This window comes from Barbus barbus (assembly GCF_936440315.1).
Source record: "Barbus barbus genome assembly, chromosome: 34".
NCBI lineage: Eukaryota > Metazoa > Chordata > Actinopteri > Cypriniformes > Cyprinidae > Barbus > Barbus barbus.
This window is the reverse complement of record NC_136762.1, coordinates 7,188,204-7,311,866: the sequence shown is the minus strand read 5'-3', so window position 1 is coordinate 7,311,866 and position 123,663 is coordinate 7,188,204. Positions and strand designations below refer to the sequence as shown.

General features: G+C 36.0%; 9 protein-coding genes across 9 annotated transcripts; 4 read left to right on the top strand and 5 right to left on the bottom strand.

The window, feature by feature from the left end:
* The first annotated feature begins 319 nt into the window (after positions 1-319).
* Positions 320-3,226, top strand: tnfb (tumor necrosis factor b (TNF superfamily, member 2)). Its single transcript, XM_079391507.1, has 4 exons — positions 320-775; positions 895-955; positions 1,286-1,345; positions 1,843-3,226. Exons 1-4 carry the CDS (start codon positions 596-598, stop codon positions 2,277-2,279), a joined length of 738 nt encoding a protein of 245 aa, XP_079247633.1. The 5' UTR covers positions 320-595; the 3' UTR covers positions 2,280-3,226.
* A 4,703-nt stretch (positions 3,227-7,929) lies between these two features.
* Positions 7,930-56,090, bottom strand: LOC306853846 (gamma-aminobutyric acid type B receptor subunit 1-like; the record flags this gene model as incomplete). Its single annotated transcript, XM_079391497.1, has 24 exons — positions 55,830-56,090; positions 53,585-53,671; positions 52,239-52,303; positions 51,983-52,121; positions 50,682-50,867; positions 50,552-50,569; positions 45,074-45,234; positions 37,366-37,500; positions 34,392-34,562; positions 31,746-31,847; positions 28,627-28,692; positions 28,245-28,436; positions 27,921-28,166; positions 27,531-27,594; positions 25,902-25,979; positions 20,093-20,243; positions 19,248-19,380; positions 18,980-19,096; positions 16,227-16,334; positions 15,926-16,019; positions 14,155-14,282; positions 9,378-9,506; positions 8,580-8,723; positions 7,930-8,190 (listed from the first exon to the last, which is right to left on the bottom strand). The coding sequence occupies exons 2-24, from the start codon at positions 53,661-53,663 to the stop codon at positions 7,930-7,932; spliced, it is 2,967 nt and encodes a 988-aa protein (XP_079247623.1). The 5' UTR covers positions 53,664-53,671; positions 55,830-56,090.
* A 5,220-nt stretch (positions 56,091-61,310) lies between these two features.
* Positions 61,311-67,546, bottom strand: LOC306853847 (SH3 domain-binding protein 5-like). Its single transcript, XM_079391498.1, has 7 exons — positions 67,469-67,546; positions 66,949-67,228; positions 66,280-66,342; positions 65,595-65,723; positions 65,246-65,404; positions 63,981-64,154; positions 61,311-62,891 (listed from the first exon to the last, which is right to left on the bottom strand). The coding sequence occupies exons 2-7, from the start codon at positions 67,171-67,173 to the stop codon at positions 62,325-62,327; spliced, it is 1,317 nt and encodes a 438-aa protein (XP_079247624.1). The 5' UTR covers positions 67,174-67,228; positions 67,469-67,546; the 3' UTR covers positions 61,311-62,324.
* A 499-nt stretch (positions 67,547-68,045) lies between these two features.
* LOC306854211 (alpha-1,3-mannosyl-glycoprotein 2-beta-N-acetylglucosaminyltransferase-like) lies at positions 68,046-72,546 on the bottom strand. The gene is made up of 3 exons (XM_079392042.1): positions 72,210-72,546; positions 70,181-71,121; positions 68,046-69,378 (listed from the first exon to the last, which is right to left on the bottom strand). Exons 2-3 carry the CDS (start codon positions 70,838-70,840, stop codon positions 68,680-68,682), a joined length of 1,359 nt encoding a protein of 452 aa, XP_079248168.1. The 5' UTR covers positions 70,841-71,121; positions 72,210-72,546; the 3' UTR covers positions 68,046-68,679.
* A 3,673-nt stretch (positions 72,547-76,219) lies between these two features.
* On the bottom strand, positions 76,220-80,392 carry LOC306854168 (uncharacterized protein). Its single transcript, XM_079391984.1, has 2 exons — positions 80,250-80,392; positions 76,220-77,896 (listed from the first exon to the last, which is right to left on the bottom strand). The coding sequence occupies exon 2, from the start codon at positions 77,834-77,836 to the stop codon at positions 76,910-76,912; it is 927 nt and encodes a 308-aa protein (XP_079248110.1). The 5' UTR covers positions 77,837-77,896; positions 80,250-80,392; the 3' UTR covers positions 76,220-76,909.
* Positions 80,393-82,920: 2,528 nt separating this feature from the next.
* Positions 82,921-98,939, bottom strand: LOC306853899 (pre-mRNA-splicing factor ATP-dependent RNA helicase DHX16-like). The gene is made up of 22 exons (XM_079391585.1): positions 98,744-98,939; positions 97,818-97,894; positions 97,354-97,556; positions 97,038-97,276; positions 95,483-95,657; positions 95,303-95,359; positions 94,885-95,139; positions 93,996-94,235; positions 93,706-93,894; positions 93,331-93,441; positions 93,048-93,163; positions 90,377-90,587; positions 90,073-90,171; positions 89,135-89,287; positions 88,753-88,893; positions 87,930-88,092; positions 87,452-87,570; positions 87,120-87,187; positions 86,839-87,001; positions 85,882-86,043; positions 84,351-84,524; positions 82,921-83,272 (listed from the first exon to the last, which is right to left on the bottom strand). Exons 3-22 carry the CDS (start codon positions 97,549-97,551, stop codon positions 83,144-83,146), a joined length of 3,162 nt encoding a protein of 1,053 aa, XP_079247711.1. The 5' UTR covers positions 97,552-97,556; positions 97,818-97,894; positions 98,744-98,939; the 3' UTR covers positions 82,921-83,143.
* LOC306853900 (lysosomal thioesterase PPT2-like) lies at positions 97,895-102,596 on the top strand. Its single transcript, XM_079391586.1, has 8 exons — positions 97,895-99,029; positions 99,414-99,567; positions 99,952-100,047; positions 100,141-100,248; positions 100,340-100,423; positions 100,554-100,638; positions 100,872-100,926; positions 102,156-102,596. The coding sequence occupies exons 1-8, from the start codon at positions 98,874-98,876 to the stop codon at positions 102,297-102,299; spliced, it is 882 nt and encodes a 293-aa protein (XP_079247712.1). The 5' UTR covers positions 97,895-98,873; the 3' UTR covers positions 102,300-102,596.
* Positions 102,597-105,587: 2,991 nt separating this feature from the next.
* Positions 105,588-116,655, top strand: LOC306854034 (uncharacterized protein). Its single transcript, XM_079391818.1, has 13 exons — positions 105,588-105,706; positions 106,292-106,334; positions 106,441-106,556; positions 106,719-106,913; positions 107,102-108,126; positions 108,204-108,356; positions 109,753-109,827; positions 109,928-110,044; positions 113,668-113,817; positions 114,056-114,223; positions 114,338-114,529; positions 115,349-115,540; positions 115,635-116,655. The coding sequence occupies exons 4-13, from the start codon at positions 106,739-106,741 to the stop codon at positions 115,737-115,739; spliced, it is 2,352 nt and encodes a 783-aa protein (XP_079247944.1). The 5' UTR covers positions 105,588-105,706; positions 106,292-106,334; positions 106,441-106,556; positions 106,719-106,738; the 3' UTR covers positions 115,740-116,655.
* A 599-nt stretch (positions 116,656-117,254) lies between these two features.
* Positions 117,255-121,428, top strand: LOC306853898 (tektin-like protein 1). The gene is made up of 8 exons (XM_079391584.1): positions 117,255-117,642; positions 117,832-118,107; positions 118,193-118,297; positions 118,909-119,065; positions 119,186-119,352; positions 120,023-120,118; positions 120,318-120,431; positions 120,868-121,428. Exons 1-8 carry the CDS (start codon positions 117,355-117,357, stop codon positions 121,051-121,053), a joined length of 1,389 nt encoding a protein of 462 aa, XP_079247710.1. The 5' UTR covers positions 117,255-117,354; the 3' UTR covers positions 121,054-121,428.
* The last annotated feature ends 2,235 nt before the right edge of the window (positions 121,429-123,663 follow it).

The window sequence follows — 123,663 nt, the reverse complement described above, 5'->3', positions numbered from 1 at the left end:
TCAGGTTTTATTGTGAAATCAGAGAGGAGAATATGAAATTGCTATGAATATGAAATCAAATAATGTACTTACATTACATTTTTTAAAACAATTAGGAATGCTTAATATTCTTTAAAAAGCCATTGATGTGCTTAACAGATCATGAGAATTTAATTATGAATGCATGCATTTCAACATAAATCAAAATTCCATGTCATTTCTAACTTAAAAGTACATTGTTAACTAATGATCTGTTGAGCATAATATAAATGCAATATAAGATTAATTAAACTTATAAAGTGCATCATTTTAATGTAAGCATGTGTAAAGAGGATGTGTTATACTACTATTTGGCAAGCAGAGTGTGAGGGTGTGTATGTGTGAGTGCTGTCTGGAGGCTAGTATGTGAAAGTGTGTGGGTGGAAAGTTGGCGTTTGAGAGCTGAGGGTGTTCTTTCCCTTTTCAAAACAACCTCTGTTCCTCAAGCTGGTTGCACTTACATCACTGGAGTTTCCCCTATCTTTAGCATATATATCACATACTGACTGTATGGCGAGCAGACAACTTCAGTTCAAAAGCTCACTCAAAAAGGAACACATCTCAGAGAACTAACAGCATGGTGAAATACGAAATGACAGTAAAGGATCTGGAGGCCGGCGAAGGGGGAGTTTATCAGACAACAGTGGCACCCGTACCGGTGAAGCCCTCCAGAAGCTGGATATGGAAGACAGTTGCTGCTATCACTTTTATCGCCCTCTGTGCTGTGGCGGCTCTTTTCTTCTCCTGGCATTTAATGGTAAGACTGAAACTTTAGTGTTGGACGATACTATTATTCAAGTACATAACAATGTGACCTAATTTGAAATTAGCCTTTGATAATCAACATTTGCGACGTCTTTTTTTTTTTTTTTACAGAAACAGGACCAAAAAGATCTTCCCCACTTTTTTGCGGAGAAACAAATCAGCACACCATCAGGTAAAAAACACAACATTCCCAGCAATCCATCTTCTGTTAGCACTTTTCAAAGCCACTCATGAGAGCATGGAACTATTTTACAATCTGGCGATTTTTTTAGGATTTTTTTCAAAAATGACAAGAGTATATTTTACAAGAAAACTTCAAAATTTGATGTTCAGCTCAATGTGTTATCTGAAGTTCATTTGCAATTTCTGAATGAAAATATTTTACTATCAGTGTTTGGGTTTTAAATCAAACTTTTCTAGTTTCTAAACATTATTTTACACATAAATAGGCAACTGATGTTAGAAGCAAACTTGAAACTGACTCCAATCCTCTTTTCCACAGAGCAAGGAAGAATGCTGAAGCAGATCGCTGAGAGAACAAAAGCAGCCATTCATTTACATGGTGAGTCTCAAACTGCATCTTTCCTCTGTGCACCGGGTTCATACACGTCATAGGTTATCTCATTTCAAAAGACTGAGTTTAGTATTCTTAGCCAATTTCATTTTATCAGATTAAAAAAATCGGAGATTCATAAAAGGCCCTTGTTGGCGTAGAGTTGCTCAATGGCTTGAATGTTGCAACAAGCCTGAGTTTTTCATTAAACATTAACTAATGTGGATTTCCTAGTGTGGTAGGACGTAATTTAAATACAGTAATATATTTGGCTCTCGGTGGGTGGCAAGAAGTGGGGAGACTCCAGTAAACTTGCTTTATCACATACTCTACTGAAGATAAAGATTGTGATCTTTAACCCAAATTATAAACAGGCCCATTTCTACTAGTTTATGACCTCCAACTTTAGGATTATATATATTCGGTACAGAATGAGTTTGCATTACGTTTTTACCATTCTAACACCCGTGGTCACTTTCTCACACATTTATCTTCTCTGTTCGCAGGTGAGAAAAACAGCAACCCACAGTCGAAGTCTCTGAAGTGGGTCAGCGGTGTAGATCAGTCGTTCGAACAGGGTGGCCTCAAGCTGGCCAACAACGAGATTCACATTCCCGCCGACGGCCTTTACTTTGTATACAGCCAAGTGTCCTATGCCATACAGTGCAATTTGGACGAAGCTGATGAAGACGATGAAGCTCAGAACTTCCTGAGCCACAGCATCTGGCGTTATACGGATGCGGTGGAAAAGTGGAAGCCTCTGCAGAATTCAGCCCACTCCGTATGCCAATCACAAGATGATGGGAAGACCACATACAGCACCATCTACCTGGGTGCTGTCTTTAAGCTCATGGACGGCGACAAGCTGGCAACCAAAACCAGCCGCGTGGCCGATGTCGAAGAAGATTATGCCAAAACATTCTTTGGAGTGTTTGCCTTGTAATTTGTTAGCCACCTGAGTTGCGTGGCACAGTATGAAAACAAGTTTTATGTTAAAACTTCCAAAGTATGTTCTCAGGGCATTTGCTTTAAAGTAGTTTGATTAACGCTGAGTCCTTATTGCATTGTAACATAATGTTTTGATTCTAAAACACATTAGATGCAGTGAGAGCCGTGCGCTGGATACTATGTACTCAGTCATGAGCACTATACCAAGGGCACTACAATTCGTATACTTATTTTAAGCTAATATTATGTTTATTATCTTACATGTTTCGTTGTAGAAATAGTAAGGAATGTAGATGTTCAAAAGAACAATGGTATTTGTGGTAAATGTATCTATTTATAACTTTTGAGCGTATTTAATTTATTTTATTTTGTATGTCCTATTTATCTATTTATTAATGACTGTGTATGCTATAGCGGATGAAAATGAGTGTACTAATGTACTAATTGTTTTTGACACTCATCCTGTGATTCTGACATTTTAATGGTGAATAAACATTAAGTATTTAACGTAATGCACTAGTCTCATTCCTAACAGCATTCAAAAAGAAGCAGCAGCTTGTGACAGGTCATATAAACACACTGGGGGATTTTTTGCATTCCAGTACGTGACCAGTGGTTCTTTATCTTCCTAAAGTCTGACTTCCTTTTATTTGCTAGAAATGAGGTCATGGGTTGTTTCCCTCACGAACATTCGCTGCTTTCTCCCAGGTGTGATTCGAACAAAAGCCCAGGCCCCTGAATTAACAGAATTGCATCACTCTTTCGGTTACACTTGTGAAGGGTGGAGATGCACAATTTAGTGCAACGGTGTAACTGTGAATTCCAAGAGGGGCTTTAATCTAAAAAGCCCCCTACTGGACAGACTCCAACGTTTTTGTCAGAAATGCCAGAAACTATTTTTTCAAAATAAAAATTAAACAGGTTAGATGCCCTTACAGTTATAATAAAAAAAAAAAAGAAAAAAAAAAAAAGAAAATTATATATATATATATATATATAGGGATTGGCATAAGCACAATGTTCTTTTGAATATCAAAGTCTAAAATTCTAAAAACCCAACAGTGCAAGAAAGCTGCATTTAAATAAGATGCACCGTGTTTATGAGCTTCTTTGTAACAATTGCATGTATTTCTGATCAACTTCTAACAAACAGTATGCAGTGTTTAAATGTTTTACAAAACCAATACATTTTTAAAAGTGTGTGTATATATATATATGTGTGTTTGTATAAAATACAAAAATAATATTTTGTACTAGTATTGTACATATATTTTGTACCTGTAAATAAATAAAATGAATAAGAATAAATATATACTGTATAACATAAATATTTAGTAAATATTTATAGTATTTAAATTACATTATATATATATATATATATATATATATATATAAATATATATATATATTAGTGCTGTCAAACGATTAATCGCAATTAATCGCATCCAAAATAAAAGTTTTTGTTTACATAATATGTGTGTGTACTGTGTATATTTATTACATATATATATATAAATACATGCATGTACAGTATATATTTTGAAAATATTTACATTTATATATTTATATTCATATAATTTATATTATATGGAAATATATTTAATATATAAACGTACATTTTTAAACTTAAATCTATACATGCATGGGTGTATGTATTTATATATACATAGTAAATATATACAGTACACATATACTATGTGAACAAAAACTTTTATTTTGGATGCAATTAAGCACAATTAATCATTTGACAGCACTAATATATATATATATATATATATTTAGGGGGGGGGGGGGGTCAAAGTCCAGGGTTTTACATGTCTTGCATCAGATCTTGAGACTGTTACTCGATCATAAACAATCCCGGCTGCTCTCTCAGTGCAAAATAATGAGTTTATTGAATGTTGACATCCAGAAAGTTTGCATATTTAGAGAAACTTTCTAAGGCTTAACATACAGTTTTTGTCAGTTGAAAAATTACAAGGAAATGAATTACATTGTTTTTTGACGTTCGGAAGTATCGAAAGAAATTCCTTGTGGTACAGTGCACATACCTGACAATTAAACAGTTCAAAGAAAATCCATAACTGCTGTAATCGGAGAGCCTTTAGAGAATAACAAGAATAACAATGCCTAAGAATAACAAGAACCCTCCCATGTACGTCAGCGGTGACTCCACACAGATCTTTCCAAAGAACCTATCCCATCCATTCAAAAGGCACTGAGATTACAGATTGTACCTTTACCGTGTGTCAAGTGTTGCAGTATATAGTCACACACCCTGAGCTACATTACTAGAATGTTGATATATAGAGGGAAAATTATGTGCTGTACTATGCCTAGCTGTCCAGTCACCAACTGTGAATCATTACTTCTTATATGTTAGTTAGTTTATACACAAGTATTTTTATACAAGAATGAAACATGCAGCAATGCACAACTTAAATTAAAATATTGTATTATTGTGTAAACAAGTATTACGTGATTGTCTTACCATAGGAAATAAATATTACACCACTGTAATATTGCAATATTTCTAAATATACATAGAGATTGTCCACAGGTACAAAAGTTTAAGCATTGACTCTACTTCTTCTAATAATAAAAAAAAAATACAAGAGGAGAGAGTCAATAAAATGTTATAGATCTAGTTTTATGGTTATAGTTTCTATGATTTCTGCCACAATGACAGTGTTTATGTGATTATATAATTGGGTCAGTCTCCAAGCATAACAGTTTAAATGTTAAAGAATGATCATAAATATCATTTTAAAATGTTACAAAAAGTGTGGTATCATTCTTACAACACATATAAACAATTGTGCACTCATTTGTTTACTGTTAATCAAAAGAGGCACAAAATTATTTTTAACCATAAAAAAACAATAAATTAACTAAACAAAACAACAACAACAAATAAATAAATATAGAAATAAAATATTGCACAGACCAAGCATTTGAATTTGAATTTGGGGGAAGAAATTTATAATATGGAGAAAGACATTTGTGACCCTGGACCACAAAACCAGTCATAAGGGACCATTTTTCGAAACTAAGATTTATACATCATCTGAAAGTTCACCTTTAAAAAATCCCCTTTAAAGTTGTCCAAATGAAGTTCTTAGCAATGCATATTACTAATCAAAAATGAAGTTTTGATATATTTACTGTAGGAAATTTACAAAATATCTTCAAGGAACATGATCTTTACTTAATATCCTAATGATTTTTGGCATAAAATAAAAATCTATAATTTTGACCCATACAATATATTTTTGGCTATTGCTGCAAATATACCCGTGCGACTTAAGACTGGTTTTGTGGTCCAGGGTCACATTTGTGAAGAGCACAATACTGTCCACTGTCACTCATGAGAGGCATAAAATGATTTTTTAAACTATCAATATATGATAAAAATTATTTTAAATAAACAATAAATTACCTCAAATAAATAAATATTGCACAGACAAAGTAATGCTCTTGAATTTGGCAAATAAAATCAATAATTTGAGTGCCCACCAAAAAAAATTAAAATAAATATACATTAATTAAAAATCATCTTACAATGTTGTGTGTTATGAGATGTGTTTGTTTGATAAATTTGGCCCAAAAGTACAAAAGCTACAGAAGCTGTTTAAGAGGCCTGTGCTTGTTTTTTACTCAAACTGTGACGTAACACACAAATCACGAACATCACAGATGATTTAACAAACAAATACGCCTGTAGCAATGATCTCATCAGAAGAATCTTGCATCACAACTGGATGATAATAGGAGGAAAAAACTAACCGATGCTTGCTTTCTACAGTCCAGAGCAAAACAAACTCTTCTTTCATTCTTTTCCACTTCACTTCTACTACTACGGTTGTAAAAAACGGGAGTTGGAGAGGTTGAGACAAGGACAGAAAAGCCATTAAAGCACCCTGGCACACGGCCGTAGGGATTAAAGGAGAAAAGGCATAAGAGGAAAATAGAGTATCGACCAGACCCGGGTCAAATACCTTTAGGAGTAAGTAGGTTCGGCTAAAACCTTGTCTCATTTCCTTTGTGAACTGGATGAGAGAGAGAACGATTCATCTAATACTGTCTGTTGGTGCAATGCAAGGTCTGTCTCGTCTCGTCAGATGCTAAGCGAAGCACGGAGACACACTCTTCTTCCTTCGCTGTCACTCAACAAAATAATTCAAAGAAATGTTTGACCGGGTCTGGCTCCAGCACCCACACAATCCTTCCTAAACACCCCTGTCCTAGTGTTTAAAAGACGCTTTATCTGAAGGGATTTACCGAAGTCCAATTGCAAAAACAGTCAGTTCCCCTTGAAGAACTCTGATTTAAGTGCTACAGTCAAGGGCACAATAATGACAGAGCACAAACCTGATTTAAGTCACTCTCTAGCACTTGGACAGCAATCTATCTGGCCTTTACGTTAATAATAAAACATTACAAGTTTAGCTCAATTGACAATATTCATTAGCAAAATTTATCCCCATTCGTCCCTCTTTTTCTTTAAAATGCTTAAAAGGCTTAGCTTATAGTGAGGCATTTACAAGGGAAACATTAAGGCCTAAACATTTAAAGCAAAGATTTGAATTCACAATGAAACACAAAAATGTTGGATTTTCAAAAAAAAAAAAATACTGTTGATTTTAAATACTCACTGCTTCAAAAATAGTCACATGATATGCATGTTTACATGATTTTAGTATAATAAACTGTTGCTATCACAAAGAAAATGTTTTAACATAATAATGTTTAAAAAATGCTTCATGTTTTTGCTTTTAAATCCTCCTTCCATTGTTAATGCCTCAACATAACCTAAAGTCAATATGATTATTTGTGCTATTCAGAAGGTTTGATTAATGCACAAGCACATACTGTTTTCTGGAATCACAGGTTTCTATTGTCTGAAAGCACCACACTCAATGACTGTGCGACACAATTTTTGTTTCCTTATATACTAACATTCAAAAGTTTGGGGTGAGTAAGGTTTTTTTATTTTGACAAAGAAATTAATATATTTATTGAACAAGGATGCATTAAATTGATTAAAAGTGACAGTAAATATGTTTATAATGTCACAAAAGATCCAATATCTTTCTATTCATCAAAGAATCCTGTAAAATGTATCATGGTTTCCACTAATGAGCAACACAATTGTTTTCACCATTGCTAATAATAATAAATATTTCTTGAGCAGCAAATCAGCATATTATACTGATTTCTGAAGGATCATGTGACACTGAAGACTGGAGAAATGATGCTGAAAATTCAGCTTTGATCACAGGAATAAACTACATTTTAAAATATATTAAAATAGAAACAGTAATAGTATTATTTTAAATCACAATATTACTGTTTTTACTGTCAAATAAATGCAGCCTTGGTGAGGGATTTTTTTCAAATACTAAAAAAAAAAAAAAAAAAATTCTTACTGACCCCAAACCTTTGAATGGTAGAGTATTTGGAGCGGAAAATAATAATAATGTGCTTTTATAACTGAGAGAGGGAGTTATCAAAAGTGAACCATAAGGAGGTCAGGAATGTCAGGAATCCAAAAGTGGAGTTAAAAACTCATCGACTTCAAAATAAAGTACATAAACTATAGACACAACTTTACATTGCCTTCTTGAGATTCCACCATCCCCGACTCATTTGTACAGCAGGGGCAGACGGCTGTTGTGGCAGTTGTTTCGGCTCAGTTTGCCTTCGCCCTGGTACAGGTTGGAAGAATTGGAGAAGGACGGAGGCAGGGACTGTTTGTCTGTCGCGGGGGAGTAGCTGGGGAGTTCGGCCTGAGACGACGGGACGCTGTGGTTCTGGTTCTGGTTCTGGACAGACGGGCGTCTGCGAGAGCGCAAGGCCTGGCGTTCTGCAAGCTGATTCCGCAGCTCCGTCACTCTTTCTTCCTTCTGCACAAAAAAAAAAAAAAAAGTATTTATATATTTGCTAAACTTCTCCATTTTTTGCTCCATAGAAGAAAGTAAGTCACACTGTGTGGGGCCACATGAGGCTGAGTAAATCATTTTCCATTTTTGGGTGAACCATTCTTTCGACATTTCCTCTAGCATGTATATTTCCTCATATATAAAACAAATTCTGGCCTTAATGAATGAACAAATCAGAAGGTCAAAGACAAGGAGGAGTAGGATATAATTTCAATAATTCATTCTATCCGTCTGGGATCCCATTCCATGTGTTCATTTGTTAATCTATTATATGATGTTAATTAAGACGCAAGCTGTGTGCTCGTGAGGAGAAGAGGAAGTGATGGATGGAGGGAGAGAAAAGGAGCACGTGCCTCTTGAATGATCTTCTGGAGTTCCCTGTTCTCGCGCTCCAGCTGTCTTGACTTCTCCTCATCGTTGTTGTTGGTGGACGAGCCGGTTTTCAGCGTGTCCTGCTGCTCTGACTGCCACTCGCCACGAGTGATCAAACGCCGTATCTGCAGAAACGACCGTTAAAATCTATGAGACGCCGCAGGGAACGTTCGCTGAATTTATGAAATGTCAGTGAAATCAATAGTTCATATGGGTGATGCTGTGCAGGAGAGGACGAGTAATAAGTAAGGGATCATTTACAGCCAGCCAGTCGCAAAATAAATCACCCTGAAGGGTTTATTCTGCGATAAAGATCTGTTTTTGTACATTATCTAGCTTATTACATGGCTACTTAGCTGATAAATAAAGAAATGGACATGAAATACTGATTCAAGATATTAACTTATGTGAGAAGAGACCGCAAAGCAGGGTTGTTATAACTAATAAACTAATTAAAATATTTTTTTAATAAAGCTGAAATAAAATTAAGTAGAAATATTACATGAAAAGTTTAAATATATATATTTTTTATGTTGCTTGGCTCCTAACTGAAATTAGTTGAGCCATTAAAATGATTAACTGGAAATGAATAAAAACTACAAGTGAAATGAAACTAAATGAAACATAAACCTAATGCACTTAAGCGGAGACAAAAAACGAAACTGCAGCAAGGGAAAGAACCGAAATCAGACAAAATGAGAAATTGGTGTCTACCATCAAGACAAACCAGCGTGAATGTGGAAGTGATATGAAGCAGGGGATTATTTGAGTGCTTGTACCTTGGGCACAAAGAGCACCACGAGGGTGATGTAGACAGAGAAGATGATGGCCAGAGAGGCAAATGCAAATGAAGCATCCTGCTGAGAGGAGAGGATCATGGTCACCGGAGCAGTAATCATGCACAGCACCTGGAGACAGAATCAAAAAAGAGAGTATAACGTTAATAATGTGAATCTATAACTGTGAAGATATAACTAAAAAAATGCAAAGCCATAACGTGAAGATATAACTTAAACCAGATCGTTAGGACTCACTTAAGAATTTAAATGATAAATAAAATTTAATTAAAGTTAGAAATGTTGCTTAGCATCTAACTGAATTAAGTTTAAGAAATAAATCAAATTTAAAACTGAAATAAAAATAAATTAAACCTAAATAGTAAAAAGACACAACAACGTTATTAATGTGAAGATTTAACTGATTTAGTTTTTCTAATAAGATCTTTAGAACTCACTGTCATTTTACAGGTGATAAAATAATCTATTTAGAAAAAAAATCTATTTAACCCATAAATGTGGTCTTGATCGGGTTTGTAAAAATCAGATTTCATGTGTTTGTTTTGCTATTCGGACAAAATAAAAATCTAAATTGACTTAAGTCAGATATGTAAAAAAGAAAAAAACAAACAAACAGTAAAAAGTACTCAAACATTTTACTAAAGTGAAAGTAAAGATATTCAGTGAAACTTTTACTTATTTAAAAGTACAAGTATCTGGCCAAAAACATACTTGAGTAAAAGTAAAAAAAAGTTTTTTTTCTGACAGACATCCAGAAGTTTGGTTAAAGGGAGAAAACGAAACAAAATGCAATGGCACAGGTCAAACACATATCTAGTGCAGTGATAACAATTAAAATGCAGCACAGCGGAACACACACACACACACGTTGGTTTTTGTGGTTTATGGGGACTCTCCATAGGTGTAATGGTTTTTATACTGAACAAACTGTGTGTGCTATTGCCCTACACCAACCCTACACCTAAACTTAGCCCTCACAGGAGACTTTGTGCATTTTTAGATTTTCAAAAAAACACCATTTAGTATGTTTTTTAAGCCTTTTGAATTACGGGGACATAGTGTCCTCATAAACCACCTTCATATTGTAATACCTCTGTCATACCCATGTCATTATACAAATTTGTGTCCTCATAAACCACATAAACATGCACACACACACACAATTGCAGGGAAAGGGATTAAAAGGAAACTCCATCCTTTCCACCCTCATGCCATCCTATACTATATATATATATGAATGCTTTACAATCATGTAGGGGGTCTCTCCTCAACCACCACCAGTGTGCAGCATCCACCTGGATGATGCGACGGCAGCCACAGTACAACGGCAGTACAAAAAAATATTAATTATATTTAAATTTTCATCACTGATTTTATTTGCACACAATCTTGTGCATTCAGCCAATATATTACACAGCTAATGGCTCTATCAAAACAGAAAGAATAATGAATAAACCTTTTTTGGGGAAAACACAACTTCGCTACCTTAACATGCTCCCTCAGATTTGATGGTGAACATTTGAACCCAGACATTTCCATGATGAAAGTCATAACTGAAGTAGAACTGTGTGCTTTAAGGGTGGTGATGGCGCAGTGGATAAGACACATGCCCTTGGTGTGAGAGACCCGGGTTCGAATCCACTGTGAGACACCAATGTGTCCCTGAGCAAGACGCTTAACCCCTAGTTGCTCCAGCGGCGTGCGACCTCTGACATATATAGCAATTGTAAGTCGCTTTGGATTAAAGCGTCAGCTAAATGAATAAATGTAAATGTAAATGTGCTTGAAAACAATGATCATTGGTTCTCACATCAAGCACACACTTTTGAGCTTCTGTTTACCATATATGTGCATAAGATAAAACAAAAATGTAATGTACTTTTTAAGTTGAAATAATTTTCAACTTACATCCCCCAAAATAATACTATAAATTACTAAAGCATTTTACACCTCTGCAAACAAACGTGTGTGTGTGTGTGTTCTTGCTGTCTAAACAAGGCCTTTGTGTACCAAACTATCATCACCACTAGAGGGCATTAATTAACAAAGAAAAAATGTACTTGCAGAACAGAAACGGTGTGAATGAGAACTGATGAGATAAAGATAGTGGGGAAAAAAGGAATGAGCATGAGAGAAATGAAAGAGAAAGAGAGCAAGAACTGTTGATGAAAAAGAGAGGTCATTTTGTCGAAACACTCGCAGCAGGCGGCAGAGAGATGAAGATCTTATACGATGAGTGGAGATAACTGGTATTTACCTTCAACAGATAGATAACAGCGAGCAATGAACTGACTCTCATGACTGGCCGGAGTCAAAACAACATCTAGAGTACCACAAGTCTATTTCCTCTTCGACCTCAACAGCACTGGAGCCATATGAGCTGCTCTGTGCTATTCTACCAGTCACAAAAACATGGCCTGCTTGTTACATTTGAGAGCTCAACAAAAATAGACTTTTTCTGCTGTACGTAGATCAGATTTGCACTCTCGCTGGTGACACTTTTACCGACTTGTTTCTGAATCTTGCATCACTGTAAAACAGACAGTAAATCCTTTGTTTTTGATCAACCCAACAACCCTCAAGTAGCATCAAAGCAGGCATGTTATTCCTGACACATGGCAGAAACATGGCGTTCTAAGACCTAATCTGATCTCATGAAAAATAGCTGTAGGACTGACGTAAAGCGTTTGTGTTACCAGTGAAGTGTTACTTGTTTCCTCATTAGGATGTTTTAGTCTGAGTTTGAGCAAATGGGTGCAATTATGCAAATCAGCCTGCGAAGCACTTGGAGTTATTGCTGGAATCAAACTGTTTGCAAGCAGTTGAGAAATTCAGAGCGAAGCACAAAACGCCAGTAATCAACACCTCATTCAAAAACTGTGCTAAAAAAAGACTCAAACACGAGGCGAACATGTTGTTTCTGGCACAAATAAATACACTTACAGTAAAATTAGCATTACGTCAATAGCTATTATTTTGTTTTCACAGTGAGACGTTATTGTAGGCTATAGATCATTTTAATACACTAATTTAATTTAAATTATATAAAAATAAGTAAATCGTATAAATATATATATATATACACATACACACACACACACAGTATAATGTATATTTAAACTTTTTAACCTTACTGCACACAATAAATCACTAGCTATAAATTAAAAGTAAAAAACAAAAAAGTCTCTTGAATTAAATTAATACAAAATGTTATATCTTTATGAATAACTTCACTAATAAGTCATAAAGGTCAAGATAAAATCTGTAATGAGTAAGAAACTAAATAAAATAGCAACTTTTAGGCTCCGTTTACACTAGTGCGTTTTTGTTTTAAAACGCATTTTGTTACGGTTACGCCTATCGTTTACACTACTCCAGTGTTTTCGAGGTCGAAAATGGAGATTTTGAAAACGCTGCAGACCCCGTTTTAGTTTGAAAACTCCGGGGTTGCGTTTCAGTGTAAACGGACCAAAACGGAGACTTTTGAAAACGATGGCATGTCTGCCCACATTCTCTCTGTGTATCCCTGATGACCGTGTAAACAAGAACATCATGCTCATTATTGTACCCATAGATATGTATAGGTAGATGCCTCATTTGACCGCTCCAAGCACGCAGACGGTCCGCGATCTAAATAATAGGGATTCTACCTATACATTGGTAGTACTCTATGGTTGTACCTGCACGAATAGTCACGTGACATGCGTTTTTGGTTGTGCAGTGTAGACGGAGATAGTTTCTGAAACGCAGCAGAAACGCCAGTGTAGACGAGGATCGTTTTCATTCTAAAACGCCATTTTAAAACGAAAACGCACTGTAACTTAGCTATTATACGCTTTTTTTTAAAGTTTGGGGGCTGTTTATTTGAATAGTTTGAAATATGTCTCTTATGTGTGCCAATACTGCATTTATTTGATCAAAAATACAATACAGTAATACTGTGAAATATTTGTACAATTTAAAATAACTGCTTTCTATTTTAATATAATTTAAAATGTAATTTATTTATGATGTAAAGATGAATTTTGAGCATCATTACTCCAGTCTTCAGTGTCACATGATCCTTCAGAAACCATTCTATTATGCCGATTTGCTGCTCAAGAAACATTTTTTTATTATTATTATCATTATTACTGTCGAAAACAATCATGCTGCTTAATATTTTTGCAGAAACGGTGGTATATTTTTTAGGATTCTTTGATGAATAGAAAGTTTTAAAGAACAACATGTATTTTCAATGGAAGTTTTTTGTAGACAACATTAGAAATGTCAATATATTGCATCATTGGGGAAGTATTCATTTTTTTCAAGAAAAAAAAAACATAAAATTTTGTGATTTCATTTTTGTCCTCTAACAGGTAAAGAGACGTTTTTTCATGAGCGAACTGTTTATCCTACTTCTACAGTGCAGACAGAGAGCGTTTGAAGTGAGAGGGGGTGGCAAGTAAAACACTGGGAGCTGCTTGGAAAAAGTCACCTGCTGAGTCACAATTCATTTTCAATGAGACGGACGAGCAACACAATACCACCCCAGAAACTGCTTCAGCCCCGGGCGACAGCTTATATTACTTATGCAAGTTTCTGCCACTGCTTATAAGCAGTTTCACAATTAACTTAGCCTTCTGTCATATATTTATAAAGGAGTCACATATTAGATGAAACAGTCAAATGTGTTTCTCCCGGCTGTCAGCAACAGTTAGGCTACACTATAAGAACATTATGTGCTGTGAATATAGAAATAGCCAGCAGTCAGACTTACAGCTACGTTGTAGATGGCCATGCCAACCGCTCTATGGTCATTAATCTTCTCTGTGGAAATGGACTTGGTCTCGTAGGCCAGAAAGATTCCCAGCAGCAGCAGAAGTCCCTTGTAGCCATACACCACACCTGAAGGGAGAAAGCATTACTTACAGTATAGTGAGTGCTCTTAAAGCTCTGAGGTTGTCTCACATGGAAACTGTATGCTTTCTATTTCTGTGCTACTTGAGATACATGCGCTGGTTTTAAATGTAGGCTCTTTTTAACATTTGGTTGATTTGTTAAAATCATAAATAATATCACATTCTATATTTAGATGTTTGGGATCAGTAAGAATTTATTTTGTAAGAAATTAATAGTTGTATTCAGCAAGAATGCGTTAAATTGATCAAAAGTGACAGCAAAGACAATGTTATAAAAGATTTCAATTTTAAATGAATGCTGTTCTTTTGCATTAATCATCAAAGCATCACAGTTTCCACAAAAATATGAAGCAGCACAACTGTTTTGAAAGGTGATAATAAGAGATGTTTATCGAGCAAAACATCAGCATATTAGAATGATTTCTGAAGTATTGTGTGACACTGAAGACTGGAGTAATGATGCTGAAAATTCAGCTTTGATCACAGAAATAAGTTCCATTTTTAAAATATATTAAATAGAAACCAGTTCAAATATTAGTTTTTCGAGTATTTTGAACAAATAAGTGACTTTTTTCAAAAACATGAATAATTCTTACCAGCCCCAAACTTTTGAGCAGTAATGTATAATAAACCTAACAGAAAACAGCTTATTATTTATGATATTTTTGTGTGATGTCATAAATGTCTATTGGGTTTTGGGTTGACTCTATAAGACTTTTTAGATTAAAAATTAAAAGCAACACGACGAATAGCTACCTAAAAAGACTCAATTTAAATACTACAAAATGTTTTGTGAATTACAGTAAATATTTTTTCATATTACAGTAATGAAACCTGGTGAAAATGTTCTTAAGTGTTGCCAAAAATCTTTCTGGCCCTAAAAAGTGACATATGACATGTTTGTAATGATAGATGATATCTGTCCTGTCTATATGTCCATCTTTAAAAAGATCTGAAAGAAATAAAAAGACAAAAACAAATAAATAAAAGAGGAAGAATGATAAAGGAGAGAGAAGAAGAGAGGGACTAATAAGTCACATTAAGAGTTTAATCTCGTTTAGAGTTCAGGGAAGGTTTTTTTTCTCTGTAATATTATCTTCCTGTCAGAGAGTCAGGCTATGAGATCCAGACCTGGGCACTGACCCACAAAATTAAATTTTACACTGCGGCGCTCTGATAGGAAGTCAGAGCAAGAGGAAAAGTGCGAGAAAGAGATAGAGAAGAGAGAGAGAACAAGAGAGGGAAAGAATGAGTTGTGAAACGGTGAGGGGAATACAAAATGAACTGGAAAAAACTCTTGCGCATATAACAAATTATTAATTTAAATTTCAAAGACAGATTGTATCACTTCAGTGTAGAACAAGAAGCAACCGTATAGATAATTAAACTCCTAGATATATATAAATAAATAAAATTAAAATAAACCAGGTGTGTCAAATGCACAGCGCACAGGAAAAATATTAAAATAAATTATGCACACAAAACAAATCATGTTTATTTATTATTGTTATGAAATATTCATATTCATGAGTTTCACAACAAAGTTTAATATTCAGGATTAGGGTTTTTTCAAATTAAAAATACTGCACTAAAATGACTGCACAGAGTGAGTAAGTGCTGGATACTTACCAAGCCACGTGTTCATCTTCTCTGAACTGCAGTGCTCGAGAAGAGGCTGAATCAACACATCTAGATCTTCTTTAGGAGCCTCTTTGGTGAACTTCTGCTTAGAGCGAGAAAACAAGAGAGCGAGCGAGAGCACTTTAAAGGACAGAGACTGAGGTCAATGCCGCAGAGCACCGCACTACAATCCTTCACCATTAACACCTACTTCCATGAGCTTGCTCGGCAGAAATTTCCAAGGCATCTCAGAGGAAACACATCATAAAAATCACAGTAACAACAAGAAAAAAATCAAGTGTCACCACACCTCCACAGTTATGTGCAGAGGGTCCATGATCTGCCAGATAAGCAGAGAGAGAACATCAATAGCCAGCAGAACTGCAACGGTCGCATACAGCTTCCACGGCTCCAAATGCTGCGGTGAAATAACAAGACCATAATCGTTAGTCAATGATACACAATTGCAAAATGCCAAGACACTAACGAGAAACTGCTATACTTTAAAGGGGGGAATAAAAGTTACATTTATGCATGGTCACAGCAGTTGTAGACATTATTTGTCATTTTTTCTGTAGAACACAAAAGGAGTTTTGAAGAATATTTGTTTCAAATATATTTTTTCTTTTATTAAAATTGTAATCTGAGTTAATATGAACGGGGGGATTGTGGAAGGGATTAATAATTGACTCTCTTATTGTTTACCTTGTTATCATTATTTAAATTTATATTGTCACATAAAATACCAATAAAAAGATTTGAAGTAAAAATATATTTTATACTGTATATAACGTGTACCTTTAAAGACACATCGCCATATGAACATCAAAAATGATCACAATTTCTACAAAAATATTAAGCAGCACAACTGTTTTCAACATTGATAATAATTAATGAAATTAAGTTCTTACCGTTCAGTGAGTCATATGTTGATTCAGTAACCACCCTGACTGATTCTATTTCAGTGAATGATTCATCAGACTCAAAAACTTCAAACCATTATCTTATGTTTAAGTCTTTAACAGTACATATTATCTTATGTTTAAGTCTTTCTAAACAGTTCCTTAGAATAACAGGTTTAAAAAATTATTTGTTACTGAATCGAATCATAAGTCACAATCATATGATAATGAATCAAACTACACTTCTGGTGTTGTGTTTATTGCATGCAGCTTATGAGAAAGACATGCTCTTGTCACTGTTTTATAATCTTCATAATCCATATTCACAATTTGGGTAAACATGATTCTTTTGCAGGCATTAGTGTAAAAGATTAAAAAGCATGGTAAAAAAAAAAAAAAAACTAAAGGTAAAAGGCCAAAAGACACAATTAAAACATCATAAAAGTATTACTATAGCTTTTTTTTTTTTAGTAACAGATTTACGCAAAAACATGCTGCAATGAAAATTATCAGTAAAGAATGACTTAGACACAGATCGTCCGATCCTCCTTAATCAACCCCAACCTTCAAATAAGTTCTACTTTTATGTTCCACAGCAAAAAAAAAAAAAGTAAAAGTATATGGGTCGAATCAAGAGTGAGTAAATAGCGACAGAACACTTTTTAAGAATCACCGCATTTGAGGTGCTGTTCTGAATAACATGTTTATTTTCCTGTCAAGGTAAACGACAGAATTGCTCTGACACCATAACAATTGTGTTTACTCTGCTGCATGGTGGGTAACAGGAAAGCGGAATGCCAATCATCAGCAAACATGACGAAAGTCATGTGTTACAAATGTGGACTTATTTTCAGTTGCAATTCCATCCATTAATCCGTAGCCGCAGGCTCCCTCCAGGCCGTCAGACTGGGAAAACGGGATAGAACCGAGCTTCACTGCACACTTTCTCCTCTCTCTCTCTCCCTTAATCGCCGTGAAGGCGTCAAATGACCCAAGAGCCCCGTTTCTACCACATTCTGCCTGAGCGCCGAACTTTCTTCAAGTGCTGTCGAACCACTTAGGCAAATTGCCCCATTACGGACATCGGGAGAGTTGAAAGTCATCTCGATTCGTTGTGCAGAGCGCTTGAATAATAAAACCCCCTGAAGGTCGGATTTCTGTAAAAAAAAAATTTAATGCTTATCCATATTCCATAGTTGGGGTAATCTGGTTGTCGTTTGATGAGTTCTTAGGGTTTCCCTAATGCCGTGTCTTATTGCTTTAGGACATGGGATCAGACTGAACACGTGTCAAGATGCTAATTTGTGTTGTGTAAGGAAGAAACGGACAGAACTTCTCGCAGCAAGAATAAGAGAGAGAAGGGGGGAGGTTCTTCTCTATTTCATGCTGGGAAACTTCATCTAACGCTGTAGAGTCAGCGGTGTGGGATTCTTTAATATGCAGCAGATAACAGTGAATTCGGCAGCGCTGCATAGCGTGAGCACGCTGCCCGTCACATCTGCAGATTCTGCAAGTTATCTGAAAATAATTAAGGGGTTACTGAAAAATGCAAAGTCTTGTGCAAAGCCTACATCATGTAGCCCTGTCATCATTTTAATTAAACCAGATGTAATTTATTTTAAATTTATTACTCAGTTCACCCAAAAATTTAAATTCTGTCATCATTTACTCACCCTTGGGCCATTCAAAACTCGTACAGTTTTCTTTATTTTTGTGGAGCGCTAGCATATGTTTAGCAAAATTTTCACAATGCCACAGTTTTTGAAATATAATTAATAGGAATAATTATTACAATAGATAATTATCAAATTATATTATATATATATTTCGTTAAGTAATAATTTAAAGCTTTCTATAGATATATTTATCATGTCTGTGAGGCTAATGATTTTTGGCATTAAAGAAAAATTGATTATTTTGACCCATACAATGTATTGTTGGCTATTGCTACAAATATACCTGTGCTACTTATGACTGGTTTTGTGCTCCAGGGTCACATTTAATTAAAATATTATCATGCTGTATGAAGATGCCAAAAAAAAGAAGAAAAGTCATACAGATTTGAAACAACATGAGAGAAATGAGTAAAGGTTGGCAGATTTATTTATATATTTTTTGGTAAACCATATACATTTTTTTTAACCCACTCAGAACGATTTACCTTTCTTTTCTCTTTTTTCTCATCTTTCTTGGTGAAGACGGTGTGAACCCACCAGATCTTGGTGAACATGCTGCCATAGGCTAAACTGAAGCCTAGTCCAAGCAGCCACAGGCGAAACTACAAGAGAATGAGAGACAGAGTTAATCTGGGAGATCAGCACCAAAGCAGCTATTCGTTTTTTTACAACAAATCTTCATCTTACTCAAAGGTCAAGGCTGAATGAGAGGAAACGGCAATAAAAAAGTGAGTACAACTTTTATGACACTACCTGGCACACCACGGGGAACTGTGATCGTTGGATATGGAGGCCATCGATGCCCAGAGGAAAGACAGCTGCTAATGCCAGCACGCAGCCCACCGCCGTCATGTTGTTCAGATAGGGCTGAGAGTTCTGAATGTATCTGTCAGAAGAGTTACAACAGACTACAGATATATTACACTGTTTCAAAATGAGAAATCCAAAACATTTTGTGCTGGACTGAAATATTATTTTGTAACAGTCATGGGAGCATTTAAAGGAGTCATAAAATCGTGAAAAATCTTCTAAAATAAAAGTGTCAAAACGTTTCTCTCCGGTTCAGTTTCCTGCCCAGTTCAAAATGGGTTTTATTAAAACCTTTTCATAGTCATAACGTTTTTTTGTGTTTTGTGAACCAGCCAAAATGTGATGCAGCTTTGCAAACAACTTCTTAATTATTTTTTATTTTCTTTTTCAGTAAAAATATCTAATAACTCTATTAATAAGCTAAAATTACTTGGAGAAAATATGTGTAAGATGATAACTTAATGACAAATTTTCAGGCAATATTTCATGAATAAAGTATTTTTTATGTTTATATATATATATATATTAACCATAAACTTCAACACAACTTTGACAGATTTTTGCTTAAAACAATCTCCCTTTGTTATCAATGGGTTAACAAACATAAAATAAATGCTCAAGAAATAAAATGATAAAAATTACACATTGGAGGTGCGGTGCCATTCAAATAATTCCTACTGTATTGTACTGACCTACACAAAATAATTCTAAAATGACTTTTAATTGTAAGATTTGACTGCATTTCAGATCTCTTGCATGTGGATTTCTTATGAACACAGGGTACTAACCTGATGCTACTGTTGTATATGTTGAAGGAAAGGCAAACTATGCCCAGAAGGATTCCCAGCCCGGCAAAGACAGACACCGATACAAAGAGCTTCTGGGAAAGGTAACGAAACTCTTCAATCACTTTGGTCTGGTCTGCTGGAGGGCCGAGGCCTGTCAAAAGAGAAACCAGTCAGGAAATATCAGAGAAACCGAAAGAAACTCTGAAGCGCAGACAAAACAGATCGGCAGATAAGAGCGTATAGATCACGACGACGTGACAATAGATTCAGAAAATCAGAGATGGACTTCACGGACCGTTCGAAGAGCAAAGGCAAAGTATTCCAGCTCGGTTCGGAGAGTCATTAGCTACGTCTGCTCGGTCAGACTTCAGAAACACATGACTTGGAGGGAATATCAATGGATTTTTTTTGACAGAAAATTTTCTGTGAAATAAGGCCACTGGGCCGGGTTGACACATCAAGTGTCTGGAAATTTTCAGGGGAAAAGGAAGCTCACAGCGTTCACACATTAGCAAGACTAGACGCAATCTGACTTCTCTCACACTTTTGGCGCTTGCTTTAGAGGAAAATCTGCAGAATTCTGTGAAACAGATTTAAAGATGTGTTAAATGGAGCTGGAAGTACTACACTTTCATTTCTAGCCCAAAGAACAAACAAATACACAAACAAAATATTTAATAAACAAACATACAAAGGACAAGGAATGTGTAAAAATTAATTAAAATATTTCTGAGCTGGTGTGAGATCAGGGAGCCATTTGCCAGTTTCATTTTTTATTTTTTTTTAACTCTTGCAACATCAAAATGTTGCAAAATGTATATATCTGGGGGATTTTTGATGATGGCAACTGGTCTGAACACATTGTGAATGGCTTGTAAATAAGACGTGGTGTACATGACAGGAGATCAAAGTGGGAGAGAGAGCAGGAAGACTAATGTCAATAAATGTGCATATATATACTGACAAGACCTTTTCTTGCAGGGAAACATCAATATAAAATCAATAGATTCACATTTTAATGTTGTTATTTTTAATTATGTTATCTGAAAACATTGTTATGGACATTTTTACTGTTGTATGGCATAATATAAGTCATAAATTAGTTTAGAGAAATATGCCTATTATAATTAGTCAAAATAATTGATTAGATAGTAATTGTTTTATCACAAACTTGTGGTGGACAACTGAAAATTGAATTTTAATGTACACTACTGTTCAATAGTTTGGGGTCAATAAGACATTTTAATGTTTTTTATTAGAAAGCAGCTCACCAAAGCTGCTTTACAGTAAAAACAATATTCTGAAATATATTAAAGAACTGTTTTCGACTTTAATATATTTAAAAATATAATTTATTTCTGTGATGGCAAAGCTGAAGTTTAAGCATCATTACTCCAGTCTCCAGCGTAACATCATCCTTCAGAAATTCTAATATGCTGATCTGATGCTTTCTTATTATTATCAATGTTGAAAACAATTGTGCTGTTTAATACTTTTGCAGAAACTAACATTTTTTCAGAATTCTTTGATGAATAGAAAGTTCAACGGAAATTATAAAATTATTTTGAACATTATAAATATCTCTTCTGTCACTTTTGATCATTTGAATGCGCCCTTGCTAAATAAAAGTATTAATAAAATTCATACTGAAGTTTATGGATGACGTTGTTTGACTGAAAGAAAATAGTTACAATCTACCCAAAGAGAACATACATTTTTTCCCAAATGTTTAAATAAATCTATTAAACTCTGTCAGCCTTCATTTCTCATTCAAATGTACATCAGTAAGAACCCCTACCTATGATCCAAGGCAAACTTAAAATTTCACAGATCATCTACGTATCAATGTATCAATCTAAAATAAGTAAAAAGAGACAACACCATTGTAAACTCATAGTAAAAGCGTTCTCACTCCTCACAGTAATGTTATCACTCTTACTGAAACTGTGATTCGCTGTTCAATCTGTCACTACAATTATAACCAAAAACAGGATTCCTGTGGGAACAATAATTACAGCGATGATGGCTGTCGTGTGCATATAAAGCTATTTGAAAAAGCAAACAAAAATGACAGCGACTGGCAGAAATCTAACACAGAACGACAGTTAAAATGAGAGTATTTCTCTGTCAGAAGCAACTGTGTCATTACCGGGGACAGAAAGCTGACCATGAGGGACATGTGTCTGTGAAAGGCAGCTGGCCCTAGGCTCCGTCAAAACTGACAAGGTTTGTTGATACTTTTCCGAATGTCAGAACACTGACGGGTCAGGAGTGACACCTGACATTGGCTACTGCAATGTGGGAGCAATGCTGTGAGAGATAAATGTGTGTGTGTGTGTGTGTGTGTGTGTGTGTGTGTGTGAGTGTTAGAAAGCTCTGTCCTGTCAGTTGATGCATTCGCACAGTAAACCTTTCCATCGTCCTTGATCTAAGAATCAGGACAGGGTGTTGCTATGGAGACCTGGCTTAACAACAGTTTCCACAGCAATTTGGAAGAGAAAGTCATGCTAAAGTGGTTGTCAGGAGCTCCAAAGAGATAGCTGAGAAGCAAGGGCACTGCCATATGGTTCAAAAAGACAGAAGAAACCAAGTCCTGAGTTCTCACCCTTGTTGTGTGTTTTAAAAGGCACGTTTTTATTTTAATAAAGATTAGAAACCGCATTAAAAATGCTTGAGAATCTCACCCGATGAATACCGGAGGAGGTTCTGCGCTGTTTGGACAGAACATCTGCTGCTTCTGCTATTATCAAGGGCAAAAACCAGCAAGCAATGTCACCAGCTCAATGCTCCGCTTTTCTCCATGGGGAAAGAGGAAGACGTGACTAAATAGGCCATAACTGTGAATTCAGTTTTTATGAAAATAGCCGTGATTGGCTAAAAAGGATGTGCATTATTAAGTCAAATGGCTTTATGGAGGCTTTTGGATTTATGCCATTTTGCAGTGCCTTTTGGTGACGGGAAGTTGCTGCGGAGAAAGGATCACTAATTGCTATTTTTAATCAGTGGTCAGGTGTTATGAAGGAAGCATTTGTTTTAAATAGACAGACATTTTTATATGCCTTACTGGGATATCAGACTTGTGTGAAAGCTATTTTTTTATATATACAGTTATATTTAATTGTATACATATGTATGTATATACAATTAAATACACATATACAGTATCTCACAGAAGCGAGTACACCCCTCACATTTTTGTAAATATTTTATTAGATATTTTCATGTGACAACACTGAGGAAATGACACTTTGCTACAATGTAAAGTTAATGAGTGTACGGCTTGTATAACAGTATAAATTGGCTGTCCCTTCAAAATAACTCAACACACAGCCATTAATGTCTAGACCGCTGGCCACATTTTCACTTAGGGGTGTACTCACTTTTGTGACCAGCAGTTTTGTGACCAGCATGCTAGAAAAGGGTCCTGTCCAAACTGTTGCTATAAAATTAGAAGCACAACATTCCCTAGAATAGCATTATATGCTTAAACATTAACATTTGTACTCATGGAAATTACTAAAGTAGTCAAACCTGTTCATTCGAAGGGGGTGACCCAATACTTTTGGCAATATAGTGTATATATATGTATATATAATTTACTGTAATTAATTGTATCACACTGAACCTTATATTAAGGGTTGCATTTAAAGTTAATCTTATGAGGATATTAACATATACAGTAGATGGTCTCAAAAATAATATAAATTGGACTAAAAGCCACAAAACTCCCATCCCACAGAAAAAGAATTAACTATAAACTCACTATATAAATAAATGTATATGTAGCTAAAGTATCTAAACACACTCTCTGACAGAACCCAACCTTGTGTACTTTAAAAATAATAATAATAAAACCTTCAGAAACCTGAAAATCTGAATGCATTTCATACACTTTGGAAACACTGTAATCACCCCGTCAAATTCAGTAAATTGCAGTGTTCAGTCACTAAGCTGACACTGACATCTATAATAATCTTTCACTTTTTCCAAAATTTCTGCCTGCAGCATTGATCTTCTACTTGTAGCCATTCAGAAAACAAGTTCTAGTGAAGTGTGAGGTCATTACTCGTCTAATGTAGGGCAGCGCTGCTTTGTTAACGTCACGCTGGTGGAATCCACTTAATGGGATCACAGCATGAAGGATTGATTAGAGCCTAAATCAAGAATGACTCACAGAAGAGGACCGGGCAAATCCAGCAAATAATCGCTTTTGTATCTCTTGGGTGAGAAAATACAGGATTTTGGTGGTGGCAATTCAATTCCCATCTTTTAGCAGAAAACCAATTTGTGGGGTAATAGGGAAAGCACAGATTGGTGCTTTTGTTAATCATTCACTAGAATAGTATCCCGGCATCCATGCAGAAAAAGGAGCAAGTTGAGCAACAACTTTGAATTTTTTATCCAAGCTATTCTAAAGGTGACATTGCACCTGACAGGACGCTTTTAAAAGTAAAGTGTTTCTTTTGCTTTGTTCACGCTGCATTTTTAGGACTGGCTGCTCAAAAAGACCAATGGAAAACTGGCAATGAATGTCAGAGGCATTTCTGTACTATTTACACATGCATGCATATGCTGAGTGTGAAACCACTCACCCGTTTGCTCATTCAGTACACTCTAAAAGCAGTCAATGGGAGCATAAATAAGTTAATTCATTCACAGACACTGCACTTTGTGTGACGGTACAATCACACAGCATCCTGAATGAGGAAAAAAAGTACTTCATCTAATCTGATCATTCAGACTGAAACATATTTCTAAAAATATGATTATAATCATGTTTCAGACAGCATTTAAATATGGTTTGAATTGGGTTCCACATTTTTTTCCCCAACAGAAAATATATATATTAGTGCTGTCAAACGATTAATCGCATCCAAAATAAAAAATTTTGTTTACATAATATGTGTGTGTGCACTTAGTATATGTCTTGTGTATATAAATACACACACATACACTATATATTTTGAAAATATGCACATGTATATATTTATATTCATATAATTTATATTATATATAAATATATGCATGCATGTGTATTTATATATACATATACATATAAATATACACAGAGACACACACATATATTATGTAAATAAAAACTTTTATTTTGGATGCGATTAATCATGAATAATCATTTGACAATCGTTTGAAGGCACTAATATATATATATATATATATATATATATATATATATATAATTTTTTTCCGACAGAATACAGCTATTTTGAATGACTGTCGATGGAAACAAATGCTTTTTAGAGCCACCAGCAGGGTCAAACTGAACCATGCTAACTAGTCAAACCTTGACCCTTTGTTCAAGACCGCAAACAACTTAATGGATTGGAGTCGAAGACGTCAAAAAATTGGATTTTTGATGCCTGTCTGAACAAAACCTTGGTTTACCTTTCCAAAAGAAGATTAAATTACTTTTTCGATTTCACACTCTTTCCTACACGTTGTACTTTCCCATTTATCGGCGAGCATCATCACACATTTTCATTTGATCCGCTCTGCGCCTTACATCTCTTTCATCAATACCGGTTTGTCAATCGAGAAAATTCACAGAGCTGCACAAAGGTCAGAGCGAGCTCCACTTCTCCGCTCCCCAGGGCCTGTATGGCCTCCTCTAGCAGAAAGGACAGCTAATTGTTAGAGATGTATTAAAGAGCGCGACAGGGCTTTGTTGAATTAACAGAAATCAATACTGGTAAGCCTCAATCTCGACGGGCCGAGCGCGGCTGTGAAAGGTGACGGGAGTGGAATGGACAGAGCTGTCCCGACGTGCAGAAAAAAGGCTGGTTTCTCTTACCGATCCATTTGTCGTTTCCGTACCAGGACAGGTTGCCTTTTGTACTGTCATAGTATCCAATCTTCTTGTAGCTCCCACCTGAGGGGGGAAAAAAAATAAGGATTTAAATGAAAACAAGAAAAGTGTATATGAAATCATGTTCTTCAGCCTTGACCCAAAACAAAGAGACCCTCATCTGTCCGGGAATTCATGTTGTACTATAGACAACGTAATATAATGTTTTTAAAGGCTTGTATTAAAAGTATGCATGTAATTAACGGTGTGTCAACTAAAGGTCACATTAAGAAAACTTACTTGCACTAAGCACTGCAATAAAAGCTTCAAAAGATGCCTGACTCGACAAATCTGGAAAAGTAGTCGACTTAGAGCTGCATCATTGGGTCGAAAAAAACAAGCCCGACTGCACTGATCAAAGTTAATCTGAAAAGGAACATATTGTAGAAAAACTTTGCTCTTTGGAAATCAAAGACTTTGATGTACTATGTAGACAAACTTTCGCAAAACAAAGCTCTTCTCACCAGTGCAGACCATTCATTGAATCTAAACAGGAAATTTGGGTCATTCAGAAATCTTTAACACTAAAATACGACCGCAGACACAGTGAAGTAATGACGACGAAGTAGGATGAATGGGCTTTTCTTTAACTACAGGCAGTTTAGGCCTTATGTTCTTTTAGAATGTTTCTTTTAAACATTCTATTTCTAACATAAAGTCACTTTTCACACTCGCAATCGTTTAATTTGTCTACTAACAATGTCACACAGTGGACATTCATACACCATAGGAGAATTTTGCCGTTTTGTCCCCCCATCACAGTGTAATTTCCACCACAAATCAAATTATGCATTCAATAACACACTTAGTTGGCCTTTTATTTTATGATTCATATTATATATATACACAGTTCTGGGTAGATTACTTTCAAATTGTAGTCCGTTACTCATTCCTAATTACATGACAAAAATTGTAGTTAGTAATATAATCCATTACTTTATACATTCTAGGTAATATAATCTGATTACTTTTGGATTCCTTTTGACCTAACTCGTTTATCACATTGATTTAAATAGGAAAATCATATTGAACCATATTGCTATAAAAACGCAAAGAGAAAGCAAAAACATTCCATTGTCTGAGTATTTTAAAATGTAATATAATCTAATTACAAGTACTTAATTTTTGGAATCTGATTACGTAATCAAGATTACATATAATCAGTTACTACCCAGCACTGTATATACATATGTAATATATTCAAATATATATAGTACTATACATATACAAGTATGCACATACATACAAGTGCACATTCAATACAATTCAGTGCACTTTTTTTACAAGGGAAAGCAGCTAAGCAAACTTCACAGCTAAAAAAAACATTTAGTTGACTGGAAACAATAAAATACTAATTTACAAAAGTATAACTGTGTGGTAGAAATTATATCACAGTTATTACAATCATAATCTTGTGATCATAAAAACTGTCAATTTTATGTAAGATATTGAAAAAGTGAACAATTATACAACACTACAAAAATGTAGGATGTGACCCTTTTAAATGCCGGTAAGTGCATTATTAAGTTATTATCATCTTCTACATTAGTTTTAGGGATTTCAGTTATTTTCTACCTTGCAGTTGCTCAATGAGAGTCCAGGCCATACGTGAACCTTGAGCATCAAACACGACATGACCCTACGAGACACAAATGCATAAATATAAAAAGTTGAAGACGATACATCAATACAAAATCGTCATTTCTGAAATCCATTTGTGACTCATCATGAAAACAGAAGTATAAAAGGCAAAAATCTGTGGAAAATAAAGGCTGAATCATCCTATAATGAGTTTGAACTCGATTCATTGTTATCATAAAAATGTCTGAGACTGATGAGTGTGTCTCTACGAGTTTAAGATTTAAAAGGCTCTTTGACAGGGAAATTATCGTCTGGAGTATTTTATCTCATTGTTATCTGACAGCTATTTCTCCTGTTTTTCAGAAAACTTATTCATTAACTCACAGACACTCCTTCAAACGAGCTGGTGTTGAGGGCTCTGTAAATCTCAGCAGTGATTTCCTTGTTGTTATAGTTGAAGTCCTCCAATGCCCAGCCTTTGGCCCTCAGCGGGGCCACCGTTTTATTGAGGGCCAGTGCAAGAGCCCACACAGCATCATACGCCAGCGGAGCTTCCTGAAATCCACCCGTTTCTTCTGGATTCTTCCCCCCGAGACGTGACATCAGCTGGGCCAGGAACTCTTGGGAAGTCTGTGGAGGGATTTTTATAGACAGTTGTAACATAAGCATCATCCAATGTAAAAGTCTTTGTCCGAATTAGTCACTCACCAGGCTGGAGGCACCGCGAACAGTCTCTGGGTTTAGCATGACGATTTCAGTGGTGACGTGCCCTTCCACGGCTTCCGTCATGTTCTCCACTGTGCAATTGATGGCTGGATCTTTGATCTTAAACCAGTTGTCTGCGTACCAGCCGATGAGGAACCATACGTACTTCTTACCATAGAGCTTCTCTTTGAAGACCTGCCAAAGGTTACACCATGTTTTGAAGGTTTGTGCTTAAGCATTAATATTATTCAATATTTTAATCTCTGTTAAGGCACAGTGAGTTAACTCAAACTGAGCAGAAACATCGAACTGAACTGTTTTGAACTGATATAAATAAATTGACAGTTCAGATGTACTTGTAAAAAGGAGTGTAATTGTCACTTGCCTCGCAAAACACCTTTCTGGCTTCAGTCTCGTAAAAGAGGCCGACTATGATTCTAGCATCTTGTCGCTGGAGACATATTAGAGAAAAGAAAACGACAGAAACATCACACAATGTGTCACTAGCCTGATTTACATCCACATATTTTATGCAAATTTGGAATCATGCATAAAAACACTGGATGGAAACGATATATAAAAAGATATTTGAGAATCAATTACAATTGCTTTTCTCATCATCTTCCCTGGAAGTGATAATTATGTTCTCTTGTGGCTTTATGCACACGTTGCTTGCATGAAAAACAGATTTAAAAATTTAATTCACAGCATAAGTGGAAACACTGCTACAGACAACATATTGCAAGAATGATTATTAATGATGACGTTACCACAATTTATTAATTAATTTTTAATTTATACTAACACTAACTACAAAATATATATAATATATAATAAATATATATAAATTAATATATATTATATTTAGTGCTGTCAAACGTTTAATCGTATATATATATACAGTGGTGTGAAAAAGTGTTGGCCCCCTTCCTGATTTTTAATTTTTTTGCATGTTTGTCACACTTTAATGTTTCAGAAATTTAAATATTAATCAAAGATAACACAAGTAAACACAACATGCAGTTTTTTAATGAAGTTTTTTATTATGAAGGGAAAACAAAATCCAAACCCACATGGCCCTGTGTGAAAAAGTGCTTGCCCCCTAAACCTAATAACTGGTTGGGCCACCCTTAGCAGCAACAACTGCAATCAAGCGTTTGCGATAACTTGCAATGAGTCTGTTACAGCGCTGTGGAGGAATTTTGGCCCACTCATCTTGGCAGAATTGTTGTAATTCAGCCACATTGGAGGGTTTGAGCATGAACCACCTTTTTAAGGTTATGCCACAGCATCTCAATAGGATTCAGGTCAGGACTTTGACTAGGCCACTCCAAAGTCTTCATTTGGTTTTCTTCTGCCATTCAGAGGTGGATTTGCTGGAGTGTTTTGGATCATTGTCCTGCTGCAGAACCCAAGTTCTCTTCAACTTGAGGTCATGAACAGATGGCCGGACATTGTCCTTCAGGGTTTTTTGGTAGACAGCTGAATTCATGGTTCCATTTATCACAGCAAGTCTTCCAGGTCCTGAAGCAGCAAAACAGCCCCAGACCATCACACTACCACCACCATATTTTACTGTTCGTATGATGTTCTTTTTCTGAAATGCAGTGTTACTTTTACGCCAGATGTAATCGGACACACACCTTCCAAAAAGTTCAACTTTTGTCTCGTCAGTCCACAGAGTATTTTCCCAAAAGTCTTGGGGATCATCAAGATGTTTTCTGGCAAAACTGAGACGAGCCTTTATGTTCTTTTTGCTCAGCAGCGGTTTTCGTCTTGGAACTCTGCCATGCAGGCCATTTTTGCCCAGTCTCTTTCTTATGGTGGAGTCATGAACACTGACCTTAACTGAGGCAAGTGAGGCCTGCAGTTCTTTAGATGTTGTTGTGGGGTCTTTTGTGACGTCGCTGCGCTCTTGGGATAGTTTTGGTCGGCCGGCCACTCCTGGGAAGGTTCACCACTGTTCCATGTTTTCGCCATTTGTGGATAATGGCTCTCACTGTGGTTCGCTGGAGTCCCAAAGCTTTAGAAATGGCTTTATGACCTTTTCCAGACTGATAGATCTCAATTACTTTCTTTCTCATTTGTTCCTGATTTTATTTTAATCTCAACATGATGTGTAGCTTTTGAGGATATTTTGGTCTACTTCACTTTGTCAGGCAGGTCCTATTTAAGTGATTTCTTGATTGCGAACAGGTGTGGCAGTAATCAGGCCTGGGTGTGGCGAGAGAAACTGAACTCAGGTGTGATAAACCACAGTTATGTTTTAATGGGGGGGGGGGGGGGGGGGGGGGCAAACACTTTCTCACACAGGGCCATGTGGGTTTGGATTTTGTTTTCCCTTCATAAAAAAACCCTTCATTTAAAAACTGCATTTTGTGTTTACTTCTGTTTAATCTTTGATTAATATTTAAATTTGTTTGATGATCTGAAACATTAAAGGGTGACAAACATGCAAAAAAAAGAAGGGGGCCAACACTTTTTCACACCACTGTATATAGAGAAAATATTTACATGCATTTACATGTATATATTTCTATTAATATAATTTATATTATATATAAATATATTTAATATATAAACATAATTTTTTTTTTAAATATATACATGCATGGGTGTGTATTTATATTTGCATAATAAACATACACCGTGCACACAGATATACTATGTGAACATAAACTATTTTGGATGCAATTAATCGGGATGAATCGTTTGACAGCACTAATTATATTACATTACATTATATTATATTATATAAATTCTGATTTGATTAGCTGCAAAGCTGCTATGTTGTTTGGTAACCACAAACAGCCTACAGATAATGAATTACATGCTAGGATTATTTTTTATTTTGATAACTATTTATTATAAATATGACTCTCTATTGAACATTTCTATGTTAAAGCAATAAGATACTTGAGTATGTGATTTATGCTGATTTAGCCATGTGTAAGAACACTTCTTGTGACTTACTGCTTTAAATTACTCTGTTCGTGACATGCTTTAATGTTGAAGTGTGTTATTTCTGAACAATTAGCATTATCAAACAGAATAGCAAAAATAATGGCCATTTTCAAAAAGCTTTCCTAAACATTTTCAGAAGAAAGCATACAGCATTCCTTAGTTTTCTCTGCATATTAATGTGAAAGGAGAAAATATTGTAGCAGTGAAATTACACAGATGACCTTTAAAAGCATTTAAGATTTTATATTTAGCTGAATTATATAAGGCTAGGCATATGCCAAAATATTTTAAGCCAAGCATAAGACGTGAGATCTTCATGCAATATAATTTTACAATAAAAAAATGCTGTCTCACTATTCAATAATAACTGTCAGCAGCGACCGAGACGGTATCCGAACCGTCACTTGATCTGACAGAGGGGACCGATCCTTCAGAGTGTTGATTTATTTCACATAAGATTTTCATGCGCTCTGCCTGCTAGCTACCCGACACGGGCTGAGGAGAGGAAGTGAGCGGCTGGTGAATTTTTCATCAAAGCACCTTCAGGTTTTTGACAGCCACTGCGGGATCCGTGAGGAAGCTCTGTCTAACGCTTATCTCGATGCCGGCCTCCTTCACACGCTCCTCCAGATCATCCAGAGTCTGCAGAGAGAAAGAGAGAGCGGTGAGACAGCAGGAGTGACAGGACAGGAGTGATGTTGGTGGAGAGTGGAGGACAGACAGGAAGAGCGCACATGAAAAGATCAAGGAGCGAGTGAAAGAGAAGAACAAAAGGAGGCCATGAGATGAATGGTCAAAATGCACACCAAAGTAAAAGTAAAGGAAATAGAGAAAACAGTCCAGATTAGAAAGGTGAATGGAAAAAAAGATGGAGATATGAGGTCAGTTCCAAAACCCATTATAAGGCGATATAAGTGCACTCTGGAAACAAAATTATTATCCAAAAATATTTATGCTATTTATAATATATAAATAATAAAAAATACTCATGATTCCTTTAATATTAATAAAGCTGCTTTGACACAATTTGCATTGTTAAAAGCGCTATACAAATAATATTGACTTGAATATATATATATATATATATAGACATATTTAAATATATAGACATATTTATACATATTTATAATATATAGACATATATTAAATATATAGACATATATAGACATATTTAAATAATAATAATAATATTAATGTCAAAACACACAACCAATTACTAAAATTTAAACTAAAATTAATTCAAAATATTAACAACTATAATAGTGTATCAGTAACACTAATATAACAGATAAAATCTGATGTATATAATAAAAGCATAATATACTTATAATATAATTCAAATGTATTAAATACCGGTAGTTAAAATCAAAATATTACATATAAACAAATGAATAGATATACTCATGATTCTTTCAATATATAACTATCAATAAAAATAAAAGTAGTTAACTATAATATAAAAATAGCATCATTTCATGACAGATATATTCACTCAGGAGTGCTATATATGATGCCTATGTAGAGCTTTGCAAATCACTATATGTAGGCAACAAGGCAGAGTATTTTTGAAAAGGTGCCAACGAGACACCCGACATCAATGAATGGTGGAATATGGAGAAAGAAAGATGTGAACAGGAGAGAAGGACTGGGATGAAAGTAAATGAGAAAAAGAGATGAGCTGGTGAAGAGATGGAAGGGGATCATTAGCCTAGCGGAATTACACTAGCTCAATATTGAATCAATGCACGAGAGATTTATGACTTGGTCAATATTCCTAGCAGCCAACATGAAGAAAAATGAGTTTAAGAGTCCTTCATGACTTAAGGAGAGAATAATCAACCACGGTCTTTGCCATTCACTCTGAGGCATTAACCTTAGAGTAAAGGGGCAGCTAAGCTCACTAACAGTTTTAAGACGCACAGGAAACCATTTTTTTGGAAAATTACTTCCTTTAAAGGGGTCATACCAATTTTTTACATTTAATTTCCCCCTGAGGTCTACTTATAGCGCTCGAAGTTTTTTGCGCAAACACAGTCATAATTTAGTTTTTAATGACCATTTTCCATTTCCATCTTCTTAGTGACCTTTCAAATTTTAACGCCGTTTTTTGTTGCTATGCGCTTAAGACTTCTTTGCATGTGAAATGCATTACAATACTGTGATGCAGCCTTTTTGCAAAACATGTACTACATTGTATGTGCTGTAAAAACTGTGAAGATCTTTTTTAATGATAGTATATGCAGAGTGTAGGTGCTCCACACAGCCAAGAAGAGCACATGGTTGGATGGATTTTACAATATTTTCCCCTCATTATTAGTTCTTCGGGTAGTCAATTAATATTTTGGTGTTTAGTAATAACACTGGCCCATCTAGTCTACTTCCTTCTTCTGAGCAAGTCACTAAACACAAAAATGTTTAAAAAAATTTATGTGGATTTTTGCCGTTTCTTAAAGTTTCTGTTTAAAGGGTTAGTTCATCCAAAAATGAAAATTCTGTCATTAATTACACACCCTCATGTCACTCCAAACCTTTAAGATCTTCATCCATCTTTAGAACACAAATTAACATATTTTGGATGAAATCCGAGAGCTTTCTGATCCTGCATAGACAGCAACGCAACTGGAACATTCAATGCCCAGAAAGGTAGTAAGGACATCGCTAAAATAGTCAAATAGAACGTGCGTCAAAGACTGACAGGGAAGAGAAGGGATTGTTGAATAAAGTTTTTATTTTAGTTTTCTTTGCACACAAAAAGTATTCTCGTAACGGTTGAACCACTGATATCACATGGCCTATTTTATCAATAGAATACTTCAGTTCTGGGCCTTGAACGTGGTAGTTGCGTTGGTGTGTATGTAGGGTCAGAATGCTCTCGGATTTGATCAAAAATATCTAAATTTGTGTCCCGAAGATGAACGGAGATCTTATGGGTTTGGAACAAAATGAGGGTGAGTAATCAGAATTTTCATTTTTGAGTGAACTATTCCTTTAAAGTTTCTAACTAAGAAAAGTGGCAAGATGCAATTCACACAGTGAGCTGTATTTGTGGTTTCACTAAAAGGACAGTATCAACCAAAATCTTATTTGGCACCAGAAATCTTCAGAACCTGGTAGCAATTGGAAAAGCACAGCATGAGTACACAGAGTACGATAAATAAGAGAGAATGTTTTGGATGTAGGACTGACTGAGGTAAAGACTTCAGTGGTCTGCTGGATGGTGGCAATCTTTGTCCATCCCCACTTCTGGAAGAGCCTCACACGTGTGGGATTATGCAGAGTTGCTGACGGGTGCGTACGGAAGAAAGTGGGAAAACGCTGGCGGTTGGATAAAGCTGGAGAACTGGAGCCATATGAAAACTACAGAAAGACAGAGAGAGGGAGAGACAGCAGTTAAAAAGGTGGAAGGATAGAGAGAGCACATTGGAAAGATTTACTCCGCTATATGGTTGACCTTATTTGATACCCCTGAAAAGAACGAAACACAAAGCAAAAGCAGAGCAAAAATATGAGTCAGATTTCTGCACACACTGGAAGAAGGCTAAATGTCAACCCAGTGAAGCCAGAAACCTGAATAAATAAGCCAATCTGTTTCTACATCCAACGTTGACGTGTCAATACTTAGAAAAGCACAACGAATGCTAACTGCTTTCTGCTTCAGAAATAAATCTTTGTATTTTAAGCAAATTAACCAGGTTTTCCGATGGAAAAACAATGTGTAGGCTACTTCACATCTTAAAGTATTTTGGTAACACTTTATTTTAAGGTGCCCTCGTTACATGTTACATGTACTTACTATTATAATAACAATACATTATGCATAATTATATGCAAGTAACCCTAAACCAAACCGTAACCATATAGTAAGTAGCTCTAGTTAATTAACATTACTCAGTACTTAAATGTATAATTACACTGTAACAAGGACACATTAAAATAGACACCTTAAAATAATCTATTTTTAAAGTAACTGTACTTATAATGTAAAATTTGTTTCAAAAAGTTGTTTCAATTTAAAATAATTTGTTACCCCCGCTGACTTAAAATTTTTTACGAGTAATTTTAAGTTACTCGATGTTAATTTAAGGGACAACTGGAATATTTTTGTTGACTAAACTAAAAATTTTAAGTCAGCGGGGGTAACAAATTAATTTAAATTGAAACAACATTTTTTTTTTTTTACAGTGTAATACTTCTTAAAACACCTCAGTTTACTTTTACTTTAAAGTACATTTTAAGGCATCATGTGTTAATAATATTTTCATGCTTTAAAGAAGTACACTTCATTTGATATGTTGACAATATAAAGCAGTATTTGATTATAATTTTAACTGTAGTGTCTTATGCTATTTTACATTTGATTTAATATATTTGAAATGCACTCAATTGCAACTTTATACATTAATTACAAATGTGTTATTTTAATATAACCTATATATAAATAAACGATATCAACTTTCAATAGAAATGACATAAATGCTGCATTACATACTGTAAAAAGATCAAAAAGCACTGGTCAAAAATGTTCAGTTAATTCCATTTACTAATATTTAAACTATAATATATTTTCTTTTAACTGCAACTAACATTACATTTAGTTTGCACTTAAGTATATTCTTTTAAAGTATATTATTTCCATAACAAGAACTGTTTTTAAAGTGTGCTAAAGTGTAATTCTTTTTCACAAGGGTTGATTTGCATACACTGTTGAGTATAAACAGTTATTCATTTTCATAAGCATCTCTGTCATAATCAACTAGAATACAAATCCATCTGTCAAAAACGTAACTGAAGTCTTATAGGTTTCCTTAGAGAGTTGACTTGTTAAATGTAAACTCACTTTTTCCAACTTTTTCTAAATTACATGCAGCAAACTCAACTTTTCCACATATGTAAACTCATTCGAAAAGAACAAAGTCAGTGTTGAGAACATTACATTCCAAATTCCTGCAAACCTCGGCGGATGCCAGAAGATAGAAAGAGAATCATTTGAAAACTTAATTATTTTGTCAAAATGCTAAGAGTATCTTGTGTATTTTATTCTTTTCTTCTTTTTTTCACTTTCACACTTTCTCATTTGGTTCTGACTTCCTTGAGAGCCTCTTTTGACTGTTTTAATTTGTCAGCTTCTTCAAAAGTGTCAACAAACTACAGAAAGTCAATAATATCACAAGTCCAAATTCTTTTTGTTCCTTGACCTAAAAACAACACAGAACTGCTTGTTTTCTGTAGCACTTTTGCATTGAAATCTCTAATCTAGTTGCAGTTAAAGATCATTTTGTTTAATCAGGAACGTATGGAGGCCTGTTCGCGTCACAGAATAAAATATAAATATGTAATTGTGACTTTTTAATCCCACAACTCATGACTTTTTTCTTGCAAATCTGAGATTATATCTCACAGTTCAGCCTTTGTCTCTCACGATTCTGAGTTTACATCTCTCAATTCTGAATTTTTTTCTCCAAATTAAAAGGTTTACATGTCATAATACAGAACTTTTTTCCTCCCAATTCTGTTTAGATCACGCGATTTTGACTTTTTTTCTCTGAATTCCAAGTTTACATATTGATATTCTGTTTTTTGTTTCCATCATAATAAACAATAAAGAAGGTAATAGCAAGTTTTTTTTCTCTCAATTCAGACTTTTTATTTTTGTTTCGCAATTTAGACTTTTTCTTCACAATTGCAAGTTTACACCTCTGAGAAAAGAAGACAGAATTGTGAGATAAAAAGTCTCAATTACCTTTTTTATGTTTTTAATTCCATGGCGAAAACAAGCTTCAATAGGAATGACAATAAACCAGCTTAAGGTCATTGCACACGGAGTCCAAAATTTTCGCATGCGTTTTTTTCTGTTTTTTCGTATTCCTCACCCTTTCCTATCAAAATGCATGCGGATGTGAAAACGCAGAAAATCGAACCAGATCCCAAAAATTTTATGACGGACGAAAGTTTCGGAGGTAGTGTTTAAACGTGATTGACACAACGTGAGGTCGTATTTATTTTGTTTAACGTGCGGAAATTTCGAACTCAGTGTGCAATGACCTTTACTTCCCAATACAAAACTCTCTACATTTCTACAGTCAAATCTGAATGGAGAAACCAATGATCAACAATGCAGATGTAAATAGTTCAGACAGAGATGTACACAAAGCAAACACACCACTATAAGGTTCCACATACGTGCCGCCTCAGCCACAAGCGTTGACACAGAGCTGCAACCCGGCATCAAGACAATCTTTATGGGCTCTGTGTACAGCAAGTCATACAGCAGTTTAGTGGCCTCTCCTGGATCACACTGAAGGAAAGAGAAAAAGAACATCAAGACAGTCATAATTACCGTATTACCTTTGAAAAAATTAACTGAAGCTCGCAGGATGTAAAAGCTTCACTTGAGCATGTCATAATCAATAAAGGATCAATGGAATCGGCACAGAAACACAGTATCTCATGGCCCAGAAAAAACAAACTGCAGTGATGCTGTAACCAAAGACCTCTCGTGCTGCAGTTCACTGTGACAAATACAACCGGAAGTGATTCACAAATGAGGGGGTGACTGCTCGCACGCCACAGATGCAGTCACACTGAAATGGTGCCCTTGGTAACGATCAGCAGAAACACTTAATTAGGAGAGACATGCATGCTTTTATTTTTGGTAAAGTTAGAACTAAATGACACAGTGCTGGTCTTAAAATCGATGAGAGTTAGAAAGCAACCACTTGGGATCCGTCTTACCAGTAGTAACTAGGAATAGCTAATAATAATATTTTTGTCAGATATCACTTGTCATATCTAGTAAATTTCTCAAAGAACCATGTTGTTTCCTTGCTCCAGTCTCTCTTAGTGTCTCCAGGGAGCTGAGGCGTTTTCATTCAGCTCACGGCCTCGGAGAAGCAGACATCGAGAGGAACTGAAGACGCTTGACGTGACGGAGGCATCTGTGTTCTTAAAGTCCCCGGGGCTGAAGGTTATGCAGGTCTCTGGACCAGAATACTGAACGTTGAATAAAAAAAGGGTCAAGATGCTCCTTCTCTCACTGCTGTTGAACACAAGGACAATTTTGTTTTTGTTGGGTCTGACATAACAGTACAGGGTTGGGCTAAAAAAATCTGAATTGAAGAATTGGGTACCTATCAGTTCACAAGTCTTTGAATTTGAATAGATTTGACTGCACTTCATAAGGACGTTAAACTACTGTACCTTTACTACTCTTGTGAAAATAAATGCACTTAACTGTATTGAATGTGCACTTGTAGTGAACTTCAGCTCTTAAAAGTGTATTTAACAACTGTACTTGCAGATAATATAATATAATACAATATTAATGAAATAAAAGGCCACTTACTTGTACTTAAAGAGAGTTATTACTAAGTTTCTTAACACACTTAAGCTTGCATTGACGGTAGCCATTAACTCCCATAGTATTTTTTTCCATACTTTGGAAGTCAATAGCTACGGTCAAGTATTTGGTTACCAACATTCTAAACTCATACAGGTTTGGAACAAGTGGAAGGTGAGGAAATGATGACAGAGTAAATGATGGGTGAACTATCCCTTTAAAGTACATTTTAAATCATTATGTTTTAATAAGCTTTATTGTACTTTAAAGAATTACACTTATTTTGATTAAGGGTCCATTTTTTTAAGGGTTAATTTAATTTTTTGGAATTGGAAAGCTGAATAAATAAGCTTTCCATTGATGTATGGTTTGTTAGGATAGGACAATATTTGGCCGAGCTACAACTATTTGAAAATCTGAAATCTGGGGGGTGCAAAACAAATTTAAATAATAATAATTAGATTGCCTTTAAAGTTGTCCAAATGAAGTTCTTAGCAATGAATATTACTAAACATGAATATTACGGTATCCTACCGTAAATATATCAAAACTTAATTTTTGTTTAGTAATATTCATATTCAATTTACTAAATATCTTCATGGAACATGTACAGTAATCATGAAATTACAAATAATGTACTTAAATGAACTTAAGTCCTACTTAAGAGGATCAAAACAAGTTATGCCAATTACATCTAATATGAATCTAAAGTATGATACATTTTTACTTAATTGCAATTACCATGGCATTAAATGCCTGAAAACATTACATTCAGTTCATACTTAAATATATTCCTATGAAAGTATATTACTTGCATGTTTTTCACAAGGTACAAGTACTCCGCTAAAGTGTATCTACATTTTTTCCACAATCAAACAAGGCTTTGTCAAGCCATTTCAAATTAAGTTTTGACATTCTTTGCTTTTCTAGTAAAAAACTAGTTAAATTCTGATTCATTTTAATTCTACATAGATTTCAATTCGAATTGCAATTCTGCATCGTGTTTCATTTTTTCAGTTCAAGTTTAATGTGGCCTGATCCCATTCCTTATTTCTCATTCTTATACTTATAGAGTCATAGAAGGATATTTGGCGAACGCAAGCACAGTGTGTGTAAAAATAAAGGCATTGTCACATACAGCGCAAGCTGCTAGCCAGATCTGTAGCTTTGACTTTAGTTTACTATACAGATTCAAATGCTAAATGTCTCATCCCAACGAAGCAAAACACGTCTTCCCGGGACTCAGACCATGAATGAGTCTTCATCTGCTGTTCTGCCTCACATTAACTTGCAAGTATTGGTTTGTTATTTCTAAACTGCGATTCTGCATCTCTGAACCCAGATGAGAATGAATAAAGCATGCATTTGGATATGGAAATCCTTCTCGTTACAATCTGGATACAACAGATGCCAATTAAAACAGGGAAAGCACAAGTGTCTCATCAGGGCATCAGTCTCTCTCTCTCTCTCTACCTCGGTCTCGCTGTATCACAGTTAATAATTGATCAAAGTTTTCAGGCTGAGCTTTGATATAACCATGGCAACCGTCTGGAGAGGGAGAGTGTATCTGTGCAAGGGGGTTCCTGTAAATATCTGCTCTAAAACACACACATACACACACACACACAAGACGGACCACAACTTACTTTACTTTTAGTCATTTAGCAGACGCTTTTATCCAAAGTGACTTACAAATAATAAAAAGTAACTAAAACTAAAAGTTAACACTCTGTAAATACTCTATACACACCCATTTAAGAAAATACAGAAATTAAATAAAATTGACAAATGCATACAACAACATTTCAAAAGTAAACATAAAAAGGAAAAAATAAATAAATAAAATTAAAAAACAACTTCTAACACCAGAGTCTAAGACTCTGATTTCTAGTAACCATGACCAGTATCATAGCATGAATCAAAAGTCAGATGTATTTTTTTTTATAAATTTTTATTATGAAATGTGTCATTTTGCATCATTCTAAAATAGAGGTGCAGGCTAATGCTGTTAAAGTATTATTTATTATTTACCATAAATGCTTGTCAGTACATATCACAGTACACTTTCAGCATATTTCAAATACAAAATAATTATAAAATTACATATAACATTGCACTTAAGTCATATAAGTTAGTCAAAACAAGTTAATCTTTCATTGTATTTCTGATAAATATTATAATTGTAATATAAATTTTTATTAAAATTGTATTTTATATAAATTATTTTAGTTAAACATATAAATTAAAATTTTACACTTAAGTATATTCTTTTAAAGTGTATTAATTACATAACAATATATTCTCGTTTTTAAAGTATGCTATGTAATCTAATTTTATTAATTTTTTTAAACATGGCTTGTCTTGACAAACTTTGCTATTCTAGTTTTAAAAAATACAGTTATATGAATTTCTCTGAATTCCAATTTTTGTTTTAATTCTACTTTATTAGATTCAGAAATCAAATTTTGCATTCTGTTTCTTGTCTCAGTTCAAATTTAATGCGGCCTGATCTCATTCTTTCTTGCTAACAATTTCCATTACATATCTGGCTAATAAAATACAACTTACAAGTCTTTTGATTAGTGACAACAGTGCTTATTACTGTTGCATGCTAATGCTGTTCTCATACTTTTGAAAAAGCTAAATATTCAATTTGATGTGTAACTCCATGCTGTTTGCATTACAGCTGTTTGTATGTACAGTAAATGATGCCTCGAATCATACGGCTTATTTAATAAAGCTTTGATATTACTTGTCTAAGTGATCAGACTAACAATTTCTGCCTGGCAGATGATAAAATGTGGAAAAAAATAATAAATCCCATAGGCTTACACTAAAGAACGAACCCAAGTCATATTTAGAAAATCACAGAAACGTAGCATAGCAAGATTTGCATAGACAAGCACCCCTTACATTTTCTTTTAAAAAAAAGTCAAATCTGTTTAGTCTCAATTTATCATAAAACAAATGTCCAAAGTGCCATTTAAATGAGACGCATAAAAAAGGAAGGAAAAAATGAAAAGAACAAATGGATTAGAAAAGCATCGATCTGTGTTCTGCTGCCAGAGCATGGCAGGGGTTATAATGACTCTCATTTATGAAATAAATATTTATCAAATGTCAAATGAAATTGGAATTTTGAGGTGACTTTCATGTTTCTATGCAAACATTGCTCGGCGTGATAATTGGCTATTTGAGAGAGATTAAAAGAATGCCCCAAACATGCCTGAGATTCTTTGAACAATAATTAAATGCAAAACCCACATCAAATTTGATTTTCTCCCTTTGTAATTACATTTCTGACACCCAAAAGCAATTTTAATTAGAATCTTATCCAGGTATGAAGTGCTCCCCAATCAAGAGGAAATGCTCAAAATATCTGTAAGCTTAAATGTCAACGAGCCTGAGCACTTCACACCTGCTCTTCCGTTTCCACGGCATACTAACACATGACATTTATACAATGTCACACTCAGCCCTTCTGATATTGCATTCTTCTACTTGTGTACCTGCAGTATGCCTTAGATTTTTATTAAGATTAATGCTAAATTAAAAGAGACTTGAGTCATGGGTGGAATTGGGTGACATTTCTAGAAAGCAGTTAAATAATAACTGGAATCATACATAGCATTTTCATTAAATCAAGAATTAATGTGAATTAAATCAAGATTATTGCAGTACTGTTAATATTGCCTTTTGTATGATAAATTGCTTGTGCTTTTTCTCATTTAAAAGTCACTTTGGATAAAAGTATCTGGTAAATGATTAAATGTACCCTGATAATCAAAATTTTCTACCTAATTTATGATTTATTTTTTTTTACATTTATTTATTTATATTTTTTGTACAGAACACAGTTTTAACACAATTACATATCATTATATATATATTTTTAATTTTTCATTTATTGTAATTAAAAAAGTTCCAACTGTCAAATTTTACACCGTATTTGATCCCAAAATGTTTTACAAAGACCCTTAATATGTAATTTTTTTTTCTTTCCCCACATAAATTGTGTAACTCAATCAATATCATTTTTTTAACACAACACATTTTTGGATCTCATTAGGAGATTAAAAGATATATAGAATAAAGAATTGATCTATTTATGACATGAAATGCACAAAAATATTTCTGCAAGTATTTAGTAACTTAATTTGTACGCTCTTGAATAATTAAGTTTGCATATGTGCTAATATGATCGCTAAGGAAAATCCACCAAGTGCACTGGATAATCGAATTTCATTTTTTTAAAATAAATAAATGTTTTTTTGTTAGTTTTTTTTGTTTTTTAAATGGTTCCATCTTTCAAATTTGAACCAATATTAAAAGAAAGCGTTCCGGACTTTAAAAATATTTTATATTTAGATTTAGTTCTTTTCTGCACAAATTGGTTAACTCTATTATTATTATTATTTTTTTTTTTAAACATAACACATTTTGGGATCAGAAAAAAGTATCTCTCATACACCCATTGTATCTTAAATATTACATTTTTTTAAATGCTTTTCAATGTGGGTCAAATTCAACTCAAGGATCAGTTTCTCAAGCCAACAGGAGGTTTACCGTACTAACTGGGTCTGCAGTGACTATCTTGACACATTATAAATGGTTACATTCATCTCAATCGTGAGTGGTCAGACAGGTGCTGCAGATACACAGGAGTCTTGCAGAAGGACCTCCTTATCCTTACAAGATCTACAGGGATGCAAGTTTGTTTGAACTGTGGTTTCACTGGTGGCTGTTGCCATGCCAACCCTCCTCTCCCTGATTCTTCCTCTATATTGAGTGCGATTGCAATGCAGAGTGTGGTTCACCAATCACAACCATGATACAACACATATCTGTCCACTTAGAGCACTCTTTAACTGTTTCCTCACCCACAGGAGATCAGAGCCATCACACCACACCGGGAAACTAAACCCAACTTCTGAAAGTGCTACATATTTATTGGTGGTCTCATATTTTTGCACATATTTACTATGATACATTTTTTATATCAAACCAGCACTGGCATATTTGAGGATATAAATGATTTAATGGTTTAACAGCACTGTTATTTGTGGCTACTGACAGAATTGAAACTCAGGACACCCAACTTTCTACAAAAGGCAAAAAAAAAAATCTCTCTCCACTTATGCATACTGCACAAAAAATATTATTTAAAAATAAATAGAGAGAGGAATACACTTTGGAGGTGATCTTGGAAAACTCTGCAACGCTGAAGGCAAACATAAGCATTTATGGCGCATGAGTATTTTTAGGAAGCCAAATTACTTTATGCAGCTGAAGCCTTACAGGCTGTTGATAACAGCCAAGTGCAGTGACTTGTGAAATATTAATGTACCAACAACTGCAATGTCAACTTGACACCAACTCCTGAATCTCAAGATACAATCACTGCCACAACATTAACGAAGCACCTGCAAAACGCTGATAATTTCTACCATCTTAAATTAACATCTGCTACTTATCTTTGTTTCAGTGCTTGAACCTGAAATACTTGAATAAATTAACAAAAGGTAAAGAGGGCAATGACATTTCTTCTTTCTTAGCAAAAGCTTTTGAAAAGTGTAACATTCATTCATGCTGAAAAACACTATTGCTTGCCTAATGCAATTAAGATGACAGTGGGATTAGGAGATTAAACGGATATAGAATAAAGACTTTATCTGCAGGAACTATGGCATGAAATATATTAGAAGTATTCAGTAACTTACTTTGTATACTATCGCATAATTAAGTTTGCATATGTGCTAATATGATTTTCAAGGGAAGTACATGGTGGTAAACTCATTTTCATTGTCATGCAAAATTTAAACAAAACAAACAAAAAAAAAACTACAAATGCATGTGCTGGGCAGGGTTATAAATTAACTAAATATAAAACTGAAAATAAAACCATAAAAATATAATTGAAATCTTGAAATAAATGTTAACTGAAATAAAATACACATAAAAAAAAGTCACCAAGTCAACATTTCTTACTTTAATTTAGTTTATCTTGAAGTACAAAAATAAATCAAACTAAAACTCAACTAAAAAAATAAATAAAATAGAATAAATATAGAGAGAAAAAAATGAACTACAAAAAAAAAAGAAAAACATATACAGATATTTTTACTAAAATTAAAATGTAAACAAAATAAACAAAAATAAAAACGGGTTCAAAATATAAACTATAATAATATCTCAGTAATACTAAAATAACACTGGTTATGGGACAGTTTGTTGTTGCTTTAATTTTGGATTAATTTTGCACATTTGTGGGAGAAACTTAATAACTGATGCAGATGAAGTATTGTCAACTTCAATCTTGAACGCAATTATATAATTAAATGCTGAGCAAAACAACATATTATATATATATATATATATACATACATATATACATATATACACACACACACACACACACACATAACTTTAAATATATACAGACTATATGTATATAACTTTATATACATAAATGTATATTTATATTACATTACTGTAATATAGACAGTGTAAATGTAAAATGTTAAGTGCTCACCATACTGTCATAATGAATGAGCTCCAGCTCGTAGTCCGGCAGAATATCGGTCCGGTTGTTCACGAGATCTAAAGCCATCTGGGCAGCGGGGAGACACGCTTGACCACCGGGCCATCCTCCACTCATGGGAAACAGAGCTCCGATGTACAGTTTCTTCTTGCCTGCAACCGCACACGGCCAGGAGAGAAAGATAAGCAGTGCGTAAAGGAGAGCTACGCTTCTCCAAACTGTCCCCAAGGTCCTGCTCCCCTCCGTGGATGCCATCAATATCCGATTCGATATTAATACGTTTTGAACTTAAATTGTGCGGTTGTGTCCGATGCTGAAATTGTCCGCACGTGCGACGAGTCCCCTATAGAGTAGCCTAATAGAACCGTGCACGGAACGCGTAAAAACAGCAGTGCTGAACACTTAAAGCGCAATATGAAATTGCAGGCGGTTTAACCACAGTCTAGATGCTCGTTGGGGTTTATATGTTTACAGCAGTTATAATTTCATATCTGATTTCAGTCAGCCATGGCTATTAGCTTTCAGCGTTGTAACACACAGTTAAGACATCTCATTTTGCGCGCTTCCTTGGAACTTCAGTCTTGAGAGCGTCTAGAATAGCTCCGTATCTTCAGACCCCGTTTAATCTTAAGAATCTTTTACAATTTGCAGACCTTTCAGAATCTTTTAGAAGCTTCAGAAACTTTTGGACTATAATCTTCAGAATCTGTTAGAATCTTTTAATTGTTAGGAATCTTTTAGAATCTTTAGACTCTTTTGAATCTGCTGAAGTACTTTTTTAGAATCTTCCATCTTTACAATCTTTGAAATACGCAGAATCTTTAACAATCATCGAAATATTCTGGATATTTTATCATCTTTAGAATGTTTTCGAATCTCTGAATCTTCTGTATATTTTAGTCTTTAGAGTTTTTTGGAATCTTTTAGAATCTTCTCAGCAGTTTGGACTCCGTCACCAAATCACTAACGTCCTGTCACAGAATGCGCTTCAGAACAAACCAGCTGTCCAAACATGTAAAAGCACAAAGCTACAGAAATCACGCTTTGAATGTTGGGTAAAAACAAATGCGCCATCGGGCAGTTATTGTCTCTTTCCCTTTCACAGTCAAAGACGGTGTGTTTGTAGTGCATCTATGCTCATGGTTCACGACAGGAGAGAAAAACAGGTGGTGTTGCGCGACATTATCGGTCAGAACGCGCTCCGCTGATCCTCTGGCGTTGCTTTATTTGCCGTGATTAAGTTTTAAACGGTCGAGCATATTATTCCGGCATCTGATCAGAATATTGGTAAATAACAATTGTGCTGCGGCATAATCCTTTAATCCGCCGGGAGGAGAAGGGGGGAGAGATTGACCACCAAACGCAGTACACAGAGATCCGCACTCAGAGCAGACAGCACAGAACTGATCCACTGACAGACGAACAGTACTGTTATATAGCGGGATGGGGGCGGGGTTAAAGTAAACGCTCTCTTCTGAATCAGAATCATTTTCAAAAGTCATGCAACTGAATAAATTAATGCACGATACAGCTAAACTCAGCTGGAAAAATAAACAATGTGAACATGGATTCTATCTATCTATCTATCTATCTATCTATCTATCTATCTATCTATCTATCTATCTATCTATCTATCTATCTATCTATCTGTCTGTCTTTCGCTCTCTCACTTTCTTTCTTTACTTCTTTCCGTTTGTTTGTCCGTCCATCCATCAATCAATAGCTGAGTTGTTCCATCCATCGAAAATTCTACAGTGTGTGTGTGTGTGTGTGTGTGTGGGGGGGGGGGGGGGGGTTATTTGATCCCCTGCTGATTTTGTATGTTTGCCCACTGGCAAGGAAATGATCAGTCTATAATTTTAATGGTAGGTTTATTTGAACAGTGAGAGACAGAATAGCAATTAAAAAAAGTTATAAATTGATTGAGTCAAATAAGTATCCCCTATCAATCAGCAAGATTTCTGGCTCCCAGGTGTCTTTTATACAGGTAAGGAGCTGAGATTAGGAGCACTCTCTTAAAGGGAGTGCTCCTAATCTCAGTTTGTTACCTGTATAAATGACACCTGTCCACAGAAGCAATCAATCAATCAGATTCCAAACTCTCCACCATGGCCAAGACCAAAGAGCTGTCCAAGGATGTCAGGGACAAGATTGTAGACCTACACAAGGCTGGAATGGGCTACAAGACCATCGCCAAGCAGCTTTGTGAGAAGTTGACAACAGTTGGTGCGATTATTTGCAAATGGAAGAAACACATCTCCTTCGGACTGGGGCTCCATGCAAGATCTCACCTCGTGGAGTTTCAGTGATCATGAGAACGGTGAGGAATCAGCCCAGAACTACACGGGAGGATCTTGTCAATGATCTCAAGGCAGCTGGGACCATAGTCACCAAGAAAACAATTGGTAACACACTACGCTGTAAAGGACTGAAATCCTGCAGCGCCCGCAAGGTCCCCCTGCTCAAGAAAACACATGTACAGGCCCATCTGAAGTTTACCAATGATTCGGAGAAGAACTGGGAGAAAGTGTTGTGGTCAGATAAGATCAAAATCCAGCTCTTTGGCATCAACTTGCCGTGTTTGGAGGAGGAGGAATGCTGCCTAGAACCCTATCCCCACCGTCAAACATGGAGGTGGAAACATTATGCTTTGGGGGTGTTTTTCTGCTAAGGGGACAGGATAACTGCACCGCATCAAAGGGACGATGGACGGGGCCATGTACCGTCAGGGCCAGGGCATTGAAAATGGGTCGTGGATGGCTCTTCCAGCATGACAATGACCCAAAACACACGGCCAAGGCAACAAAGGAGTGGCTCAAGAAGAAGCACATTAAGGTCCTGGAGTTTCCTAGCCAGTCTCCAGACCTTAATTCCATAGAAAATCTGTGGAGGGAGCTGAAGGTTCAAGTTGCCAAACATCAGCCTCAAAACCATAATGACTTGGAGAGGATCTGCAAAGAGGAGTGGGACAAGTGGGAGATGTGTGCAAACCTGGTGGCCAACTTCAAGAAACGTCTGACCTCTGTGATTGCCAACAAGGGTTTTGCCACAGAGTACTAATGTTTTGCGAAGGGGTCAAAAACTTATTTCACTCTTTAAAATGCAAATCAATCTATCTGTCTGTCTGGCTGTGTCTTTACACTTTCCGTATACACAGACTATCTGTCTACCTATTATTTCTGTTAGTTCACCTGTCCGTTTATCGGTCCATCCATCAGCCAAATCAATCAAATCCATCAATCAAAAGATGAGTTCTTCCATACATCCAAAATCTATTAATCATATTTTTGCCTTAGAATTATATTGAAAAACAAAATAAATCTAAACCCTCTATGGGTATATATGTAACATATGTAAGTTCTTTAATTTGGCATCCCTTTCACATCCTGAAAAAATAAAAATCAAGAAATATTCCTCTATCCATCCATCCGTCGATTAATTCTATCTATGTGATCTCAGGGTACACTTACATTGCCAAAATTGACACCAAACACATAATGTAGGTAACTTTTATTCCCCGCACAGCTCTCTGGATTCTGCCATTCACTCTAAATACTCTAAAACAACAGAGCAGAGCTGAAGTTGATGACTTGAGCCACTGTGAACCTCAGGACCTGAGACGCTCCAGTGGCATTTGGAGCTCCCTTTGAATCCACTCTCTCCATATGTCAGTCATTAATTATTCATCCCTGATCTTTAGTTGTTATTTAATAAAAGGAAGGCCGGAGAAGCCTCCTGTGAGGATATATAATTACCCATTAGCTTATGCGATAACTAAATATGTTTACAAAACAGAATGAGATTTTATGTACAAGGTCAGTTCTTGTTCATAAAGGGGTTTACAGAGGCCTGGCAAACAAAAGGTCACCTTTATGCTGAATTATCCTTTAACAACCACAGTAAAAGCGAGGTAATCACCACCCGGTATACACAGGCTCCAATATATCCAGACACACACATAAACACACACTGCACTGAGATCCACACATAACCCCATATACATTCATATACACCCAGTGCAGAAATACACACAACGCTACACACTCTGGCCGAATGTGTTAATCTTCAGCCTGCTGAGAGTGCACTAAGTAGGCGGTGATCTCTCGCTGTGAGTTAACAGAGGGAGTTGAGAGAGAGAGAGTGCATTTGCGTGGCTTGATAGTCTAAATCAGCAGAGCTGAAAGAAACGAGGGGAAATGAAAGAAAGTACAGAGGGATTGAGAGGAATGGAAGGCAATTAGAGGGAGGGATGGATGAATGAGAGGGTGCTACAGTCGTGCTTGCAGGAGCACTTGTGTTAATGCTGAGAGACTCTGGCAGCCTGAAAAATTATAATGAGGTTCTATAGTGGGGTAGTCGACATGAACTTGACGTCCTACATTCTATATTGTGTCTAAAACTATTTTAAACAGCATTTTGCTCATTCTTTTTAAGCATGAAGCTTATATGACATCATATAAATGGAATGTTTATCATATATACGTGGAATATTGGTACTTTTCAAAACCCTGTAACATCAAAATGAGAGTTTTGTAGCTTTTAGACCACGTATGTTAGATTTGAAGTCATATGTTAATGTACTAAACAATATAAATACATCTAAAATTTACAGTTTTCACTTCTGGGAAAACAGAACAAAAATATTGATGACTCATCCTGCACTACACAAATTTCCAACCAATCAAATGGTCTCTAGAATGAGAATGGACCTCCATGAGGTCTTACAAATATATTTGTCACACTTAACCAAATAAAAAAAGTGTAAGGTAGAAATTTGTTTAGAAATTGTAGAAAAAAAATGGTGACAAGTTACAGGAGCATGTCATATAGATTCCTATATATTTTAATTGAAAATCTAGCTGTTGATCAAATAAATAAATGAATAAATAAGATCATGAAGTGCATCCACGTAACACAACAGTTCACAAATAAATTATTTAATGCAGCAATAGTCTGATGAACAGAAATGGTCTAGACTGTAAAACAAAATGAATTTATAAACATAAAAAGCAAACATTATCTATAATATTTCAATCTATATTTATATATAGATCTATATGCAGACACTATATAATCTATAAAACTATATAATATTTATGCAAACACACGCAAATATGTTTTAACAGAGAGAGAGCACTAAAATATTTGGAAATTATTAGATGCATTGAGGGAGATTTCAGATTTCAGACGACTGATGGTAAAATACTGCCCCCTTGTGGTTGGACTAAGCATTACAATTTAGACTTTCACACTTGGAATTGTGGTTTACAATTTGGATATATTTTGAAAAAAAAATAGCTTATTAACATTTTTACAGTGTCATTTAACACTGTTATTTGTTAAGCAAACTAACAAAGTGGACTGTCAAGTGATAAACAGATTAACATGGGCTGTAAAATATCAGTATTTTAGGAAATTCTTGGGAAATGTGACTTCTGAAATGAGAAATGAAATAAGCATTTTTCTTACCTGTATAGTTACTGTCATCTGATGGTGCACAAAAGAAAACAAGAGACACGTAAGGTTAAAATTATTCATATTAGGGAAACAGATACATTTGTTTTTGTGCTATTGACTGTTAAATCATAAACATACTCACAGATACAGAATGGTTTAGGTGAGTCCCATTTGCCCAGCTTGGTACAGTGTGAGATACTGAAACCCTCCAATAGGAAGCCAGCATGACAGCTGTAGTGAAGAACTGTGCCCTCTACTGGTTGTCCAGGGGGCAGCAGCGCCACCCTCCCGTTCTCCAGAGACATCCAGAAACGTGGGCAAACCAATACTGAGAATTTGAACAAGACACATCTCACATCCTTTCAGCACATTTATATAAACTTGAAATTACACATCCTTAAAGTGTAACGCCACTAACACAACACACAGATAATCCCTTACCAAAAAGTAGTATACTTCAAGTTTATTTATTAAGTGCACTTAAGTATGTAGTAAGCATACAAATGTCAGTGTACTTGTAGTATACTTGTAAGTGTACTATTTCAATACTCCTTGTGAGTGAACTTTACATCATACTTTAAGTACACTATTATGTCCCTATTTAGGTATTAATTTGTATATATTTTGTTATATGAATATCTGAACATAAAAAACATCAAAAGAAAGAACAGAGTATCAGCTTGTAAACAAAAACATTTTATTCTAGCTTCTTGCATTCTTTTTTAAACACTTGAATGTGGGTAAGTTTCATAAATAAAGAAATAAACAACATTTTGAACAAAATATGAAGAATATGAATTGGATTCAGAATGATAATCAAAACGTAGACGGAGTCAATCAACACCCCAAAGCTTGACAGTCATTATTACCTCTTCATTGATGACATTTTATTCCATAACGTTACACAGTTTTGATGCCGTTTATGTCAGAGGATCGCGTTAGATTACATGTGGAAGCATCTGTTGTTTCAGTTTCTTCTTCACTTGTGTTTTTTTGGAAATTCTGTAAAGATGATGTGTCCTATCGCCCCATACCATATAACAATGAAAACACGGATCCTAGGAGCAAATATATATAGACTTTTTCTAAGTATAAGTCAAGTATACTTAAATGTCATTTTAAGTATATTTCTGAGAAGTACATAAAAAGTAGACTAAAAGTATACTTTCCTATTTTTTTTGTTTAATAGCACACTTGAATAAACTTCTTTTTCTTAAGGGATTACATTTAAATGAAAAGGTAATTGTATATAGATTTTCACTTGAATAATATATGTGTGAGAGGTCTGTGGAACAATATGAGAAATATTGTATATTATACAGTTCATTTGTAAAGCATTTGAACTCAGAAAGCTGTTATTGACCAATCAGAATCCAGTATTCCACAGAGCTGTGTGATAAATATAGATATTAATCAATACAATAGGACAGCAAGAGCACCTACAACATCTGCTGAGCTGGTTCATGTCAGTCCAGGTGCCATTGGGGAGGCATTTTCGGACCTTGGGCCCCACAATAATTCTGCTTCCTCTACAGATATATTCTATCTCATAGTCTACCGGCAAGATCTGCACACTGCGGATCTACAGAGAGAGACACATTTTGTAGATTGAATTAGATGTTGCTATGGGTCATAGTCCCTTCAGAACTGACATTGATGTTTATGACTGCCATCTTAATGTGCTGCCGTAGACTTTTACCTGTTCCTGAGTCAGTCCTCTGTAGCGAATCCCTCCGTCTCTGGGGGGACGAATGATTGCACATCCTGAAAGAGAGTAAGAGAGACGGGGGAGGATGAAACGAATAGAGATGAAATGTTTTCAGCTTTGTCACAATGCCCAAACTAACAAAAATAAACTAAAATGAGAGATGTTCCAAGTAACTTTACATCTGGGACTTTATATCTGAATCCCCTTGCAAGACTGTAATGCAGTGATGGTTTATAAGGATTTTAATGGTACTGTCTCATATGAAAATACAGTGTTCATACCCCTTGGAGAATCTTTAAGATGTTTGGCACTTAAAAAGAGAGATCCTTAAAAAATATGGTAACACTTTACAATAAGGTGTCATTTGTTATCATTAATTAATGTATTAACTAATATGAACAAACAATTTATTAATCTTTGTTAATGTTACTTAATAAAAATAGAGTTGGTCATTGTTTGTTAATTCAGTGCATTATCTAATGTTAACAAGCACAACCCGTGATTTTAATAATGTAGTAAATGCTGAAATTGACTAACTAAGATTAATAAGTGCTGTAGAAGTATTGTTCATTCTTAGTTCATGTTAACCAATGAAGTTAACTAATGTGAGCTGATGAACCTTATTGTGAAGAGTTACCAAAATGTGTTTAGTTTTTTATCGAGTAGAGCTCTGAGAAACAAATATTCAAAGCAACAGCAAAATACGAGTGTGATTGCTGTTATATAACAATTCAATAAACAAAAAGTAAATACTTTTTAGACAGAATATTATAAGTTTGTATCAATTTTCTAAAACAATTTTAAACAAACCCACACTGCGCATCTATGAACAACATATGAGAGGTGTTTCGATTCTGAATGAGTTAGTTCTGTGGAACAAATCAGTTAAATCAATCATTCATTGACTCACTCATTTACAAATGCAGTTACTTGTTGCCACCTACTGTAACCTGCATATTTAAAAAAATTATATACTTTTTTTTTTTTACATCTTACAAGCGGCTTGTAAATCTACAAGCTGAACTGTGACACAGAATTGCTTTGATTAATCAAGATTGTGTAGGCTATATATTGCTTTCACAATGAAAAGGGAGAACTGACATGACAATCCATTTTTTTCCTTCTATAGTTCCGGCTGAACATGATCCCATGAGGACTGAGGGAAGATCACTGTTTGAAATCCATGAAACTCAGTTTACAGAATCTAAACAGAACGCCCTCTAATATCACAAAGCAACAGAGGTGGGCCACTTTAGACATACTGTGGCGTTACATTCAACATGCACAGACCAGACATCATCCAAACACACACACACACACACACACACACACATTACCTCCGGTCGTTGAATTATGTATGGACGAGATGAGAGTAGGAAGCAAGTAGAAAATTACAAGAAATAATAGCTGCTCCATTACTGCATCTGAACAAGAAATGAGAGAGAGACAGAGAAATGACTAATAATATGTTTGATTTCAGCAGGTCACAATTCACTCTCGTTTCAAAGCAATTAAGCTGCTTGTGGCACGACGTGATCTTATTGGCATTCAGATATGTAAAACATAATAATAACCTGCTGTCTGATTTAATTACACCACACATGGTTGTGGAGGAGGAGGATTCGTACAACATGGAGGCAGTTTGCCGTGCCTGCACTCTAAAGATTTTATGAGCTTTCCCTCAACCACTCTTAAGAGTGAAAAAAGCACATTCGGGGTGGGTCAAACATGAGCATGCAAAATAAACGGAAGCACACGGGTCTAACACACACACAGCTTCTTACAAAGACATTTCAGGAGGACAAAGCATTGAACAGAGAGTGCTTTCATCAATACTGACTTCTGTATTGAATACACCTGAACCTAGAGGTCAAGGTTACTAGATAGATAGATAGATAGATAGATAGATAGATAGATAGATAGATAGATAGATAGATAGATAGATAGATAGATAGATAGATAGATAGATAGATAGATAGATAGATAGATAGATAGATAGATAGATAGATAGATAGATAGATAGATAGATAGATAGATAGGAAAGAGGAAGTGACAGATAGAGAGGGAGGGCTGTAGGGACTGGGATTTTCTCCAGGCTCACAGTAGGGAGCGACAGAAGATGATTCACGGAGGTGAGGATCAGAGGGATCAGTTAAACTTTAAACACGTCTCTACAGCACTCTACCTCATTAATTCAGAACGGCACAGCAGATGAGCACAAAACTTCACAGATTACAGAAATCCAAACCAACAGGATGCACTAACAATGATTGGTTTGCATTGCACTGTTAAGCAAATACATTTTGAGCTTTTTCGATTATCCTAATTGTTCCTATTTTAGGTATTAAACAGTAAAAATTGCATGAAAACTTTATACAACTGTGGCAGCTGAGTGAATGTAATCATTTCTTGGGAATGGATGTGGATGGAGGTTGCAGTCCCTTTTTTCTTATTTTTAAATGGTTGCTTTTGTTGACTTTGTTGACAAATAAGCTCAAATGCTGGTGTTTTTATATTGACTCCATTTATGTTCAAGTTATTAATTCTTCTTTGGTTCATAAATTCATTATTATTTATTATTAGTAGCTATTCTTTTTGTCTTGTTCAATTTATGAATATCAAATCTTTATCAGATAATGACAGATGTTTCACAGTAAATTAATTTTTTGAGAAATATTGAATTTCATTAGGTCCCTCTTGCTTTTCTAACTTCTTACACATCTTGAAAGGTATAAACCTATGAGCTGAACTGAATATGACACCATTAAGCGGCTTTCTTATTTTTAAACAGGATTTATTAAGAACCTTCTTTTTCCTGATTGAAAAAAACAAAAACTTAAAAATATGCTGTTTTACAGTTTTTATATGATTAACTTCGTGTAAGCTATTAAGTCATGTACTCTTCTTCTATTTACTGTTTTAATCTTAATTTAACTGGTGTAAACCGTATTGATACCCTCTGCTATATTAACAGCTTTTTTGACATTAAATATTCAATTTTATTACTTAATTGTCCATTTTATTCTATTAAACGATAAATAATCATTTGCATTGTTACACAAATATAATGTCAGCTTTCTGATTATATTTTTGATATTAAACAGTGAAAAATACACATCTACAAGACAGATACAGTGGTTTGAAAGTGATATTGGCTCGGTTGATGGTCCCGTTTGGGGAAGGTTTTCAGCACCATGGACAAGGACTTTCCTCGGAACCCCATAAAGATGCATCACTGCTGCTTTATTCTAATAACGCTCTCTGCTGTATAATATCACATGCAATTGGACGTTCTCTAGTCTAAGAATATATATATGCTGTCGAGGAGACGGATCCCTGAAGTTTCCATTAACATGGCTGCGTCTGTCGTCAGGGTACTGTAGTTCGTCTACACCTTTAAGCGCGCTGTTTGTGAAGTTTTGTGTCCCGTGGAAAGCATATTACAACGGGCTTTCATTAAACAAGCGATATCTGTCAGATATGCAGGATAAAAGAGCTGCGAGCTACTTCCTCATATAAAACACATGCAAAACACAAACGAAACTCAAACAAGCGCAGACCGCGTAAAAGTGATTTACTCACAGCATAGGCCCGGTGCAGCTCCAGCAGGACCGACCCGAAGAAAATATATCCGTTCACGGAGAGTTTAAATATAACATCCACCCAATATATGCGCGATGTGGCTTTGATTGTGCAAACCTGTGCATCACATTTGCGGACTGCTTTATGGCTTTTAGAGAAGGGTCTGTATTGCTTTGCATTAGATCATCGCCGGTGTAAATCACAGGCTACATAGAGAAACAGTATCTACATTGCGCTCATCCTTCCTCCTTCCTTCCTTCTTTTTTCCACTCCCTCCTCAATCTCACTTACTTGTGACGTAACGGGGGAACGCAGCCTACGTCATTTCATCCTTGCATCACGAGTCATCTTCTGTGCCAAGTGTACAATATAATTATTTATATACTCAGATTTTTTTTTCTCTTTATATAATTTATTTTGTATTTTCCCCCTCTTGTATATTATTTATTAGAATCTTTTAATATTATGTAGATCTTGATCTAGTTTATTTAGCGTATCTTTAATTTTCTCATTTTAATTAAAACGTGTTATAAAATTGATGACAATATTTTTCAATAATTTTAATTGCATATATATATATATATATATATATATATATATAAAACATTGTTCAAGTTTAATAACAAAAATCTCAAGTGTGGATTTTATCCACAAATCTTTGCTATAAAGCACTTTTTTCCCCTGTATAGAACAATTTGATTCTTAGTCACATTTGCGCTCTATTTGAATATCCAACAGTAATGTAATACTATTTATTTATATAACACCTTTTAAAAGTGCTTTGGAGCATGAATGTGCAAACACATATGCACATAATTAGATATATACATTATAGATCAGTTTTCCCTTCCTCCAGGATTGTCGTCTCTTCCTATAAGCTATTCATTATGGGCAAAGTCGTCTATTTATACTTTGCTCTTTAATAATTGAGAAGAGATGAATCCTTTCGAAGGGTCTATTTTCAAGCCAATGCTGACTGTAAAAACTGAGGTGTTAGCAGAATGAAGACAACTTAATTAAGAAAATGTCTCGACTGAATTTGAAATGTGAAGTAGCCTTGAAAATGTCAAATCTGCCATCATTGTAACAAATAATTAACTTTAAGGCACTATTTAACTTCAGTTCTGTGCAAATTGTTCTTTATTTAATATTATGTGCATAATCTTGTGTTCTACGCAGGATATCTGCAGGGTTTTTAAATCAAATTCAAGTCTTTTTAAGACCTTTTATAAGATATGCACAAATAAAATCAATACCTGAGTGGGATAGGGCAATGTGTTACACTAAACTAAAAAAAAACACAATTTAAAAAAACTTGACAGTTCAAATACGGGTTTCAATTTTGACTAAAACAAGAATAAGAAGAAAATAAACAAACAGTGTACGTGTTTGTAAATGTATATGTATGTACACTCACTGGCCACTTTATTAGGTACACCTTGCTAGTACCGGGTTGGCAAAAGTTTGCGTTCAGAACTGCCTTAATTCTTTGTGGCATAGATTCAACAAGGTATTGGAAACATTCCTCAGAGATTTTGGTCCATATTGACATGATAGCATCACGCAGTTGCTGCAGATTTGTCGGCTGCACATCCATGATGCGAATCTCCCGTTCCACCACATCCCAAAGCTGCTCTATTGGATTGAGATCTGGTGACTGTGGAGGCCATTTGAGTAAAGTGAACTCATTGTCATGTTCAAGAAACCAGTCTGAGATGATTTGAGCTTTGTGACATGGTGCATTATCCTGCTGGAAGTAGCCATCAGAAGATGGGTCCACTGTAGTCATAAAGGGATGGACATGGTCAGCAACAATACTCAGGTAGGCTGTGGCATTTAAACAATGCTCAATTGGTACTAAGGGGCCCAAAGTGTGCCAAGAAAATATCCCCCACACCATTACACCACCACCACCAGCCTGAACCGTTCAGACAAGGCAGGATGGATCCATGCTTTCATGTTCTTTACGCCAAATTATGACCCTACCATCTGAATGTCGATGCAGAAATCGAGACTCATCAGACCAGGCAGCGTTTTTCCAATCTTCTGTTGTCCAATTTGGGTGAACCTGTGCGAATTGTAGCCTCCGTTTCCTGTTCTTAGCTGACAGGAGCGGCACCCGGTGTGGCCCATCTGCTTCAGGGTTCGACGTGTTGTGCGTTCAGAGATGGTATTCTGCATACCTTGGTTGTAACAAGTGGTTATTTGAGTTACTGTTGCCTTTCTATCATCTCTAACCAGTCTGCCCATTCTCCTCTGACCTCTGACATCAACAAGGCATTTTCATCCACACAACAGCCGCTCACTGGATATTTTCTCTTTTTCGGACCATTCTCTGTAAACCCTAGAGATGGTTGCGCGTGAAAAGTTTTTGAAATACTCAGACCAGTCCGTCTGGCACCAAAAACCATTCCATGTTCAAAGTCGCTTAAATCCCCTTTCTTCCCCATTCTGATGCTCGGTTTGAACTTCAGCAAGTCGTCTTCATCACATCTTCATAACATTGAGTTGCTGCCATGTGATTGGCTGAAATAAAGTGGCCGGTGAGTGAGTGTGTATGTATGTATGTATGTATGTATGTATGTATATATATGTATATATATATATATATATATATATATATATATATATATATATATATATATATATATATATATATATATATATATATAGTGCCCTCCAAAAGTATTGGAACAGTAAAGACAAAATTGCTCTGTTGGCTGTGGAGTCAAGACATTTACAAATATGATTAAAAGATGAATATGAGACAAAACTACAGAATGTCACATTTTATTATTGGGTGATTCAACACATAGTTATACCAGCTGTAGGATATCAGAGACCGAATCAGACAAAGTTAAGATTCGATCAGAACATCGAAACATGAGAAGCTGAAATTCCACAGAGGCCCAAGAAAACAGGACGTCGTAAATCAGCTTCCTAGCTACAACTAGTCTGAAGCAAGCAAACTAACCAGCAAGCCTCTTTCACAGAACAGCTTACAACCTTGAGACAAAATAACACTTACTGATAATTCCAATTCAGGAAGGAGACAAGGCAAGTAATCAAGACTGATGGTCAAAAAGATGGCCTGTGATAGAAAATCACGAACTACAGACTCTCTTGGGCAGGTCTCCCCCCATACAAGACAAAGACTTAGACTGGAATTCCTTAGGAGACCTTTTAACCTCTCTCTGGTCGTCACAGAACAGCCCTCTTATTCTCCATAGAACTACACAGAGACAATCTTTTCATATGCACTAAAAATCATCTTAAAAGGATTTATGAGTTATTTCTCTGCATAGAAATAACCTATATTATGTTTGTAACCCACACATTAGATTATCATGTTTTAATCAAATATTATGTATTTTTTTTTAATCACTATTGAATAGCTGAAGGATTCAGATGCGTGTTTGGTATGTATGACAGTATGAGTTTGAAAAATCATGCTTTAAATGTTTCTTCCAATCAATTCTTTGTCAAATGCATCATAGTCTTGTTATAGAAATCATGTTCAAAAGTATACTTTGCAAGAGCCTGTTAAGTTCGGACCTCTGACTGAACAGATGACATGTTGAGTTATTGATTGGGTGAAGGAACAGAGCAACACCCCAAGCAAGGACAGTATCTAATCAGTATCGTCAAGACGTCTGAAAGCAGAGTTTAAAAACTCAGGACACAAATTTTTTTTTTTTCCTCCTCTTCTGCTCTCTTTTGCCACCGCGTTTTGATACTGCTCTTTGAGCGTGCTCTGGCCCACGTGTCAGCTGCTACCACAATGAGAAGAAAAACCACCTAGTCTCGTTACATCCTTTTATTCCTATTCTTTTTATTTTAGCTTCTTTTCTTTCCGTGGAGTTTCGTGTTCTAATGTAAATTTGCTGCAAAGTTCAGCTCCGACTGCACTCGCTTCAAACTTCGACCAGACCAACTCCGCATCTGCAGCCAACGCCAAGACGTCACTTCAAAGACTACTTAACATCCAACCAATCAGCAAACTTGAATTTGAAGATCAAGGTAAATTTAACTTGTCTTCTGGAAAACATGTAAGTATCTTCTGTAGCTTCTGAAGGGCAGTACTAAATGAAAAAATATGATATTTAGGCAAAACAAGAAAAATGTACTCATCTTCATTCTTAATACATGGCTTTTCCTTCTGGAGCAAAGAATTTGTGGGACCTGAAGGATTTTTCTTAAGAGCAGCAGACAGTTTAACTGTTCAGGACAAACAAGGGACTCATGAACAACTATTACTAAACAAAACAAAAAAAAACGCTTTGGATCATTCAGGTAACAACACAGTATTAAGAATTAAGTATGTAAACTTTTAAACGGAGTAATTTTTATAAATTCAACTTATTTTCTCTTGTGGACTATATGTAAACATTTTATGTGAAATATCTTATTCAGGTCGGTACTAAATAAACAATAACATGCATTTTGTATGATCCCTCTTATTTTGGTAAAATAATTAACATTTTGCAGATTCTGAAAGGTGTATGTAAAGTTTTGTCTTCAACTGTATATATATATATAAAAATATATTTATAAGTTTAAAATATTACATTTTTTATGCCCTTCAATTTTATAAAACTTAATTTAAGACTTTATTAATGACCATTATTATAGACTGTCTATAATAAATGTTATGAAGTTACATGAAGTGGTAAGAACTAATTATTTTAATATGAGAAACTCTTCCTGATACCCCAAGACAAGTTATTACAAATCAAAACAAAGCCAACAATATGGTTTCAATATGGTGAACAGCTGCTTGTTTCCACTTAAAAAATATGCACCAAAAAAATAATATTATGACAATTTATAATATATGGTATAATTCTCAAGATCCAAAAAGGGAAAAGGCTACAGTCAATACTGCACACAGACCAGGGCAAGGAAGAGAATTTTGCAACCGCACCATCTGAAATATTTTTGTCTCACTCCTTTTCAGAATCTAAATAGCTCAGGAGTCAGGAAGGTAGCAGATGCTGCGTAAAACCTGACGGGATGGTACAAGTTGCCAAAGAAAGAGCGCAGGGATGACTTCAGAGAGAATAAATTACAGTCAAAGTGTCTTATTTGAGTCATCTGCTGGAGCTTAACTTTCATATCCGAGGAGAGAGTGCTCTGCCCTTGCAGATCTAAGCCTGTTTTGATGGTGGCAGTTTATTAATATCAGGAGCGACATTTGCTGACAGATACATCCTGAATCTAATTTAACACCCACCTGAATAACACAGAGGTACAGGTCAGTGCATTTGCCCTGGTCATTTGATATCAGCCTGGATGAACAGAAACAAAGCAATATTTATATATATATATATATATATATATATATATATAGTAATATTTTTTCCCCTTCATGTCAGACCTCCACTCAAGCAATGGGCAAAAGCAACTAGTTTTATGTGAATATTTCTAAAAATAAATGCATAAAAAAAATAGTGATGTGTTTTTTTTTTTTTTTTTGCTTATAGATTGAAAAATATTGTTAAACATGTTACCCTGGCAATATTAGGCACACCAAAAAATGTTATTTATGCTATGCTAATCTGACCACATGATTAATGTCTTTAATTCCATAAAAAAAAAAAACTAAAATACCCCAAATAATATGAATTTATACATGTACATTTATTGTTCCATCAGACATCACAAATGTCACCACTGTGCACATCTTCATACAGAACACTGAATGAACATAGCCTCTCAAAACAAATGAAGAAAACAGCATTCAAAAACACCTGAAAATGCATTAAATGAAAATAAATTCTGAAACTTAGAAAAGTGATTGTCATAAACAGCAAAACATCAAAAGCACAGCAGCAGGTATTTTCAAAACCCTGCATTGAGAATCAGTGCTTCATTTCCGAACAACACAAAACCTGTATTTCAGTTGGAAAACTTGGAATAAATGTTTCTTCTCATGAAAAGGCCAGAGTGCACTACTGCACACAAGACTAACATAAAGCAAACCTCTTGCATGCATTTGTCACTTGGGCACAAAGCATTTTTATGAACCACTATATCAAAGTCAGCATGGGACTAATGTGAAAATAAAGAAAAATAACAATGGCATTTTAGAGTCTAAAGATGGCAAATAGTGCGATTATGTCAGTAAGCAAACTAAAGTTCACCTGTGGTCAGTAAAATTTGAAAAGTATAGAGCAAAACGGCCTTATTTTTCATGTCAGCTATAGAGATTATAGAGTGCGTTTAAGACATGGTTTTTTACATTTGCATAGAAAAACATCAAACTGCAGGGTTGCTACCCTTATAAATATTGTCAGTCTTTTTCCACTTGATTTGAAATACCAAACAGTAAAACCTCTCTCTCTCTCTCAAATAAAAAAAATTTAAGATATCTATATATTAAGAATTTTCTTTTGGTCTTTCTCCTATTCAAGCACTGATAAAAGCTCAACAATAAATAAAAATTATGAATTACTTTAAAAAAAACAATAAAACGAGCATAATTCATGGACGCGCTCATAAACTGACACTTCTAATGTGTTGTTTGAGGAACTCCTCTGAAATGTCTGCATTTTTTTGCCACACTCGCTTTTTATAATTCTCCAGCCAGTCTCTCTCCCCTTCTTCCCCTGAGAGACTGACGTTACTGCTGAGGTGGCCCAGGTGTTCGACCGAATCACACTTTTCGAGATCAGAGATGAAGGTCTGGAGGCTGACGATGGAAAGAGAGTCTGAACCAGATCGTGTCACCTCTGCTCTTCCCATGTCCACCCACCTGGAGTTCTTATGTGTCTCCACCCACTCTCTGGTATTAGCCATGCCCTCTTTTCCATCCACCCAATCGTTTGGTCTCGGGTAGCCTCCGCAGGCTCCGCCTTCGGTACCTGTGCTGTTGACTGTCTCTGCTCCTACAGGAGGGCTCCGCCCACAGCACGTTTTGATTGGTCCATCCTTTGGTTGGTCCTGCTCTCTCTGGGCATGAATCTCCTCGCTGATTTGCTCCAGGTGGCGCAGGGTGCTGGAGTAGTTTAACTTGGCTTTGGAAATACACTCCTCTAACAGTACAATTTTTGACTTGTGCTCCTGCAAAAACATGTTTTGACCATGTTGAGCTCAGACATTTTAACTGGAAATGAGAATCTTAAAAGGAACAGTTCATCGAAAAATTTAAATGTGTTTAAAAAATTAAATGTTTGTTCCACTAAAAAAGCTGTTTTAGGCAATATAGCCCTAAATCCATATCCTATGGATTCCTTCTATGGTACTTAAAAAATATATATATATTATAATGTTTTAACATTAATTTTAAGACCTCTTAACTTACCTGCACAAATAAAATTAATACCATATCCATTAAAAAAAATCATGAGAAGTTAATTTATATTGAATTAATTGCCACATACAGCTTATTATGCATCCAAAATACCAATAATATCCAGAGAAAAAAGACTTTTTGCATAATGCGTGACTTTTCTATAAGCAAACCCGAAACACACTGAATCTCTTATTTTGAAACCGTTCGTTGAAGCTCGTTCAAAAAGATAAAAGAGGGAGATAAAATGTATACTCGTACAACTATCTTATTTGTAAGTCGCTTTGGATAAAAGCGTCTGCTAAATCTAAAACAGATTATAATATAAATACCATAAAGTAAACAATTCATCAGCAGTAGATCATAGGCAATCGCATGCATGGTATTCATAAATTATGAACTGCTCTGAAACGATTATAGAACGCACTACACACCGTGGTTTTATTTTGAAAGTGAAACTCTCAAATTTATTTAATCCAATCATAGCCCTTTGACGTGTAATCATCACATTAGGAAATATCACAATTTCAGTTTTTCTGTCCCAAATTTAAGATCTCTTAAATGGATTATTAAGATTTTCTTATAATTAAGACATTTTATAGCATTACATTTGATCAAACTGAATTTAAGACTTCTTAAGGACCTGACTTTTGGAGCTTTACACTGTCTGTCCCCATTCATGTTCATTCTATGTAATAAAAATTAATTAAAATTCTGGCAAAAATAAAGTAAAATGGATTTGGAATGACATGAGGGTACGTAAATGATGACAGGATTTTCATGTCTGGTTAAATCATTCCTTTAATTTTAGTAAGTACTTGGTGTGATATCTATGCAAGTGTAATAACATCTCAACATACCTCTAGAATGTCATTGAACTGAGCCTTGAGCTCAAAGTAAGACTTGGACTTGACGATGGATCTCTTGAGTGATTTCTGCAGCTCCTGCACGCGGGCTTCGGCCTCCTGACACAGCTGGGTGACACGCATGTGCTCCCGTTCGCTCTTCATGCGCTCCTCCTCCGCCTCGTTCACCTGCACAGTTTCAAGTCACTTATGACATGCTTAGAGCAATGCTGTGTGTGTGTATGTGCAAAATATATTCAGTGTGGATAAATAAAAACCATAAATTATTTTGAACTGCACATCCTATGGGTCATATGGGGGGGTTAATGGTGCATTAGTTACATGTTTTCCTGTACATAAAAGTCAAACAGCCTTTAGTTTGTGCAGTCTTAAGTGTCAATTTTAATCAAAAGCTGAATAAATAAGCTTTCCATTGATGTATGGTTTGTTAGGATCAGACAATATTTGGCCGAGATAACTATTTGAAAATCTGGATTCTGAGGGTGCAAAAAAAATAAAAATATTGAGAAAATCACCTTTAAAGTTGTCCAAACGAAGTTCTTAGCAATGCATATTACTTATCAAAAATTACGTTTTTATATATTTACGGTAAGAAATTTATTAAATATCTTCATGGAACATGATCTTTACTTAATATCCTAATGATTTTTGGCATAAAAGAAAAATCTATAATTTTGACTCATACAATGTATTTTTGGCTATTGCTACAAATATACCCCAGCGACTTAAGACTGGTTTTGTGCTCCAGGGCCACATATATGTACGAAGTGTTCAGAAGTTTGGGGTCAGTAAGATTTATTTTTTGAAAGAAAATAATTCTTATTTAGAAAGGATACATTAAATTATCAGTACTGTCAAGAGTGACTAAAGACATTTATAATGTTACAAAAGTTTTATATTTCATAAATACTGTTCTTTTGAACACAAAAACACCACAAAAAAAATAAGCAGCACAAGTGTTTTCAACACTGATATTAGAAATATTTCTTAAGCAGAAAATCTGCATATTAGAATGGTTCATTTAGAATCAGTTATTTTAAATTCTACAAATTTTCACAATATTTTTACTGTATTTGAATCAATTAGATACAGTAATCGTGGGCATAAGAGACTTATTAAAAAGAAACAAAAAAAATGTTTAGTAAAATCTGTTGCATGATTTGATCATGTAACAAAGGTTCAAGAAAAAGTTCAAAGTCAGAGACATTTAACTGCTTGATACAACTTGATAAGATATGCAGGAGAGAAGATCGGCATACCTTTGAGGTAGCATGATTCAACATCTCTTGCCAGGTTGGATCCAGCGTCTTGACTGCACTGAGGCCCTGTTCAGCTACGTGGACCATCTCTCGAGCAGCCGAGTGCATGGACACAGCTCTCTCAAACCTGAGTGCGGCTTTCTGGGTCTCCTGCTGGGCCTAAAATGGGTGAAACCAATCATAATGCATTTAAGAGGCAGTAGGATTTCATTAGGTGAAGTTTGTGATAGTAGCCTTTGAAAAACAGGTAAAAAATACAATATTTCCACAACTAAATAATGATTAGAATTGTGCATATTATTTATAACTGTTTTCTCAATACTAAAAGTAAGGATACTTGTTCTTCCACCTCTTTTGCTTTTCTTCGTGCCTCATAGTACGGCCTGGCCTTCTCAATGCAGGACCCCAGTTCTGAACTTTTCGCCTTGAGTTTAAGCACAGATTCACTCATTATCCTCCTATGGCTGGACCGAGCCTCCTGACAACACAAACAGAACGTTTTTACACAAATTGCACATACCATTCCCAACAAATTAATAATAAAATAGAGTGTGTGCATAAAGCAAGATAGTGTTAAGAGAGAGAATCATATAAGCCTTAACTGCATTATATGGGGTGGTGGTAAGGTTATTATAGTTAACTAAAACTAGCTTAGTTTATCTTGCTAAAACTAAAGTCAAAATACAAACTAATAAACATTATAGAGACATATTGAAAACATAACTAAATACATTACAACAAATAATCCATTAAAATTACTTCAAACTTTAAACTTGGAATGCAAAATATAAAAACAAAAACTAATTCAACATATTTAATAAAAACTATTATAATATCTTACGATACTAAAATAACACTGGATGTGGTTGACACTGGAGTTGGGCTGGTTTGCAGGTTTGATCCAAAGTACAGTCTACCTAAAACCTGAGATTAGTCCTGTACATTACATTGAGCGTCCATTAAATAAGCCATATTAATTAGTATATATTTTGGAAAAAAAAAAAATTCCAAAAGCACTCTGAACTTTCACATACTTGCAGTTCCAGTTCCATCTTGTTGATCTCCTCACTGGCCTCATTCAGACGCTCCAGTTCCTCCTAGAAACAGAAACAGATACAGCAGGTCATAGTTGCCTAATGTAATGTAATATGATCTTGACCGCTAACTTAAGGTTGCAGGTTCAATCCAAAATAAGGGTGACCCAGAAACTGAAGAGTAACTGAGATTATAAAAAAATCCATGAAAAAGGAATCTTCTTTGGTGAATCTTCATCATAACTAACATTATTATTATAATATTATATAATATTATTGCCGAAAGTGCATAGGTTCAGAATTTAGGCAAAGGGTGGTGACTTAAAAGATATTTTAGTATTGTCAAAGAATATAAAATAATTAATGATTCTGATGACATAATAAATGAAAAAAGTAATAGATAAAACATGTAAAGAATAAACATTTATAGTGCACATTACAAATACTTAGAAAAGCCAATGTTGATAAACATACATGTTGGTGAACTACACAACTGTTAAGCATTCTAAAATATTTGTTAATCATTTATTAATTAGGTATTTACCAGATATTTAATAGTGTTCTACGGGGCGGGGGCTTGTTTTGTTTTTTAATATCAAAATCGTTTAAAATATCAACACGGTGTTGTGTGAGATCTTACTAAAACGTGTTGACTGAGTTTCAGTTTACCTGGATTCTTGGATCTAATTCCTCCTCAGTCAGTTTTTCATGTAGTGAGTTTTCATCTTGACTTTTAGGTCTCTCTGAGTCTTTACCCTCCATCTCTGTCTCCTCGGATTCCCCATCAGCTTCTCTGCTATCATCGGTCACCTCCTCCGGCTGATTTCCTCCTCTCTCCTCCGCTGAAGGTGCTCCTGAACCCGCAGGACTTTCACGCAAAACCGCCGGATCCATTTACAGGCCTCTTCGTATTTCCCAGATCAAATGTTGAAGATTAACAAGGCGAAAACTGTCAGATCGGAAGCGAAACAGAGAAGTAACCTAACTTGTCTATATTTTAAACGTCTTTCCCTTCATTACTTTCTGTGGTAGTTTGTTAGCTTGCTCGCTACTGCAAATGACTAACTGTTATCAGCAAATAAATAAACCGGTTTGGTGAGTTTAAAAGTGCCATGAAACGTAAACTGAATAGTATGAAGATTACATGACAAATAATAGCCAAAAATCCGTTAATGTGCTTCAAATTCACCCCATGGCTAACATCGCACTCCCTCCGCCCGGAATGTGATACACGAGTGAGGTAAATAGAAAACGCGAAACCAAACCCTTTAGGACTTTCTGAGCTACCGTAGTTGACGTTGTGTAACGTAATAGCGTGGGAGCCTTTAGTGACACTCGTTTGTGTGGCTAATAATAATAATAATAGGTTAATTTCATACACAAGTAGCCTATTTCTAAACTATGTTTTAGGGTATTTAGAGTTGAATTTCTCTGCTTATTGACTCTCTTAATTTCATTGCTAAACATCTAGATATACAATTTTATTAGTAAAAATTTAAAATTGCTGCCTTATTTTTTAATTTCTCTTTCCTAGCCCCTCTGTATTAGTATGTTTTCATTATTTGGATGTCTTTGTATATGTTAAGTATGTATGTTGTGTGTTTAGCACTGAATTGATATTATTATTATTGTAAATACTTTAGTTTTTCCTCATTTGAAAGTCTGCTAATTGTAAATAATTATAATAATAACGAAGGTTCATTTATTATAAATTGCTTGTGTTTTGTTGAATACATCTAAATGATGTGAATAATCACAATTGTTTTGATAGTGTATTATTTTTATTATCATTATTTTAAAAAAAATCAAGAAATGAGTGATCAAATTTGGCAAAAAAATATATATTCCTCTTCAAAATATCCCAGTATAGAAGTAAAACACAAAACATAATCAAGTGCCAAATGATTTTTACTAACATATTCTAAACACTATGCCACGAACCATACACAATTGAATAAAGACAGTACACAGAAGTGAATCAAAATTCTACATTTATAGGCACAGTATTAAAAAATAAGTAACATATTTACTCTCATTTTTAGCTCCTGAACAACTATACTTTATGTGAAAAACATGTATAGCTGGTCAGCATAAGATTTAGGTTTTATCTCTCAGCTTAATGATGCATCTTACGTGACAAAGTTCTCTAATAAATCCTAGTTAACTTTATACCGACAAATAATGAAACCTGAGGCAAAAATCTGAGTGATCAATTAATGGTATTATCTTTGGTATCATTCTGTAACCACTACTAGAGGTTTTTCCATCATAAAGCAGCACAATGGAATTTTAAGACATTTACTCTCTGGGAAGGGAATGATGGTAACAGATAATATGCAATATCATTTTCATATGCTTTGCACCTTAAAAGAAATTCCTGTGATTTAGGCACAGCCCACCTCAACTCCAGCTCGGATCATACTGACTCCAACCAGGAGGTGGGGCTAAATAGACCCTCTTTCCACGTAAAAGGAAACTAACTACACCTCTATACCCTGCTCGTGGGACTCCTGACTTCAGGTCATCCATCACACCAAGACTGCGTGCCAATGTTTTAAAACTGTCAGGACTGGAATACTGCACCCGAAATGGACCAGACCCAGACAGTTTCCCACTTTTCAAGTCCTCCACGGTGGCAACCGGAGCACCATAAACCTCCTTCACAAAGCTCTCATCATATTTCTTCTTTTCTAAATAAGAAAGGTCCATTTTTGTAAAAGGCACAAATTCGGAATTCAGCTTAATAAAGCGGAGGTACTTGTCGTAAAACTGCCCCAAACTCACACCCTTCCGACCGAACGTTAAAGTTCTGGAAATTTCTGGTCTGATGCAGGACCTGTCTCTGCGCTGATCGGGGTGGCGCATCCAGTCATCCCAAAACGAGGCTGGCCACTTTGGCTCAAGCTCTGCCCAGAGGTCCTTTGTGAGCATCCAGCCCAAGCCTGGGAAAAAATCTGTCCTGTACAACAGGCTCGCTTTTCCAGGGTCCACAAATCCTTCCCTGCCATTGTCATTCCAGGCAGACACGCACCACAGAGTCGGGTCCGATTTTAAAATTGGATGAAGTGCTCTGAAGTACTCAAAAAAATCAGGGGCCACCTGGTGAAAGAGATCAAACATACCATCAACAAAATAAAATTCCAATAAAAATTTGTGACATCTTTAAATGAATAATTCACTCAAAATCAAATCAATCTCTCTGTCTATCTATCATTTTTACTTTTTTATTGTCCATTTTATGTCTTAATCATCTGTTAGATACATATATAATACACACATAAAACTATTGTTTTTTAATATAGCACGATGATGATCATAGGAAGCATTTTTACTTTTCTTTGTATGGAAAATAGAAAACAGTTTTAAATCATATTTAATAATCATAATCATATTTTTCATATTGTACATATGTATCATTTGAATTTTGGATTAACTTTTTAATTTTTTTTAAATAATTTGTTTTTGTCTTTTAAGTTTCCTTTATTTACTTTTTATTGGTAATTTTATTTCTTAATCTGCTATGATTATTTTAACTCCTTTTTTATACAAAGCACAAAATGCATAAGATATATATATATATATATATATATATATATATATATATATATATATATATATATATATATATATATATATATATATATATATATACATATATATATACACACACACACACACAGAGACAGACAGATAGAATACACACATATACACCCATGAAAGTATTATTTTTTCATGGAGATGGTCATAGGAAACATTTTATGATACTTTGTATGGAAAAGAAAATAGAAAATAGTCTTAAAAATTTCTCCTTGTGTATCATATTTGAATTTTGGATTAACTTAACTTATTAAATCTTTTAATGACAGAGTTTATACAAACAACATGAATTTAAAAAAGTTACCTCCAAATCGTCCTCCACTACAACAACCGAGGAGTATGAAAAGGTGTTGAAAACCTGGTTGAGTGCCCACCGATAATGCCGGGAGATTTTGTAGTAACCTTGGAACTTCTTGTGCTGTGGAGGTACTGAGATATCAGAGAGATCAGGCTGTTTGATATGGGTCAGCTGACTGCCATATGAGGCGATCTCGTCAGATGTTTCTGCGTGTCCACAGTCCTGGCTCACTATGATTGGATAAAGTTCAGCCGACGGTCGGTGCTCGATGAGTTTGTCAAGGCAGCGTTTCACAGTCACACGATTACAGGCAATGACCAAAATAGGGATGACCGCCAGAGCTGAATGTTCGGCTTGTGATTTTGGCTTAGCAGCTGTCACACCACCTTTGTTCTCCCAAACCGCCCAATGGCTCTGGATTTGCAATAGGATCTTCTTCTGCGATTCAAGTTCAGCTTCAAATGCATTAGCTACATGCATCACCTCGTTCATAATATTTCCAAACTGGCTTCCTCCGGCTCTGTCTCCCGTGTTACCAGGTTCATCCGGGCTGTCAAGAGCCCCTTGAGTAGGAGGGCGTTTCATGAGAACAAAAATAAGAATGACGTTCCAGGCTACAAATATGAAAGCACCACAAATGATAAGAGGACTTTTCTTGCGTAGCATGGCCTGATGTGTGATAGGACAGAGGGTTCAGGAAGGAAGAAATGGACATGAAGTGGGCTTGTAGGACAGCAAGGTTTGATGGAAGGATGAGTGAGAAAAGTTGTGTGGATTTTTGAATATATTTTTCACATGCTTTGCATGATATTTTTCAGTCAGCATTCACAATAGTAGAAGCAATATGTAACATTAAATCGACGGAAGGTGAAAATAAGACATTCCAGGTTTCAGGATTCTGATATAGACATTTCTGTCCAAAGTAGCACAGTGAATTTCAGCAGAGCCTGTAAAATAAGCAAGATTACCAGATATTAAGCAGAGAAAAAGCTCACATATATGTAGCCAACAGTCCTGATTTAAAATTAAATTCATGTTTTACAATCAAACAGCTGAGAAGGCTTCAATGTTTATCACATTTGAATCACATTACCATTCAAAATTATAAGATTAGACTGGAAAACAAATCCACTTCTTTTGCATTTAACTGGTAGTGCACGATTTGAGTGGATTTGAACTGTTTAATTTCTACTGCAAAACACCTGTTGAAATGCACTTAATTTAGACATGAATCATATCTTGTATACAGTATAGCATAGTTTTTATTTACAACATTGTATGTTATCATTTTCCACAATTTTTTTTTACTGAAAAGTATTGCTTGAGATAGTATTGCAGTTGTTATTCATTTCCATTTTAAAGTTTTTAGAACTTGGTTGTGTATTCTTATTTTATTAGAATTTCTTTGTGTGTCCATATAGTTTTTAATCATTTATTTCAGTTTTAGTGAATCAAGTTCAACTAAAAGAATATGAGAACTGTTGCCTTGGCAAATGGTGAAAATAAAATACTTAAAAAAATCCAGCTAACGTTTATTTTGTCAAGCAACATTTTTTTATGGTTTTAATCTTATTAACTATAATAACACTGGTACAGAGGAAATGTCCCTAAACTGACATCGTCCCTTATTTTCCTCTGATGAAGTTGACAGCCCTACAAAAAAATATCTCCCTGAGAATCTTTTCAGTTTTTATTCAAAAAGAAAAACGCATTGAGTATGATAATCCATGCATTATATGATTTAGTATGATATCAGACACTTTGTACACCATATTTAATAATCTCATAATAATTGAGAGACTACATCAAAAAATAGTTATTTAAAAAAAATTAGATCTATGAAAAGACATTTCGATTTGCTACAGGATCAAAAAAAAAAAATTAATTAAATGCATTTGTCAACTACGCTATGAGAATGTAAGATCATTTTCAAAATGCAATAACATGTTAGTTTTATAAGTCAGAAATGGACCTTCCCACTGTATTGTCGAGCAAATATGGAAACGCAGACTCTTCCGTCGATCAATAATCTCACCTGTAGCTCTTCCAGCCCTCTCTCAGCCACAACTGTTCAACAGTAAGAGACTAAACCGGTCTGTTCATCGCATTCGAGAGCTGAGTTTCAACAAAACTAGGATGTGTGAAAAATACCAACATATCTGCACTCATACTCTGACATGTTTCCCGTCTTCTTTAGTCTGCCAATATATTCATACTTCCTTCGCTTTGAAGATTATGTCCCATTTCAACTAATCCAAGTCATTTATTTGAATATGATGTGGAATAGACGCTGATAATCCTTAATTGAGAGCACAGTAAACTTCCTGTCTACGCGTGTATACCCTTCAATCTTCGCTCAAGAATGCCAGAGTACTTGACTTCCGGGTGGCGTCATTTTTAGGAAGTCCCGCCCCCTCCAGTCACTTATAAGGAGCTGTGTTTACCTTAACGAGGAGATACGTGTACATGAAACGCGTTTATTTGTGTTCATGGCAGGTGAAAGGTTAGAGGTAGGGGTTCGACCTCTGGATATATGGGGCTGTTAGGCCTCAGGGTCTGTTACAGAGGAGAAAACAGGTGTCCTCCTCAATTAGAAAAACATAAATTGTACCTTATGAACTTCTCTAAATCATAAAATTATCCCACGGTCATTGTATGTCTGGGTATCACCTGTAATTTAGAGTTTTCTAAGCCTGGAGAAGTCATGCTAATTAAACCAGCTCCCCTGTTAAACTGCAATCAAATCTTAGTATTCAAGATTTTTGTAGGATTGATTCATTCCTGACATGCAAATAGAAATCCAATATAGATAGATAGTGTAATAAAAAAGTCATGCAAATTAATAGAGCCAGATTGGGCTCTGCTTCAAGTTTTGTTTCTTGATTCCTGACACCAAAAAAACACATTTAATTAAGCATTATTATGAAAACAAGCATTGCAGCATCAGTTTCCTGTTAACAACATTCTTGTTCGTATTTTTAAGTAGGCTATTTTAAAAAGTTGCCAGATTATGGTCAGCAGTTTGGTTATATAGTAGTAATAATAGTTTCATTTTCCACGAAGGGAAAATTACAGTGGCGATAACAGTGTATCAAGTATAAAGTGTATAAAACAATACAATAAATTCCATAAAGCTGAAGTGAACAAAACAGCAGATGAGAGAACATAATCTATCTATCTATGAAAGTGCATTTGTGTGAAGTGCATTGTCTTCAGACTTCAGCGGAAGACTCATTCCCCAGGTTCAGCTCCTTCCAGTGTCTTAGGTTGATCCTCATGATGTTCAGAAGTACATATGATACATCCGCTCAATTTATCACACTAGAAAAAAGAAAAGGAAATATTGTTTTATTCTAATATAGCCTATGGTGCATGCCATTAGCAGTATGTTCCAATTTCTGACTCTTAAAACACAAAGGTTGCTATAATTGCTGTACTTTTATACAAGAAAATCCTCCTTTATTGTCATCATTCATTACCTGGGAATTTATATAAAAGTTAGAAATTAACTACATATTTGTGTATTAGTGTGGCTGTATAAAACAAAAATGGATTTAATTGAAATAAAATATTTGGGAGTCTGTCTGTACTTAAATTTGGATTAAAAAAAAAGTGGTAGGATAACCCCCCCCCCAAAAAAAAAAAAAAAACAGGTTTGACTTCTTGTGACCTTTTAAAACCACATTGGCGACAATTTACATTCGGATGAAGCTGGTTCCAGCCTATTCCAAGTTGCTTCTGCACACTGTCTGACACAGCGCTTGTGAAATATATCAGTTTATTCCTTAAAATCCACAATTAGCCAAAAGAAAACAACGGGTTTACATTACTGTAGTTTAGTGTGCTCTTCTTCTGAGCGCAAACTACACAAATACAACAACTCCATGGATAATCTGAGTTCAGTTTTCGTAAATACGTACGGAGCCCCTTAGAGCTCATGGTGGTGGAAAGATTTCGGGGTGGGTGAAAAAAATTCGGGGTGGGAGGAAAAAATATTTTTCAAATCTTTTGCGTTCTCTCGCAAAACTTTGCGTTCTCTCGAATCCCCAAAGAGAGCGAAAAGAAGATTTGACCGAGTCTCCACATGTCACTGCCGCAGGAGGCCGCTTCTTGTTCGCCTGTTTCCTGGCGAGGATATTCCCCTGACAGCGCTGAAGCGGAGGGCGTCGAAGCCATCGCAGACTTTCTTTTGGGACTCTTGTGTTACTTTTAAATGCAGTCCTTACGATTAACGCCGACTAAAATTACTCTTTGGTGGGTTGTGCGACCCCAGAGCCCGATTTAGACTGAATGGCTCAGTTTACTCAGCGTTATGTGGAGTCCCGCTATAAGACTTGCGTCAGATCGAGGGGTGTTGGTAGTCAACAACCTGCATGTGGGCAAAATCGTGTAGCTACTTCACATGTCCCCGTCGTGTTCACAGTGTGCGAATTGAAGTTATTTTCAAGTGGATACTACTTTTAATTTTAAGGCACTTGCATGAAATCAGGAAAAGTGTGGAAATCATGAAAAAGGAGGAACCCAATTTAAGGACGTATCGCTAGCACTAACCCCCGGTTTCACAGACAAGGCTTAAACCTAGTCCCAGACTAAAATGTAAATCTGAGGTGTTTCAACTGAAAGAAACTTGCACTGACTGATCTTAAATTATACCAGTGCCTTTGTTTTGTCTCAAAAAGCACACCAGTAATGTTTTTTTCTAAGGACATTTATAAAAATTACTTAAAATGTCCTAATTGAACTTTGACCTAATCCTGGTTTAGTCTAAGCCCTGTCTGTGAAACCGGGCCTATAAATCAAGCGCCAAACAACTTTGCGACATTTTAAACTAACACGGTTTTATAATGTGAAATGCACATTTAAAGTCATAACATTATTGACAATTTGTCAATGGTCCGGTTCCATAATCGCTCTGTTGCTGGCTGTCAGATGAGAACTCGATTTCTGCGAGTCAATTTCCTTTTTCTAGAGCATTGTGTCTTTTTGTGACTTTTTGTGTGTGTGTGTCTTTTATTTAGAAAAACAAATGTAGAAATTTGAGCGAAGATTTTATAAATAAAAATCTCCTGATTTAGCATTAAAAATAAATAAAATATAATTAGTATATAAAACAAATTGTAAAAAAAAAAATAATTAAAAAGAGCAAAAACATAGCCTCTAACCTAAACGTGCACATATGATCTTGACAGGCTGACAGATACTAGCTGTATAAATAAACATGTGCCTTTGCACAGTTATGAGGACATAATGTCCCAAATATTGAACTGAACATATGCTATATTTTGGATAAGCTGCATCTCCCTGTGACCCTGTAGAGGATAAAGCGGTGGATTGAGGAGAACTGGACAATTAGGCCTGCATTTAAAAGAATACGGAATACTTCAAGAGTCTAAACTGTAACTTTTAAATGTCTGCACTGTACAGAATGTACACTGGAGGGCATTTGAGCTCTCTTTTTGCTGGACCTAGTCTGTAGGCAATAGTGATGAAAAAGGACTGCATAATGACTGGATAGGGGAACTGACAATTTGGCAGAACCAGCCTGACACATGGACCAAACATTGTGCTAAATAATGTATTAGTAAGTGTCCAACAGTGATTTGTCCAATATTGTCCAAAATCTGCAAGTTTGTCTGGACGCATGGTCTTGACTCTTGACATTAACAAATAAATAGAAAATGTTTTCTACCATTCAAACTATGCAAGGAAGGTTACTTGAATGTTAGTATTTGCACTTGAGCATTGTTTTTACCCTGCTATCAAAGCAGACTTGCAACATATTTTTGTTCATCTGCTGTTTTGTCCTTATTTGTATGGAGTTATATTCACTAGTTTTACCCCTATTTATGATATTAAAGTCCTGCTGAAATAGCCGTTCCCATGCACTTGTGAAATGTTTATGCTTCATTTAATTTAGAAGGTCACGTGTAAGTCATGTGTATGTCTACGACATTATGAAGCCATTGACAATATCAAGTTTTAAGATTATTTTTATAGATGTTTTCTGACTGAAGTTGTAATTATATCACGCAGATAGAGAATGGTCTTAACAGTTTATTATTTTCCACTTTGGCCTCTTCCCATTTGTGCAAAAGAATAAAACAAATATGAACGTAAACCATAATTATACATCAGAGTATATTATTTACATTATGTACAGCATATGTCATAGAAGTATCTATTTCTAATAAATGTCTTTCTAACATAAGAAAGAACATTTATGAGCTTATATTAGTGTTGCAATGCACATTTTTAGACTGAGGGGATTTGTCACATTTTTTCCTTTAGCATCAATACCACAAACCATATAGATAAGAAATACATGAAAATACATAATTCTTCATTAAATAAAACGGCAAAGTAATATTGTATGATACTATTTTCATTTAATATTATCCAGCCCTTTAAAAAAAAAAAACTAAAATATACTTTTTTTTAAATTTCCATTTGAAAAATACAGTTAATCACTGGTCAGAATAGACGTCATTGTTGCCTCTTGTTCTTAAAGACCTTTGCAAAACAATGTCTCAGTTTGTGTAAAGTATGTCCGTGCTCAGTAGACTCAGTGCATCATATGTTCAGGTTTTTCCAGTTCATTCCTATCGAGCCTGTCTGAAGAATTTTGCACAAAAGCAAAAAAATGCTGTGTTGTGTTCAAAGCAACAGGCTCTGCCAAGAATTGCTTGTTTTGCTTTGCCCGTCATGCTTCCTGAGCGCTGTCAGTTTCCTCATCTCTCAAGGCGATGTACCTGTAGAAGTTTGGTTCTGGAATGGTCTAATTGGTGTATGCATAAAGGGCATCACAAGAAAGGTGAAGATACCCACCAGCATTAAAGCCACAGTGATTGCAATGATGGCTGCAACAACGGTATAATAGCACTGATTGGAATACATTAACCTTCTCATGCGACCCCTCATCCTGCTTGGCGGCCTTCCCACATCGATCATAGTCGCCTGGCCGAGACCTTCCTCCATTACTCCAAGCGGGTTACCACCGGCCTGCTCCTCTTTCTTCTTCAACACCGGCCGATTTAAGGAGGTCCAAATGGAGCTGTTTGGTGGAGGATTCTTGAGAATGAGTTTGCCCTTGCTGCGTTTAAATCGTACAGAAAGCGCCTGTTGCATCTGGGCCGGAAGTTTGCGGAAGATGTCTTCGTTATTTCCCAAATGTGGTAGATCTCGGCCGTGTCGGATTTCCGTCAGCTCCCGACACATCGGACAAGACAATGTCTTGATCTCTGGAGAATTCACGTTGATGCGCGCCAGGCATTCCAAGCAGAACGTGTGTCCGCAGGAGAGTAACTTGGGTGCTTTGAAGACGTTGTCGAAGCTACAGAAGCACACAATGCACTCTGTGTCCTGCAGATCATCTCTGGGTTGCTCGGTCTTGTGGTGTCCAGGCTCAGGGTCGCGGTCTTGCCTCTTACCCTCCTCGCTGCGACCCCGTTGTTGCCTTCCTCCCACTTTCCGGTCCCATTCTCTACCTCGGCTACTTTCTCGACGCCGGTTTTCTGCATCATTGCTGCGGCTTCTCCTAAGAGGCTTCTGTTTCTGTCGTTGCTCTGAAGTTCCCAGGTTGAAGCTGCCCTTGCTATCAAGCTTCGGCTTGGCGTTGGGCCCTTTTTTGCTGCCTTGAGGTTTCTCCTTGCTGTCGCTCATCATGTAGAGCCTTAGATCCACAGGAGCAGATTAAGAGAAAAGGGTAGTGTTGAGCAGAGAAGCCTGTGATGGAAGATGGAGCAAAACACTATCAGTCGAGGTTACAAATACACTCCATATCATGCTTTAGAAGAACCATTTTGGGTTCCCAAAAAACTTTCAGTTCTTAAAAGAACCATTTTTAGTGTGAAGAACATTTTAATAATCCAAAGAACCTTTAGTGCAATGGAAAGGTTCCATGGATGTTCATGGATTCATTGATGCCAATAAAGAACCTTTATTGCACAGTTCTTAAAAGAACTAATCTAAAGGACCCTTTTACACAATAAAGAACCTTTTGTGCAGTGGAAAGTTTCCATGGATGTTAAAGGTTCTTCATGGAACCATAGATGCCGATAAAGAACCTTGTACAATCAATGGTATTCAAAACAGTCACATGATTTCATTACAGCTCTGGAACAGATTTAAACTTCTGACTTAAAAGTGCGGCATGACCTTTAAGAGCTTGTGTATGTAAAGTTGGAACGAACAAACTCAGGTCACTAAAGCATACAGCTATGTAACTCAAGGGTGGAGATTGTAAACTAAATTGTACCATTAGCTCAAGTGTGACGAGAACAGCAGTTTAGTCAGTCATACACTAGTGGTTATTGCTTGTGTTTCTTTTTATTCCATTGTAGGCCTTGCATGGCTCTGAGTTTGCCCCAATGTTCATCTTTTATATTTGAAATCGTTAACCAAGGGTCATTCTTAACCCTATAAAGCCTACTGTGTCATATGTGATACGCAAAGGCCTCTAAATTATCAGTATGATCAAAACTTTGCTGAAAAACCTATTTTGCACAATCTACTAATGGTTTCTATTTTTGACAATGTTGTATCAAATATGATACTTAACAAAAACCCATGCACATTTTTTATATTTTGTCTAAAGGTTTAACAAGCTCTTCTTTTTCAAAGTAACATAATTTTGAGTTATCTTGTTCCATGTTTTACACTGTTCATAAGTAATCTTGAGTTAGGAATTAACACACTGTAGATTTGTAAACCTCAGGCTACTGTTCTTATTTGCATGTTTATGAGGTTGAATGAATAGGAACTGAGTGCACAACCAGTTTATCCATCTGTGGGTACTTTGCCTGGTCAATTCGTACTTAGATCACAAAAATAATTCTCATGACATTTTTAACTTCCGCATATGCTGAAACTACGCGCTGCATGTGAAATTTTCTGTTACTGTGCAAAGTGCATGAATAGTATGAGGTAGTTTGTAATCACTTGTTGCTAAACAACATGCCGATCCATTTTAGCACTATATTGTTTTAGTGCTAACTGCCTTTCAAATTGACAGATTAACCCAGAATTAGTTTGAAAATCCCAAAAGAGTGTTTGACCTAAACTCCGAAGTCTGACTGGACAGGAACGCAAACCAGAATATCAAGGTTTTACAACAACAAGTTTCATTCTGTATGCTTATGGTTAAGCTTTAACTTTATGAGTCAGTTCATGAAAGTCACGAAATAGGAATGTCTAATAGCAAACAAGTATGAAGGATTATTTAATATGACTTGTAATATACAGTAAGTAAAATTTAGGTTCAATTTAGTTATTCTGGAATCAAATATAGTCCAAAATGTAAAGGTTGTATCCATTGGCTATTTAAAACACAGTCTGCTTTTATCAAAACATTAATTTTCAGGTGCATCAGCTAATTGAGCCACACACAGAACCGGTTCTTTTTCAGAACATGTTGGTATAATTAATATATTTTGGACTAAATGACTTCCCAAATTGAAGGCACACACCCACATGTTTAGCACAAACCAGATAAAGTTATTTGAGACCTGTCGCTAATTTTGACAATAACACACCCTATATTTACAGGCCACACCAGGGCTACTTGTCACACTGAAAGTTTATTTTTGAAAGTCAATTGCCTTTAAGAACACAACTTAAAGAAAAAAGCCTTTGCCACTATAATTTCCCCTCAAAACATCAGAGAAGATATAATTAATTTAACACACCAGTAGCAGGGCATGTTTTCACATTGAACTAATAGAATTAAGCAGCCAATTAAAAGCTTTTTAATCAGGAAAAACAATTATGAATCATAATGAAACACGTGACAATAGATACAAACAAATATGAACTAGTTTGTAGGACAGTATTCACAAAAATGTGTTTGGCACCAATATACAAAACAACTAACATATTTTTGTAACTGGACTCAAAGTTTACTAAAAAAATATTTATATATAGCCATATGACATCTACCCCCTTTTTTTTAAACCTGCATTTGTAAGCTGACTAGCCTAATTATTACTCTACATTTGCATACTGACTAATCATTTTAGATCACATCCTTCAAAGTGATTCTTTTAAAGTTAAAGAAATATTTCTAAAAACATGCAACTACCTATGAGCTGAAGAGCAGTTGAACCCAGATGTTCACGTGCCTCTGAATTTTGCCTGGCTCCAGAAGCACATATTCCAGTCTAGGTGTGCATTCAGCAAAGCAGTGTGAGAGGTTCTTTCTGTCTTCCTCAGTTCTTTCACTATGGTTTTCAACATCTGTTAGTTAACGTAAGCAACGTGTCTCCACCTCTTTGCATGTTTTTCTTTGTCTAGCCCTCCTCTTTCCTTTTACCCTGTCATACCTGTTGAACTCGCTCAGATGCTATTTGAACTGGCTTCACTCTGAATGTGAGGAATCCACTCACTAATACCTGTGTTTTAGTTTTTTCAACATCTCTGCTGACTTTGAATGAAACTGAACAAAAGAAGGATATCAATGCTCTAAATATATATGTCATGTTTGTTCATGCAAAAATCACAGACATGTTGCTAGGGTATTCAGAGTCGTTGCTAGGTGGTTAGTTACTAATCCAAGTCTAAAGAGACTTGATCAAATGATTAGTCCACATGTTTTTCCAACTCCTATACATTGTAACTGGAAATATACACCATTTGGGATGGGAACAATAAGGAAGTTTATGAAGATCTCAGGAAAAGTGACTAATATTATTCTCTCTCACACACATACACACACACTGCCTGATAAGTGAGAAGGAAGCACTCTCCCATTCCAGTATGTGAGTATTGATGATAAAGGCGTATACATTTTGTGTTGTAAATCACTTTTTACCCATCATACCTGTACCTTTATCTTGTTTTAAGAGCTGTTGTCAACACGGTTGCCACTAATGATTCGGTGAGAAAGAGAAACAAGACAGAAGAGCAACTTCTAGATCATTAGATAAGCCGTATGCAAAATACACATGGCTGCATCAGATTTCCAAAGTGTTTTTAGAGGGAACATGTGTTGTGGTTAACTGTTACGGAACAAAAAATAAATAAAAAGGTAACTGCAACTTTTCAATCGCACAAGTTTGACTTGTTTTTCTTGCAACTAAAAAAAAAAAGTCATAATTGCTAGATAAACAGAATTGTGAGATATAAATTCAGAACTCTAAGACAAACTCGCAACTCCAAGAAAAGTCCTAATTCTGAGTTTATATTTCGCAAAACTGTTGAAATCTTGCATTTCTGAATACAAAGTCTGAATTGTGAGATAAAAAGTTGCAATTACCTTTTTTTTCAAAACAACAAGGGGCTTTCATAACAATGAGATCTCTTTGCATATAAGCATCAGATAAGCTACAAGTTTGTAAATGAGTGAAAAGCAGCCTATTCTGTCTGGTCTTTACTACATAAGACTGTTTGATGATTTGGTTTCGAATACTTGAAATGCAGAGGAACTTTTATAAGTGACCGTTTACACCAAATATTCTCACTGAAATTCATAACCATCTTATGTTTTGGAAAATTCATGGCTAATAAGTAAGAATTTGTACAACCTTGTGCATACTTTCTTCTTTGTACAAATCACAACATATGAATTCATATGAATTTAAAAAACTTCTCAAGATGTCAGGTCAGTTCACATATGCGAGACAGTATAGTGAAATAAATTTTTTTTTAAAAAGACTGAAAAACCTTTCAAAATGAAAACAAAACAGAAAAAAAATCCCTTCAAAAAGATCACCAAATGGAATGCAGAATCTGAAAAACCCTTAGGAAAGAATGTAAAACAGTATGACTCACACAGAAAAAAATTCTTATTTCTTGTTTTTCAGTTGCCTTCCTGTATGCACTACACGGACGTATTTGTTTCTTTTTTTAAGTTTTAAGTTAAACTTTTAAAAAATGCATTTCTTTTTCTTTTTTAAATACCATCATATTACTATTTCTCATATTTAATTGCAAAATGCACTCTCTGTGAATCATCCTCAAGTCATGGCCTATTGTTTACTTCCAAAAACTTTATTAAAATCCGGTGTTATTTTGGATTACATAGTCATAAACGCAATAATAAAAACAAACGTGGCCATTTAATATTATGTCAATCATTCAAATGAATTTCTGGTTAAGGAAAAACATTTCTGTTGACAATCAGTTTTACAACATTAGCTACTCATTGACCAATGGCTAATATCAGCTGTCCTTTCTGTTCATCTGTGAGCTTTAGGGGAAACTACAAATGACTGGAAACTACCAATCATTGACTGCTGGCTATATATTAAACTATCTGAACTTTTCAAGGGACATAATTGTTGTTTATTTTTGGTAAAAAAAAAAAAACAGCTCTTGGATTGAGATGATATATCCACACTTGAATATTCTAACAAACTGGAGGGTGTGCCTGTTGTAACACATTGACCTTTCTATATTAATAAATACATTTTATTGCACAATCCTGTCCTTTTATATCGATGTATCAATGGTAAACATTGCCCTTGTCTGTGAAATTTATCATATTACTATCCCTATTTTGAAGTATGAGAATTTCCTCCTGGTTCTCTTCCCTAAACATCATGTATTTTAGACAATTACATGAGGCGCAGGAGGTTTAGCATAACATATCACTGAAAACATCTTCTCTGTGTATTTATGACAACACTGTTCACTTAATTACCTACAACAGCATGACCTTTGATAAGATCTTTCTTTGGATCCACATCTCTTTAAATAGTTTCAGAGGTCACATCATATATCAGTATATAAATAATAAAAAAACACCACGTGTATACTTGTCATCAAAAATATATTTCCTCATTCAAACACATGAAAACAACTTCAGCTGAAACATAAAAAATAGGAGTCTCCAAAATACTTCACACAGATCAGCAAATTACAAATGAAACGTCAGATCATTTCCAAATGAAGACTTATGGAGTTTGTCACTTCTCGCTGATCTCCTGTTTGGAGAAATATTGTCTGGAAGAGTCTCTTGCTCATCTGATCTCAGGATCAGCCCAGCTCTTCACGGGCTTTGCCTTGTTTGCGGGGCATCTTCTTACTGCTGCTGTCCTCCAGTTCTTTGTTCTTGTAATAATGAGGAGCCACTTCCAACAGCCAGCCACTTTCAATCTCTATCACCTGAAAAGCAGATAGAACATTTAGTATTAAGCATATTTTTACATTTTCTGCAGAAATATTATGTGCTTGTCCATGCAAAACTTGCTGACAAGACTGTAGGGTAGATTTGGTGGTTGCCAAATCCTTACTATGTGGTTTCTAAGGTGCTAGAAGTGGACTTTGGTGTGTTATATGGATGACAAGTTGTTGTTTACAGTCTCAAGTAAAAAAGAACTAGTCTGTTCCAATACCTAACCTTAAAGGGATGGTTCACCTTAAAATGAAAATTCTGTCATTAATTACTCACCCTCATGTTGTTCCAAACCTGTAAAATCTTCGTTCATCTACAGAACACAAATGAAGATATGTTTGATGAAATCCGAGAGCTTTCTGACCCTGCATAGGCAGAAACGCAATGCAAAATAGTCCATGTGATGCGTCGTGGTACTGTCGTGAACACACATCGAAGACTGACACGAAAGCAAAGAAATCGTTGACTAAAGTCATTATTTTTGTTTTGTTTGTGCACAAAAAGTATTCTCGTGGCTTCAGAAAATTACGGTTGAACCACTGATGTCACATGGACTATTTTAGCAATGTCCTTACTACCTTTCTGGGCCTTGAACGTATCAGTTGCGTTGCTGTATATGAAGGGTCAGAAAGCTCTTGGATTTCATCAAAAATATCAAAATTTGTGTTCAGAAGATGAATGAAGGTCTTACGGGCTTGGAACGACATAAGGGTGAGCAATTAGTGACAGAATTTTCATTTTTGGGCGAACTATCCCTTTAATATCCACCTAAAGATTAAAACTTTGTCATCGTTTACTCAACCTCAGGCTCATGTCATTCCAAACCTGTACGATTTTCTTTTTACTGTGGAACAGAAAAGATGATATTTTGAAGAATGCTGGTAACCAAAACATTTCGGGTCTCATTGACTTCCATAGCATTTTTGTCCATATTATGGGTGTCAATAGGAACCAAAACAATTTGGTTACCAACATTCTTCAAAATATATTATTTTGTTCCAAAAAGAAAAAAAATTCATATTTAACATGATGCTTGGATGTGATATCAGACATAAAATACCTCCATACCTGTCTCATGAACTCTTTGGTGGTGAAGACCAGCTCATGGTAGATCATCCAACGTGGCTGTTCCTCGAAGAGTGAGCTGTTGGGATGGACGAAAACAGTCTGCTGGTGTTTGACTGTTTTATATCCCCCTTTACTCAAACGTGCCGTGTGGTAGAAATATCCCGCAGTCACCGCCTGGAAGAAAATGCAAGAAAATCACATTTAGATTATAATCTGGTGAAGTTGTACAACAATGTATTGATATTTCTTTTTTACACATATATAGAATACTTGGTTTCGATTGGACAGTAATGGCATTAAGTTAAATTTTTCATAATGACCACTAAGCATTATATTTCAATATTTCAATGCTTTATTTTGCAATAATTCAATGCTGCTGAAATCAGACCAAAAAAAAAAAAAAAAAAAAAGATATTCATACCACAAATAATTCTTAGTCATCTAAACTAGAGCCCTGCACGGGCCTCAAATTTAGGCCCTAGCCCGGCCCACGTCCGACAGCTTATCAGAATTACCGTCCCGAGTCCGACCCGAGCCCGTCTTTTTTTCCCCTCTTCTCCTAAAACAGTTTATACTACTGTTTCGGCTATTAAAATAGTTAAGTTTTGTGTGTAATGGCAAAATTACATTTTTTATTAAGTTAATTTAGAAAAACGTTTGGAGCATTTTTCTTCGTTAAATACCCTATAAGTTTTCGTTTTTTTAAAGTAACGACCAAGCGGCCAGCTGCATGAGCTGATCATAGCCCATGTATGATCATATCATCACGACTTGCCTAAAATAAAATATATAGATATACTAAAACAGTTCAAGCATATAACACAATGTTTAAACGTTAAACATGTGCTATAATAATAATGTGCGCTAGCCTATATCTAAGTTTGTGCGGAGAGTGGAAGCTAAAGCGCGCTCTGCAGGACATGGAGGCACCAACGCAAACACTTGCATTTTTTTCAGTGGAAACAAATTAAATGCCAAACACCTTTAAATATGCAAAAGCATCTGGTAAAATGTAGCAACATACAGTCAGAAGATATGTATGTATTCAGCTATTGTGTTAGTCTGAATGTTGAAATACTCTAATATGAAAAATCACATTGCCTTTTAAATACTGATGAATCATAGTGACACTAATCTCTCACAGAACAGGAAGTACTAAAAAAAACACACAAGAGACACATATGTTCCCTGTTCAATATTTTTCCCCTCACAAAAAAGCATTGTAACCTGGACTGAAAAAATATGTTAACCCTGGGTTAAGCGCAATGTGAAAAGCCCTAATGAGACAAGCAAGCACTTACCTTAATATTAAAAATGCAAATTGTGCCACAAATTCTACTTCGGTGTTTCAGCCGGTAAGGGCCACACGTAAGAGCATCTTTAAAACTTTAAAGTTAATTCAGTCTCTAAAGCTAAACTCAGGTTCATAAAGTCAAGATAGCAATCACATGCAAAGCAGCAAGCTTCTGCACATACACAATATCACTGGAGGAAATATGAGAAAGAAAGTGAGGGGGAATAAGGAAATCACCTTGCGAATGGGCACAGTGTCACCGCTGCAGCTGGACAGTTCCACTTCGATCCTGTCCATCAACCCCTCCAGCTGATCACGGACATCTCGAGCTCGCTTCATGGAGCGAAACTGGATGAAGTTCTCGAAGCACCACTGAGTGGAGTAACCGCTCTCTACCCACTGACAGAGAAAGAGAGAAATTATTGAATGCATTTTCTTTTCTGGCAAACACAAATTGTGCATGCAACAACAAACAGTGCGAGCAGTGAAGTCTAATTCACTTTTTTTTTTTACTGATTCAGTCATACATATTCACAAGACAGATTCTAATAGTTTCAGACAGTTTCTATTCAACTTCCGCAATGATTTGCAAATCATTATTTGGTTAAGTCCAACCTGAACTGAACATGGAGCAACTCTCTACCCAATAAAGAGAAAGAGAGGAGGATGAAAAATTCAGGTAACTCGCTTGTAGGTTAACGTTTTAAATCTGTCTCACTCAGGCAGTGAATCATTCAGAGAATTTACGGAGTTTACAACTGACTCCATCACTGATTTGTGAATCATTATTTTGGTTACGTCCAGTTCAACATGAACAGGGAACCACTCTATCCACTAACAGAGAAATACACCACTGAATACTAATGAATACCATAATTGTGAGTGTTGTGCATGCAACAACAAACACATCACAAGCAGAGAAGTCTGATTCACAAATGACTCTTATGAACAAATGAACATTACTGTGATTTATACTTTAGGTTATACATATAAACACACACATCCGCACAGGCCTGCATAATCTGTTCAGCAATGCAACTTCTGCAAATCTCCCATAAGGAAGTCATGCTACATGTGAGGAGTATTCTGACAATAACAAATAATTTTTGTTAGCCCAAGCCGGGCTGTAAAAGTGTACAAAGCCTCAGACTGATTGCTGCTTTGAGCAATATTTCCAAGTGCACACAAACACACCTGTGTATATACATTGAGCAGCACCATGTGATCTCCTCCTGGTACCACGAAGTTCATTCGAGCGTTGTCGGCATGAACCACTTTGTCCTTGGGGCGGTAGAAGATGGAGTTGTTCACTGACAGCATGGCTGCAATGGTCAGAATCTCCTCAGAGCACTTATAACTGAAGGACAGACCAATGAACAATGTTTAAAACATCACAATAACAATTCCAGGTAAAGGGCAATGATGAGTACATAACAAAATTTGCATATAATTATTTCTTTGCAGTTTAGACTCACTGTTCAGAAGCCAGAATCATTTTACTCAGCATGGGGTCGACAGGAAGTTCAGCCATCCTTCGGCCGAGCTACAGTGCGAGAGGAACAAAATTAAGTCAAAACCCTGGACGAAAGACCTAACTATTTGCATATTTCCATAAGGGACATTCATTAATGTAAAGCTGGAGAGTAGTTAATTTCTAGTTCATTGACGGGTCCAGAATCCTCATTGACACCCAGCTTTTTGTTGTAAATGTGTTGTGAACACAACTGAGTGTACGAGGGTTTAAAAAAACAAATGAATTCTAAAGTAGCATAATTACAGGGTTATAATGACTTAGTTTTTTTCGCACCTTTGTGAGTTCACCGAGGTGGTTAAGGGCGCCCAAGGCGTAAAGCTGCTCCAGCGCCAACACCAGCGTTTCGTGAGGAGGAGGATCCATGAAGTCGAAATGAATCAGGTCATTAATGCCTGACACACGGATCAGGAAAAACATGTTAGATTTTTAGCACATATTAAAATACATATTGTGTTTGATTATAAGGAGTGAATAAGTGTGTCAGGTCTATTTATGTATGCATTAAAGTTCTAGTTTAAAAATATCACACCCCAAAATTGCCAGTGTTCGTCATAAGAAAAATATTCACAAACAAACTCAACACTACAACCTTAGTGGAATAGCCTAAAAAGCATTTGGAAACTTAAGCCATACTTAACATTGTCTGGTTATCTTTCAGAGAATTTCTCAGAACTAATTTCATATCCATCAAACTGGCATGTGGATTTGTCACGGTGAAGTCATGAAGAAACAAGGATTCATTCATTCTTACCAAGACTTTTGAGCAGCAGAACCACATTGCCCAGGTTTGTTCTCTGGATCTCAGGGATGGAGGTCTCCTCCATCTCATGTTTAAAGGCCCAGGCGGTGTACAGCCTAAAACATTTCCCAGCAGCCACTCTTCCTGCACGACCTGCTCTCTGATTGGCAGATGCCTGCATGATAACAAAACACATTATCAATCACTGCTTCAAAACATCAGTAATAACCATCATTTTAACCTTATTAACTAAAAAAGCATAACATAATTTTTTTTTTTTTATGTGACTTAAATGAGTGACTCAAGATTCAAATGTCAATAAATAATAAGCTCCTGTCACCATAAATTTGCATGATGTGATAAAGTTCTTATTCTTCTATTATTGATAATAATTCATTTTATTTCTTAATAATATTAATGTATTAATTAATAATTACACTGATTAGTAATAGTTATTATTGTAGCTATATATTGCTATATAGAATATAATCATTAATTGTATTATTATATTATAATATAATAATGTTTTTGTTATTATGAATATAATTGATGATACTGATACAACTACTAATAAAAATAACAAGTTGTATCATTTTATAAAAAATGATTTGTACTTATATCTATTAGCAATAATCAAGTAAGAAAATAATTAGTATTACTGTTGCTATTTATACTAATTCATTATTAATAATGATTCATACTAACAACAACAATAAAATTAGATTTTGTTACATTCATAAATCATTTATTAATCTAAATGACTTGTTTAATACTTTTAGGTCCATTGCACACTTTACCGATCGAGATCAATGTTGTTGCTAGAAGCTTCTCTTACTCGTGAACAGGGAGTGACAATGAGAGATTCCATTCCTGTTCTTGCATTGTAGCTCTTTTGTTTGCAGAAACCTGGATCAATAACGTAGATGATGCCGTCGATGGTGAGAGACGTCTCTGCGATGTTTGTGGCCACCACAACCTGTAGCCCAAAAACACCACACACAGTAACTAAAGAAATTCATATTCAGAGTTTAGCATATTTATCAAGATGATCAAACAAAATAAAGAAAAACATTTCCATAAGAATTTGCATCAGTCTGGTTTGTTTTTCGTAAAAGCGTCAGCTAAGAATAAATTTACAAGTAAATATGTGTATTCTTCCAAAAATTGCAACAGACATGCTGCCCCCCGCTGGATGACAAATGAAACGGTGTTCTTACTTTGCGTGCTCCAGGCGGAGTGGGATTGAAGATCTTGGCCTGCATGTCTGAAGGCAAGTTGGCATAGATGGGCAGAACAAGGAGTTCAGATATCTTCGAGCCCAGTCTCCTACATCTCTCCTGTAGAAGTTCACAGCACGTTTCTATCTCCTCCTGCAACACCAGAGGACACAGGAAACATCAATATTACCAAAATAAATATCAACACAATTGACGATCCACAAACTTTCCCAATATACATAACACACAAATACCAAAACGTTAAATCTTTCTGCCTCATCACAGCTTTTCCATTTCGACAAACAAGAGTATTTTTTTATTTTACATTCATGCATTTTATGCCTTTATCAAAAAAAAGTGGAAAGAGACAGGAAATGGATGCAGGGTGACGTAAGCTTGTATTTAGTGTAAATGTATATTCCCTCACTGTTTTGAGCCAATAAATTATACATTATAAAATCATATCATAATATATTATAGTTTAAAAAAATTACCACCTTAAATAGCTTTAGTGCAGTTAACATGTTTGTTAGTAGCGCTGCAGCTCCAATATAACACCTCTGACACCCTAGTTACCAATATAAACAATATATTATAAATATATATTTAAATATACCTGATATAATTTTTTTTTTAAATATGTATAATAATAAAATAATTAAATTTTTTTAATTTTATGTTTATTTGTATAGCGCTTATCACAATACATATAGTTTTAAAGTAGCTTTATAGAAAATGCATGTTACAATCAACCAGCCAGAGGTGACTGTGTCAAACAGAAAAATTGATAGTGACGTATTGGAAAAACCTTTTACTGCTACGTCGTGACTCAGACGCAACACAGCTACACTTAATAGATTTATGTATTGATAGATAAGGCTCACGTCCATCCACATAGGAAATATGAATCATAAACAGACTGCGTGCCAAGGCCTGACCTGTCCTGTGAGGAAGACCAGTACGTCTCCAGCCGGCTGAGTGACGTGGATCTGTAGCACTGACACAACACATGCTTCCAGGTAGTCGGCCTCCGGAGCCTGAAACAATAGACAAATGATATTTCAGTTTTATTAATTTTTCCTTTTTTAAAGATGAACTTTAATGAGCATTACATGGTGGCGAGTTCATCTAAATATAAAAATAAACATGCACAATTAAACAAACAATACATTACATTACACCCCTAATATATGTCATCGTACGACAAACTGAATGTTTTCTGCTTGAATCACGGTCCATTACCTTTGTGTAGTAGATATCTACAGGAAACCTACGACCTGGAATCCTAAATACTGGTGCATCATCAAAGAAGCAGGAGAAGCGCTCGGTGTCCAGAGTGGCACTGGCCACCAGAACCTTCAGATCAGGGCGGAAACGTGCAATGTCTTTGATTAGACCGAAGAGGATGTCTGTGTGTAATGTTCGCTCGTGGGCCTCGTCGATGATGATCACACTGATCACAGAAAAACGGCCAATTAAAAAGTAATAATGAAAGCAATGTTGGCAGTCATATTTTAAACTGTCAAAAATATTACATTTTTAAAGGCAAGCTTCCCTATCATACAAAATTAAAAGATCAAATATTAAAACATTCTGTAAAGTAAGATTCCTTACATTACATAATTAACCCTTTGATGCACAAGCCATGAAAACCCCTTCTAATGCACAATATGGGTCTTAAATGACCCGTACTCTTTTCCTACATAATTTCATGCTTCGCTGGGCATTTTTTTTGTTTTATCTTTTGAAATCAGTTTATTTCAGCATTCAATATTCCCTGACCTATAAATTCCATGATCCATGAATATTCAAAATATCTTTTTACAATGACCACAAATTAATATTTTGTTTTTTTCCCTAGGTTTTGTGTGTGTTACTACAAGTTTACACACATGGGTCAAAAATGACCCATCTATGCAAGTATGAAAAAACTAAAGAATTAAAATATATTAATTAAATATTTTAGCAGTTATTTAGACCAACACATTTAACACTTTAAATATGTTTATTTGCCACTTTGTCACACATTACTTATGCATATCAGTGATAACAAAGAAATTGTCTGTAGTGCAACTGTAGTTAATTGTAGTGAATGTGACCGAACAGATGAAAATAAAACCAACTAAATAAAATCACACAGGTACAGCGCCATCTCAAACTGCCATCTCAGTGCTTACATGCCTCACAAATGACAACTACTGGTTTGTACTCTTTGCACACAGGCCTGACACTGAACACCAGCTGCTGACTTCTCTGTCTTTGGCAGCTGGGCAGATCCTGCACCTCTTCCTCTTCTTATTGACCCTCCTGCCTGATGTACACCTCTGGCTAGGTGGTGGTTGTGTTTTGTTTTTATCCCACATCTTCACAATGCCTCTGTAATATGGTTTTGAAGGTGGGGCCTGCCCTCCAAGCACCTCATCATATGTGGCGTGACAAGCTCTTTGACCAGCTCCTTGATGAATAGCTGTCATGCATTGGTCACACCACCCATGTTATCAGGATGTTGTGCAGTGAAGTTGGTGTTGGCCAGGGGTGGTCAGCGTGGTCAGCACCATAGGTCACCTCCATGTTCTCTGATAACATTAGTAGGTGCACCTACCATTTTTACTCAATTTATTGGACTGGGTCTGAGTTTCCTCTTCAGAGGACTCATCAGACAAGTCTTCACTATCATCACAGAGTCTTCTTCACCTAGGAGAGCTGGATTTACACCCACGACTCCAGACTGACCCTGTGACATACAGTCTAGGTCAGGGGTAGGAAACGTCGGTCCTGGAGTGCCGCTGTCCTGTAGAGTTTAGCTCCAACCCTAATCAAACATACCTGAGCAAGCTAATCAAGGCTTTCAGGATTACTAAGGCTACAGGCAGGTGAGGCCTTTTTCAGGGTTGGAGCTAAACTCTGCAGGACATCGGCACTGCAGGACTGACGTTGCCTACCCCTGATCTAGGTCATCGGCAGATTGAACCTGTGGCACTGCCGGCACATAGTCTAGGTCATGAGCATCAGATATTTCAGACTCTGAATCAGGACTAAGAATTGCCTGATCTTCCTCATGCAGCATCTCCACAAACATTTCAGCCGTTAATCTAGAATGTCTGGGATCATACTAACACTCTAGATAAAGAGTGCACAACAAGCAGTTGATCATGTATATATTGTCGCTGTCAGACCGTTAAGTTGAGTTGTATGTCCAAAACCATTACTTTTCAGGAACACTGACAGACATAAAGAGTGACCAATAGTATTGATTTATTACAAAAAAAAAAAAATGTGGAGAAACGAGGTTTACGCCTGACAGCAATGATATATACTTGTATATAATAACGTATTATATATAATTATACAAAAGCAGCTATGTTGAGTTGTGAAATGTGGGGCAGGTGAATAGTTTTCTGCAGTAAATGTGTTCCTACTTGCAAAAAATTTGCAAATATCAAAGGTTTCTATATGGGTCGTTTTTGACTGGTGTGTAAAATTGATGTAGAAATACAAAAACTGTGTTTTTTGTAAAATAAAGAAAGAACAAATAAACAATGATTTATGGAAATCAAAAACAAGACATTTAATGTAAACCTGGAATAATAAAATGATAAAAATGCCTTTCTTTCAAAGATTCACTCATCCATAACTGAAATAACATAGGAAATGAATACGGGTCATTTTAGACCCAAGTTGCGCATTAGGGGGGTAGTGAAACAAAAATATTTTTATTCGAAAAGAAAGAAATAAAAAATAAAAATAAGGATTTGTGATGATCAAAAACAAGTTAACTGAGGAATTCTGAATGATAAAATAAATTTCTTGCAAAGATAAAGATAACAAAATGGGTCACTTTAGACCCATATTGTGCATTAAAGGGTTAAAATAGTAAATATTAAAATATTAATTCTGTAAGATAAGTTTTTACCTGTAGCTGGCGAGGTCAGGCTCTGTAAGAAACTCTCTGAGTAACATGCCATCAGTCATGTACTTCAGGATAGTGCGTTCTGACGTACAGTCCTCAAAACGGATACTGTAGCCCACCTATGGAAAATATGACAAAATAGCTCATAAAAAACTACAAATTTGCCACATATAAAAACCACAATGTTCAGGTATGCAAATAATTTAACTTTTAATAGGTACACTATGGCAAATCTGAAGGCTCATCATATATAAATCACATATTTAGTAAGCAGATGGATTATGACCTCATTTCCTAGTTTGACATTCATTTCCTGTGCAACTCTGGCTGCTACAGACATGGCCGCCACTCTTCGAGGTTGAGTACAGCCAATCTTCATTCCTCCATCAGTGTAACCCTGATAAAGAAAAGACAAAACAATCAAGAAATGCAACTTTTTATTGTTTTTGAGCACAAAAAATGGTAAATGTAATGCTAATGTGAACTATTGATGCTCACACATAAAAAAAAATACAAAAAAAATAAAAATACAAAGAAAAGAGGCCCTGCATGTTCCTGATACTTTGTATTCTTGTGTGAAGAAAGGCACATGAACCTGTATTGGATCCACAAAAATCCTAAAACCATTTGCCGAAAATTATTTTTTATAACAAGTACGTACATCTTCCAGGAGATACTGAGGGATCTGGGTGGTCTTGCCAGATCCTGTTTCACCCTCTATGACCAAGATCTGGTGGTCTCTGATGGCAGCGAGAAGATCTTCTCTGTAAGGAAAGATGGGAAGGCTGCGTCTCACTTCCTGGATGGATTGCTTCTGCTTCTCAGCTTGTGATAACTCAGGTTCACTTTCCTGAAGAATAAAAAAGAAGATACAAGATAGTTATTACTTTTTGTATTAAAGAAATGGAAATATAATGAATACACAGCATTTCATTTTTCAGTGATGTTAACCATTTCTGAGAGTGTTCCTTTCATAGTAATGGCCGTGCTGACGAAGTTGATCATCTCCTCTTCCTCTAAAATGAGCTGGTACTTCTCCTGCTCCTCCTTTATCCGGCTTTCCCGCTCTTTTCTGGCCCCAAACTGCAAGGTGGCGGTGGCCACTCTAGCCTCCTCCCAGCGGCCCTGCTCCCCACCTCCCTCTCTGGGAGTCTCTTCAAACTCCAGGTCCATGTCTTTTTGAGGAATGGACTGAAAGGAGGGGACAAAGAGGACAAGAGAAAAACAATAAAATATTTCATAATAAAGTGTGTAAAATAAAGGACCTCATGGTTCTTTAAAATAAAAAAATATCTGTATGAATTTCCAGAAAAACAAATGTGTGTGTGATATACACTACTGTTCAAAGTTAGGGGTTTGATAAGATGTTTTTTATGTTTTAGAAACTCTTATGCTCACCAAGGCTGCATTTATTTGACCAAATATACAGTAATATTGTGAAACATTATTATAATTTAAAATAACTGTTTTCTATTATAATATATTTTAAAGTGTAATTTATTCCTGTGATGCAAAGTTTAATTTACAGCAGCCATTATTCCAGTCTTCAATGTTACATCATCCTTTAGAAATCCTTATAATATGCCGATTTGCTGCCTTGATGAATAGAAAGAACTAAAAGAACAGCATTTATTTCAAACAAATCTTTTCTAACACTATAAAAGTATTTAGTCATTTTTTATTTAATGCATCCCTGATGAATAAAAGCATTAACGTATTAACTATATGAAAGAATGTAGACAATGATATTAGGTACTGGGAACTGATTTAAATATCCCAGTGCTGCCATTTTGCATTAAAATATCCCATAATCCCCCTGTAGCTCATCACTTAGACCTACCTTGTTTCTTTTCTCCTCTGGCATGTAGTATCTGTTCTTTCGCTCCTCTTTTTCTTTCGCTCCAGCTTTCTTGTAGTCTTGTGCCAGGTCTCTGACCTGCCGCTTGTAATCTAAATCTTTCTTTTCCTTATCTGTGAGGTTCTGAGTGGAGAAGAGGTATTCCTCGTCCTTAATTTCGGCCTCAAGGTCATCGATCTTCTCCTGCTCTCTTTTGCTGAGATACTGCCAACGTGACTGTTTCCTTAACTCTGGAAGCTGAAGAGACCACACTGAATGTTAACAGATATCACTACTGCTTCATACAGATTTATACAAACTGGAATATTGTATTAATCAGGTCAACATGTTTACATCATCAAATGTCCAATTAACAACAGAACGCTCTTGTGCATGCAAGTACAATTAAAGACTTCCTCACCATTTTCTTTTGATCCTCTTCAGCCATTTTGAGTCTTTTTTGAGCTTCCTCGTAAGCCTGAGATGATGAAAACAGACAATGCAGAGCATTAGCCCTCAAATTTTCCCAGATCATGCAGAAATCCATCAATAAGAAACTAGTAGTTTTATTTTATTGTAGTAAGATCTTGTTTTGCATTACCTTTTTATCATTTCTCTCAAGTATGTGTCTCATCTTGTCTTTGTCCTTCTGTTTCACGCGTTCAGCAAATGCATCCCTCTCTTCCAGATCTTGAATTCTCTCTCTCTCTTCCCGCTCCCATTCTTCCTCCTCCTCTTCTTTAGCAGCTTTTTTTGGCTCATCCATGACTTTAGTGCTAAAAGAGTCAAAGAACAAACAAGAGAATCCATTGAGAGCAAAAGCATAATAATGAAATGGTTAGTTGTCACTTTCTGATTGAATGAGCCAAATTTAAAGCCTTTCATTGAAAATGTTTTGTTTTAGCCCAGGGCTTTTCAAACTGGGGTCCAGGGACACAAGGGAGTGCTAGGGTTTGGTGTAAATATTTAGAGATTTTTTTTTTTTAAACGTAAACATAAATAAATCAAATACATCTAATGGCACAGTACTACGAGTAGGAAAAAATTACCAATGTAACTTAACCCTTGTGCATCAATAAAAAAAAGTTACACTTAGGTCCATAGTGGACAAAAATGTCCATGTCATAAAAATTGGAAGTTTGGGAGATTATTGTTGAAGTAAAAAAAGTTTAAAAAGTGAAACGAAAAAAAAAAAGTTATATAGGTTTAAGTTTATGAAAATGATTTATGAACAATATTTTATGTTATTTTATGAATATTTTATATATGAAACATGTTGAACTCTAAACCTGCTAGAAAATCAAAGCCATTAATCTAAACAAGTTGTGTTCCAAATTTGAGGTTGATATCTCAAAAAATGAGCTTTCAGTAAAATTTAGTTTGGGCGCAGTACCACATTTTCCCCATTAGATGCCAGCAAAACTGGTTGGATTTGTGATTTGCAGTAGAGTTTCTCTCTCTCAATTTTTACAAGAACACACACATACACTATTTTTTTTTTATGACACGCATACAAACCACACTCCATACCACACATCCATACCAACACACCAACACAATTATAGCTGCATTATTTATCCAATTGGCTCTATAATATGCAGCAGCAGAAAACAGGAATAAAGCGAGTATTTGCTTTATAGACCAAACCTGAAAAAATGGCACCATCTGATAAAAAAATTTATTTTGAAGCCTTGCCAACAGAATGAAAGTCTATTAACAAAAATTGCATCATTTTACAGTTAAACGGCACTGCGATTAAAACTAGCAGTTTTTTTCTTAAGGTCCTTAAGGTCCTGAGTGTGAGTATTTTTGTACGAAGGGTAAAATTGATTTTTTTGAAGGAAATGAGGGTGAAATATTAAAATTCCAATAAAAATAAACACCTGAGCCAAAATTTATGCAGTTGGCATAACACAGGCACACTTATAACAAAAAGCAAAACTGAAATGGACAAAAATGTCCATAAGGTCGCACAAGGGTTAATAGAAACTAAATATATTCCAAAAAACGTTTTCATTTATAATATTATTTTTTCACAGTATAAATTCTTTATACAAGACACGGCTTTAAAATTTTAAAACGGAGGTCAGTCGCAAGAGGATCTTCATATTTGGGGGTCCGCAGCATCTAGAAGATTGAAAGCGCAACATAATTACCTCTTTTTGCTGTCCTCTTCACTGGACGATGAACTTTCATCTCGTTTCTGTCTGAGGTGTTTTCTCTTCTTTCCTTTGTCCCGGTCTTTACTTTTCTTCTCTTTTCCTCTTTCTCTGGCCGTCTCTCCATCACTCTCACTGTCCTCCAGAAGAGTGTAGGTTCTGTTCTTTCTCTCCATTTCCATGACTTGGCGTTCCACCGCCCGGGCAGGTTTTTCTGCCACATGTTTCTTGGGAGCCTAGGTCATTACATAGATATGTAAACGAATATCTTAATTTATGAATTCCATTAAACATACTGAGCGAAGACACTTACTTTGTTGTACAGCTCATGTGCAAACGCTGTGATTCTTTGATCAATATCAATGGTTCCGGTTTGCTGAAGCCGAGCCACAAAGTCCTGAGGTCCAGAAGACTTCTTCACCAGACCAATCATGAACTGGGCCACATACCGGTCACTCAAACCCAGGATGTCATGGAGCTGGTCACTAACCCACTGTTCCAGATTGGCCATTGTGACTGTGCACAAGAACACAACACATATAGTTTTGCGTGACCAAGCCGTCAAATCTTATTTAAAATTAAACTTATGTGTACAAGAGAGTGTTATTTTCCGATACAGAGAATAGAAATTAACAGCAGGTCAACAGCGGACACTTATTTATTGTTGTACTTATTTATGCCCATGAAATCAACCGCACCGTGTACAGTCAGATTTGTGTTTTATGCACACATAAACAATACGACTGCATCATAATTCAGAAGAAACTTCAGACTTACGTTAGTGTAGTGTCTCCACACGCTCTCTCTGTGAAAACATTAACGCTACTTCCGGGTCACTGGGTTCTGAGCGCGACCTGTCAAAATAAAAGTCTGAATAAAACGTTCAGACGTGGTCTGGCGATAGACACAAAATAAGCGAGTACAGAGGTAATTGATATGAAATTGGTCAGATGTTGTAGTTGACGCTAACTGTTCAGCTAAAATGGATTTTGATCATTCTCGTAAAAATTCAATTATCGCCCAGATCGTCAATGAAACAGTCAGCGTGGCCACGTGGTACATGTTACTTTTCCCAGCGCAACTCGGTGTATTATTTGTGATTATTAGATAAAAACATTAGATATATGTTACTGGCATGATTTTATTTCATGCACCAATGCTTGGAGACAACAGACTGTAACATTTACATATTTTAGTGTAGAACTGTTTCCACTGAACCATGATATTTGAATCCTGTATCGTTTGCCGCACAAAAACAACATATAAGAGTCCTTTCAAAATACAGATTTAAAGCATTAAAGCATCAAATGTGTCATGCTTGCAATATGAATCATTATATTTTCCGGTGGACGTGTCGCATGCTCTTCATAATGAAACGAATGCGTAATATAATGCCTAAAAAAATTTGTATTTTGTAAAAAATATTCAATATATTTATTGAAACGATGTATTTTAGTATAATCAGTGACAGGTAGCTTTAATAGATGTAGTGCTCTGAAAGTTAAAAACTGTTGAGGTCTCTTGTATCGCCGATATAACTTGCATTCAAGAAAAAATTATATATGTAAACAATATGAAATATTCTCTTGTAGTAATATGAAATGCTTGCATTTCTTCTGATAAACCACATCATCTGATGAGAGAGAGGAAGCGGTCTATATAAGCATCAACTGTGACAAAACATCACATGCGGAACAACTTACCAGTTATAAACATCTCCATAGAGCTTCATATATCATCTTGCCCCCGTAGTCTGCTTGGTACCTAGTATAATTTTGATTAAAGTAAAATATTTGGTTTCGATTTATAGATTATTGAGAGATATTTGCCTTTATGGGGGGCTTGATGACTGATGGCTGCAGACCATGTGTTGTTATATGGGCTGTATTTCTGCTGTCCTCCGTCATGGGATACAGACCAGTAATTATTGTTCATGGGATATTAGATGGACCCAGACAGTTTGAGATTTTGTCTAAATTGATCAATCAGGTAAGATCATCTTATTTATTTATTTAACATCATTTTTATTAAGCCTTTTTAGTTTAAGTAAAATGACTGATGCACTTCTATTTGTATTTTTTAATTATATTTTAAATGTTACATTAGCTATATTGTGATTTAAAAAAGGTGTTTTTTCTGTATTTTTAAGTGTTTGAGTTTTTTAACCTACATTTTAAAATAAGTCAAAGATTTTGCAAAATGTAGAAAAAGCACATTTAAAAAAAAAAAGTTGTAAGCATCCAAATTTTGAATTGGAATTGCATAACATTTCTTAAGTTATTTTAGTTCCATCTTACGGTTCACTACATTTGGCACATAGTTCTCCTTTTTCAGGATGAAACTTACCAACTTCTGTTTTCCACTGTGTTTTAGTCTCATCCAGGTACCAATGTGACCACATTAGCCCTTTATGACTACATTACCAGTTTGAAGCCACTGTGGCAACAGGTAGATGGATTCAGAGAGGCCATCAGACCCATCATGGAGAGCGCTGATGATGGTGTCCATCTCATCTGCTTCTCACAAGGTCATCTAAACACATATCTAATAAGGCATTTGTTACATATACACCATTCAAAAGTTTTTTTTTTTTAAAGAAGTCTCTTCTTCTCACCAAGGCTGCATTTATTTGATCAAAATCCAGTAAAAACAGTAATATTCTGAAATAATATTTTAATTTAAAATAACTGTTTTCTATTTTAATATATTTTAAAGTGTAATTTATTCCTGTCATGGTAAAGCTGAATTTTTTATCTACTTTGATCTCATTTTTGATTTCTGAATCTACTTTTGATCTATTTAATGCATCCTTGCTAAAAGAACAATTTATTTATTTTGAGAAAAAAAAAATCGTACTGACTCCAAACTTTTGAACGGCACTGTTTAACTGTTTTATATCATATTTTCAAAGGTGGATTGATATGTCGAGGAATTCTTGCAACCCTGCCGACACACAATGTTCACTCTCTGATATTCCTGTCTTCACCACTAGCTGGCCAGTATGGAGGTCAGTCAGTCCTGTCCTCCCTACATTACACACACCACAACATCTCTTTTCTTTAAAGAATAGCTTGTAAGTGTTTTGTACATCCTTTTACAGATTCGTCTTATTTGAAATATTTTTTCCCTAAATTTATCAAGTCAAGACTGTACCATTTTTGTTACACTACATGGGGACAAAAGATATCTGTCTGCAACTACTGGAGTGGTAAGTGGATGTGACCTTTTCGTGCCTTTTCTGTTCTGCATTTCATTTGATTCACAGCACATCCTTCTCTGTCTTTTCATTCCCTCTCTAGATCCACACCAAAGAGAGAGATACTTAAAGAGCAGCATCTATCTCGCCCCACTCAATGGAGAAATAGAGCATGTCAATTCAACAGGTAATTTCAGACAACATGGCTTTTGTTAACCTGTTTATGTGCTGCTCAGATGACAGCTTTCGCTTGGGTTGTTTGTGCACTTTCAATTCAGTGGCCTTGAGTTGTGTTGTATGCTGCTGTTCCCTTGCAGCGTGGCGAGACAGCTTCCTGCGCATACAGACGCTGGTGCTGATCGGTGGACAAGATGACGGCGTTATTACACCATGGGAGTCAAGGTCCCTGCAAATATTTCATCACGTGATATTGAGCATCTAAAGTTTGTCAGAGTTCAAATCATCAAAGTCTTACTTGCTGCTAAAGGGTTAATGTTTTGCAGTTTAGCAGACTGGAATGAATATGAGAAATATGTAGAGTGACGTTTTGAACTTCAAAAGGTCTTATAGGATTATGTGGTGGATTTTTAGAGCATTTCATATCATTTTAAAGTTGATCTCTTTTCCCCCCACAGTATTTTTGGGTTTTATGACAGTAATGAAACTGTGGTTGAGATGGAAAAGCAGGATGTGAGTGGATACATTCATTCCTATAATCATTTTTAAAACTACTTTTATTTTTATGTATTATTTCGTTTAGTTTGTTAAAGGAATAGTTCAGGAAATGTACTCACTCTCAGGCAATCCATGGTGTAGATGAGTTTGTGTCTTTATTGAAACAGAATTGGAGAAATTTAGCATGAAATCAACTGCTCACTAATGAATCCTGTGCAATGAATGGGTGCCGTCAGAATGAGAATCTACATGACCCCAGTCTATCAATTACTATCTTGTGAAGTAAAAAGCTGCGTGTTTGTGAGATACAAATGCATCGTTAAGATGCTTTTAACTTCAAATCGTTGCATCTGGATAAAGACCTCTATGTATAATATTGCTTTCTCTAGTGAAAGAGTTGTCTTGTCTGAATCAGGAGAGAAATATGTACAGATCAAGCACCATTTCCACGCGAAAAAGTCTTGAGGATTTTAAGAGTCATGTGGATTATTGTGAGGTTTTAATCAGCTGTTTGGACTCTCATTCTGACGGCACCCATTCACTGCAGACGATCTGTTGGAGAGCAAGTGATGTAATGCTAAATTTCTCCAAATCTGTTCTTATGAAGAAACAAACTCATCTATATCTTGGACGGCCTGAGGGTGGGTTTTCAGCAGATTTTCATTTTTGGGTGAACTAATCATTTACCCCTGGTTTCACAGACAAGGCTTAAAGGGATACTCCTCCCCAAAATTAAAATTTTGTCATTAATCACTTACCCCCATGTCGTTCCAAACCCGTAAAAGCTTCGTTCGTCTTCGGAACACAATTTGAGATATTTTGGATGAAAACCGGGAGGCTTGTGACTGTCCCATTGACTGCATAGTAAATTGCACTGTCAAGGTCCATAAAAGTATGAAAAGCATCGTCATTAATTAGCGCCATTTTGGAGAATATCCACTGGATGCAAGCAGCATACGCTCTTGTATGGGTTTGGAACGACATGGGGGTAAGTGATTAATGACAAAATTTTCATTTTGGGGTTCTGTCTCAACTGAAAGAAACTTCAGTGCCTTTGTTTTGTCTCAAGATACACACCAGTAATGTTTTTTTATAAGTACATTTCTAAAAAATTACTTAAATGTCCTAATTGAACTATGGCCTAATCGTGGCTTAGTATAAACCCTGTCTGTGAAACTGGGCCTTAATGGTTTGAATTTAGTGGTGCAGTTTAGTTGTCCTAACCATTTTTCCACTTTCCCCAGTGGTATCTAAGAGATGCTTTTGGCTTGAAAACACTGAACTCAGAAGGAGCCGTGGTCAAGTATGTAGTTCCCGGTGTACACCATACATCCTGGCATTCAAACCTCACAGTCTACAAGAACTGCATAGAAAAGTGGCTCACCTAATCAAAGGAGACAGAAAAAAGGAAACTGATCTTGTTACATTCATACGCACAATCCTCAATGTAATCATGTCTCATGCAGATTATGATTGTACACTTATTAATTACCTTTTTTATTTCTTGCTAACATAATGTGATCATTTATAATGACTGATTTTCTCATATATATTTTTCTAGCTATTTTCTATTTATGTCAAATCAGTTTGAATATTGTAAAAAAAAAATATTCTGTCCTGCCACCACAGATAATGCAAGTCTAATATTCAGTTTTAATAAATTAAATTCTATAATAAATTGATATAAAAAATGAAATGATCATTGCAAAAATGTGTTTGTCAAGGGCTGGGCTATTTCTCCAAGTTGGGCTATATATATATATATGTTTAAACAAACAAATGTTTAAATTGAGAAATTTTACAATTTTATGCACAAAATGAGCTCATTTTTAAATGTGATGCCTGCTACAGTTTGAAGACGTCTGGGCATTGAGATTATGAGTTTCTGGAGTTTTGGTGTTGGAATTTGGTCCCATTCTTGCCTGATATAGGTTTCCAGCTGCTGAAGAGTTTGTGATCATCTTTGACGTATTTTTCGTTTAATGATGCAATAAATGTTCTCTATAGGTGAAAGATCTGGACTGCAGGCAGGCCAATTCAGCACCCGTACTCTTATAGTACGAAGCCATGCTGTTGTAATAGCTGCAGTATGTGGTTTTGCATTGTCTTGCCGAAATACACAAGGCCTTCCCTGAAATAGACGTCATCTGGAGGGGAGCATATGTTGCTCTAAAACCTTTATATACCTTTCAGCATTCATAGTGCCTTCCAAAACATGCAAGCTGCCCATACAGTATGCACTTATGCACCCCCATACCATCAGAGATGCTTGATTTTGAAATGAACGCAGATAACATGCTGGAAGGTCTCCCTCCTCTTTAGCCCGGAGGACATGGCGTCCATGATTTCCAACAAGAATGTCAAATTTGGACTCGTCTGAGCATATAACAATTTTCCACTTTGAAACAGTCCATTTTAAATGAGCCTTGACCCACAGGACACGACAGCGCATATGTTCACATATGGCTTCCTTTTTGCATAATAGAGTTTTAAGGCCTCGATATACTTCAAACGAAGTTCGTTTTCATTCTTCGTTTGGGAGCAAAAAGAAGTTCAAAAAGGCTGAGCGACGGTATACTGTTTTCGAACATTCCAACACCCCTGCGCTGCTGGAGGCGGGCTGTAGATTAATGTAAACAAGTGTTGCGACGCTCGCACGTCTGCCCTTAACACAACAATGGTGTATCTAGGTCTTTTATTAAACTGGATAAATTATTACACATTTTTATATTTTATATGTTGTCATAACTTGATTAAAAACAAAGGTTTACTATTGTATGTTCTTTTGGCATTTCATTTATTGTATACCTTTTAAATTTGCTTATTGAAAGAGCAGCAGCAGTATGGTGTAACATTTATTTGAAACATGTATTTGGTACTAGCTACCTTATATCTTTACTCTTTCATTTCATTCTTTTCATGGCTTTGGAAAACTTGCATCTGATGTTTCTCTACGTCGCTTTTTGCATAACTCCGGGTCGTCGACACCAAGCTTCATTTCGATTTCTTTCTAGGAATTAAATGCTTTCTCTGAACCTTTAAAGTCTCTCCGCGAGCGATTGTATGCGGATATATTTGTGGGAGTTCAGCTGTTCGACACAGTGTAGGCTAGTTATGTTGCTAGTGACTTGGAGATGTTGCCTGACCTTTGTTGAATAAGAAATGAACCAGGGGGAAAAAATTGTGCGTCAAAGAAAGCGGAGTTCCCAAACCCACCCACCGATTGCGTAATGGCCACGGACCAATGGTAGCTCAAAGGTGTTTAAAAGCCAAAACGAACTCCCCCAGAAAGTTCGCTTTGGTGGGCTGTATCGGACTGCCAAAACAAACTTCGTTTCGGCCTAATTTTGTTCGAAATGACGTCATATCAGTTCGTTCTTCGATTTCGTTTGAAGTATATCGGGGCTTTAAGTTGCCATCTGCAGATGGCACAGCGGATTGTGTTTACCAACAGTAGTTTCTGGAAGTATTCCTGGGCCCATTTAGTAATGTCAATGACAGAATCATGCCGATGAGTGATGCAGTGTCGTCTGAGGGCCCGAAGACCACAGGCATCCAACAAAGGTCTTCGGCCTTGTCCCTTAAGCACAGAGATTTCTCCAGTTTCCCTGAATCTATTGATGATGCACTGTAGATGTTGAAATTTGCAAAGCCTTTGCAATTTGACGTTGAGAAACGTTTTTAAAGTATTCCACAATCTTTTTACGCACTCTTTCACAGATTGGACAGCCTCTGCCCATCTTTACTTCTGAGAGACTCTGCCTCTCTAAGACATCCTTTTATAGCTAATCATGTTACAGACCTGATGTCAATTAACTTAATTAGTTGCTAGATGTTCTCCCAGCTGAATCTTTTCAAAATGTCTTGCTTTTTCAGTCCTTTGTTGCCCCTGTGCCAACTTTTTTGAGACCTGTAGCAGGCATCAAATTTGAAATGAGCTAATTTAGTGGATAAAAGTGTAAAATTTCTCAGTTTAAAAGTTAGTTTTGAAAGTCTTTTAGTTTTCATTTTATTCAAATTTAAAAAACGTCCCAACATGTATATATATATATATATATATATATATATATATATATATATGTATATATATGTGGCAACATCTCCAAGATGCTTCAAGAAACATACCTGCAAAGCTGCAGTACTGTAAAACGTTTTAGGCACTTGTGTAAAAATGCTGTAAAATTAGGATGCTGTCAAAAATTATGTCATAAATAGATAAATGTCATAAAATTAAATCAACATTTGGTGTGACCATCCTTTGCATTTAAAGCAGCTTTTACCCGAGGTGCACTTGCACATAGTTTTCAGTTTGCAGGTAGGGCTCTTGAAGCATCTTGGAGACGTTGCCACAGTTCTGGATTTAGTCTGTCTCAGTTTCTTCATGTCATTCCAGACAGACTGGATGATGATGAGATCAGGTCTCTGTGTGGAGCACTGGCTGTTGTCAGACTCATTATGCAAACGAAAATCTCACTGGATTATTACAATTAATGGCTAAATGAATGTTTGGAAATGTAAACTGATAATTCATACTGACACACTACAGCAAAACATAAAAATAACTGACTTAAAGCCATTTTCTTAGCTGATGGAAATATTAGTGTTATAATAATTTATAACATATATTACCGCATGCGCATGACTGTGTGAACAGCTGGAGTGCGCCACGCAGCTGCGAGCTGAAACAGGTATTTATGAGGACGTCAGCAGGTAGAGCGGCGCGCGGCGGCTGCCACTCCGGTTTGGACGCGCGAGAGCTTTCTGCTCGAGACCTGAAGACACTTCCTGAGCTTCGGTAAGCGACTTTATCTGTCCGTTTGTGATTGCAATGGGATATTTTCTTTTCTCGTAACTTATCGGGTCAGTTGACGGCAGTTGTTTGGTCTATCGTATCATGTTTTGTCCTCTCTAGGGTCAATCTGACATTCCGGGAGCCACCAAAAGTCAGTTTCGCGTGCATATCAGCGGCAGTTTATCGCGTTTTAAGCGCAGTGATAGTGGTTTAAAATCATGTTTGAATGAGCACACGGAGAGCTAAACAGAGTTGCTGTGATTAGTCATCGCATGGAAAGTTCTCTGCCAACGCGTCACTTATTTACATAATTTATTTGAGTTTTTAAGATGCGCGTTAAAATAAAAGAGCCCGTGCTAGTTTTTCATAGACATAATTGAAAGGACTAGTCCACCAAACAAAGAAAATTCTGACAACATTTATTTAGCGGATGTTGTTCCAGACTTGTATTGCTTGTAAGCAACAGCGGAGATGTTAGGATCAGTCACCATTCACTTTTATTGTATGGAAAAAAACTGCAAAGAAAGTAAATGGTGACTGGCTGTCAGTCACTTAACGTTGTGTTTGACATTTCCTTTTGTGTTCCAGGTAAAACAGCAAGTTATTCAGGTTTAGAACAACATTAAACATTGTGAGTAAATGATTACATAAATTAGTTTTTTGGCTTTACTATGCTAGCGTGGTGTCCAATACAGTCTTCAATAAACACATCAATTTTGTTTTGTACATGTGTTTAGAGCTCAAGGCCGATGTGTCCAGCCCGTGTAAACATTGAGGCCATCAGCAGGGGAGAGTGAGCTCTGGATCCACCCCAGCCAAAGGACAACAGTGAACTACTGATAGATTTACACAGGTGTGTGAAGTGTATTTATATAATTGTAGAAGCTCCTCAGACGCCAGTATCATGCTATATAATTTTTTTCAATGACAATTTTCGTAGAATGTTTTGAGAATTTTTTTTTACTATTGTTTTTGAACTATTTATCAATATTGTATTGCACTATTATGATTATAGGGCACCTGCTGCACCTGTTTATGATGACTACTCGAGGTAAAAGTGAAGGATGCCGCATCTGTGGGAGTGACCTGCAAGGTAACCAGCGGCGATGGCTGTATGCAGGTCAGAACAGAAAGGGGGCTCAACCTCAGACGCCGACAGACTTTTCTAGCAAGAGAAGCTTGCCCAGATCGGCACAGAGCAGCCCATGGGGTATAACCAGCAGAGAACATGCCTAATTCCATTACTGTATACATTTTCAAAATAAAACGGAGAATAAAAATGCACATTTCTGTATAATTAATTTTAATTACTGAAGCTATTAAAGTGCTGTGTATGTTTTAATATTGCATGTTCGATTATAATTAAGTATAAGATTTTTTAAAATCTTTTATTTCTAGGCAGCACTTTATCACTCAGCTCTTCCCGTTCGCTTTCGACGTCTCGTGGCCTACTCACCCCCACGAAAGGAATCGACCTGCTCTGTGTGCTGACGCATATATTAGAGCAGCCTGTACCACGTGGGAGCGGTCAGGGTGAGTTTGTATGTGGCAAGTGTGTGTCTGTTCTGGAACGAGTTTTCAAGTTTGACACCGTCATTGCCCGAGTCCGAGTGCTGTCGACCGAGAGACTCCAGAAACTCACTCAGGAACGGGACAAGATCAGGCGATGGGTGCGAAGCATGTACGATCAGCACCACCTGTCTACCTCCAGGAGAAACGGAAGTTCCAGTGAGGATGAAGGGGACCGGAAGGATTCCGTTGGGGAAGGATACAGAGAAATGCTGAGGGACAACATGGCCCTTTCTGAGTATGAATGGTGGTCTGAGAAAGCTGAGTCATGTCCGTATTATAGGAGAACGGGGAAACGGTGTCAGAAAGGCAAGATGTGTGAGTGTTGCGACTCCTTGAGGGTGTCCGACTCGGACTACGAGTCTGTTTGTGGGATTCCACGTCACTTGCCCGATCAAGCCTTCACATCATTGGGCCTCTCTCGTGAAAAATCCTGCAGTATGCCTCTTCATTGGTCGAAAGTGCCGTCTGTCAGATCAAGCCCCGCCTCGCTGTCTGGTTCCTGTCATTCTTTGCGGTCTCGATCCCGCACTACCTCCGTTCAGTCGTTGGACTCTTTAGACGGTAACGATCCGTTTGATTGGCCAGAAGAGCATTCGGCCATTATAGATGCTGTTTTCAAAGAGTTAAGGAGAATAGAAGGAAAGCCAGTGAGGTCACCTGCTGGAAGTCGCATTCCTGTGTTGCACAGAGGGGACGTGCAGAATGGGAAGGATGAGGTGGGACTGAAAGCGGGGTTAGTGAGGGTCCTGAATTTTGGAGAGGGCCACAACGGGACGGAGGATGAGTTTGAAGAAGAGAACGATGACATCCTGACTGAGCTAAAAGACGACTTTATGCCATTGCAGAGAGAGGTGAGGACAATCAGACTGTTTTAGACGTTTCACCCTGTTTTTAAACCTTTTTAGTTCATTTTTATCTCTCTTTTAAGGCATCCGCAGGTAGGGTGCACCATGCTGTGAAGCAGTTGCGTGAACAACTCGTTCAAGCTCAGGCTTGCATCAGAACTCTGGAGGCACAGCTCAAGGACACCAACAAACCAACAACCGATGCTCCTGCCAAGCAGTTGAAGTCTCCACGAGTGGTAAGTAAGACGAGGCTGGGATAATTAAGTTAAATGGCATGGGTGTTTCAAGCGATTGTGTGCATTGTGTTTAAGAGGCTTAGCACAGCACATCTGAGGCACACCCTCTCCTAATCTTTTTGTTGACGTTTTGCAAATGATGCCTTATATAGTGTATATTACAGAAGGTGTGTGGATGTTTTTAAAAAGATAGTGTTTGGGTATGCCCACGTAGAGAGGTGTGTATATATATACACACACACACACACACACACACACACACATACATGCGCACACACACACACGCATACATGCGCGCGCACACACACACACACACACACACCTCCTCCAGGAATCTTCCCAGACCAGAGGAGTATGCCCTAGGCTTTGTTTCATAACTGACTTGTCAGCTACTGCATTTTGATGTGATTTTCTCTCTTTCAGTCTTCATTTATATTTTCAGCTAAATACACAAGTACATTAGTGCTGTCAAACTATTTTGTTTACATATTATGTGTGTGTACTGTGTATATTTGTATTGTGTGTGTGTGTGTTTTTGTTTATATGTGTATATATAAATACACACACACGCATGTATACATTTAAGAAAATGTTTATAAAATATTTATAATATAAATTATGAATATAAATATACATGTAAATATTTTCTAAATATATGCTGTATGTGTGTATTTATATATACATAATAAATATACACAGTACTCACATATATTATGTAAACAAAAACTTTCATTTTGGATGCAATTAAACACGATTAATCGTTTGACAGCACTGACATACATGAAGAATGAATTTATACAATGGCCTGATCATGTGTTTAGACATTTAAGCCACAATTAATGTATGAATTCCATTGCATTAGCAAAAAATCTGTTACATTTATTTAGAAAGACAACACAATAAATGTTAATAAATATTATAATATTATGTAAATAATACCAAAATAATACTGCGTCGAAGTATTTGGACGACAACATAAGAAAACATAATTTTAAAAAGACAACTAGGGAAGATGGAACAATAGACATATCAGTCATTTAGATGGTTAATGAATTTGCTTTGTTATATAATGCAATGACTTTGTGCTTTTACATAAATTGTGATTTAAGTGTCCAAATATTTTGTGGCCACTGTACATAACTACTCCCTTATGATCTACCTTAATTCGGCATTTTATGGAGTGCTGTAATTTCATAGCACTGGTGCATGCTGGGTAGGAGCTATTGAATGGTTGCTCACTTGTGTGAGCTGATAGCAGTTATATAACACTAGTGGAATGCAGTCATGAGGAGTCACAATGCCATGAACTGTCCCTCAGGCATGACATGGAGTCATTTTGCAGGGAACGATGCCTGTTTGTGAGACTAATACCTATCTGATCTGTTTTGCCACACAGACCAGTCTGAAGAATAAAAATGACCTCATAGAGAGTCTTAGCCAATCGCTGCACAGCAGAGAAAATGTAATCCAGGTGAGTACTGAATTGAGGAACTCGTTACAGATTCAGGATAAAAACAGAGTGTGTGGAGTTCATGAATGTGTCGGTGAACTGTGTGCTTTCTTCTCTTCAGGAATGTGTGACTTTGATCCAGAAGCTGTGTGCTGAGCAGGGGCTGGAATCACAGGATACTGACAAACTCATCAAAAAACTGGTCAGCGCAGTGACTGATACACGCAGTGAACATGAGGTGAGGTCTGACTGAGAATGAGTTTTGAAGTGAAGATTGCTCAGACTTCTGTTGTTCCTCAATTAAGATCATTATAATTAATTACTGTAGACCAGGGCCCGTATTCTTAAAGATTCTAAGAATCCTTTTAGAGAGCTCCTAATTTAGCTTAACAATTCTCTTGAGTTTTAGCTTAAAAGTGATTCAGGACCAATCTGAGAGCAACTCTGAGCGAGGAAAAGGCAAAAACTTTTATCTTAGTGAGGAGGCGGGGCTGACCCCATTGCTAGCTATGACACACTCTTTTGAAGACTGTGATTGGTTGGTTGTCCATGAAAGAAATAAAAGAGCGCTTTTAAGAGTACGGTTTATTTTAAGCCTTCAGTTTGAAATTACAGGCGTAATTTCTCCTGTTTTCCCGTTCTCACTGTCTCACTCTCTCACACACACACATATTATATGTATATATATATATTCTTTATTTTTTATTTACCATGCTGTCATACTTAATGTATTTGATAAGAAATGAACAGCGACACAATAAGGTTCTGAAAGTGCTGTCAGGTACAGACCCAAATCATCACTGCTGCATAGTTGCATTTTTCCAGTTGCTAAATATGTTAATGTAGTGATTACGTCCATTTCTGGCGCTATGGCATTTCTGCGTGGTGTCTGAGATTGGTCACAAACATGATCCCTGTACGATCTAATGTGTAGCGTCTTATTAACTCACTGTCATGCATTGTGTGCAACGTATTTCTTCTCCCTCTAAATATTTCCTCCATTTTCTCCACTGCTAAAGAAACTCTTAAGCTCCTTAAAAGTCCTCGTCCGTACTCCTAACAATTTTGGATCTTAAGACCTCTTTTAAGGGTTAAGATGCTTTCTGAATTCCTTTTTTCTTTACTAGGATCTTTTCTTTAATTTTAAGAGTTAACACCCACATTTCTAAGAATTTTCTTAGAATTTTGTTACTAGGAGCAACTCTCAGCACTAAGATTTTTCATGAATACGGGCCCAGGGCTCCTCAAATCTTACCCTGGAGGGGCAAACCACTGCAGAGTTTAGCTCCAACCCTGATCAAACTCACCTGTCTGTGATTTTCTAATCATCCTGAAGACATTGATAAGCATGTTCAGGTGTGTTTGATTAGGGTTACATCTAAACTCTGCAGGAAAGTGGATCTCGTGGGCCAGATTTGAGGATCCCTGTTGTAGACTAACAATCTGGGCCCGTATTCACAAAACATCTTAAGGCTAAAAGTAGCTCCTAATTCTGCAATTTAAGAGAAAATCTTAAAAATAGTGGGTGTGTCAGTCCTAAATTTAGGACTCCTAAATTTTTCCTCTAAGAGTATTTCACAAAGCGTTTTAGCACTAAAACTGATATAGCACTAAACCTAAATCTGTGAAACGTTACCAACTCACAACTATCCTAAAATGGCTGTTGCCGGCAATCTGCCTCGGAATATAAACATTTTAGAAGCATTTGATGATAATGAGCTTTTAAAAAGGTATCGCCTTTAGGGTTTGGAGGTTATCCCAACTTTTCCTTTTGATTATCCTTTTCATTAACCAGTTGGGTAGTAACCGCTGTTCTTGCGTCCAGTTTGGTTTTCTTTTACGTTTGCATGTCTTACTATCAGCCACGATTATTCTACTCCGTTAATTAAAAGGCGGTTTATATGCATACATGTAAGAGACTGACAATTAGCCAAGGGCGGTTCTAGACACATTTTAAGTGGGCTTCAGCCCCCCTATTTGTCGTATCAGCCCTCCTAAAACTATGATCAGGCCAGTGCTGCTTCCTCAAGAAAGTTTATCATTCTTGCTCGTTTATCGATCTCAATGTGGTAATCACGCACTGTAATAGATCGTCAATGTGCGCTCACACATTTGAATGAAGAGCGCACGCACTGAGAGGCACTGCACACCAGCATGGTCTCATGAAAGTGCGTTTCAATGGCACACATTTCTGTTTCTATTTGGTGTGCTTATGATACGCACCTTGCCCACACCCCTATACCTAATCATGGTGTCTCATATGCACGCCAAATACAGTTTTTGCGTATAAATAACACACCAAATAGAAACAGAAAATTGTGCCATTGAAACGAACTTGCATGAGACTGTCATTCACTTTTGCGTCCTCTCGAGCAAATATACAAAATACTATGTCACAATGGTTGTCTTGACGAGTATCCAAGTAAACGCATTCGGCTACATCTTAAACCTAAACCGTTAAGAAAATATTGGATGTTTGTCAGTATGCATTTATTATATTAGGCTAATAATGTTAATCAAACAACAAAAAAAAACATGAGAATCACTCACTAAGTAACTTCTCTAACTTTAATAGGTAATTGTTTTCATAAGCACAGTAAAATACTGTTTATTTAGGTAATTTGTATCTCTGAGGGCTAAGCCCCCCTAAAGATGAAATCCTAGAACCACCCCTGCAAATTAGCTGAACATATATTTGTTTGATTAGTGACACTTAGCCTGCATGTTAAAATCTTTATTTGAATGTGGCAATTAACATTATTTTTTAAACCTTTATTTTGATATGGCAACTTAATATCGTGCTCTACAATATTTCTATGAATAATCACTGTCAGAGACCCCTATCAGCCAATCACTGTGTGCATAGTAAGCATGCTGATGTCATCCATAGCAACAAGGTCAACCCCACCCTTATTCTTAGCTTAAGACTTCTCTCTATTCCTTAGTAAAAGTTTGTCTCCGCAGCTTTGTGAATAGGTTTTAAGAGAAAATTCTTAGCTAAAAACTTTTACTGCTGTTTAGGAGAACTCTTAGTGGTAAGAGAAAATGTTTAATGAATTGTACCATTATTTAGAAGTGAAAGAAACCATTATTTAGTCACTTTATGACCTATGATTTTCCTCTTGACAGCATCTAATAATAAATGGGAAATAAAAAAAATTAAGCATTTAATCCTTTCAAAAACGTATATAAAATATATTTTAAAAAAATAATAATAATAATTTGAATGCTGTTCTTTTGAGCTTTCCATTCATCAAAAGAAAATTATAAATGTATCATGGTTTCCACAAAAAATATTAAGCAGCACAACCATGCTGAATGTTTTCAACATTGATAGTAATAAGAAATGTTTCTTGAGGTCCAAATAAGCATATTACAATGATTTCTGAAGGATCATGTGACACCGCTGAAGATTCATCTTTGCCATCAGAGGAATAAATTACATTTTAAATTATTAAAATGGAAAACCACTTTAATTGTAATATTTTACAATATTACCATTACTATATTTTAAAAAATTGAAGGTGAACAACATAAGATACTTCTCGCAAATACATTTTAGAAATCTACTGACCCCAAACGGTATTGTTTGTCTTATTCCAGTATCAACCACCTTCATTTTAAGCAGTTTTACTATATTCTCTGGTGTTTTGACTCTTACAAGCATAGCACAAGTACACAGACCGCATACAGTGAAGCTCTGGCTAACACACCCAGTAAATGTGAGTTTTGGCTGGGTCTCTGTGTTGGGTAATTAACTTGAGTACAAGAGCACTTGTGTGTTTGCTTGGTCCAGGTAACACTGGATGCACATTATTCCATAGTGCTTATAACTGATTTCTATGTTAATGTTTTAATCAGGTGGTCCTGGAGGCCCAGCTGTCTGAGGTGAGCGAGAGAGAGAAAGCCCTGGAGAAACAGCTGCAGGCTATAAGAGACGCTGGCAGAGAGCGAGACAGAGACTTCATCACACTCAATACTGTGCTCCAGTGTAACCAGGATGTTATTCACGTGAGTCAAACAAACAGTGCACTTATTCAATGGTACACACATACTGTTTACTTAATCGCTTGGTTAGTAACTGCTGCTATTATCCATGAGTGCTATTCACTGGAGCGTAAATGAGGCATTGATGCCTCTTATACAGAAAACAGGGTTCTCAAAGTGCAGTGGGTTTTAGTTTCCCAAATATTTAACCTGGAACTCTATTTGAGACACAAATCAATCAATGTTTTGTATCTTCAAATAGCACCTGCGTGTAGAGCTTGCGGAGAGGGATCGAGCCCAACAGGAGATGGTGAAAGAATGGGAAGTGTGGAAAGAGAGAGATTCAGCTCTGACTGCACTGGTGAAAGAAAACAAAGACTATATTTCCCAGCTAAAGGAGGCGCTGGAGAGTTCATGCCGAGATGTGCAGGTAAACATGGCGTTATCTTCCTCCCGCTGTCTGATTTGACTTCTCTTGCAAAGTGCAGTTGATTTTAGTTAATGGATAATTTCCAATTGTCAAATATTAACATTTTGCCCATAGGCACTCTCAGACTCACTGATTGGACGGGGATTGGAAGGGGGCGGAGCTGAGACTGGATTAGTCAATCAGCTGCGAGAGAAAGAAGCTCTGCTGGCCGCGAGCTTCAGAGATAGAGAGGAGCTCAGTGCCACCATGCTGCAGGAGATCTCAAGACTCTCCTCGGCTTTAACAGACGCCGAAAGCATCATACTGGTAACGTCTGACTAAATCATAACTTTAATTTCCCATTGTGGCTTTTTCAAAAAGTTCAACTCATTGCCAATCATTTTTAGTGTGCTGAATATCTCAACCTGAAAATCTGAATCTAATGAATGAACTCCATGACTTGGACATTTCATGGTACAACAGAAAAGTAATTGCGCCACCTGGTGGTGTGTACAGACATTGCTGTGGCCAATGCCAATATTTATTCTGTATGAATTTCATTATAAAATTGACAGAATTTTAAAGCTCAGACTTGGTTTCATATCAAAAGTAAGAAAGCGCAAACTTATTGCAATTACAGGATGGTAGGCGTGCTACAAATTGTTTAGTGAAGTTTTGTTCGCTCATCAACTGAAAACAGCATTTACTTTAATAGCTATGTTCAGACAGGCAGCAAAAAAATAAATAAATTGCATATCCAGATATGTTAAGTCTGGGCAGCAAAACAACATGACTTTTTTTTTTTTTTTTTTTCCAAATCTGATTCAATTCACATTTTGGAGGTGGACTGATTTGCCTGCAGTCTGAACATAGCCTAAAAAAAGTATTTAAAAATGAGAAATCAGTATGTCAAATGTGTCCTCCGAGAAGAGCTAATCAATCACTGTTTTGGTCAATCATTTTTGGGCCCTCATGTTTTTTTTTGCTGATTATTTTTGGTTGCTGAAAGTTCGATGCATCACTACCAGTAAACATTTTATGAGCGTTATTTAAAAAGCATGACTTAAAAGCACAAAATGTCCAAACCAGTGTGTTCTCAAGATCTGGTTTGTAAGTTTTCATCAACATGCCTTCATGTTCTTTTAGGATCAAAGAGAAAATCACAAACAAGCCATCACTGCACTATCAGAGCAACTCAAGAACACACTGAAGGAGCTAAGAGAGAAAACCAAGGAGAAAAAGGAGGCTGAACTAGGGTGGACGAAGGAAAATAAGGAGAGAGTTTTTGAGGAAGTAAAACTAAGAGACAATCTTCAGAAGAGGGATAAACTCATAGAGGTAAATAACCTGTTACTAAACTGCTGGTTGCTACCAATGTAACATCCTCCATGAACACAAATTACTGAAATATTTTCTTGTTTGCCCTTCATAGCAAGTTCTGTTGGAGTTAGAGGAGCGGGACGGGGTGTTAACAGAGCTACAGCAAAACATCTCTAGCAGACTTGGACCCAGAACAGCCCTGAAACACACCCTGTGAGTGTGTGGTTAAACACATACTGTGAGTTTAATGATGTTGTGTATACAGTGAATTTCATAACTGCTCAGTATATTGTTAATGACACTACTTCCATTAAGTGCAATCTCTTAAAATGAGAACCTAAAGCAATGGTTCATAAAGTTAATTCTGTCAAATTCTTATGGTAATTCTCTCGTTGTAAAACCGAAAGGAAATCAAGACAGGCCAACGTATATAATAGTTGTGAATGGTGCATGTTCTCCCAGATTGCTCAAAATTGAGTGTATATTATTAAATGTTTTTTAGTTCATATGAATTTATTTAAAGGTTGCTTTAGTAATTTAGATTGAATACAGATGTAAAATATTCTGATTACTTCCCACACTTCCAGATTGTGGTTTCAAGATTTACATAGTTACAGTACACACACGTGCCTTTTCAGCACATGCTTTGCGTATTAATTATTTTTCCGTATTCCCACAATCCCTACTGCCATTATTACTACTAAATGTCTAAATTGTTTTATTAATTGTAAGTGGATGTTGAATACTGCTTTTCTTGTTATTATTTGATTTGTCTTTTCCCAATGTGATTTGTCCATGTGATCTTATATTTGTTCTGTATTTATGAATGTCTTCTCATGTTGATTTATTTTGGAGATGCCATTATAGTCCCAACTGGGTTGTGCTATCTTCGTTCCAGTGTAGAGAGAACTTTTGCACAACAGAAGGATTTACAGACTCTTTGCAAAGCACACCTTTTAATCGGTTTATTTTATTTGGGTATGCTGGAATCCCCACAACTTGGTGCATACCTCATAAATCACATTTAAAATGACGCCTCAAGTTTGTGTGGTTTTGTTGGAGGTTTTCTTTTATGTCTGAAATATTAAAGGTTCTTTCTTTAGAACTTAGGGGTATAATTGACAATAAAGCCTAAAAAAAAATCTAAATGTGTGATCATTATGTCTGGTGCTAGATTTTTTTTTATGGATGACCATATATTTCATATCAGATATTTTTAGGGTCTGGAAAAGTCATGCAAATATCTATTGTCAAAACATTTGTCTAGGTGTGCTTGTTGATAATTTATAAATAAAATGATGTATACATACACAATTTTAGTATGTTATACTACGCAATTATAAAATATAAGAATATTTAGATCAAAGGATGGGCTAATTTAGTGGAATTTAAATGTTTTAATAAGATTAACACTTAAAAAAATGGTGTTACAGTGTTAAATTGATACTTTTTTTCAGAAATTCTTCACTGTAATTATCTGAGATCAGTGCAAAGCATTTATTTTTGCCATGCCTCCATCCACTAAATCAAATCTTATTTTCTTTTAATAATTCATATGGTGTTCCAGACTAATTTAGGGTGTCACATCACAGAACACGATCAGTTCTCATCATGTAACAGGATCTCCACTGATTGAGTTGCAGTGTGAATGGAGCTGAATGATCTGCCTCCATTGACACTCGTTCATCAGCGCGTCTCGCGTTACCCAATCAGAGCTCTGTGCGCGTCCCCCGAGGAACAGTTGCGTTGGAGACAACCAACACTTTTAAACCCAAACACTTTGGCGTTATTCGGATTGTTCCACTGATGGTGCATTAAAGTAACTGAATATCATGAAGCGGTCGGTCCAGTGCGCTCCTCCTCCGGCTGTGGTTGTGGGATCTAAAGGCTGGAGGGATGCGACTGTCCGCTCGATTCTGCGCGCCGAGGATCTTCTGCGACAAACTCACGCAGATCAACTGCACTCATCTACACGCTACCGCAGCCACAGCGTTGGGACATTTACCTCCAGACTTCCTCGGCTAGCAGCTTACAGTGTGAACAGCAGCGCCAATAAGGAGCACAATGAGAGTGACTTGGAAAAGAAAGAGGAACTCCGACCTAAATCCATTGGAAGTATGGTAAAGTACCCAAATCAAAATCAAGCCATTATAAAACTGATAGTTCCAGTCCTGCTTTCTGATTGGTCAAGGCAGCGTTGCGTCGTCATGCATTAATATACAATAAGAACTCAAGTTGTATTTACTGTACATCAACAGCAGTATATTCCATTTTCATACAATATTATAAAATGTTGATTTTGTTCATAGCTCACTTCTGGAATCATTAGCAGGCCATTCCCTCCGCCGGCCCTGCGTGATCAGAGTGCAGGGGTCAGCACCAGTATGGTGGGTGAATATATGCGGGGTGTGAGAGAGGTGGAGGGTCACCTGCGCAGACAAGCAGGCAGGGTCACACAGGAGGGCACCAAGGTGGAGCATCAGAGGGAACGACTGGAAAAATTGCTCCGCAGTCTTAGAAGAGCACTGCTGGTCAATCAGCAAAGTGCAGATGGCAGGAAGTTTCGACCGGCCACCACAGAGACAGTGAGTAGCTACAGTACATATAGTGACTGTAGTCTAATTTAAAATGACCCCCCAAATCATGGCTTCCACTATATGTTTTGTCAAGATACGGGATGGAGCCGATGATCTTCTACGCAATGAACGAAGAGGCCTGAATGTACTAAAACAAAAACTGGAGAGCATGTTGAAAAAGACCTTAACTCAACAACAGGTGAAAAAAGGCCTTGCTGGATATATAACTGTAGATACCTAATGAATGTTTTCACACGAAATAGGAGGCCACTGTTTTGTTTTTCTAAAATATTATCTAGTCTTAAGATAAACTATATTATCTGGACTTTCACTGCCATTCAAAAGTTTGGGGTTCATAAGATAAAAACAAATTCACACAGCAAGAATGCAATAAATTGATCAAAAGTGACAGGAAAGACATGATACAAAATATATATATTTTTTTAAACAAATGCTGTTCTTTTGAACTATTCATCAGAGAATCCTGAATCATGGTTTTCACAAAAATATTAATGTGCACACACGCAAAATGTTTTTAAGCACCAAATCAGAATATTAGAATGATTTCTAAAGGATCACGTGACACTAAAAATTCAGCTGTGCCATCACAGCAATAAATTGCATTTTATAAAATATACAAATAGAAAATAATAATTTTAAATTGTACAAATATTTCACAATATTACTGTACTTTTGATCAAATAAATGCAGCTTAGGTGAGCATAAGAGACTTTCAAAACATTAAAAAATCTTAACAGCCCAGACAATTCTGGGTAGTGGATGTTTATTTTATTTTATTTTTATTTTGAGGTTTTGGCTGAGAGTAGTAAGCAGTTGTTGGATTGTGCCTTTGAGAGATCCATAGTAACAGAGCTGCTTCCCCAGCACGGCTCACTCTCAGCGGGTGTGAAAACGTACCCTTCTCCCCTCTCGCTGAAACCTGACCACACTGGACCGTTTACTCCAGGTACCCCGGGCCACATTTATCTTAAAGTCCCTAACCCTTCCTTTGTCTCTTTGTCACCCAAGCTTGCGTGCAGACAGGGAACGACTGTTGGTACCTAATCTCACTCTGTCTGTCATTAAGAGTGCAAGCAGGCTTTGGATTCTTCATCAACAGTACTACATCAATCTCAGCAGCTCAGAGAGAACATTTCACAAGTCATGAGTGATGTCATCAGAAAGCAAACAGATATGCACCGTTCAGCCAGTGAGGCCCTGCTGAAGAAAATCACTGAAACTATCAACCTAGAGGTGTGTGATTAAAGTGGAGAGTGGAATGAAACACTAAATTATGATTTATTGGCCCAGACTGAATTCTGCAGAATGAGGCTGAATACATAACAATTACAAAAAAATCTGTTCTTTTCACTGTTACCACAAAAATATTAAACTGCACATTTGTTTTCAACATTAATAAGAAATCAGCATATTAGAGTGATTTCGGAAGGATCATGTGACACTGAAGACTGGAGTAAAGGCCACTGAATATTCAGCTTTGCCATCATAAATAAATTACATTTTAAACTGTATTCAAATAGAAAACATAATATTTCACAATATTAGTTTTTACTGTATTTTTGCTCAAATAAATGAAATTAAAAATCAACTAAATTCTTACAGACCTCAAACACTGGAACAGTAGTGTATACTTAAAATAAAATAAATCTGCAAAAGACAGGGAATATGTAGAACTTTTTGAATGATGGACATTGAAAGGCTTTGCAGAACCTTCTCCAGAGGTCCAATAAATATTTAAAAGAGCAGAAATGGAAGGAAATACCCAATGTTTTACAAACAATACATCTGCTCTGCTCCTGCTTTGTATTTGAGGAGTTAAATCTGATTTTGATCTGAGGAAATGAAATGTTTTGGACGAGTTTACTGTATTCAGGTTTATATACTTTTTCTTATTCTTCATCAGCAACATCTGACACTGAGCTCAGCTGCCACGAGACAGGCCATTTACCGCAAACAGAGACAGATGCAGTGTGCTGGCTACAGTCTTGGCACAGCTATGGTATGTTTTTTTATAGACTGTGGTGCTACTTTACTACCAAAGTGACTTTCAAGGGCATATATTAAGGTTGTGAAAAGCAACACTTGCCTTCTAAAATGCATCTTAAAGTGCTACTAAAATCCTAGATTCTGAATAACATTACCATTCTTTTCATGACTTTTCACTCACTGATTAATGCAGATGAATTCCTTCCTTGCAGGGCCCAGTCTGCAGTGCTGATCTTTTTTGTCGTGAGAGACTGAGCAGGCCTATGACTCAGCTGTATGGGCGGCATTCAAGTTTTGGGCTGCCAGAATCCGACATCCTAACACAGGTCAGAGCAGTGAATGTAATCTAACATTCCTCTATGATCTGTCAATCATATAGTGTAATACTTCCTAATATTTGGATCCTAGCCTGATTCATAACATATTTTTGCATTATGCAGTAACAGTTAGATCAAATTCATAAAAAAAATACTGACAGTATAATTTAATTTAAACAATCATGTAAGGCATAGAGTACATCATATTTTTAAAACATGAAGATAGAAAAGCTACACTATATTGTTCAAAAGATTGGGGTCAGTAAGATTGTTTTATGTTTTTGAAGTCTCTAATGTTCCATGTCTGCATTTAAAATAAATAAGTAGAAATAGTAATATTGTGAAATTATTACAAAACTTACTGATCCCAAACCTTAGACTGGTAGTGTAGGCTGATAGTCTAAATGAAGCACTGTTAACACATACATTTCCATCATACTCTCAGGGCAGTACTGTGCTCCAGAAACACCTGGAATCCTCGGGGAAAGAGATTGCAAAGCTGCAGGTCACTCATCAGCAGCTGGAGGATGACAAGTATGGAAAGCGTGCCGCAGCCAGCGTGGACTCTGCTGTGATCAGGCTGCGGCAAAGACTAGTCCGTCCCCAGTCTGTCCGGCCTGCAACCAGTTAAAACTCTACTGACAGTAATTTTAACATAAAGATGGTGCCTGCCTCACTTGCTAAAGTTTGAAATCTGTGGTCTTTCTAATTATTATACAAAGTTACCATGTGGTGTTTGCAAAATAAGAGTATGGTGATTGTTACTCATTTAAATAATATTCAGGAAATACACATGGCAAAATGAGTGACATGTGTGCATGTTTAAGATTGTCAACAAACCGAATCACACTCCAGCATTATTCTAATACTGGTGGCACAGTATTTGAATAATACATTTTAAGAGTTCATACATTTTACTTTTGACTCATGATTTTCTGTATCACCACCAAAGCCTTAAATAAAGATTTATAGTGTGGTATAGTTCTGATACACTTCACCACTAAGCAGAGTTGGAGTCATGATCATGGTCTTGAGAATACATAAATATGATCATGAGTCTCAGACAAGACTGCAGTCCATTTCCATTGTACTAAAGGTGATGATTACCTCAACCAATTGCTGACGCGTTATCATAATCATTACAAACAAGTCTGAAAAGCAAAATATATGCTGTGTTTTTTGTCAGTTCTTTAAAATGAACAGCCTGATTTTGGTCTTAAAGCATTGATCTTGTGTTCAACTCTGCCAGTAACGCAGCAATTTCTCAACACAAACACACAAAAACTTTAACAGACATAAATGGATATCATTTCTCCTGTGATATGATAGAAGGCAAGATGCCTTGATGATTTGAATTATGCTGAATGAGTCTTATCTGCATCTCCAGACTCTTACTCTCTTTCTGCACTTTCTTCCCCTCTTCTTTCAATCTCGCTCTCTCTTCGTTCACTCTCTTCTCCTCCTCTCTCAGCTTCCTCATCTTCTCCTCAAACAGCCGCAGTTCCTCCTCAAACTGCTCTTTCTCTTTCGCCAGTTTATCCGACAGTTCAGCATGCTCTCTCTCTCTCTGCTCCAGTTCTTTCACAGCCTCAGTCGCACCGACCACGCCACACTCAAAACTTTGCTGCTTAGACAGTGATACAGGATGTGCAATAAATGTCAATAAGCATTAAAGCAATAGTGATATGAAAACTTGCTGAAAATTTACTCACCCTCAGGCCATCCAAGATGTACATTAGTTTGATTCTTCATCATAACAAATTTATCATTGCATCACTTGCTCACCATTGGATCCTTTGCAGTGAATGGGTGCCGTTAGAATGAGAACAGCAATAAGAGCAATTTTAACTTCAAACCATTGCTCACCACAAAAAGTCCTCTATCCATAATTTTGCTTTCTCCAGTGAAGTCATCATTTCTTCTGAATCAGGAGAGAAACACCAATCAAGTAGTTTACAAGCAAAACCTGATAATTAAATGTTTCAGTGGATTTCGATGTGAGAGGGGGAGGACAGGGGATGGACTATTCACTGGAGGAAGCGCGATTATAGACTGGTATTTTTATGTTAATTGATGGAATGAAGTCGTGTGGATTATTGTGATGTTTTTATCAGCCGTTCGGAGTCTCATTCTGACGGCACCCATTCACTGCAGTGAACAAGTGACAATGCTAAATTCTCCAAATCTGTTCCAATGAAGAACCAAATTCATCTATATCTTGGATGACCTGAGGGTGAGTAAAATTCTCGATTTTGGGTGAACTATTCCTTTAAGAGTCTGGAACATGCTTTAAAAAAAACAAACAAAAAAAAAAAACTCTACTTCATTATATAATACCTACATATAACTATCACATTCTAGATAAACATTTTAGATAAATGCGCTCTGAGAAAAATTGCCACACCCACCCTTTTGACATCATAATCACTTGTAAGAGTTTGGGGTGGAGCTTCTCCCTCGAGGAGGAGGAGATTTTGAACTTCAAAGCAGCTGTCTTGGATTATTATAGCAGCCTTTAAAATAACAGTATGATATGTAGAAATTATACAAACAAGTAAACATTAAAATGTTATTAAAAGTTAATCAATGACTCACACCTGCAGACTGTAGAGTATGTGGATTAAGTTGTGAACACCCTCCGCTACCTAGATTGGTAGAGAAATGCAAATATGCCATTTATTATAATCATAAATGCTGAACAGACAAAATAGACCATATTCATGATATACAAGCAGAATCTTAATAAAATTATTGATAAATTCATCATTACCATAAATTGTTCCACTGAATTTAATAGGACAATTTGCATATGAATGTTTTACAAACAATTAACATAGAATGTTACATGCTTATGTTTCAAGAATAAGTTTGAATTTATAGTAAATTGCTTGCAAAGGTGTTTACCTTTAAATAAGTCTGGTGGGCGGGGCTTATTGGAGCTATTGTGAGAGGCCCCACCCCTGTTCCTACCAAAGCACTCCTCCTGCTCCGACTTGGCAAATTTTGTTCATTATCTGGACAGAAATATATAATATAAAATACAATAAAATATATTATAATATAATTGATATTTGACTTGGAATTTGGCAGCCACTGATCACTGGTTATTATAAATAACTTCTTTAACTCAAATTAAGTGATAAAAAAAAAAAAAAAAACATGTAACCGTAATGCGGTTACATGTAATTACAGTAATTTTAACAATAATGAAATAGTTTTCTGTTGTACAACACTGTGATTA

What these genes read in the sequence shown, in the direction of transcription:
- tnfb (XM_079391507.1), top strand. Translation starts at nt 596, where the DNA reads ATGGTGAAATACGAAATGACAGTAAAGGATCTGGAGGCCGGCGAAGGG. An exon ending in TCTTCTCCTGGCATTTAATG is followed by an intron (nt 776 to 894) that starts GTAAGACTGAAA and finishes TTTTTTTTACAG; the next exon opens with AAACAGGACCAAAAAGATCT. An exon ending in ACAAATCAGCACACCATCAG is followed by an intron (nt 956 to 1,285) that starts GTAAAAAACACA and finishes TCTTTTCCACAG; the next exon opens with AGCAAGGAAGAATGCTGAAG.
- LOC306853847 (XM_079391498.1), bottom strand. Translation starts at nt 67,173, where the DNA reads ATGGATCCGGCGGTTTTGCGTGAAAGTCCTGCGGGTTCAGGAGCACCT. An exon ending in CACGAAGAAAAGCAAAAGAG is followed by an intron (nt 65,405 to 65,594) that starts GTGGAAGAACAA and finishes CACCCATTTTAG; the next exon opens with GCCCAGCAGGAGACCCAGAA. An exon ending in AGTTCAATGACATTCTAGAG is followed by an intron (nt 62,892 to 63,980) that starts GTATGTTGAGAT and finishes ATGTTTTTGCAG; the next exon opens with GAGCACAAGTCAAAAATTGT.
- LOC306854211 (XM_079392042.1), bottom strand. Translation starts at nt 70,840, where the DNA reads ATGCTACGCAAGAAAAGTCCTCTTATCATTTGTGGTGCTTTCATATTT. An exon ending in TAGTGGAGGACGATTTGGAG is followed by an intron (nt 69,379 to 70,180) that starts GTAACTTTTTTA and finishes CTCTTTCACCAG; the next exon opens with GTGGCCCCTGATTTTTTTGA.
- LOC306854168 (XM_079391984.1), bottom strand. Translation starts at nt 77,836, where the DNA reads ATGATGAGCGACAGCAAGGAGAAACCTCAAGGCAGCAAAAAAGGGCCC.
- LOC306853899 (XM_079391585.1), bottom strand. Translation starts at nt 97,551, where the DNA reads ATGGCCAATCTGGAACAGTGGGTTAGTGACCAGCTCCATGACATCCTG. An exon ending in CCTGACCTCGCCAGCTACAG is followed by an intron (nt 90,588 to 93,047) that starts GTAAAAACTTAT and finishes TTCTGTGATCAG; the next exon opens with TGTGATCATCATCGACGAGG. An exon ending in TAGATATCTACTACACAAAG is followed by an intron (nt 90,172 to 90,376) that starts GTAATGGACCGT and finishes CTATTGTTTCAG; the next exon opens with GCTCCGGAGGCCGACTACCT.
- LOC306853900 (XM_079391586.1), top strand. Translation starts at nt 98,874, where the DNA reads ATGGGGGGCTTGATGACTGATGGCTGCAGACCATGTGTTGTTATATGG. An exon ending in TGTCTAAATTGATCAATCAG is followed by an intron (nt 99,030 to 99,413) that starts GTAAGATCATCT and finishes ACTGTGTTTTAG; the next exon opens with TCTCATCCAGGTACCAATGT. An exon ending in AGAGCATGTCAATTCAACAG is followed by an intron (nt 100,424 to 100,553) that starts GTAATTTCAGAC and finishes GTTCCCTTGCAG; the next exon opens with CGTGGCGAGACAGCTTCCTG.
- LOC306854034 (XM_079391818.1), top strand. Translation starts at nt 106,739, where the DNA reads ATGATGACTACTCGAGGTAAAAGTGAAGGATGCCGCATCTGTGGGAGT. An exon ending in ATACACGCAGTGAACATGAG is followed by an intron (nt 110,045 to 113,667) that starts GTGAGGTCTGAC and finishes TGTTTTAATCAG; the next exon opens with GTGGTCCTGGAGGCCCAGCT. An exon ending in ACGCCGAAAGCATCATACTG is followed by an intron (nt 114,530 to 115,348) that starts GTAACGTCTGAC and finishes ATGTTCTTTTAG; the next exon opens with GATCAAAGAGAAAATCACAA.
- LOC306853898 (XM_079391584.1), top strand. Translation starts at nt 117,355, where the DNA reads ATGAAGCGGTCGGTCCAGTGCGCTCCTCCTCCGGCTGTGGTTGTGGGA. An exon ending in GACCGGCCACCACAGAGACA is followed by an intron (nt 118,108 to 118,192) that starts GTGAGTAGCTAC and finishes TGTTTTGTCAAG; the next exon opens with ATACGGGATGGAGCCGATGA. An exon ending in AGACCTTAACTCAACAACAG is followed by an intron (nt 118,298 to 118,908) that starts GTGAAAAAAGGC and finishes TTTTATTTTGAG; the next exon opens with GTTTTGGCTGAGAGTAGTAA.